The following is a 121,896-nucleotide window of genomic DNA, read 5'->3' as shown; positions in this document are numbered from 1 at the left end:
AAATCCACAACATTCATCTGTCATGCAAGCAACTGGGAACAAATAATTATGAATTAAATAAATTGGAACAATAGACCACCTCAGACCACCTTTTAACCAGGAGGGAAGATGTAGTCCCCTTTTGAGTTTGTTACACGACACAGAACAGTGCAAGGGTTAAGAACACCGTGACCAGGCCAGTCATAAATTTGTTTTAATAAATGTATTTTGTGGGCATGCGCTACAAAGGGCAATTCAGGGCAGGTGCCCCCTGGATATTACCAGTTATTTTATTAAATAATGTGACCATGCTTATTCAAATAAGACATTGTCCTCCTTGTGGGCACCACTGATTTCCAGTATAACCATACCTCCCAACCTCGGCACCTAGTTAAATGGTGGGATGGGTGCATGCCAGTGGCTCGATTCTCATCACTGGGTCTTCTTAAAAAGGCGAACCACTCATAGAATTGACAGGTCACCCTGGCATGAATGCACACCAGGCTGCCTGTCATTCTAGTAGAAATAAAGTCGAGACAGGACCCACAAATCGTGACTGTCTCATTGAAATCAGGAAGGTTGGGAGATCTGTTTTTAAACTATTTGCTGTTTATGCTACCCTGATTGGCTTAAACGTCCCAGGGCTTTTACCTATCCCTGTGTTCTATGTATTTGTGGAAGTGTGAAAAATATAATTAAATGTAGACATCCACAGCTCCCTGTCAATCATTATTATAGGCTCTGTCGTTTGCACCTGGCAGGCAGCATAGAGATAAGAAATAAAACAAGTTTTCTATTTCTCTAATTCACTTACAATGTTTTTCCTGGCTTTGTTTTGCCTGAACTGGTTTTTGCAGTCATTAGCTAAATTTATAATCTAGAGAAAGCAGAAGAAAACAGATCATCTCATGAAAAAAAATAGATTAACGCAAGCTGTAGGTGATTTCCAATGTTTTATTCAATTAGGTAAATTCGAGATGTGTCATTTTACCCTTAAAGGGATGTTGGAAACATAACATGTGCTGCTTGCTATAGTGGTTGTATTGCTAGGAGTATCCTAGTGCGGTTCTCTGGGAATGGAGCAAACTGTTTTTGCAACAGTTTGCCTCTTATCTGGGTCCAGCTGTGGGAAAGTGGTCATGGTGCATGGAGTAATCCATTGAATGTTCATATAAGCGAATTGCTGCCAAGTGCCACTGCTGTGTGTGATAACCAGATTGGGGGACTTCAGTTCTGAATAACATGATCTGGAAATTTAAGAATTCTGAATAGCAAAAAAAGGTCAGATTGTGACTTTGTGTGGGTTGAAGAATTTTTTCCGGATTGGCTATTTTAACTACTGTTTTGTTCTTCAAAATTAATTCACAATAATTCATAGTTTTAGTGAATTTTAGGATCCCTCTGGAGCAGTCGTGTTTAATTGTAGGTTGATAAGTTTTGTCAAAGTTTGGAGTTTATGCTTTCAAAGGTTTTAAACACAATTTTAGCTAGGCTACATTCTTACTTCATTGAATAAACCTGAAAGAATTTTATTCTTTAGTGACCTTGCAAACTGCTGACCGTATTGTTTTGTTTGTTTGGAGGAAATATGCAACATTATAATAGCATATGTACAAAGAATTTTATAAAAAAAAAACACTCCGTTACAACAGTGCTACTTTGTGGCCCACTTGCAAGATTTCCAGCTAACTGTAATTCAAAATTTACCAGAAAGAAAGAAGAGATATTTTGAAACTGTTCACAGATGAATATTTATCTAGAATCACACCTGGACTGGCCATCAAGCAAACTGGCAAATGTCCAGTGGGCCACGATGGCTATGGGTTGAGGCCAACAGGGAAGATCAAATGATCTCCTTAACTAGCCCCAGTGGGGTCAGTGCTCATGTAGCATACGTAGAGAGGGTGCGCCACAGCTGCCGTGGAGACCAAACATCTTCCTCACCGACACACAATCCAACAAGCAGCCCCCCTGCCAGATGCTAATGCACACATATCACAAACTGCCTCCACATACACAAAACCACACCACAAGCAGCTTCTTCCCAAAACACGAACTTACAAGCAGTGTCCAAATGCACACAAAATCACAGGCAGACACACACACCACCACCACCACCACCTTCAACCAACTATATCTCTGTGCTCATCTGATATTCCACGTATTTGCATATCAGAGACAAGTCACCCACAGAGCAAATGTCATTAATTTCACTTGCACTGAGGTAAACAGACACAGGGCATATTCCCTTTGCCAGAGCTCTTCAGCAGGACACTGCACATGAGCTGCCCTGAAGTGACATCAAACGGACATTCCCACTTTGGGAAGTGAATGCGTCATTGGTGATGACACAACAAGCCCCATGTCTCAATCCATCCGCACCCACTCCTCCCATATTGGGCTGCACTGTCTTTATATGACCAGAATTAATTTTTGTCCCAGTCCATTATATACGACAAACACACACAGAAATCAAATATATTAATATATATTCAGATTTTCAAATAGTTTATCTTTATTAATACAAATATTTTTCATTTGTACTCTTTCCGGGAAACACCTAGCAAAGATCCATTATTCAGAACGATCAATGATCTTGTCTTTGAATTTAGTCCAGTTACAAATGATACAATAGGAGTTATACAGTTGGGTGTCTCGATTTGATTTAATTGAAATGTCAAATAAATAACTTGGAAAGAATTTCAATATACCATAAAATAAATAGTATATAAAGAATTAAAAACCCACAACCAAAGCCCACCACTATGGCACATAAAATAACAGAATTGTTCAAAATATTTTAATTTCCTTTTAAGGCTTAGAACAAAAAAAAAAAGAAAAAAAAAATCGCTATTGCTCTTTGTGTATGACTATACCTTTAAACTCTCTGTATTTCTCGAGCAGACAGGAAGTGTAAATGCCAACTGATAGACATACACAGAAGTGGTCAAACCCACATTGGCTACAATGTACGCATCAATATTCTGGTGCTATTCTTGTGGGTTATTACTAGTTTGCATTAGCGCAATCACCAACTATGGGTCGGTGGATGATTCATACTTGTAGCTACAGAAAAAATGAAATGTCATTATGACAAGTATGTGTATGTATTCAATGTATTTCGTGTGCTCTCCAAATGACTAGCAAATGTATAAATTAAGGTATTTTCTTTCAAGTGTTTTGTTTACATCCTTTGGTTCTCGACATTGAGGAAACGAATGGTCATAGTGTGGTAACGACTATATTACAGCATACGCATTTACAAGATTGACAAAAAAGAACATGGTGTCACTTTTCTTTTTTAGAACATTTTTTATTTATGCAGTTGATAGGAAGTTGACTGGCACAGTGCATCAATTATTCAAAGTTCTTTATTACGCTACCCTTACTTTTGTCTTTTTATTCTTTTTTTTTTTGGTGCAAATGTCTGTTATTGACAAATATCAGAAACATTTTTACAGTCCTAAACTTCCTAGGATTAATATCATTACACGGATATTTAAAAAAAAAAAAAAAAAAAACTTACTACTTGCTTACTTTTTAATATTCCTAAAATTAAGATAACTATCTAGAGGACTAAATGTGGTTATAGGTTGTTTTAAAAAAAAACAAAAAACATTCTTGCTGCAGAAGGGTTAAAACGCTTGTGTTTTTATTGAAACGTTTCTAAGCCAGGAGGGGTGAAAGTTAGAATCCGGAATTTAAGACTATAAAATTAAGATTTCTAAAAGACTAGCGATTTTGTTTTGTGTTTTTTTTCCCCTGTGATTACAGCTGTTGTAGCGCCACTGACATGTATAATTACTGCCCTCGTATGCAGTCATGATACACACCGCTATTAAACCTCCTCTACGATATGGACAGAAAAATCTGGTGGTTCTTTTTTTCTGTTTGTAAAAGAGAAGACTGTGAAATAAAAGAATAAGTACAGTTGTTCCAATAGCAAATGTAAATCCCTTTTCTGGATTACCTATTATCATTTGCTCACTGCTATGCGAATGGATTTTGTATCTTATTTAATACGTGATAAACATTTACAACTATTAATAAGAATTTGTTTATGAATATACACGTATTGGTACCTGAAACCTCAAATTTTGATGTAAAAGTGCTGTGAAAATAATTGTGCTTATTTTGCTCTAAATGTGTATTACAATTTGCCCTTTAAATTTAGTGAAGTACCCTGATATAGTCATTGAGGTGTGCATTTTCAAGTTTTAGGTCAAGATAGTGAAGTCTGAGAACACAGCTAGCTGACCAGGATTTTTCCATTCGGCCATTTTACCTAGAGGTTGAATTCCAAACAATTCACGTTTGCATTAAAGGAACCCTTTAGGCACCATAACCACTTCATGTCAATGCCCCTTTAATTCCAAGAGGCGGCATGCTAAGGTGATATATACGTCACAATTCTGTGAGTGCATTTCTATCCGTGCATGTAAATGTGTTTTTGTACTGTATTACACTATTATGTTTTTTGTAGATCTACAGACTACAGCTGTTTCATCTATACTTTGTACTTGGTATTTTTTAGCAGCAATTACAATCTCGGATATCCCTAGAGGCAGTGCATTTATTATTAAGATAAGTGTTTAACCACACTATTCACCTTGTGGTGGGGGTGTCGGAGCTTCTTTTTGTACATATATTTATACATCTCAATGAAGTTGTCTGGATACCATGTGCCTCCCTGTTTTAACCCTGCATCTGGAAACATTGCCATTCTGCAGGACCGTCACTGTTTTCTTTGCCGGGCTAACCTGCCTCTAGTGGCTGTCAATATGTCAGCCATTAAAGGCACTGCTGTGAAATGGAGTAAAACTCTATTTCAATCAGGTGGTCTCCGAGAGACTATCGGATTGGCATAGTGCAGCATTTTTGCTGGTAGTGTTCCATTCAACACTTTGCGAATAATTGTAAATGGATTGTGTAAATATGGGTCAGAACGAGATGTAAATAATGGATTTAACCCCTTAAGGACACACGACATGTGTGACATGTCATGATTCCATTTTATTCCAGAAGTTTGGTCCTTAAGGGGTTAAAATAAGATGATAATGGCAATACAAACTGTTCCAGATGTGTTTTGATTAGATGAACCAAAGGTAACCTATCCAAAAGCACCATGCTTTTTGGATGCACCTCAAGTGCATTAAGCCCGCCCCATAGGAAGCATTGCTGTAATGTTTTTAAGTGAGGATGTCCTCATAGTTGGCGCTATATATGACTTACATATTACTTGTAATAGGATCATTAGCATGTGCACAAACAGCCTTATTATGCTTTGCAGGGGTTTGTGATAGGGCACACTTGGGAAGGGTTGTGGATATTTTTCTCTGAAGAGACAGGTTTTCTCTGAAGTTGAGCCAGGATGCTTTTCATATTTTTTTTCCACAAAAATAATAAAGCAAGAGTTTTTTTTGCATTACGATCTTTCAAATGAATGGTTGCTAGCTGCTAAAGAAACATAACCACTGAAACCTGCTGTAGTAGTTATGGTGCCTGGAGTACTCTAGCTCCATTTTTAGATTCTAAGCTGGTTTTGAGCAGGGCCTTATTTACCTCTTGTCTCTGTCATATTCTGTTTGTAATGTATTTGACAAATATTCCCATTTATAAATGCGAAGTGCTGAGGAATATGTTAGTGCTATGTAAATGCTAATGATAATCGCACAGTAAAGAGTCAGATCTTTTTTGAAACGTACCGAGGTCCCTTGGGTGCTTCCAGTCAAGTCCTCACTTCAGATACACCTAAAATGGAAGTTCCCTTCTGCAACAGATATCAATCTATATTTGGAATTCATTGGCCGAGCTTTAATGATATCGGAAGAACAACTTAAACTGGAGGTGCCAGGGAGACCCAGATAAGTATCGGACTTTTCTCATTTTGATAACTTGGACAGCATCAGGGGGACTCATGGGGGACATCATGGGATCAGAACTACTACAGTGTGCGGTAGTGATTACGGTGCTTTCATGACAATAGAGAAAGTTGGTTTTGGCAGTTAAATGGGCAAATGGAACTCAACCTATCGAAACCTAGGAATATGGTGGGTACTTCTTTGATGAGACTTCAGATCCCTAATGTGATCCAAATCACTCCTGAAGGCACACCAATACTTCAGGATTTTGGCATTTCTCAATTCCGTTCCAGTGTAGATACTAATAATACCTGGATTGAAGGTATATAAAGTTGGTATCCCAAGCTAGACTGCGTTTTCTTTTTTCTTGGCTGTTTGAAATTTGTATGTTGACACTTTTTTTTCTTCTGATCTGTATTTATTGTTCACAAAGCCTTTACACAATTATAACATAATATCCTTCCACTCATCCCGAATCTGTTTCACATTTAAAAAGGACATTTTGACTGCTCCCACTCTTCAGTGTTCTATATTGCAAACTTTTTTTTTTTTATTTAAAATTTAAAATATAAACCACCACCATGGATACTCTTTCTGCCCATTGTAATGACTGGGATAGATTTGTCATATCTCAGTTTGCAATCAGTTCTCCAAAGAGAACTTCCAGATTCTAAATGAATTGAAATTATAGCATTTCCAATTGTATTAATGCATATAATACTTAGGCACCAGTTTAATAGTGACAATGCTCTATAGAGTCACCTGCTAAAAACAGGTAATCATAATGATTTTCTCTACATATATATAGATCATGGAATGAACATTTTGTTTTACCCAGGGCCAGCAGTTTATAAGTGTGCCTTTAAAATGTAAATTATTTTAAGAGGTTTACAATGGCTTTGTCATCTGAACTATTATTGACATAAACCAGGGTAAAATGATGTTCACAGCAGATCTATGGTTTCATACATTATAGCAAAGTTGGCCATAAGTAATATTTGAAGATAGGTCTTTTTCCCCTGTGAGAGAAGCCACATTGAAATTAGTGCATGTGGTGTTAACAGCGATTGAGCCAGATCCTGGGATTTCCCAAGTTCAATGGAATTACTTCCAGCTGTCCAACGTAAACGGAAAATACAATTCAATATCTACACTGTCTGGTGTAAAACGCCAATGAGGAATTTAGGTTAGGTAGAAGACTTTTTTTTTTTAATACAAATTTAATAAGCAAAAATAATGCTGAGCAGATTTAAAAAATAAAATAACTGCCACTTCCCAGTTTTTTTTTTTTTTTTTTTTTTTTACTATATTTACTGATCCCTAGATTTAACAGAAATGTGCTTTGTGATATGTTAAAGATTAAATTTAAATGTAGAAATTCCCACCTGTTTATTTCTGCACCTGGGCGCCTCCATTTTGGGCCCCCCCCTCTAATTAGTTATAAGCTCTGTCCTTTACACTTGAGAAATAGCCTAAAGAAAAAAAAAAGTAGAGGTAAAGAGAAATTAAACTGTTTCTATTTTCCTCTTCATTTGAAATGTTTGCCAAGGCTTTGTCTTGTTTGAAGAGGATTACGACGTCGACTGCTAAATCTTTAACATACATTTTGAGAAAAACTGAGCATCTTAGAGGAAATGTGAACACAAGTAATAGGTGGTTTTCAAAGTTGTATTAAATGGTATAAAGAAGTGATAGTTCCCCTTTAAGATATAGGCAATCTCTTAAAGTTTACACAATGGTGCAAAGAAAACCTCTGATGACACTCACTTTAACTGAGTGCATCCAGCTTTAGAAATAAGTGGTGCATGATTTCAGCTGAAGATGCATAAGCCCAGACGATAAACAAGAAAAAACACTTATTGTACCGCACACTAAGCTAAGACACAGTGTCTGGTCTATTTGTGAACACACCACAGTGAAATCTGGACTCATTTGTTTGTTTTTATAGAAATGTAATGCATGTTTGAGTACTTCAACAGTAGCAATTGGCTATGGCTTTCTTGACACGAACAGAGGGATGGAAACTATTATAAATGATGTAGACTTATAAAAATACAATAAAATAACTAATTGTATGATGTAACCTGAGATCCGTTTTTTTTTGTAGTTTTGATGATGAGCCCCATTTGTACGTTAATTGGTTTAAACATTTACTCACAGTCTTCCATTGGCTTCTTCTGAAAAATATAATGTTCATACAATCTTCATTAATATGAAGTTGACCCGTTCAAGAACTACAGTTCAGTTCCATATTATAGTACATAGTGGTTCCTTTTTTAGACTTTTCATGTAGTCCAATGTGCTCATAAAAGGGAATGTTCTTCTTGGTAAAAATCTACCACCAAAAATCCCCAGTGAAACTACTCCCAGGTGTTGAGTCCATCAAGCTCTAACAATCTTTTGTCCATATTTCTAAATTATTCCTTTCTGTAGACATCTTGGTTTCCGGTGGCCCAACCAGCAAGTCAAAATGATGAAGACCAAGAATATGGAGAAGAACACCATAAGTCCAACATAAACACCATGGGACAATGGAGGTGAAGGAGGCAGTTCAGCTGGTATCATGTTGGTCAGGTTAAGCATATAACCAAGAGTCCACCCTGCATCACTTCCACTGATCTGTAGAAACAAATAGGTAAGTTGAATTTTTACGAACTACACAGAGGTCTGTTAAGTAAACACTAAACGACTGCAAAGTTCAGGTCAGTTTGCTTTTACGTTGCCACAGTCTTGAACTGCGTGAGAGTGTGTCTACTTCAATGAACATCAACTTACCTTCAGAGTTGTTCAATAAACTCCAAATTTCAGTGAATTGAAATTTTAAAGGCATTAAGTATGCTATTACAGAGGACTTGGGAACTATCAGTTTTTACCAATACTTGCAATAATTTTTTTACCTAGAAGTTCTAATTTGGATTTTAATTCACTACATTTTGATCTTTAGTGAAGAACTTTGTTGAGGAATACAATGTGTTCCTCTTCATCTGAACTGCTCAGGACAGGTCTCGATGGACTTGCCAAGAACACAGTTCACATAGAATTGTACTTAGTCTCACATTTATTCCAAGGTGACAATGTTAAGGTTAAATGGGCACTTTAGGCATTATAAGCATTTCATCTCATTGAATTGGTTATAGTGCCTAGAGTTTAACACTAAATAAGGGTCCCTGGCCACACAGCCCTGGAGGTGTGGCTAAGGTAAATATTACACATTTCCATCTAGCCATACCAATTCATACCAGCAATAGACGCCGTAATAAGATGCAAGTGGTCAGCTGACACTCTCAGCTCAATCACTGCCACCCATTGCTGTTCATTCTAATACTTATTCATGAGCCTCAGCAGCCCAGGGGGGTGTACTGCTGAGAATTCTGATTTTACATTAAAAAAAACAAAAAACTGTTTAACACCGAATGGAAGTTTGACGTCAAGAGACTCCGGACACTGTAAACACTTCAATGAAATTAATCAGTTATAGTGGCCCTTTAAGGCCTGGTGGATGAATTCAGAACTCTAGGTCTTTAGTGCATAGTCTCTATAGACAGAGTTGGATTTTCCTTGGCAGGAAGTAAGGGATGGCAGCCCAGAAAAGGCAGACAGAGGTCTGGAGGCCATTTTAAGTGCACATTTCTAAACTTGATTGAACCTGAAAATAAAAAAAAGGCAGCTCAGCAAGCATCTTAATCCTGCACAGGCTAAGGGGGTTCTCACACTGAGAAAATACACTCACACAATCTCTACTTCTCTCCCCTGTTGGCTTTATAGATGGAGCTGCTTTGTGTACATGTTCTGGCTACACAGACTAGTTCCCTTCGCTATACTTTATGAGGAGAAACTTGGTAAAGGAACACTCGAGCACGCTGTAGGGTTAAGGTGCCCCCTATTGTAAGAAGTCAGTTTTAAAAAGATTGAACTTTTTTTGCATTGGGTCTTACTGGGCACTGCGTTCTGCTTCCACTACAGCCTCCGTGAGAGCTGGATGTTCTCTTCCTGAGCCAGGTCCAGCAGTGCAGGGCTTCGCTCAGGAGAGTTAACGGAAGTTCTAGACTTTGGCAATACCGGCTCTCTGACATTAGTAGTGGAGGTGAGTATTGGTGCCCTGCAGAGCCCCGTCAGACCAAGTTTGCACTATGCGTCCTCTAACCAGCTTATACTCTACATGGCATATACCAGGTAGCTTGACTGGCTTACATAGCCTATGTGCACTGAGGACCCCTTCTCTTTGAAAATAGATGTATTACTCAGTTCCCTAATCTACCCTCACAGTCCAGTTAGTAAACATAATTTTGAGCATCTACTGTAAAATAGCAACCTGGACGTATATTATCTAGCTTGTAACAAAAATGTGCTTACTCATCAAGACCATGAAGCTGTTATGTATGTCTTATTGAACGTTTGTTACTGCTATTGTGGCCTTGCAAAGCTATATGTATTACTCTGCACACACAAAATAAAGAATACATTTTTTTTTTTTTTTTAAAAGTCAGACCATTCAAAAACGGTTTCACTACTTACAATGGGGGGAGCTAGGGCACTCCTGATACTATAGTTATCAGAGAAAACTGTGTTCAAAAAAGTGTAAGTAGCGACCTAGCAATAACAATTTGGTGACTGCATTTTACTATGAGACTAGCCATCCTATTTTCTCCCCATTGCATTTTAAATATGATAATACACACACACACACACACACACACACACACACGTTAAATACCCCCTAAACTTGCACATGGAACATAAACCCCCAATTTAGTTGTCGGATTTTAGTCTGTTCGAATTTCTAGAAAATGTTTACAAGTATCATTGACAATAGTATTCAGTGAAGAATGGTTTAAGGACCAAATAAATACACATTAGACTCTTCAATGTAAAATTCTAGGTGAATTTCCAAAACCAAAATAAAAAAGTCCCCAAGTCAGCTGTGTCACTTTGGCCTTTAATTTTAAATTCACTTTGAATTCCATATAATTCTCCCTTTAGTAATTAATCCTGAGAAACTGAAACATTTATAATAATACAACATAAAGATAACATTCAAAAGTTATTACCTTTCCTAAAAAGCTGATATCTTTCCAATTGTCTGCATTAAATCCATATCCAAGTTCAAGGAGAGTTATGATGTATGCTCCAGAAAAACAGTATTCACTTAGATATTTCACCTTGATTTTTGGAAACTCTGTCTTCACCTTAAAAGAGAGCAAAGTAAAGTTTAAACAGTTTGTTTTTATTTAGAAGATGGCCGCACTCAAGAGGAATCGGTTCAGGGAAGTAAATCTCACCTATACCTCCTCGACCACCGTCCCACCAATGGCGATATCACCGTTGGGGTCTTTGCAAATTCTGCAAAGTCCATTGACTATATGGTGCCAGCGCCGATTTAAACACTACATGAGTCCCACTCTCTGCCTATAATGTCTTCATTTTTCTCTATCCTTGATTAACAGGTTATCCAAGGCCAAACCTTGTTTTTAGTTTGAAGAAAACATGATCTTTCATGTTTGTATGCAAAAGAAGGGTCCCTCAAAATCCAACTTGAGACATGCTGGTGATACGTAACACTAATGTTATTATATGTTAAAAAAAAAAAACAAAAAAAAAATGTTTTACTACACAAGGTTAAAAAAAAAAAAAAAAATATGCATGTATACTTTTTTAAAAATACATTTTCAGAATGAGACACACAATAAATATTCTACTGTTTGAAGATGGGTGGGGATGCCAAGTACATTTCCAGCCCGGGTGCTATGTAACCTAGACCCAACTCTGGTCAAAGCATTTTACAACATGCCTGCTTCCCCTGAGGGCCTACATCCACAAACCGGCACCTGGATTCTCATACAAGGAAAATCTACTTAACTCTGTTGAGCTAAGCAGGACCACTATTACTGGCTGAGAGCAACAGCTGAGTCTGCTCAGCCAATGAACACAGCCCTGTAATCTCGCCACGCTTCGCTCAATGGAGACCGTTCTGCTTCTCTTGGAAAAGCTAGATGAGGTGTGGGGGAAAAAAAATAAAATAGTTGCCTAACTACTCTGGGAGGGCACCAGTGGTTCCATAACCTCTACGTTGTGCTGCTTTTGAGTGTTGCTTTAAAGTAAATTTTTTGTAAGTCTTTACTTATCAGTCTTTCGTCGAATTCCATTGAATATCATGGCATTTTAAGCCAATACCCCCAATTGTTGAAGCTTCAAAGCAATGACAGATTGAGAATAAAAATGTCAATTATCAAGTGTTTGCATCTTTTAGCTTACAGACGGCACATACTGTTTAATAATAAACGCATTATGCTGCACAACTTTAGGATTTAGTTTTATTTTGCCATCTGTGATCATTTGTTAGTCAAGCTTAACCATGGAACATCGCCAGCAGATAGTGTAGCTAAATGCCAATAAATAGTATACAGTCTACCATAGTACGGATATAAATAAAACGTCTATTGAGATCTCTTCTCTTCCAATCAAATCTTTGTTTCTAATCTCTAATAACAGCAATGATCCAACTTGCTATTTTATGGTTACATTATACAATTATCCCTTCTAATTAGTCTTTAATGGTCATGTCCAGTCTTTTACTTGGCTTTATTACACGTGAGAGCTGCTACTACTATCTTAATTTACTTCTGCAAAATTCTGCTACCTGCTGTATGGATTCAGTTGCCTGATCTAAACTCCCTTCTCTTCCTCTAATCCTTCCCTTGCAGGGACAAGATATAAAATATATTGGAATTATGCAAATATAGCGGAAAATGGATGCCTAAGTAAGTAATGGGTCAACTTTAAGAAGTGATTTATCATATGGTAAGACACCCAGCAAAGAACGATATATAGTATTAATACTAAGAAAGATGTTTACAAAACACAGATTTCATTTTGTATAATGGGATTTTTTTTTTTCTCCTGAAATAACACCATTTACATTAAATTGAATGTTAGGTTATAATATAGGTAATATGTCTGGCTACTGGCCTGTGAGGATTGGTTTACTTGCTGTCCTACAAAAAATGTGTTACTCTATCTCCTGTTACGTAAATATAGGCTTCTATGGGTCTACTTTAAAGGAACCCTACAGTCACTAAAACAACATTAGATTTATGAAGCAGTGTTGACGTATAGATTATGCCTCTGCAGTCTCACTGCTAAATTCTCTGTCATTTAGGAGTTTTAAATCACTTTGTTTATGCAGCTTTGAACAGCCACGAAAAGTATTAAACCCGCACCCACTACCATACTCTCACACTGTGCGGCATAATTAAAGCGTCACTCTAAACATAACCACTTCATCTTCTTACGGTTCATTCAGCTTTTTTTTTTTTTTTTGTGCAAGGCTGCCTCCCTTTACTATCAATCAGATTGCTAGAATATTTTCCTGATGAGCAGTATCACACAAAATGCTAACTCCAGACACTTTATGCAGAGGACAGGGAGGGAACGCCACCCTTTTGGGAATTTATGTTCTATCAACCAGAGTGCAAGACGTTGCCTGTGCAGTCCTCTAGCGCGTGGTAAACAGGTTAAACATAGGGGTAGATGGTGGATCTAGCACATTTTTTTAAGTAAATAAGGTTATGAACAGTATAGATTTACGTTGCTTAAACATTTCAATACATAACACGAAACAATATCGCTTGTAACTTTCTGGATAGTAGGTTTTTACGCTATGTCATAGGCTAGTCCAACATGAAATATTTATACGAAACATACATGCGTCGGGTAAAGTAACACTTTGCTTCTTTGGAGTTTGCACAATATATAATTATTGTAGTATATCATGCAAGGCGAAGTGTGCGCTCACCACAACCAGTCGTGCATAATATTATAGTTGTATCGCACCTTTTTATAGTGTAGCACATTGTTATAGGGCAGCATGAGGCTTACATGTGCGCATGAAAAAGTGTTAATAAACGGATGACACAAAGCAATTTATACAGGTGCTGGTGCTAGGTCTGTCAATTGGCTATGAGTTGCTTAGTAATTATCTCATATCAACAAGATAAGATATATGAAATATGCTCATTCTTATAGAACGCTTGTTAAGTTGGTCAAACAGAAAACGCGGGGTGTATTCTTAACTGGCTCAATTTTTTGTTTTTGACAGGCATATTACAGGTAGTGATAGAGACCTTGCTTAATGTGCATTAGCACGGAGACAGATTTGCTAAACAAGGTTAAGATGATTGAGACGTATACTTAGCCTATTCATTTCTGTTAGTTATCTTAGCTGAAATATTAAACTTAATTTTAACCATGACTAACTTTCAAGCTTTCACCAAAGTCAACGCTTGTTAGGTAATGTTGTAATACAGTAACCAGGGTTTAAACGACTTAAAGCATATTGTAACATAGATTTAACATAAGAATCCCTGGTAGCATCTGCATGAGAAAGAGTCCTCGGCAGTCCAGGGTTATGCACAACAGCCGTGCAGGTGATGGCGACCGTCGTCCCTGTGAGGTGTGAAGCAGGAGACGGCAGGTCGTTAAAGATCAGTGGATTGGGAGTTCGTGTTGCAGCATAGGAAACCTTCCTCCTTGCTCATATGGGGTACATAGGTCTTAGTCCCCAGGGTGGTCTGTTATCAGCCGACGCCCGCTCTGCGGGGCCGTTGGAGTTGTGTGGGTGCCGTTCGGGCCAGGGGGCGTGAGCCCATTGTGGGTACAGTCCCAATGCCCCTGCTGATTCTCTGTGTGTCGTTAGGGGGGTGAGTTTCGGTAGCCTCCCGGTTAACGTGGTGGGCAGTGACTTCTTCTGTTCCCTCTCGTCGGGTCTTTTCCAGAGCCCATGTGGGGTGTTCGCCGCTCTGATTGCTTCCATCTTCCCGAGCGTGAGCCTGGGAGGTGGAGAGTTCCGCCTGATGGTCAGTGGTTACCGACACCGTAGGGTGGTGAGCGGGTCCGGCGAGGTGGGTGGTCCCCCATTGGTATGTGCTTGAGCGGGTGCTGGTGCCCGGGGGGTATATCAATTTTGTCTGCCAACCGGGTTTACTATTTCTCCTCCGTCGGGAGACTGCCCTGGGTGCTGTGGGCGGGTGTCTGCATAGTTGGCGTCGGATTGTAGGGCGAATCCAGTACGCTGCTTGTTTGAACTCTAGCTTAAAGATCCGACCTTTGGTATGGAGTTCTGTCCAGAGGCTCGCGCCAAGCCGGTCAAAGAACTCTAGAGTATGTGTTGGTGGCTTGATGTGGGTTCTCCCCTTCGCGGGCTGCATCCCAGCCGCCATCTTGGTTAGGCCCTGGCATTTCTGCCTGTCTGTGGGCTTTGTTGCTTGATTGGGGGTGATCGTCCCCAGCGAGGACCGGGATAACCCCCGCCGGTCCAGGGGGGGGGGGGGGAGGGGGGGAGCAGTAGGGCAATGTGTGCTTCTCGTTTGTGAGCGGGTCCCTTGCTGGGTGAACGGCCGCCTCCCTCATGCTGCAGGATCCGCTTAGTTTTAGGCTGCATGGCCGGTTCAGGCTCTTGTAGTGCGGATCGGCACGGGACAGGTATCATTCTGTTCCCTGCTAGGTCCTATGTCACTTTCCAAGCTCCTTAAGTTTCTGGCTTCTGTTTGGACAGGATTAGTGGGATTGTGTCTGCTGGTGCTGGAGCTTTCAAAAATCACGTCCAGCCATCTTGGCTATCAGGCCCCGCACCCCAGTGCTTTATAATTTTACATAGCAAATCACCACTTTACTGGTTGGACACACAAAAATTAATGCTTTATTAATGCCTTTAAGCTTTCCTCTTGTCTTCTTTATCCCACTTCCTCCTAGATTGTAAGCTTTTTTGAGCAGAGACTTCTTCACCTATCTGTTGACCTATTTGTTAACATTCATCTTATCTCTCAATTACCTGCTGTTCTATATTCCCACTGTAAACTAACACATTTATGCTATGATTTACATATTACCCATTTAAAAAAAAAACAAACAAAAAACTGAAATAAGCTGCTCTCTCAAACTTCCCCTACTTCTGGGCAGAAGTATTGTTCATTCATCAGCCCAAGCACATAGAACAGCAGGTTTTCCTTGATGTGGCAGGTGTACTTACTATTTAATGACCATTTTATGTGTAACTAAAAACTTCTGTTTCTACCTATCTATTTCAGGATAAACAACAGAGCACTTTCTTACTTCATCCCATGGTCTTGAACAGTGTTGTTGGACCCTCTCTTTCACTTCGTCCAGTGTGGCCTTTTCCTGGGTAAGCTTTAAAAAGTCCATCACAAAATAGAACGCAGAGAAAGCCTGGAGTGGATAAAAAATGAGTTATTATGAATACAATGTTGCTTTTGTGTTAACAAGTCTTATTGTCATCTTGTGTGGTAAAGAAAAACACTGTTGACCAAGTGTATCATCCCCTTATTCAGGGCCAGAGTTACATGTTTGGGGTCTGTAGGCACCAAACTATTCTGAGGAGCCTCCTGTAATGATTGCTAGGATATGAGGCTGTAAGGAGATGTTTTGCCAGAGTATGGAGCATCTTCTTTCTCTGACAGAGTGCCTGGTGCAGAAGAGGTGGCATTAGTCCAAATCTACAGGGCCTATTGGATTTCAAACCCATTTTCAACCGTACTCCAAGTACCCAGCCATCTATGCATCTACTGGTGTAATCCCATGATTCTTAGCAATGAACTCTATAAAATAATTATGTAACTTCTAAGTGCAGGTAATACAATTGTATTGAATTAAAAGTCAAATTGCAAATATCAAATTTGGGGGAGGGGAAAAAAACACATTTATTTCAAATTAAATTTGGCAATTTGATTATTACATAATCATTATTTCTTGTTTAGTGAATAAACCTTTCATTGCCGAGGTATTACACATGGACAAGAATTTACTATAAACTCTTATTTATGGATGTCCTCAATAATATATTGATCTGGTGGCAGGTGTTTTTGTGCCTTTATGTTGATCTCTAGTTCTTAAAAGGATTTTATAGTCACCAGAACAACTGCAGCTTAATGTAGAGCAATTACGGCCACAGATGTAGGAAAAACCTACGCTGTTGCCATAGAGAAGGTTACCGAGGTAATAGGGGGAATGAACCCAATTAACACTTGAAAAAAAGGGAGATTAGGTCTCCAAATAAACATTAGATGGGACCCACCTCACTAGAATTACCTCTATTATTAAAATATCATTAGTGGAAACAGACTTTATTGAAAACCAAATGCACATAACAAACAAATCCACGTAAAAAAGGTGTGAACAACACCCACCGCGTGTAAGACAAAAAATACAGCAATACACCTTTAAAAACCTGGGGTAAGAATAATCATATAAATGTCCCATCTAATGTTTATTTGGAGACCTAATTTCACTTTTTCTATTATCATTCCCTTCAGTCATTTTCATGCAAACACTCTTATCAGAGAAAATGCAGTGCCTAAATTTCCCCCTAGGGATACCTCCAGTGGCCACTCCTCAGATGGCCACTGGAGGTGCTTCCTGGGGTAGTGCTGCATACTGTGTCCACGTTCTGTTTCCTCATAGAGATACATTGATTCAATGCATCTCTGTCAGGAGGTGCTGATTGGCCAAACCAGTGTTTGGCCCCGCCCCAATCCTGCCTCCTTGCTAAAAAATGTAAATTCTGATGTCACCAAGGAGGTGGGACAGGGCCAGCGCCAGCAGACCCGTGCAGTGCTGGAAATAAGGTAAGTTTAAACCCATTCCAAGTGGGCTAAAGGGGGTGCCAGCCACCTAAAGTCAGGAATACATGTTTGTGCGCCTTACCCTATAGTGTTCCTTTAAAACCAGGGTGAATTTGATATAAATGAAATTGATTCAAAGCAATAGTCTGTACACTTTGATTTAAATAATGGTGTTTGAATGTAAAGACTCATAATTACTAATTGTTAAAATCTTTACTATTCGGGACTTGCTGAAGATTTCATATATAAAATAACTTTTCAGATTATTATTAATTTTTTTTTTAACAGTGCTATCAAATTATTTTGTTTTATACGGTTAGAAGTACATAGATAAAGATGAAATTATCAAAACAAATTATCTGCAGTTTAATAGGTATAAGATATAAGGTATAAGAATAATCACTCCTATTTGGAGAACAATTTTGGATTAAGGTATTTTTCGATGAACTTGGAATAAATGAACACTATAGCATTAGGAATACAAGCACGTATTCCAAACTTTATAGTGTTATCATAGTGATTTACATTATTGGGCCTTCCCAGAACGAATAAAATAAAGATTTTTGCTAACCTTTACTCCCTTGCTGTACGGGTCTTTAAATGGCTGCGCTGGCTCCCAGGCTGAGAATATCAATGTTGATTATCTCATCCAATCCAATGCTTCTCCATAGGGAAGCACTGGGAGGCTTGTGTGCATGTGCAGCAAATCGCCGCACTGCACCAATCCACATCTCTTCACGAAGATTCACTGAGCTAGTGTATCTCTATTTGAAGCATTTGGTGTTTCCATGCACATTCTTTACAGGATCAAACCCAAGCTGTTCCTATATTGGTGCTCCGAGTGACTGCCACTGGCTGGGGACTTAGTCAGCAATGTAAGCACTGCCTTTTCTCTGAAGGCAGTGCCTTCAGAGACCAGCTGTAGACCCCAGAACCACTGCATTACGTTTTACTAGTTCTGGTGCCTAGAGGGTTCCGTAAATGTAATTCACTTACCAACATATAAATATTGCATGAATATATATCCTCATGTTATATAACTAATCCATATTTAATGATGGAAAATGTTTTGACTATAAAGTTTCTTAAATAGAATTTTAATCCAAAAGCATGCTATTAAAAGAAATTCACTTTTAATTAAAAGAAAAAAAAAAGGTTACATTTTTTTTTTTTTAAATGTTTTATCTACCATGTTACATATACACCCTTTAGGAAACGTGGCTGTGCTGTTAACATATTGTCAAAAAATTTTTTTTCAAAAATGATCAAATGTGGTTTTAAGTACTTACTCCAAATCTTCCCTGTACCACAGGCTGGAATACACCATTGAAAGAACACTGAGAATAAGGGCAGTGAGTTCTGTTGAAGATTGATTGGACGTTTGCCTTGCATAGATGATAATTTCCTGTCCCTTTAATCTCAAAATTAATCGGACCATCGAGTGTACTGTATTCAGACACACAGGGACTGCTATAAAGTTCACTGGTGCTACTATTCCGTCTGTATCCGGAGTTAAAGCAGGGATCGAAAATCGTGGCGTTTTCTGCACTCTGAAACCGGTAAAAATTTATTATTTGCAAAAATAAAACCTTTAACAATGGATCAAGTCTTTGACTTTAGAAAACGTGTTAAGTCTCTTCCCCTGGGCCAAATGCAATGAAGCCCCCCTCATTTTGTCAGTAATCCAATTAATACAAAGATTCCCAATGCAGGGCATAATGGCAATTTCAAGGTTAACCTGCATATCATATACCTGCTATAGTTGAAGAAAAAACTAATTATAATTTTTTGTTTTAATGAAAAATTAGTGTATCAGAACTTCATCCAACCTTCCTGGCTGCCAAGGAGACAATTCCGGATATGTTTATAGTCTTCAAAAAATATATACAAATAAAATAAACAATATAGTTATCAGTTCTACAGAAACAGTTTCCCGCAGATCACCTCCCAGATAGTGGTCCTAACAAGCCATAGACATATCTACAATATACTTAGGATTCAGCTGATATACCTAAAAAATAATAAATAAACAAAACATAGCGTGATATAATTAGGAAAGAAAATTATATTCCCTGCTATAGATTGCACTCACGAGAAGTTGAAGTTAAATGCGCTCTAAAGGTGCCTCCTCCAAAGTAGGTGGGGCTAGTATCTCCTCCTCAGGATCAAAGTATCACCCAGCATCAGGAATCATGCAAGACTCCGATAGGTAGATAGAAATCAAATACATTTATTGTATAAAACAGCAATAAAGGGGGGCGGGGTTTGCCTGCAGAGCGGAGCGGTCGCATGTCGTGGCTGCTCCCGCTTCTAAAAGCACTTACCGGCAATTACCGACGAGCTGAGGCCTCGAATCAACTCCTAATCACGCCCAAGCGACAGAGGTCACCGAGACCTACGAGCCGACACCACGCAGGTGGATCTACGCTCCGGTTTCGACCCTCCCGAGGCTGCGGCCTGCAAGCATGGCGGCGGTGGGGGAGACGGCCACTCTCCCGCCGCGGAAACACTCAGCGAAGCGCAGTTCGGACCTCCGTTCCCCCCCCTATGGACCGGAGGGGGTTATCCCGGTCCCCAACGATTGGACACACGCAACAGCACGGGCTGAAGTTTCCCGCTCAGGACCGAGCTCCGGATACCCCGGGCCCGGCCTAATCAATCGGACTCAAAGTGCCCCTGAAATTGCTGCCGTAGTAACGGCCACGCCACTCGGGGAGAGCACAAAGGGGCCAAGAGACTACCATGCTGAACAGGCTGCACAGGCCGCAAGAATAGAAGCAATATTTGAGGAGTTCTGGACCAAGCTGGAGCGGCGCATGCAGCAGCATGCCGTACATGCACATAGCGCCCGCTCACCAAAGCACCCACGAAGAGAGCACAAAATGGCCGCTGTGAGACGACCTCAGCGTCTGAAGGGCTCACTCACTCGCCCAACATCCCACAAACAAAAAGGGACTACCATTCCTCACCGTAACGAAGGCCTCCAGGCTCAAGGCCCACAAGCACCAGCCCTCACGCAACCCCGAGGCAGAAGAGAACTCCCGCCTCCAAAACGCAGCGACTCCACACAGGTGAGACGGCACCCAGGAGCGAGACCCGCACCTGAAAGAAAACAGATGACCGGTCACCATACAGCCCATTGCAACAGAGCTCCACTTACGGTACACGCAAAGAAAGTGGTGCTGCAAACCCAGCAGAGCCAGAGGAAAGCCATGCCACACAGAGCCCTACTGAACAACGGCAGCATCTACCTAATAGCCCTGTTCTCACACAGGCTACGGCGATCGGCGGACTCAGGCACCACTTACCCGACCGGAATCGGCTGAAACACGGCTTCACAGCAGGCTATCGGACACTGAACTCAGCAAGGCAAATTCACACAAACAATAAGTTTGTTCTTTCTCAGTTCCCACCTGTATGCCATGTGTTTCCCTTATTTTTCCATTGTGCTCCTCTTTGCCTTTCGTTCTTATTCTATGTCTGCGAGTACATGTCAAATGTAACCTGTTTAAATGAGTATACTGTATACCCTTCTCGAAACTGTAATTTCACATACCTTCTCATAACTTGAGGCGTTATTAACAATCTCATAAGTCTACCTAGCCTAGTATTTATATAGAAAAGTTCATTTGTTTAGCGGGCAATTTGTTCAGTGTGAGATTTAAGCGAATAATGCACAATGTACCAATACCACAGATGAAAAGAAAAAGCCTAACTACAATATGTTTCTGATATGTGCCGCGCAGTCACAGTCCTCACCCATAGAAATTCCCATGTACAATAATGTTGCTCATACTGCCTTAGCCTCCCACCCCTAGATATTGCTTCAGCAACCTTGGGAATAACCCACGGTTCTCTTGAAACAAGGTGGGCTGTATTTGCCTAATAGCTTAGCAATAATGTTAGGGAAGCACTGTGCAGTGGAGACTACCTCCTTTTCTCTGCTTGTATGATTTGAGGTTCTCAGTGGTTACTATCTCTTGTAAATCTTGTTTAATCATTTTGATCCCTACCTAAAAATACTATTGTCATAACGTCAGATACTTGCATGTTTGTTTAAAAAAAGAAAAAAAGTGCTGTTCAATCTGCCACAATTTACTTTGTAAAAATGCTATGAAAAGCCTGCAGCTGCTATTGTGGCTCTGTTCGCCTATTGTTATTTCATGCACAATGAAAATAAAGAATTAAAAAAAAAAAAAAAAACAGCAATAAAAATGGTCTTATGCGTTTCGTCCCGATTATGGGACTTCCTCAGAGACCAAAATTGATAAAAAGCAATAATGACAATAATACTCCCAAAAAAAGCATCCTAATCTTACCCACCCCTCAGTCCCATTAAGTAGGGATGTCCCTCCGGTTTATTGGTGCTCCAGTGGGCATCTTCTGTCCTTCTCTTTTCATTGGTGGTCCATCTTCACTTCACCTGATCTCTGATGAAGTATAACGAGCGTTGTTTTCACAGTTGATCCTGATTCAGTGATCGGCGAAGTGTGACACACTTCCGTGCGTTCAAAAAAATGTCGGTCTCCCCCTGGTGTTTTCCAAAGGAATCAAATTATCTAGGTAAATATAAATATATTCAACAGCTATGTTCTAGTGGGAAGAAAAAACGATATGCAAGAGGAAATGCTATCCAAATGTTAAGACTTCAAAACGATAGTACATAATCTGAATTCAGATTTCAAAATGCAAATTATATATCTTATTGAATACAAACTGTTTCACAAAAAAAATTATCCATTAAAAAATACTTGAACTACCAGAGTTCATATTTATTCTTATTTCATTAATACCAAAGTTTGTTTAATAAATAAAACATAATAATAAAAAAAGGTAACAATGCCACACATACCCATTTTTTGCCAAAATCAGTTTTGCCAAAAACCATAAATGCTATAATCTTCCTGTTGATAACCTTAAATATTTTTATCTTCCTATTGGTAAGTGATGGTTATAACTATTAAAGTTAAATGGAAGTATATGTGCTTCAGACCAGTTTAAACCTAAAACCATTCTTCTAACAGGGAGGGGAAATTCCCACAATTATTAGGGGAGCGCACAGAGTTATGAACTCTGGTAGTTAAAGTATTTTTTTAATGGATACTTTTTTTTATAAAAACATTGTGAAACAGTTTGTATTCAATGAGATATATATTTTGCATTTCAAAATCAGAATTTTCAGATTATGTACATCGTTTTGATTAAACCTTGAGGATTCTTAACATTCTGATAGTATTTCCTCTTGCATATCGTTTTCTCCTCCCACTAGAACATTTGATTCCTTTGAGAACACCAGGGAGAGACAGACATTTTTCCCTCCTGGAACCATGGTGGAATGCACGGCCATCTTTTTCACCACTTCCGTTTTTTGCCGATCACTGAATCAGGATCAGCTGTGAAAACAACGCTAGTTATACTTCACCAGCGATGAGGTGAAGTGAAGATGGACACCACCAATAAAAAGAGAAGGACAGAAGATGCCCACTGGAGCACCAATGGACTGGAGGGACTAGCCATATTTAATGGGACTGATGGGTGGGTAAGATTATACTGCTTTTTGGGGGGCATTATTGTCATTATTGCTTTTGATCAATTTTGGTCGTGAGTGCAATCTATAGCAGGGAATATAATTTTCCATCCAAACTGTATCACACTATGTTTTGTTTATTATTTTTTATGTATATCAGCTGAATCCTATGTATAGATGTCTATTTTTATAGTCTTGTTTCAAAGGAACTCTGTAGGAACCAAGACCACTTCACCTTAATGACATGGAAATGGTCTAGGTGCCATGCCTCTCTTATTGTAGCATTCCTGCAACACAGCAATGTTTCAGTTGCAGGGTTAACATGCCTTTAGCGGCTGTCCTTACAAGAGGTGCTTTAAATAAATTTCCCTTAATTGATTGAGCTCCCATTATTTTCCAGCTGTCACCAATAAAGTAACATTTGAGCAAGAGAAGTGTTGAGAAGGTTCTAGAGATAGAATGTGTGAATGGTGAAGTGAAAGTGAGGTTAAATGTCAAGCCCTTTCAGACCTGGTCCCATCACTGGGCAATATATGGTCCTTTCAGCTTTTAGCCTCATTAAACTGTCCTCTAGGACGGCTACACTGGGTTATGGAACCTAATGTTCAACAAACATGCCTCCTCACCACCCTACTGTAAATCATATGCCACTGATAGAGGGATTACAGATTTATATTTAGCTATTGTTTTCCGATGATATTTAAATTCTAATGACTCTTCGTTTAGGAAGATCAGTGCGCAATTTAATGAAACAATCACAACACTAAAATACGCCAACTATTTGAAGCAAGTGTTATCAACGCTCCGTGAAGATTTCAGGCAATAAGAGAAAGCAAAGACAGTTAATTGTTACCATTGTGCAGCTGGAAGGAAGAACTTGGCTTAGCTAGGTTCAGTAAATGGCTTGTTTCTGCGCCAATGAAAGGATTTCAAAATGCTTTTAAACAACTGTTACGATGAGACATTTTGATTTGTCTGAAGATATGTAAAAGTACTAATTGAGGGCATATCTATCTTTAACGTCAGCAATAATAGAAGTCGTGTGGGTATCAGTCAGTTAGAAAAGTGTATCTAGAGAATCATCTACTATTCATATCTGGTATATACATTCAGGAAATACTTCTCAGGCTACTTAAATGAAGAGTCAGAGAACCATTGACCAAAGGTTTTTGTGAGTTTAGTCCAACTGTTGGTGATTAGACATGGTGCAATGCCATGTTTTATATTCATTCTCGATATCTTGCACCAAAACCAACACTCTTACAAAAATATTCGAGATACAAATTTACAACCCAGAACACAACTACAAACATGCTATGCTTCCTTAGAATATATAAATAAATAAAGAAAATAATAATTTAGATGGGAGCAGGACATGACATGATCAGAGCAGCATAGGACTAAATTAATTTTGTTTTTAATTACTAGTAATTTCTCATGTGTGGAGTTAGAAAAAGGGGGAACAATTGTGAATTAAGCCATTTATTGGCTAAACTGATTCTGTCTGCTTTTAGGAAACATCACAGAGAAACACAAGATTTGGGGTTTATTTCAGCTCTGTGGTGCCACACATGACTGCAGAAAGAGATTATGGTCATAAATATCAAATTATCATTTCAGGAATGATGCATTGAGACGCTTTTTCATATTCAAGTATCTGTGAACAAAGTGAACCCTGCTTTTAAATGTATGCTCTGGAATATGGAGGTTATTAACCAGCTTAATGGGTTTCAAAGGATGAAATTGTAAGCTGACAATGTTGAGTATGGAACCAGCAATAGATGTAATTCATGGCACCCAGTTCGGGGCTTCCTGATTGAAGCCTCAGACCATTTCTGGAAGGAGCTTGATAGAGCATACAGGTGAAATCTTTGCAACTATGAGGTTAAACTATTCAGAACCTATATAACCCCTTTAAAGAAAGATGCTGCATGGGACCTCCGTGCATCGAAACAACTTCATTTCCAGGTTATATTGTTGAGAAGTTGTTATGGTGCCCAAAGTATTCTTTTAAAGTATACATTAATATTTTTTCTGCCACCTTTATCACTTTATTCATAAAATTTAAACTGATGTATTTTTAAGGGGTTACTGTCACTTTTCTGTAATTTATACAACTGAATAAAACACTGAAAATCCCCTAAACTTTTTTTTGTTAGATGCTCCTCTTTCTTTTAAATTGATATAAAATATTTAGCAAATGACCCGTTGAAGCAAGACCAAGCCAGTGCAAACATGTTTAAGTAAAAAGTAGGGAATAAAACTATAGTTTCATATCTCCTCCGTGGTGGAACTACCAAAGTGACAGGGGTCACAGCTGCGACTGGGTCTATCACTCCAGGAGGCCTGGCTGCCCTGTTGACCCATAGGGCCAAACTGCAATCCCCAGGGAAATCACGGTAGGCGAACATAACATCAGGGCTGGTGCACAGTGACACCGGCCCGGACGCACAGTCGCTGGGTGACCAGAGGGAGGGGAGCGCACAGTACTCCCCCTTCTGCCAGTCCCTGTCAGGCCATGCAGTCTACTCAGCCACACTACACACAGAAGTGAGACTGAAAGGTGAGCAGGTAAAGGAGGGGGAGGGGATGGGAGAGATAATAAGACACATAGAGAAACTGGGGGGGGGGGAGGGAGGGGAGAGAATGAGACACATGGAGGAACTGAAACACATGGGGGGGGCCCAAGGGTCATTTTTGCACCAGGGTCTGGTGGTTTCTAGTTACGCTTTTGTTTATCCTCCTGTCTGTGTGCCTTCTCTCAGCTATCAGGTACAAAGGCCAGAGCTTATAATAATGAATGACAGAGGGTTAATATGGAGGCGCCCACTTGCAGGATATAAAGGTGTGGATTTCTATACTTAATATTCACACCTCATGAATACATATTTGTTAAATATAGGCACAAGTAAACAAAACATTAAAATTACTAGAAAGGACTTTCACCTTTTAATGTCCTTATTAGATTATAGGTTAATTAGTTAAAAAAACAAATGTAAGCATTGATCTTACCGGTAAATTTTTTACTAGTTGCTGGCGAAGAGCTTGATCTTTACCATAACACAGGAAGCTGTGCGTGTATACATTGTAATTTTTACCATACAATCGGAAGTGCAATGAATTATCTTGGGATTCAATATCTTCATTGGATACAAAAGTGATTTGCGTAGAGGCTCCACCAAGATCCAAGGCACCTGATGTTTCTACCTTTCTAAAGTTCGGCAGAAGATTTAACACGCTTGAATCCTTAAACAGAGAAAAGAAACAAGATGTCTATTAAATTAAAATGTGAAGCATGATATATTTCCAATATGGCTAATGTGGTTAAAAAGTGAAATTCACCTAAAATGATCAGTTTACTCTTTCTGAATAATTCCGACAGTCACCAGTGATGCTACCATCCACACATTACTCTATTATGAAGTAGTATGGAATGGGCATCAGAAGATACTGTCTGCTTTTTGCATAACCAAATGTGGCCATTGCCATAGCTTTAGCCCACAGTGCCATTACTGCCCAAAATACGTATCAATAAAAACAGTAGATAATTAATACTGAATTCACAAGTTTAAGCACCTTTTCTTTTTCTAGGTCCAAAGGAGTAAGCAAGAGTTTGCTCTGCAAGTGTTACAGACCAGTCTTCCTATTTCGCTTGTTATATTGCAGCTCCTGTTTGCTAGGATATGACATTGTATCTTGGCCCACTGTCTCATCTCACCATTTCTTTTCCCTGCTGAACCACAAGGGATTCTACACCAGATTCTTCGTGAAGGAAATCTGATGATATTTATGCTCTAGGTCAGGGGTGTCCAACCCGCGGCCCACACACACTACAGTGATGAATGTAATTTTTGTGTATGATTTGTCAGTGATTGTGTGTGTGGCGGAGGCTCTGTGTGTATGTATATCTCTGAATATATATATATATTTATGTGTGTGTGTGTGATTATGCATATAGGTCTGTGACTGAGTGTGTGTATATATGTGATTGTGTGTGAATGTATGTGATTGTGTGTGTCACAAGCTCCTGAACCAGACACGCTGACAGAAGACATACAAGCCAAAGTCAGAGGGAACCAGAGAGAAAGAATAATCGATAAGCTGAGGTCAAGGGTTAGAGAAAATAGGATAAACTGTAAGACAAGACAAGATTCGTTAACCAGAAAATCAGACAAACGGACAAAGTATACGCACTATTGGGCTATCAAAAGACCACAACAGGGCAACAGGGCAACAAGACACGGAAGAGGTAGGTTTAAATATGCTTATGGGCCTTATGATTGGCTAGTTTTTTATTGGAATTAATTACGACACGTGGAAGGTATTTGGGCCTTCCACTTTGACCTATGACATCATATTTGCGCGCCGAGTCACGTGACTGACTCGGGCGCCTGTTTACACACGCTGTATGCAAACGTGCAGCGTCCGACTTGCCGCCAGTGGGAGCAGCGCTGGGCGGCGTGCTGGTGCTGGAAACCGACGCTCGCGGCAACAGCGTGTGTGAAGAAGCCGCGGGCAGTGTGTGAGCCTGTGAAGCGTCCGCTCGCTGCGCAGGTAGAAGGGAGGCTGCCTCGGACCGCCGCATGCGGTACCCTGACAGTGTGTATAGGTATGTGTGTCTAACTGTGTGTGAATGTATGTGATTGTGCGCATAGGTCTGTGATTGAATGTGTGTGTGGGTCTGTGATTGTTTGTGTAAGTGGATCTGTGTGTGTATGTGTAAATCTGTGATTATGTGTGTGTATATATTTGTAATAGTGTGTATAGGTACATGATTGTGTGTGTGTGGGTTTGTGTGTGTGTATAGGTCTGTGATTGTCTGTGTCTGTACATCTGTGATTATGTGTGTGTATGTGACTGTGTATAGGTCTGTGACGGTATATGTGTGTGTGGATCTGTGATTGTGTGTATATTTGTTATTGTGTGCATTGGTCTGTGAGCGTATGTAATGGTTTGTGATTCTGTTTCTATATGTATATACATGTGTATGTATTTAGTAGATCGCTCCCTAATTTGGTATCCTTAAATATGGCAATTCCACATAAGGATAACAAATGAGGGAGTTATCTACTAAACTAAATTTAATAAAATGGGTTTTTAAGTTTTTTTTATTTAAATTAATTATATTATAGATTTTATGTGTGGCCCAAGACAATTCCTCTGCTCTCAATGTGGCCCAGGGAAGCCATAAGGTTGGACACCCATGTTCTAGGGCTCTTTTTTAACGGGCAATGTTCCCAGCTTTTATCAAATGGTTTTTCAATATTCATGGTATGCAGTTACTTTAGAGGAACAGAAAGTGGGGATAAATATACATCTCTCCTATTACCATCCCTCATCTACCAGTTTTCAGCACACCATTTATAAACATCTAAATCGGATTCCAAATTCCAATCCAGTATCTAAGCCATAGTTAGATATACCTTCCTAAAATCTAGGAACCAAATAAGTTTAATTTTCAGGCTTTTATTTTTGTGTGAAATAAAGCTCCACAAAAAGTTTATTTTTAGATTAGTTATGAGTGTTCCTTTCGGGAAACTTTATGTCAAACTTTTATATAACAATGTGTTTTTATCTTGTATGTGCTGTGCATGTTTGTGTATTGTGAATGAAGGACAATTTCTGTGCAGAAACTGAAAAAAGCCTGCACATGGGCATATGGTGTGAATGCAGGTTTAGGGACAGGAAGTAAAGACTAGGGCATATCGGAGTTCAGTAGAATGTTTTGTGTGGATGGTGAGTGAACTTAGATGTGTAATACCGTGTAAAAACAAGTTGGTATTTTTGTATAGTGTTTGTAGGCATGTAGAATGATATTTTTTTTGTGTTTGGTAGCTCGCAATGCAGTTGGTTGGTAGAGTCTCTTCTCCCAATTCCCATTTTTAAGAGATAGAGGCATGCAACTGCAGTGAAGAGTGGCTGCCCATGGAGCAAGGTAATGGAGCAGGAAGGATTAACAGCCACTTCTCACTGCACCACCCACACCCGTATCTTGAATGAGTATTATGCCATCTCGGAAAAGTAAAAATAAAAACAATATGGCTATTGGTTTTTTACCTCCACCTCCTAGTTCGTACATTTCCATTGCAGTAGCATGTGCCTAGAATAGCCACTCCATTGAACCTTGCAGATGAGACAAAAGTCTAGGTGCCAGGTTCCATATCAGGGTCACCAGGGACCTTAGATATTTATAGTCCTAATCTAAGTTCGGGGGTGTTATTTCCTGGTTCAGGTACAACCGAGATCTTTGTCTTGGGCAGAGCAGTAGCAAAAATATCTTTCATCCACAATCTGAACAAAGAATCATTCTGCTGCACTGCCGGGGCAGATGCAGTGACTTGAATTCTAAAAGTACGTACTTACTTGTACAAAGTTATTTAACAGATAATTAATGGTAATCCACCCATACGCTCCTTCATCCTGTCCTGTGATTATTCTGGCACCCTGAAAGTCGAAGGGGGAGGACCGCAAAGTGTTCTCCACTGATAAAAGCACTTCATTGGCCAACGTGTGGTTACTCATTCTGCAGGTAGACAAAGATACGATATGTACAGAAAATGAATCATATTGATATTCATTTACAGCGCACTTAAGTTTCACAATCTTTTTTAGAAACAATTTTAGCACAGTATCTGTTTCTTTTAAAAAGAACGTTTTTTTATTTTTTTTATTTGACATAGTAAAAAAATAAAGAAAAATAAAACAACAACCACCACCACCCTTTTCACCTCCTCATTTTTCATACATTTTACACTCTGGAAAATATTACCTTTATTTGTTAAAAAATACACAACATTCAAATGTAAATGGAATTCCTAAAGCTAGACTGATCGGGTTTGTTTACCAACCCCCCCAAATTACAGAAAATTCACAGGGGATTGATATATTTTACACCAATTCAAGCTGTAAAAAGTAGCGGTGTTAAACAAAGTGTATAAAATTGTCAATTTTAGCCTAAAGTTTGCGATTCCCTTTCCAATTCGGCACCACTCACGGTTTAGTAAATAATTGTAGATTATGCTAGCTTTAGTGTACCTATAATCTTAATTTTATTAATGACAGGAGGCGAGTATTTGCTTAAGTCTCTCTTTACTAGAACTCCACAGCAGCACAGAAAACAACCAATCAGAAAAAAGTTAGGTACTATAAAACTCCCCTCCCCATGCATCATTTCCTCTTTCAAGCTGCGACAAAACAGAATAAAAGGCAGAGAACATCATGGGGAAGAAACGAAGTCCTAGATACGATGAATATAACGATGTCCACCATCCAAGTGTAACCGTCGAACTAGATAGTGTAGATGGACTGTAAACTGAAACGAGATAAAAAACAGGATCGAACAGGTTGATTATCCAATGAAATGTACTCCGAATAAACATGAAGGTACCCAATGTAGCAACCAAATTAACCTAATATGTAAATATCCCAACCCTATGAATGGAAAAAAACAGACATAAGGAACAAGCGACAGGTAGCAGAGACAACAAACAGAGTTGCATACTTACCTGATAATCTAAACTATAACATAAAACAAGGGAGGGACAAGAATGGGTGGGAAATACTCGCCTCCTGTCATTAATAAAATTAAGATTATAGGTACACTAAAGCTAGCATAATCTACAATTTTATAACATGACAGGAGGCTTCGTATTTGCTGTTTGAAAGCTCAGTTCACCAATCCAACGCTGTTTGTGTCGCTGGTAATTATTCCAGGAAATATCAGAGTAATCCTAATTGGACATTCCCATACGATAAATCACAGCCGACGGGTCAAAGAAGATGCCAACCGACAAGGTATCTCAAATACGGAAAAAGGCACCCTCCGTCGGTAAATCCATTGTACGTGGCGTAGCAAACTGTTTCCTAGAAGTCGGTCCATGAGCTGGCAAGCTGACCTATTAGTCACATTCCTGTAGTTGTATAACTTCAAAATCCGCTCTATGACCTAGGGTCGCGAGAAGAAAACTGACACCAAGTCTCAACTCATGACCCATAAGGCGGCTCCACCGATCGTGCCAGGGCCATTTGGCGATGCGGCCTTGCAGGGAGATCTCCAATCTCAAGGAATGCACCGAAGACCACCACCAAAATCGCAATAGAAGCCGAGGAGGATCTTCGTACCTTCCTGTCCTACCCGGTGGGGTGACTCATGCGAGCATAAATTCATAACGCACACAATGAGAGTGTGGCCAGACCAGCCGTATACAAAGTGATTCCAATAGTCCAAACAGACCGTGTAAACTTCGGACGCCGTAGAGAAAAAGCTCCAGAAGACGTCCGTTCAGGGTTCCGAACTGAACTTGAGTGGAGGAACGGTGGTCGACTATTCTGGGAATAGGGAATCCCAGAAATCTTCAAAGGAATGGGAAGTGCAAACAGGAACGCAGATTTCCATCCTGAAATGCCCTCGTCCCAGAGTGAAAGATGTCTGTGTGAGAGTCGGGGTATACCAGGTACCACCATAAGGTCTCGTAGGTCTCCTCGACGATAGTTGAAAAGTAGGGTAGCGCGAATCCAACAAGATGGCTCCCGTGAGGAATAACTAGAGTATAGACGGAGGGTCCTCCATCTCCGAACCCTGATCACCAGGTATGCGTTTCGGGGAGACGGGGCAGTCCTGCCATCTTATCCCAAGATCTGAGGACCGGGGAGGTCAAGACAAAACGGGGGTTTCCGGTCGTACCCTGTGAACCATACGTACGGCTTTTTACCTTCAGAGCGGGTAATAGGCTCTCCTTAATCCTGTTACCCGAGCAAGGTAGAGCCCGTTTGCTCCATGAAGGTCCCCGTATCTCCTGCCATCTAAATATGGGAGAAACTGTCTGAGCAGTTGTTCACAATGGTCCGGATATCCAAAAACAGAAAGCAATCCTCTGCTTGTTATGGTGCAGAATATACCCAAACCTGCACTCACATAATACCTGAGTTCCATCCGATAGCCGTACCATCTCCAGGAACGTGTATAAATAAGTGAGAGTCACCCTTCGTTATACCACTGTGAGAATATCCCTCCATTACAGGAGATAGACTAGAGGGAACCAGTCTACCTATGGATATCTTGCATGACCAGGCAGTCCTCTATATCGAAATCAGTAGCACGGACGTCAGAACTACTTGAATGCAGGAGGGACGCCCCTCCATGTAGTCATCGGTGTCTTGCACAGGTACAAGTCTGTGTGATGAACAAATGGATGGCACCGTAGAGCGTCGAGTGCATGAGAGAGCCGCGCTCTCTACTAATGTGATCAAATACCATGCTAACGTCCGGCTGATAGCCTGAGCGGGCCGCACCCGTAAATAACCAAACAGTAGAGTCTGCATCCGTGACCGTTCCTCTCTATGAGAATGCTTCCTCCAAACATGACCCCTGTATCCAGCTCAGTCTCCGGCTGAGGTTGAGGCGGGGGCTGCGCCCTCTAAAAACAAATCAGTGTCCGGTAACGTCTCTGAGAGGGGTTCGCTCTCTGCTCCAGCAGATAAAATATTCTCGGATGGAAGAGATGGAGGGCCGCACCCTCCTGTGATCCAAGCTAGGGTCCCTAGGGACTCAGGGTGACCAACTAAAGGGTACACCAAATACGAGTATCAGCATAAGGCTGAGGGCAATCTACGGGAAAAACGATGGAAAAAACTATCAACTGACCGTCCGGATCCCGTGCGCGCGCGCGGGGTCCAGGCGAACCGTTGGTAGTCTGAGGAAAGCTGGAGACGTTCTCCGCAATCCACGAGCACCCGGGAGGTCGGAGGAGGTCAAGTCAGGCCTCTCGACGACCCGAGCGAAAGGAAAAGGAAGTCATGAAAACGAAAAAGACAACAAAAACGTAGAGACGAGTAGAACGCAAATTCTATCTCAGGCAAAAGGCAGGCCGGAAGGCAAGACAAGTAAGCCCCACTGAACAGGGCCAGGAGCTAACCTTACGCAGGAATAACTACCGATAGTTATATGGACACCGGGAGACAGATACGGAGTTAGTTGATAAAGACAAGAAAAACACAGCGTTCTCCTGTAGGTGTCTGAGTACCGGTCCTTGTCCTTGCAAAGTTCTCCTCGGAGAGGTGCCGTCGCCGGACTGGCGCAACCGCGGAAGTGTGTCCGGGGTCTTAATAAGAAAACTTGCCCTTCAGGTCTGAGGTTTAGGGCCTTCACCCTACCTACCATATTCAGATGGCCGTATATTGGTGTCCTCTTGGGTAGTATGGCAATGGTGCTTGTCCGGACACCCGCCCATTTCCATGTTACTGGTGGGCACTGGCTTCTCCTCAGTGATATTCCCCCAGGCCTGCGGCCAAAAGGGGATAGAGCAGGCCCAACAGGCCAAACTAATGGACACAGAATAGTTGGCCAAGCAAAAGGCACCGACATAGTAGGCCATACAAATAGGCACCGACATAGGAGGCCAATAAATGGGGCACCGCCATAGCCGGCCGAGCTTATGGGCACAGAGGCCGTTCCTATGGGCACAGACATAGCAGGCCGTTCTTATGGGCACAGACACAGCAGGCCGTTCTTATGGGCACAGACATAGCAGGCCGTTCTTATGGGCACAGACATAGCAGGCCGTTCTTATGGGCACAGACAATAGCAGGCCGTTCTTATGGGCACAGACAATAGCAGGCCGTTCTTATGGGCACAGACAAAAGCAGGCCGTTCTTATGGGCACAGACAATAGCAGGCCATTCTTATGGGCACAGACAATAGCAGGCCGTTCTTATGGGCACAGACAACAGCAGGCCGTTCTTATGGGCACAGACAATAGCAGGCCATTCTTACGGGCACAGACATAGCAGGCCGTTCTTATGGGCACAGACATAGCAGGCCATTCTCATGGGCACAGACATAGCAGGCTGTTCTTATGGGCACAGACATAGTAGGCCATCCTTATAGGCCCAGACCTAGCAGGCCGTTCATAAGGGCACAGACCAAGCGGGCCAAACAATGGGCACCGACATAGCAGGCCAATCCTGGGTTGAATATTATATCATATGAGTATCTGTTATTTATATAGCGCTACCCAAATCCACAGCGCTTTACCATGGGTCTTGGAAGAGTAATGGGGATCTCCGTAATGCCGTGAGAAAAAACTGAACCGGGACTGGCGGTCCCTGAATGCCCAGCAGGCAAAAAGCGGTATCCCAGCTGTATTGTTATAAGCGGAAGTAGTTTCAGTGATTACCCCGTCCACGAAAGTAAGCAACATGAGCGATACTCTCCTTAAACTGTGAATTGGAATGCATCTGCACACACAGATCTGTTGATGTTTCCATCATCAATATAGATACCATCATCATATCTGAAAATATTGTATAGTATCCGTCTGTAATTCACAGCAATCCGTGATCTACACTGTCGGCGTGATAAACGCTGTCAGTAAAACTCCCAGGAAACTGCGATATACATCAGCAAACACACAGCAAACCGTGATATACACAGTCATGAAAACACACAGTGATCTGTGATATAACTGACAGTAAAACATCCAACAATCCGTGATATACACTGGTAGCAAAACGCGCAGCAAAACTGTTTGCCATAATAGGGTCTGGTGTACCATGCGAAAAATGGGTCAGACGTAGGCCCCTGATACAGTAGATATGTATGCAGTGCACAGGTTCCCACTGGAAGTAAGGGTATGAAGTAAGGAGCCAGTGGTAAAATAAGGTCTGTGTCACAGACAGAGCATAAAATGGATATTGTCTATAGGAAGTACTACAATCCAGAAAAGATATCATATAAACCCATATCACAACAATCATACACACACACATATCTACATATATATACAAATACATACACCCACACATACATACACCTGGATATAGACGAACTCATGGTAAGTGTCAAATACAGTCCCATGTAGAAGGGGTCAGCTCAAGGCTGCCTTAGGTCCCCCAAAGCAAAGACTAACGTGCAGTGGAAGACGCTGAGCTGGTGGAGGCAGACCTCCAACAAGAATGCACCGACGGGGGAGGGACCGCGAGCGGTCGCACTCCCTCCCGGTTGAACTCTCCCCCACCCGGTCGGACACACGCGGTCCGCGGGCGGAGGCGGCCGCGGCCACGTGGGGAAGAAGATCCGGCCGCTGGGGACTCGTGTTGCGTACGCGAGTGCCCCCGCGACCGGGAAACCACATGGGACCGCCGGAGATGAAAACTCCGCGGTCCCGGAGCTCGGGGCCGAAGGAGGCAGGAGTAGCCAGCCTCCTGAAGCCCCCCAAGCGGCACGCACAGCGCCAGGCAAGGGCACATAACCGGGAAAAGCAGGCATAAAAAGAAGTGTGAAACGGACAGGGGGTTGGGCACAAATCTAAGTTTGGAAAGACAGCAAGGACCCCAAAGCCCCCACAAAACATACACAAATAAGGGAAAATACAGTGAAAGCCTGAAGTACAGGCATTAGAAAACCCCACAAGGAAATATAACAGTACATTGGAGTAAAAACCCACACAGATATAAAAACAGTATATAGGAGTAAAAACCCACACAGATATCTAACAGTATATAGGAGTAAAAACCCACACAGATATATAAAACAGTATATTGGGATAAAAAACCCACACAGATACATAACAGTATATTGGGAAAAGAACCCACAAAGATATATACCAGTATATAGGAATAAAATCCCACAAGGATATATGACAGAATAGAAAAGAATACATCTAACAAGGGCAAAATAAACAACTGGACATAGATTAAATCCCACAAGGGCAATCTAGAATATAGAAAATAAATTACTGAAAATAAGAACAAAGACCCAAAGCCACCCACTAAGCAGGAGGCAGAGGTACTCTGACCTGTACTGGTGCGGAGCAGCAAAGAAAGAGGAAATGATGCATGGGGAGGGGAGTTTTATAGTACCTAACTTTTTTCTGATTGGTTGTTTTCTGTGCTGCTGTGGAGTTCTAGTAAAGAGAGACTTAAGCAAATACGAAGCCTCCTGTCATGTTATAAAATTTATATTATTCAACCCTTAGGGCTGACTAAACACAATTTAAATTGCTGCAATATCTGTAAAGTAGAGAATCACGGTTTGCAAAGTTACCATACAATTTTAGCGTAGGACGGCTCATAACCATATATTCTTTTGGGTTTGTCGTAATATACCATCATCTATGTATTATAACCTAAATGATGTCAGCGCTAGTAGTTGCTTGCGGCTGTAAACTCCATGATGTGCTACCTATAAATAACTAATTTATGGGATGCAGAAGGGAGTGATCTTTTAACTCCTTTTGATGAGTTCATCTTCTTTGCCTTTAATAGACAGTACTCAAACTGTGTCATGTTTTGTCCATCTACACGGTTGGGTTTTTTTTTTTTTTTTTTTTTTTATCTCGCGGAGATGGTCTTTTTCTACATTACATTACTGTTATGTCCTTAAAATCTCAGAGATGGGATATAAAGATGGGGATACTTTTGGATTAAATACAGGGATGTTTATATAAACTATGTTCATTGGAACATGCGGTAATAGTTGTTCCTCATCCTGTTTGGGGAAAAAAAAGTAACATGTTCTGCCACAGTTTATGTAAGAAAGTGGTTATAAATATCACAATTCTAGCTATCTATTGTGATATTCCTTTCAAGTTGCAAAATCATCTAGACTCCTCTTGGGACCAGACCACAAATTCATGAGTAAAACTGTATAAGTTAATGTGGGTAAATTAGCAGAACGACACAACAGAATGCAACAAGAGTGCAGAGTATCACTGTATTATTGAAAATACTTTGAATACATTCTAGTTCTTAGGAACGCATCAGACAGTTGTGAGGCAAAGCTCTTACACAATAACTATTATGGATGCAATCTGGAAATTGTCAGTTTGTGCTTGTTTCCCTTGACCTTATAGGATATAAAGTGTCGTCCCCTGTGCTCAGATATATATAGCACTATTCACTAAAGTGAGAGAGTTTCAAAATTAATGCCAAAGTAGCCAAACTAAAAGAGTATTTAATTAGTGTTTTAAATTGACCTATTTTGGGCTAAACTTTGAATTTCCCATTGAATTCTGGCAATTCTCACTTTTGTGAAGAAACCTGACAGTGTATGAACCTACATCGATAATAATACTGTTGTTTATGTGATGTGTGGCAGTATTCTGCCTTGTTTATTTTTATTATTGTTAACTATATATATATTACTCCGCTTTCTTTTTAATATATATATATTTTTTTTAAATGTATTTTTCTGTTCAATCATTGCAAATTTAATGTATGGCTAGATTTGTGTGTCATCGGGTCTCCATTCATTATAAAGCTGTAATGTTTCTACAGTGAAAAAAAGAATGTCATTATAACACTGTTTATAATAAGACTCTTTACAGCACTGGTACACTGACAGAACAAATGCATTAACAATACATAGCACAGCTGTACAACCCTGTAGGGAGAATAATAGGGTTCACAGCGTCTTTAAGGCAGGTAAACCCTAAATATCCAATAATCTAATCCTTAACTCCTCTTTACATTACCCTAATCCTACCACAACCCCCACCCTAACCTTACCTTACTAGCAAGGGCAAGCTTGCGGGGCCTAATAAACGCAAACCAAACTGTAGTGGCAAACTGTACTAAAATCAGCACTTTTGCCATTCAAACGCTTCACTGAAATATTTTAAATCCATACACATAATAACTTGGTATACATTGTTACACTATAGTCACCAGAACAACTGCAGCTTAATGTTCAGCAAATTTGATGATCTAAAGACGCAGAGCCAGCCGTAACAAGATCGGCACAGGGCTGGAAATAAGGTAAGTAAATTACCTTTTCAAAGGTAGGCAAGTGGGGACAGACACCTAAACAGCACTTTTACAACTATAGTTTCAGGAACACGTGGTTTTTATTCCTGAAACTATAAACTTTATTATTCTAGTACAGTAGATTTAGCTATTTTTTATTTCACAATGTGATGAAAGGCAAGTTGAAGGTCCCCCGGGAGTAAGTGCGTGTGTTAACGGTACATTCCCTTTAGTAGCAACATTGTATTTTGTGAAGTCTTTATTTTTAGCTCCATACCTGAGCAACCGCATTCCAGCTGTGGCACCTAAATAAATTGGTGTTTCCTTGTGCTTGTTCTCCGGAATTACTTGCTGGGCTCTGTTCACGCAAGCCTCGAGAGAAGGGCCAGCTTTGCCTGGTTCTTTGTAATAGCTAGATATACCATTCCCTTGTAAGGAGAAAAAAAAAAAAAAAGGATGATTCAGACCTGCAACTCGAGTTTTGAAAGAAATCTTCTCCAAATATAGTTAAAGAACGATCTGTAAAGGTTCATTATCTCAGGAGTAATGCACTCACAACCCAAGTTTTAGAAAACACTTAAATATCTAATAATGTGAAAGTATCATTTCTGCAGAGTTCCATTTGAATAAAACACAAATGAAACCTTAACTGATTTTAATTTTTTTTCCCTGGGAATTATAGGAGCAGCCAGGCCCTCGTCTGCCAGCGTTTTCCCCTAAATTATGAATTGTTGGTAGTTCATCAGTGAATTGCAAAGTTTTAGGCTAGGCAAATTCTGAGAGTCATTATGGAGCAATCACTATGGACACCAACAAATTAATTCTGCTGATTACTCTATATATTATATTTTTGTGTAGAACAGACCTTTTATACAAAAGGGAAAAAATGCATATGCTTCGAGAAGTAAGATAACAAACCAGCCAGTGCACATTTGCTTCGTCGTCAGTTTTCAAGTACGTCCTGGAGTCTAGATATAGTTTCTTTGTGTGTAAATGAGCCGCACGTTCTAGAATGATGGATTAGCTTTGTGCCACACAGTCAGTGGTGGCAATACTCCCCACATGGAGAATCGAAGAGAGGACTCAAAGTAAATTTATTTAAAAGATTTCAGTTCCAGTGATAGCCTTTATGCACAATATTATTTCTCACCCAGGGTTTGACAAATTTGCTTGCAATCTAGGAGCCAGCTAAAACAAAGCTAGGAGCCAGTATGTTTTCAACAATATAAATACAATTCTTAAAGGGACACTATAGTTACCAGAACTAGTACTATAGATTGTCCCTGCAGGCTTTTCAATGTAAACTCTACCTTTTCAGAGAACATTTTTACATTGCTGCCTAGTAACACCTCTACTGGCAGTCACTCAAACGGCCATTAAATTGTCTCCTATCTGCATTCAGCATCTCCAAGCTCTGCATGGAGGAGCTCAACATTTCCCATAGAGATGTATTTAATTATTGCAACTCTATGAGGAGATGCTGGTTGTAATTGATAGTCTCAACTATGGAGGCAGGCCAGCTGCTGCGAGACCGGCATGGTGTCGGAAAAAAGGTCAGTAACGCGTGGCGTTGGAATAAACGTCAGTAAGAACAACATTACCATGTGATCAGAGGGGGCTAGTGACCTAAACAGACATACACAGACGCTGACACATACAGACACTGGATGACAGACACTCTCTTACAAAGTATTTATTTGATACACACAAAGATTCATAGATATACACTTATAGACATACACACAAAATACATATTTTTAGCCACCCTCCTGTTTCCTACCTTTTGCGATCCCTGGGGTCCAGTGGGACTGTGCTACAGATGACATTAGGTTAGTGGGGCTGGTTGCGGCTGATGGGAGTAGGCTGCTGCTGTTCCAGACTCCCCCTCCTCCTGTCTTTCGAACCTCGTGCAGCTCTCTGTGCGCCGGGAGGAAGTGAAGGAACTGCAATAACTTCCTCCCGGCGCTGAGGCCGTGCAGGCGTGCTCCGTGTAATAGGGGTGGGCTGGAGGCTGGATCTGCAGGTTGGCTGGCTGTGAATGTGGGCGGGCTCTGAGGAATGCGTGTGGGAGGACTGACTGAGGGGGGATGGCGGCAAGCAGGTAGTCTTACCAAACATGTATTCCTGGCCCTATAGTGCTAAACCCACCATATAGGTGGCTTGCCCCCCCTAGGCCCTCTTAAAAGGAATTCAAATTCACCTTATTTCAAGCGCCACACAGGTCCGCTGGCACTGGCCCACCCCCTTGGTGACATCAGCATTGCAGATTTTAAGCCAATCCAATGCTTTGCCATAGGGCCATCTGAGGAGTGGCCACTTGGAGGTGTCCCTAGGGGCAATGTAAACACGGCCTTTTCTCTGAAAAGGCAGTGTTTGCATGAAAATGCATGAAGGGAGCTATTATACTCACCAGAACAACTACATTAAGCTGTAGTTCTGGTGACTTCGTGTTTAAACGCTTATATATAACTCAATATATCCTGCACTGGGGAATGAATTGGTGCTAAACAAATTATAAACAGATTATATTAAAATTGGCTAAACATTTGAGGAATGCAATATCTAAACATGTCGGAGAATGATAAATATAATTTATGATTCTGTTCATTTTCCAGTTAAACCATCTTGAGATGCCAAATTGGGGCGTACTGTTCACCTGTCCAGCTTTTTCTGGCAATAGAAATTTTACAATGCTCAAACCTTTGGAATGTAGATGATTAATCATTGGACAATTTGTATACAGATTCGGAGATGGAAAGATTAAGTAAAATAAACATTGTGAACGATAACATACACAGATCTGATAAATGTTCCCTAAACTGAAATTTCACCCCCAAAAAAACAATATATATATCGTCAAAATGAAATTTTACATTAAGCATGAACATAGGGCATTGCAGTTACTTAACGTGTGACTCCAATCACCACAACAACTTCTACTTTTGCAAGCTGTCATGGATGTTGGAATCTGTGTGTGCAGCGTTTTTTGCTTTAAACATTTTTTTTTTTTTTTTAAATTCAGAGATTTATTCAGCTTTGCACCTGGAGCTAGTAGCAACCCGGTGCACATGACTTAAGCAGCCCGGAACTGGCATTATTGCTTACATATCCGCTCCCTCTACCCACATCTCCTGCCTTACCTCACAAGCTCAGAGTGAAGGGCAGCAGGCACCAAAACTAGTACAGCTTAACAAAGTGGTTTTGGTGCATAGACACTAATCATTATCTCAGACAATGTAAAACACTGTTGATTCTCAGAAAAAAATGGCCAAATGCAAATCTTTAGTTGATGTCAGAGAGCAACTAAAGGCTCATCCTCATTGTATCCTTCGTGTTTTTAAGGCCTTCATGAAAACACTACATGTGGCGAATGCTTCTCGTAGATGCTCACTTTGAAAACCCCACGGTTTAATGAAGAGCATGACCAAGACATACATTTCAGGACTCCTGACTCTTTATCAATGTACATGAACAGATAATAGAGATTCAAAATAACCCTCCACCCACCAAAACCAGCTACTGCTAACTCCGGTGCAATTGCTCCCAGCAACAGTTGCCATGAAACATGGCATGCCAAACAAGGTAGAAAGATCTATAAAGATAAGAGATTAGATTAAATAAAGCAGTTGGGGTCGGAGAGGTATAAAATGCATACTATCTTGTACTGACCTTCAACTTTACATTCTTCAACTTGCTTTACAACGCCTGTATCATTTTCTTTCTCCGCCGGCCAGTTATATATATACAGACTTGTGTGCGAGGAGCCAGCATCTAACACAATGCCATACTGAAAAAAATAAACAAACAGGGGTAAATACTGGATTTCTCACGGAGGCTCCGTTAGTGGGATTGACCTACATTTAAAAATGTATATAATCTTCAATAGCAGAAAGGTCATGATGTAACACTATATTTCCGATAATACTTTGCCCTCGGAAGTATAGTCCACCACACAGACTAAGGGTGGATGGCCCAGTTTTTTTAAAGCTTTCTATAGAATAACCAGCAGGACCCTTTCATGACCAAATGGATTCCCAGCCAAGCTACGATTTGAAACGCTTATTAAACACTTATCTATTCAGTACAATGACCAGACTACAGCTAGAATTTACAACTAATGTAGATTTAAATAGTAAGTATAATTCGTAAGAACATCCCTTGCAGAAGTGATATGGGGAGAGGTGTATCAACGCAAGTCAAACAAACTACAAGGCAGGATCCTGCTGAGGATAGCCAGTCTCCTTTTAGATCATGGTGAAGCAGATGTGGCATCACCAAGGCTAGAATAAGCCTACCGAATAATATATAATAATAAGAATGGAGAGACTGAAACCACAGGATTTATCCGCTAATCGCCAAACTGCAGTAACCTGAAAACGGAGTTGAAAAATTCCATCTAAATCTGCCAAGTTGTGACCATAGGTGGTTTGAAGAATACGAACAAAACTGCTATATTGCCTAAATTATACAATTCTCTACATTGTGGTGCTTAGTAAATATTAATGGAACACTTGAAGTACCATAACTACTACAATACACTGTATTGGCTGTGCTTCCACATCCAGTACAGTGTAAACACTGTAAACGGTTTTAGTGCTTATGGTGCTAATACTATTCCTTTAAAATAATCCAGCGCTGCCGAGCGTGACTGCTGAAGTTCACAGTCAATTAACGCAGAGAACTAAGGGAAGCAGGTAGTGTTGGCGGTTATCTATGCCAAGTGAACACCTGGATGGAAGTCAAACTGTTCTAAATTTCTTTTTACTTCTTACAATTGGAGGGGGGGGGGCCTCACCAATGCACTCTTGGCACCATAACCACTACAACACAGTTTTCCGAATCAATATCTTGCACATTCATGAGCGTGTATGGAATCCAACTTCTGGCTCCCACTCCCAACATTAATAAACTTCAGAAAAGATCTGCCTCTCCAATCAAGCCATATCCCTAACAATAGTTAATGTGGAACTTTCCCTTTTCACCGTTAAACCTATAACATTGTAATAGTGCTGTACTGATTGAGATTTTCAGGACGTAGTTGGTAAAATACATACAATTATTCTGAGAGCTCTCCTCACGAGTTCCACTGTAGTCTAATTTTGTTATAATATATATTATTTTACACACTCCTCAGTTTAGTTAGACTTGGAATCCCTCCCAGACTCTAAATGATGGGTTGCACTTGACACTAATGATGTTCCTTTCATGTGTAATGGCTAAATTAATAGCGAAGAAACGCAAAGGGAAGAGAAAGAGATATTACGGAGCGTGTCCTTCCGCATAAATTATGTTCTTGAACATTGCAGGCATTTGATGAGTCATTTAATGATAACTAGGTCCACAACAGCATGTTGATATTATTGCTGTAGTGTGGGGGAGCAGGTGCAAAAAAAAAAAAAAAAAAGTTTTAACAAATATATGCTGCATTAATATGGGGGACGCCAAGAATGATATTTAATATTGAGATTTGCATTAAAATAAAAATCACAAGTAGTAGATATGGGACAAAAAAAAGCAGCTTTGGCATAATTTTACAAAGGATATAAATTGCTGGAAAAAAAACCCACGTATTCTATAGCACAAAAATGGTTAAAACGGTTTCACACATATAAACGATGGCCGGTAAATTGAGTTTGTACGGAAATAAATACAACACTCTAATTCAGAGCATGAGTTTAAGAATAGTGAACGACAAATTTTCAGTTCATAAATCAATGTTTCTATTATTTAATATTATTCCTTTTTCTGTAGATGAAAAGGCCATTGTACTCTACCAAGAATCAAACATGCAACCATGAAGTCTGAACAGACACTACTGGCTAATTCCCACTTGTGATGCTTGGCTAGTGGCAATTATAAGTTTATTATAAGTGCTAATAATAAATCAATTTATTATGAAATTACCAGCAAACTGCTTCACATCCCTATTCTGGCAGACAGTGGGTTCTATACACATGCAGTGCACTTCTCCACTCTGGGCCCGGGGAGCTTGATGTCCCGTTCCTTCTCCCCCATCCTGGACCAGTGGGGGTGGTCTCGGTCTACCACTGGAGACACCTTCCCTGGCTGAAGGCGCACTGCAAAACCACAACAACTAGCACCCGACGCATTCAAAATGGCAGGTGCCCCATGCTACCCCGATCCATGCAGAAAATATTCTACATCCCAACATTGCTTGAATAAACCACCAGAGTCCTTATGGGCAGCGGTGGAAACCCAGCTGCGCCGAGAACCAAGTCAAGAAGAGTACCTGGGGGCCTGCACGGCATGGCTGGGTGGAAGGCGGGAAACACAGCTGGCATCAGTATATTTCTCTCTCTGACACGGAGCCCTAGAGCTGCATCTGAGTTTATCTCCCATTGAGCAGCAGGCTTATATTTACATATCTGCATGTGTGACATTTAGTTCTTGCCTAAATGTGGGGGGGGGTCTCCTGAGGGTCTCCCTCTCTGACGAACCATAGCTACGTTATTGCTCTATTTCCCTCTTAGTTATCAGAGTTTTCAAAAAAACAACTGTGCTGTTCCCTCTAAAATGACAACTAATGTTTTACTCCTTCTTTTCCTCAGAATGTGCTCATTTTTATTTATTATTGGCATTTATCTAGCGCCAACAAATTCCATAGCGCTTTACAATATTATTTGAGTGGGAGATTTAACAATAAATTAGTCAATTACAAAAACTTACAGCAACAATATGATGAAAAGGACCCTGGTCAAACGAGTTTACAGTCTAGAGGAGGTGGGGTATAAAACACAGTAGAGCAGGAGATAGCAATCAAGCAAGGTCAGAGGCAGGAGGAGAGAGTGCTGCCATGAAGCTTTCATGAAGAGATGGGTTTTAAGGCACTTTTTAAACGATTGAATACTAGGGAAGGGAGCCGCCCACGAGAAGTCCTGCAAGCATGAGTTGGCCGTACGGGTGCGAGCAGCAGCCAGGAGAAGGTCATGGACAGAGCGGAGAGACCGAGAAGGGACATACTTATGGATCAGTGAAGAGATATAGGACGGGCTACAGTCATTCAGTGCTTTGTAGGTGTGGATTAGTACTTTTAATTAACTCCTATAGGAAACAGGAAGCCAATGTAACTCCTATATGATACAGGAAGCCAATGTAAGGACTGACAGAGGGGATGGTTGTGAGAGGAGCGACTGGAGAGGAAAATCGGTCTGGCAGCAGCATTTATTACAGACTGTAGCGGGGCAATGCAGCTTCTGGGAAGACCAATTAGGAGAGCGTTATAATATTTCATGCAAGAGATTACAAGAGCATGAACAAGCTCCTTAGTAGTATCTTGCGTAAGAAAAGGGTTGATACGAGCACATTTTTTTTTTTAAGGTGGAATCAACAGGATTTGGTGAAAGACTAAATGTGAGGCTCAAAGTTGAGGCCAGAGTCAAGTATAATGCCAAGACAGCGCGCTTGATGGGCTAATGGGTGTACCACTAACTTGAAAGGAGAGCGAAAGAGGAGGATCAGTATTAGGAGGAGGGAAGACAAGGAGCTCAGTTCTAGAGAGATTAAGTTTCAGAAAGTGGGAGGATATCCAGTCAGAGATGAAAGAAAGGCAATTATTGACACATTGAAGGACAGCAGGGGAGAGGTCAGGGGAGGTGAGATAATTCTCGGTGTCATCAGCGTACAGGTGGTAGCAGAATCCAAAAGAATTAATGAGTTTGTCAAAAGAGGCAGTATAGAGAGAGAACAAAAGAGGGAACCAAGAACTGAACCTTGAGGGACTCCGACTGAGACAGGATGAGGGGAGGAGATGTCATTGGAAAAGGAGACACTGAATGTACTCATGTACATATACTTATTCTGTCTTGTTATTTCATTTTATGTCAATCTTCAAAGTGTATAATGTGCTAATTTTATTATTCTCAAAACAACAAAGATTTATTAAAAAAAATAAAAAAAATAAAAAAAAAAGTGTATTTCTTTCTCTATAACTAATCTAAAGACCTTTTTATGTAAATATTTCATCCCTTATAATATGTAAATATAATTCAGATAGAGTCCAAGCTTGGCCATTTTAGCGGTTATTCTGATATTTTTTAAAATGTGGTGCTTAGTGAATAACTTTGTACCATCTGCAGATCCAGGGAAAAGCAGATTTTCCTGTTTTAAAATTTTACTTTCACAAAAGCCTTTTTTTAAAAAAAAAATGATTTCCTTAAAAAGCACTTCAGAAGGAATAGGACCACCAATAGTGTATGCCTGAAGGGCACAGAAGAAATACATTCATCTTTTGGAAGAACAACAAGTAACTGTCTAAACAAATTGTGTTCAGAACCAAAATAAATATGCTGGAAAATATGTGATTTATATTACATGGGGACTAGTGCCAAGGCGTGCTATCACCACAATATGGCCACTAACGGTCCTATAACAGCAATGAATGTGTTGCGTATTAGCCATCAGAAAATCTAAATGGATCAGGGTCTCTAAAATGGGTTCAAAAGTCTAAATCTGTGTTGACATATTTAAAACTTTACTGTACAATGTGTCTTACAACACTCAAATTTACAGGAATGCCAAAATTAGCTTAAACGGAACAATTCAACAAGTCTGTTATAATTCCAACTCATCTGTTTTGGCTTAAAGGGACACTATAGTCACCAAAGCTATTGTAGCTTAATGAAGCAGTTTTGGAGTATAGATCATGAAGTTTTACTGCTCAATTCACTGTCATTTAGAAGTTAAATCACTTTTGTTTCTCTTCATGCATCCCTAGCGACACCTCCTCTGGCTGTGACTAACACAGCCTGCACAAAGAGAAAATGGTTTTGTTTTCAATCAGATGTTAACTTACTTTAATAGTTATCTCCTGCTCTGTAAATTGAACTTTAATTACATGCACGAGGTGCCTACCCTACAGTGTCTAGCAAGCTATTAAAATACCAGGAGATAAGAAATTTGTATTTAACAGAATTTGCAATAAAGGATGTGTAAACATTAGGTGACTCTTTAAAGGAAGTGTTTATTAGGCTGGGTAAGTCACATGTAGGGAGGTGTGATTAGGGTTGCATAACCAAAGTGATTTGTCTCCTAAATGGCAGAGAATTGAGCAGTGAGACTGCAAGCACATGGTCTATACACAAGAACTGCTTTGTGAAGCTAAAGATGTTTTGGTGACTATAGTGTCCCTTTAAAGTTCACCAACTCCCTTGTCAGTTCCCAACAACTCCCCATTTACTCTATTAACCCATAAGCATTAATAGTGATGTGATGTACATTACCTTAATATTCTCTGGGAGAGGTTTATTCTGTACTACGGCTGTAATAATTAAAGCAATAACTGCCAGGGCAAACAGTACTCCGAGGATAAACAGGGCCTTTCCTTTCCATGTCTTCTTCGGTTTAGCAACTGTGACAAAAACAAAACAAAAAAAAGAGCATATTATAAGAGGCAAGAATAATATAAGTTCCACCATATGAGAACAGTACTATAAGGCAAAACTGGCATACCTTTAACCTAAATTCAGAACTTCAAGAGAATTAAAAGGACGAAAAAGTTAACAATAAATGTGATGTATAATGAGCTAGAAGGAAAAAGGCTCTAATAAAAGGCAAATCATATAATATTTAGTCTACTAAACAAAATAACATTCTTCTTTACAGCTGTGCCATTAAGGAACACTGCAAGCACCATACCAACTAGTGTGGTGGTTATGGTGCAATGGGTTTAGTGGCGCAACTCCCCATTTCTTGTTACGCTATTTTGGAACATGTCTCTCTCCAGCGCCCAGAGACTTCCCCCTCCTTCAGCTGCTAATGCAGACATTCCACACTTACATCCAATACAGTAGGTTGCTAGACTGGAAGTGATTAGAGGGTTAGTGCCTACAGATTCAAAGCAACATATTCACTTCAGAGTGCTGTGCTTATGAAGCTTTTTTAAGATAAGATGTTCTTATATTTCCCCTAGCAGCGCTCATCTCGGTCATTACCAAGAGAAGACTCTTGAGATTTCTGCAAAACTACCAGATATGCTGATGAGGTGCTCCTTTAAAACACGTTTTCTGAACACCTTATTTTTGGAAGTGTACTTGAATCTAAAATAATAATAATAATAATAATCTGGAATAGTGGAAAGGTTCTATTCATTCTTAATCCAGAATTTCTCATCATTATCCCTATCAAAACACCTTCTAGAAATCCAAGTTGGTTAACAAGTATCTGGTCTATCAGAATGCCAGGTCTTTGTATCACTTTATACTCCTATCTAGAATGGCACAAGTAACATAAGACATTCTAACGCTGAACAATCCATAGTCAAGCAATTAAGCTTTGTCTGGAGTTTGACTATGTTTCTTCTCAGTGTTGGTCTAAAAAATTTAATTGATCATTAGGCTTTCAGTTAAAGAAAATATTACTGCTTATGAGTCATCCGTAGACTCCTACACTTGGAAGCAAAATCGTGATTACACTATTTCAAATCTCAAAAGATACCTTTAAAGTTTAGTCATTGTGTCAAGTTGCACTCAATGGGTTCAAGGTGAGAACACCAAAATGTCAGAGGTTCTATTAATACCAGCCGTATGCTTTAGATTTTCTCTATAAATTCTTTGTTAGCAGACAGTAATCATCCACTAGTCAGAAACTAAAAATACTCAGTGTAATTTATGCAATAAAGAAAGATAACTTAACCGACATAAAAAAAAAGATAGTATTAGAATATAAGACTTTTTACGGCTTTCATCAGATACATTGTTTTTGTTAGGCATTCTATTCATTCCTATTCCTGGAATTTCTGTCTCATCAGCTACTCCATTTCTGGCAACTCGTACACTGTGTTCTTTTCAGATTTATTATATTATAAATATCGAACTAACAATATAACCAACCAACAATGATAATATAACAGTATGCCCATTTATGTGGGGGGAAAAAAAGTTCCATGAAAGTTAAAAACAGATACATTGAAATCTAGGAGCTGAATATGCCAGTTATCACGCTGCGCATGGTGATGGAATATCATTTTATTAGGTCGCACGTGTAATAGGATATTTACTTAGAGAATAAAAGAACCTGTGGACAGTCGAAATGTAACCTGCCGTTAAAACAGGTAAAAAAAAAAAAAAGGGTTATTGCAGCCATTTTTGTCCACGTGTTACGTTATATTGCAACAAATCGTAGCATGTGGACTTTAGAACTAAAATTTGGGGCAGCTATTAAAATTATTTTATTGAAAAAGCAAAGCAAATGAAAATAAAACTATAAAAGAAAAATGAAAAAAAAAAAATATATATATATATATATATATTGTAAAAGGCAAGTGCATAAATAAAATAAAATAAACCCTTCTCTCCTAATAGATCATGGAACTGACCTTACTCATACACTCAAATTGAGTAAAAATTAATTTATTCATAAAATGCAGACAAATATAAAAAAGAGAAACAGTAACTCTTGCATATAATAATAATATGTCTATAACGAATAACTAGAAAACAGCCATATAAAAAAAAATAGTCCAGACCTTATTTGAATGCTCAGCGTCCCGAGTCAGCAAAGATGCATAATGCTGAAAAAATATATGTCAAATAACAGTCCTCTTTGTAATCCAGGTGATGGCTGATATCAGTGGGAGTCAGACCTCTCCAGGCACGTTTCTCCGCTTCGGCGGCTTTTTCAATGGGTCCATTTTTTTTTATATGGCTGTTTTCTAGTTATTCGTTATAGACATATTATTATATGCAAGAGTTACTGTTTCTCTTTTTTATGAATAAATTAATTTTTACTCAATTTGAGTGTATGAGTAAGGTCAGTTCCATGATCTATTAGGAGAGAAGGGTTTATTTTATTTTATTTATGCACTTGCCTTTTATTATATAGGTTGTTAGGTTTCCTATCTATTTACCCTACTCATTTATTTCTATTCAATCAGCGCTCCACTATACACACTTTTTCCTACATATATATATTGTATCAGGGCTCAAAATTCCCACTCGCCATTTGCAGGTGAGAATGTGTCTGAGGCAGGTAGAAATTCACCCCTTGTGACTGTGCCATGTCATTATGTTGCCGCATAACTTACTTTCCCAATCTAATTATTTGTCAGATTAAAATCTGACTTTTACCCAGAAACATATTTAAAACATAGGCTTCAGTGCTACGGGGGGGGGGGGGGGGGGCTGAAAGCAGACTTGAGGACTAGGTATTTGTAGCGCACTACTATCCAAACACACTCCACTATACTATAACTAAATATCAACCCTACACTACCTTAATCACCACTAAAAGACATCCAGGTCACTTTATGTCAATGAAGTTGTCAGGGCGCAATGCTTAAATTGCAGGTTTAAATACGCCTCTAATGTTTGTCTTCCTGATAGCCCTAGAGGCACATCCGCTGTGAGAACCAAGTCTAACTTGATCTTGTGAGCTAACCTCCATTGACTGGAGGAATGCAGCACTGGCTGCACATGTGATTCTCGTCCCCATTGCTCTTTTATGAAGATCATTGGATTGGATGAGAAGAAGAGTTGGTGTGACGACGTAAGAGGCAGATTGAGCAGCTGCAGTGATGCAATATCAGCACTTGGAAGGGGAAAAAAAGGGAAGGGGGGAGCAAAATCATGTACATTTTTTATTGGGAGCCAATACTAAATGCAGAGGAGAACATTATAGTATTAGTTTAGCATCAACACTAATTTAAAAATATACATATAGATGAACATAGTATGCAATTTAACGGTTTTTGAGATATTTCTAAACCACTTGACCTTTAGTTTCGTGGTTTAGTATGATGTCTCTAGAACACTTCATTTACACAAATTTTACTCAGAATAACCTTTGAATTCTGTCCACAGACTTCCTACCCCCTAACTAATGGTCAAACATTTTAGTACTTGCAGAACTGAAAGGAATATTTGCGGTTCATAGTAACTGGCTGCTAAAATAAATAAATAATTGTTGGGTTTATAGGACACTCTTTGGTGTAAAAAGGATTAGAAAGCCAAGTGAAATCTGCTGCATTACATTGTATTAGCAAACCATACGGTCATTAAGAGGACTACCCAGACACGTTACCTTGGCATTACGAATATAGATACCGGTAGTATAAAACATGTAAAGCACCAACTAACCCATAAAGCAGATACAACGAAATATAGGAAAAAATCCAAGAGAAACTTTTATTAGGACAATATTTGGAAAAAAAAGTTGAACATTGTTAAGAATAAAAAGGTTAAATCGCCAGCAGTGTGTTTTCAAAGTCCTCATCTAAAATCCACTGAAAAGGGCAATTCTAACCAAAAGGGGTGCCCAAAAAGCAGGTTCCCAAATGTTTTGGAACTAAAACTCCTTGTTGGGCACTTAATGCCTACTACAAATCTGCCAAAAATAGTTGACTAAAATCTCCAATGACGAGTAAAGTGGGAGCTAAGGGTTGGATGCATTTGGCCAGGTGGAGAACAAATCCAGCAAGCTCTACTACATGTCAAACTTGTGGCCCACAATATCTTTGCGGCCCGCCTGCCCAGGGCCACATTGTGCTGTGGCTATGACCAGCCACAAGACAGGAGAGATCTTTCCTGTCTGCCCTACCATGGCTGATTGCGTGCTCCAACACCTGCAAGAGTGCTAAGCATTAGTCCACATCGGCCACCGGACATGGGCATACAGCATGTAAAGTCATATCCCGCGGCTGCGCTATAGTGTGTACAGTGGCTGGTTGTCTGCAGAGCAGGCCAGCCGCTCCCCATGGAGATGCTCATTGGCTTGGCTGAGATCATCAAGTTTGATTACCTCCGCCAAAGTGAAGAACATACTCATTGGACTTAAAAATCAACAAGATAACGTCAAACGCTTCTTAATAGGTCAAGGTAGTTGGACTGAAACATTGGATATATGCAAATACACGTCTCCGTGAAATAAATTACTCCTTTGTTTACTTTGAAGCCCTACAAGCGTGAAGACGTCCAGTGTCAGTTAGGCAACTTTTTTTGTACTTTTCGAATTAAACCTACGTTTTTTATGAAAACTGACGTTTTTTGAGACCCACATAAACGTAAACCTTGTTTATTTGGCCCGTGTTAGCCTTTGAATTTAACATGCTTGCTTTACTACCTTCCTTAAATTTTATAATAAAAGTTCAATACTAATACAATACTAATGCAATAACTAGAAGAATAGCACCATTACCTAGCATAATTTAATACTGCAGGCTGCTGTGTCTAGGACAGAAATTTGGATATACTGGTAGAAATTGGCCAAATAAGTTGTGGGATTCCATGACTGATGGTTGATCGTGCAAACTGTGTAAAGCCACTTTAAACAGAAAATATTTTTTGTAAAGTTGCATCAACCATGAATGAAAACAGTCTTCTAGTCCCGTAATACAGAGATCTATAGAAAAAGGACATGTGCCAGGCTATGGGGAATACTCATTAGGGTACTTAAAGTAATATTTATATAAAAGGGTTAAAATGGTAAATGCTAGGAAGGTTTTTAACCCATCTTAGCCCTATGTTGATTAATCAATACTTCTATGTAGAAGTAAAAAAATTGAATAATTATAATGGAGGAATATAATCGTTTCTTAGTTCAAGTTATCGTGTCTTAGAGAAGTATCCTTAGCTGTTCTATTTCAGTAGAAGATAACGATATATATATATATTTTTTAAATGACTCTTTTAAAAGGGGAACAGTCACTTCTCTAGAAGTTACAAATTTAAACAAAAACCACCAAAAAACATCAACTACAAATTGTGTAAATCGTTATTCACGAAATGCACCATTTAATTTTATTATATATATATTATCAATTTATTATATATATATATATATATATATATATATATATATATACACACACACACACACATACATAAAAGAGAAACATGTTTAATTTCTCCTCTGTACGCCTTCTCAAAGGTGATTGGCAGGCGCAAAAGGTCAGAAAGGGAGCTAAGATGGAGGCACCTAGTCGCATGATAAAGGAGGTGGGAATTTCTACATGTAATTTTATTTTTTATACCTCACAAATACAGATTTGCTTAATGTAGGAGAAAAATAATCTAAAACGAAATCTGGGAACCAAAAACTATACAAAAAGGTAACAAGGGCTGACAGAGCCAATGTAATTGAAATCTAAAAACCAAAGAAATTCTAACTTTATATTTTTCTTGGCTCTCCAGTGAAGCCGTTTTTCTTGGTTGTCATGTGTCTAAAAAGTAGTTATTTTGCAATAGTCCCTTGCAAAAGTATTTTGGCCCAGAGTCCAAAAACATTTATGCATTTTTGATAAAAAAATTTTTAAATTATTGTTCAATAAAATAATTCAGTTTTTTCCTTTTTCTTTTGTCTCTAACAGATTGCCTATACGTCCTCCTCGAACACCAGACAGTCTTCACGCTCTGACACCTTTAATTTGGGTTTTTAAACAAACAAACAAAAAAAGATCTGTTGCTGCAAACAAATAGAGCATTTTATGCCTTCAGCTAACGCAATGCATTTTGAGTTAATTTAACTTTCAGAGTCATCGGCTTGTCTTTCATAGTTTTGCAGTTTGTCAGATTCAAGGTCATTGGTTTCCATTTCCCTTTTGTATATCTGAGTGCTGTTACTGAAACGCTTTCAATCTGGGGCTTTATAAGGCCAGCTGGACACAATTAACCGACAGATACCTGGAAATGTCCTAATTGTTGTGATGAATGCATTCAATAGTGAATTACCACGTGAGAGCTTTGCAAGATTTTATATAAGAGTCACATTAGGACACACATTATAAATTCATGCATTTTTCCATCTTTTTTCTCTTTTTATAGACCACCTTTTACATACCTCCAAAGTATCCCTATTTAGGGGCGACAGTCACTATTTTGGACCCCAGTCCTACTTACCTCTTGTTTCCTAATACTGTTCCAAATACATGGTTTCTTGTTATAAATTCTAGTTGCATAAATTGTTGTTAGTAACTCACCTAAACATTCTTAAAACAGCCCCTTCCCTAGTCAGACCCCCACTCACACCCTTAAAATTAAAGTGTCAATCTTTTTTTTTTTAAATGTTAGGAGGGATGCTTTTAACAAGCAGATCTCTTCTTAAGCAAGGTTTAATACGTCCAAATACTTGACCAAAAAGTAGAACAAGCGCTTAGATCAAATACCAGCAATATGTGTCATACACTCTCAAAATGAAATATTGTGGGGGGGAGCCTGGATGCCAAGCTGACAAGACGTGCATCACCTGAGCTCCACAAACCGGGTCAGAAACTCGACGATAAACCTGGGCTGCTTGCTAACCTAGACCGGTACAGATGTTGTCCTAGTCAAGGGGACAATGGTGCACCCATGGATACTAAACTTTAGCGCTTCAACTACCGGAACGCTGACATTGAGGCTTGCTGCCTATGAAAGTGTGGGCCGCGGAGAGATGCCCGCTCTCAGAGTCCATCACACGGCGGAGTGGAAACAGCACCAAGTTGTCCCCCTCCCTTTGGACCGGTGGGGGACATCCCGGCTTCCCCTGCTATACACCTACCTCAGCTGGCTACACGCTGCTGCCTTGCTACATACTCGAGCTGAAGCAATCACACCTAAAAGGGCAGCCGCATTTGATTTCACACAGCCTAGCAAACCACACCCGGCGAGACCCATGCCAGACCCTTTGAGCGACTACTGCATAATGTGGATATGCTCTTTGCAAGATTCTGCGCAAAACTGGAGGCTCAAGAAGCGGAGACACCACACCAGTTACCACCCCTGAATTTGCCAAGGAGGCTGAAGAACCACCGCCGCTGGCGGCGACGTACCACCAGGAGCTTCTGCTGTCCCTTGAAAGGGAGAGACTTGGCCTTGTGTTGGAGAATCCGAGTCTGTGGCCTTGTGTTGCTGGTCTTCTATAAAGCCCGGGGCTGGAGGGTTCCCACGCCTTCCTGCCTTGAAAAGCCCCCTGACAGCCTCCAGGCATCTCCAAACCAGGGAATAGGCTGACGATCGACTCTCTGGACAGGGTTTACCTTTATCCCAACACTGAAATGTCTGCTACCATAACTCAGTGTTTATTATGTTTTACTCTTTTTATGTTATTCGTTATTACTCCTCACCAATAACTCTACCTATGATGTGGCGGGAAATCTGGTAACCCCACGGGCAATGTAGCTATGATTTTTGGGGGTGTGGCCTAGGGGGTCATTCTCTATTATTGCCTCTGCGCAGTTTGGTATGTTTCACAAATTAATAGTCTTGGGGCATACCTATCACTAAGTTGAGCATACTGCAATAACGTACCTATAACCTGCAAAAGGAGGACTCGATGTCTCTTTAACTGTATTTAACCCCCGTCTTACTATCTACTTTGTATCTATGATTTTAATTACGCACCAAGCTGTCTATCTAAACCAGACATCACTGTTCTACCATGAGCTATTCCCTATGCATAGCAAGTTATCTGTCCTAAGATGCGCGATGTCACTCCTTCAACAATATTTTGATAAACTACTCATGTTTATTTTGTTATTAACTGTTGATTACTAGAATATAAAATTGTGCACGTCCAATCTACTACCCCAATTGTAAAGCTTAATACAGTGCTAGAGGATTGCCGTTGGGGTACCTCAAGCTTGTTTGTAACTATCTTATGCACTGCAAAAATATAACATAATTCTTCAGCAAAAATCAAATCTTCAAATCTTCATACAAATACATAATATTGCAGACCATCTGGTGTAATTACATTTATAAAGTTTTTTTTTTTTTTAAGGTTATATCTTGGGGTTCAACTAACATGTACCAGAGCTCTATTAACCCAGGCTCTGGGTGTAAACTTAAGAGAGAGATTAAGAGGGAGATATCCCACAATGTTAAGGATAACCAGCCACACAATAGCTTGAATCTTAAGCACGGAGAAACGAAAAGCAAGAGGGAACTCAAAAGTGTAATACCAATATATTTACTGATTAAATCAACCTAAAAGCAGTTTACTAAAAGTCTTTATGTGTGTTTGCTTGCTGGATCGCATAAGGTTTGTGCTCTGCTCAGTGGGGGACATTGCTTCTTCTTGTGGTACGACCGTTGGGCCTAGTCTCTGTAGAAAAGACTCAGGGTCATCTAATTAGGTTTGAGTTAGGAACCCATCTCACAGTTTGTGGCCAGAAGGGATCCCTCCACTCCCTAGCAGTACTTCACTGAGTTTTCTCTTTAGCTTTCTGGCCACCGGGGCTAATCTGCTCTTCTCTGCTAGAATTTAAATGGAATATCTCCATAAATCGCGAATGCACTGCCTTGACACTGGATATTCCATGGATATAGGGCGGTATATTATCACTTCTTTGTCTCTCGTGACTGCGAGAGTGTCTCTCGGGGTTCCATTGGGTGCTACAGTGGATTTTCGCACTCAAAAACACTGAGGTTATCTGCGAGGTGTCTGTGCTCCCTTTAACTCCCATAGAGGTGATCATATTCTGCACATATTGTGGCTGCACTTCACCACCCACAGACTCTGGGATGCCTCTGATGTAAATATTATGGCGCCTGTGTTGTGCCTCCAATGAAGTCACCTGTCGGCTCAGTTGTTGGACCTGTGAGGCGAGTCCCTCTATTTGACTTTTTGCTTCCAGAATTTGGCTGTCCTTGGCTCCCTCTCTAGTCTCCACTGTTCTCACCTTCTGGTGAATGGCTCCTATTTAGTTTTGTGCTTCCAGTAGATCTACTTTAAGTCTATTAAGAGCTTTTTTATGTCCCCTTTGGTCGATGGGGACGAGTCCCTGTTGGATTCTGAGGACTATGTAAGGCAGGAGACTTCTTCCTCTTGGGATTTCTCGGAGGCCTCCAATTCAATCTAAGCTGCGGGCGCTATCTTTGCGTGCAGCTTTGGTGCAGGTCTCTCGAAAGAGAGCCCAATATCCTGCAAAGGGGGAATTTCTGGGCGAGGACTCCTCCTATTTTTACACCCTATCTTATCGCTTGGGGGGGTGCAGGTAAGTAGTTGCCTAAAGATTTTTGCAGCTTTTGTCTCAGTTTCGTTGGGCCGACAGGAGTTTTCTAAAAGCATGCTCAATCCATTTGGTCTACAAGAGACCAAAATATCAACTAATAAGGGAGTGAATGCATGTATTTGTTACATTGCCTGAGAAGATCGTATATCCAGTCAACACAAAAACCATCTTATATTGACCCAATAAAGATAAGGCTCGTATGGAAGGATTGATGGACAAGACTTGTTCTTTTGAACTCTTGAATGCAGAAGAAGCTTTGATGTGAGGAAGCTGGTCTTTTTTTGAAAGTGGAGGAAGTAATATGTTGTGTTTTTTTTGTGGAATTATGTCACAAAAAGGAGGAATTCCCTCCAGTACAGCCTTGAACATTTTAACAATCTGTACCATTCACATCCTTACACAAAGCACATTCTTTCCATCTGGCTACAATTCCGCTTGGAGAAACAGAGTAATAAAAAGAAAAAGGAGAGCCCAAGATAGAATCAGTTTCCACAGCTGAAGGTTTTTCTCAATCCAGTTCGATTTACATACTAAGAGAACAAGCCGCTGTCTTTTGGCACTGCCAGTCATTAAGAGTAACTGCCTGTAAAATGACACACTTGTGTGACACTAAACTGAGCGAGATCTGTTCTTCAGGAAATAACTAGATCGTCCTTGGGCAACAGGCACCAATGAATACAAAAGCTTTGTGAGGGCATTTAAGGAAAGAATTTTAGAGCTTCCAAATTGATGACATAAAAATACAGTAGTAATTTTTTTCCCATTGTGTCTAATATATGTATGATGTCATACAAATCTACAGGTTCTATTTAGTAGATGTCTTCCGGTTTCGTGTTACACATACAAATAATATGTTTAAAAAGTTGTAAAGACAACAAAAAGAACAAAACACCCACCTATGTATGTATTTGCCAATGGTTTTGAATGACAATCAGGCTTTTGGCCTGCCCTTCACTTGCTAACAGACGCCGATAGCAAAAATGGAACCTTTCACACTCACTCTGTAAAAAGTCAGAGAAGCCCGGAAACGGTGTGTCAGTTTGATGATATGATGTGTCAATCCTTCTTGATTCAGGGTCAGGTACGAATAACAAAATAAAAAATAAAATAAAAAAAGTTTAAAAAAAAAACTGACATTTGAATTCCCATATCCTCTTTGAGTCACTTTGAAATATATGATGGATTTATTTGACTCGGAATGTCTCTGATGTGCATGTTACACGATAGAATGAAACTTTACCAAGGATAAACATAGGGAAAAAAGACAGTTATAGTCTGGAGCATTGCATCAATGACAAAAGATTACAACTCGAGGCAGACATCCTGTAATCAACGGTTACATGCCAACAAAAAGCATCAACCTTACAATTACCTTACAAAAGCATTAACTATAACCCGACAGCATCCGCAACTGTAGCATATTTTCATGTTAAGGCTGTCATAGGAAACATCGTGTTAAAGTGTTAAGAACAAGCAGATCTGTGAATTAAACAGCATTAACCCATTAAGGACCAAACTTCTGGAATAAAAGGGAATCATGACATGTCACACATGTCATGTGTCCTTAAGGGGTTAAACAAAAATGGTGAAAAATGGTGAAACAACTTTCCATATCAGTTACTTTTGCCAAAATTAATTATCAGGAATTAATGGGTGTTTCAAATTTTAGGCCAAAATAGTCGACAATTAAACAGACTTTCAGAATTTTCCAAATCCACCATTTTGGCCTAAAATGTTAAAGTGACTCTGAATTCGACAACTCAATGATGTCATCATCCAGCTATCTCGCCGACGTTCCAATTTAATGTTTCTCATAGAGGAACATTGGGGAGTGATGCACATGAGTGATGAGCACTTCCAAATGCTTTCTTATGAGCTGCATTTTCTATTCAATTGTATTGTTATAGCTATACATAAATCTTCATATCCAGCAAAACCTTAATAGTTTGTCCTTCAGTGAGTACCGATTCAGTACAAATGTTCGTTCACTTGTGCGATTACAGAGAGAAACTATAGTATATGCACATCAGACTGGTCCAGCCCAAATGTTCAGAACCAAAAAGGCCAGTAAATCCCACAATCTTAATCTGGATTAAACATAGGAGCTGATGGAGTTGCAGCTCAGCCCAGTCTCTCTAACACTGTAGCATGGTCCCTTTCTTCTACACTCACTACATACACCTTTTCTCTGTTCCAAACGGTATAACAGGAGCCTCTGCCTGCTAGTAAGAAAGTTAGGAGAGGAGTGGACCAGCGAGTGCTAGGGGACAGTCCTTAGAAAGTGTAGACACATTTATACCAAGCTCAGGTTGCTGTCTGTACAGTATGCACTTGGTTGGTCATCTTGCATGATTGGCAGGCAGCCAGACGTGACCATCTAATTTTTCTTGCAGACACGCCCCCCTTTTGGGAAAGTTTGTCCCTTTGGGCAGTTCTGGTTACATGATTCACATCAGTGGCCTGCCCTTTTACTTGCTTCACCGGACACTGCTGTTAGTGGGTATGGATTTACTAAAAAGATGACAGCGAGAGATTAGCATAGGGTATGCGTTTTCTTATAGCTGCATCCTGTGAGGTTCTTCCAGCACCACCTCCACCAGATACATGACGCTTGGGAGGTATAACTGTGTTTTCGGGTCGATATGATTCTGTAATTAGGCCCATCATAATTGTCAGCACCAGGCCCACTGGGCTCTTAATCCAGCCCTGCCCTCAATGTGGTTGCACCCTACAAATGCAGTAGAAGCGTCCAAATGTCCCTATTAGAGAATAAACAAACATTTGAAGTACATTTTCCATGGGCCCATATTGGCCTTTAGGAGTCCAGTTAGCACTGGGAGAATTGTCAACTAATTTTAACTTGAAGCAGCCATTTTAGAAACCGCAAAACTCTTTTGCTTTCCTAATGTTCTCTGCATGGTTCTAGCACCATTCGTGTAGTATGAGAGCACTAAATGATGTGCTCGTACTACGCTTTCTGGGGATACCAGGAAACAAACCCAGGATAGCAGGATAGGACACCGAGAATTGCATAGTCCTGCCAGATTAGGGACAGTTGAAAGGCCTGAAGTTTCCCTTTAGTTAGCTCCTGCTCAGGTCTTGAACAAGCTTTAGGTCACTTGTGAGGCTTTTCTGTAGAGTAATATACAACTAAGAAGTGATGGACACACTGTGATAGTGTGCCATGTTTGCCTGTAGAAACCTGCATGGGTTAAACAAAACACATTTCACAAATGCTCTTTAAGCAACAAAATTGGTGTCAGCAAATAGCCTGTATAAAAAGGGACCTAAATCTGCCGACTTATTAAAACATTTGTGGTCTCGCCACATGTGGCTGAGTTTCCTCTCCAGAGAAGTATACAGGTCAGCTTGAAAAATGCTGCCAAGCTAATTTTTTTAGAAAGAAAATCTTACTAAAGTGGCGTAGACAGGGAAAAATACAATCTACAACTAAAATGAAGTTTTACGGGAGGCGCAGACTTTCTTTAATCAAGCAATTACATTATAATTTAAGTAATTACATTTTAAAAAGAGGCAAAGCAGCAGAATTTATTTGCCCGGTTCGTAAGGTGTTTTTGAGTTTGTTCACCAATGGATGGTTAACTAAAGATTCCCAATATAACAGAATATAAGGTTGTTTTTTGTTTGTTTGTTTTTTCTTTGCTATTTCGCCCTGAATTGTGTATCTTAAGCGTTCAATTCATCACAATTTGGAAAGTTCATGAACAAACATTCATGTTTACGGAGTGATACAGTGTTTACAGTTGAAATCTTGGTTCTTGGGTATTTGTACAATATAGCAAACAAACAATTAATCCTTCTAAGCATTGTGTGCCCTGACTGTGCCTAGACTGTACTGGGTTGTGATGTTACTTGCTAAATCCTTCATATACATCTTAAAGTAAATGGAGCGTCACATAACGAAAATAAAAAAAAGGGGGAACAAAAAGTTAATACATGTTATAGGTGATTTAAAAAAAAAAATTCAACGATTTTGTAATTTCCAGAGCCGTGATAATTCTCCCTTTACGCAGAATCTTTACGCTATTTCTATTAGTTTTGTACAACTGCCAGAATGTACGGTGTAAAATATATATTTTTTTAATTTGACGATTTTTATTGAGTCAACATATGACTTGGGCAAGGTATACAGAAGGAAAAGGGGGGGGCAAGCACACTGCATCTGTACATTACAGCTCCTCACGCTCAATAACTCTTGCAAGACGCGCGGCTGTCAGAGCGGTGCCACGGATTACCATGGCAATGCTCTGCGTGGCACACGCCACGCTCGCAAGAGTTAATGAGCGTGAGGAGCTGTAATGTACAAATGCAGTGTGCTGGGCCCCCCTGCAAGTACAAGGAGCCAGGTGCGCAACCATGCCACCGGACCACCATGGAATGGAATCTCCCCCCTCCCTGGACCAGGTAAGAAACAGGGAGGGGGGAATTACATTCATTACATTTAATGTGGAAAAAAATGCTCCATTTGCACAACATTTACACAATATGCATATACTAGTACAATAGTACTCTTCTTTTATTACACTAACACACACACATTCACTATACACAGACACTGCATCTACTCAACACATTGCATCTAATACACACAAAAACTACATCCACTACACAAACACACACTACATCCACTATACACACTGCATCTGCTTCACAAACACACACTGCATTCGCTGCACAACCAGTATCCAATACACACAACACTACATCCATTACACACATTGTAATTCACTATACACACCACATTCAGTTCTGCATCACTGTGAGCGGACTAGGTAGAATTCCTATGGGCAGACTCGTGGGTGGGCCAGACCTAGAGCTTTGTCAGGGGCCCCAAACTTTCTGATGGCAGCCCGGGTTGCAAGTGATGTGGTTTCTTTACAGAGGCTTATAATCAAGGTTTGTTGATATGAGATTTCAGGTCTGCCACAAGTGGGATCCTGGCAGACTTCCATGCCCTAGCGATGAGGAGATTGAGGAGATTGGCCGCTACCAGGATGTGGAAGAGAAGACTTGCGTCTGATCTAGACGCTCTGTCTTAGCCCATAAATAATAGGCACAGTTCGGGTGTGGGTGGTACTCTCTCCCCACATAGCTGTCCCATTAAATTACCCACCCCTGTCCAGAAATGTTGGATGTTGACACACGTCCACCAGATGTGGTGCATTGTGCCCCTCTCTCTAAAGCATCTCCAGCAAGTGTTAGCTGTGTTTGGGTAGATACTGGCTAATCGGTCTGGTGCCATGTACCACCTGTATTGTATATTTCTGACCAGTTCTAAGTGTGATGCACATCTTGTTTTGCCCTTGATGGCCAGGTAGGCTCCTGTCAATCAGGTGTAGTCAAAGTCCCTACCTATATCTTTATGCCAGGCTGCCTTGTGTGGGCTGACTGAGTGTTTCGTTTAATAAGTTGTAAGTGCTAGAGAATATTTTTTTTTGGTGTGGTCTAGGCGGTGCATGCCTTAGTGAAGTAAGCTATGGTCGGTGTCATGGTGTGCGTTACCTTGGTTGCCAGCATAGCCTTCATCTGAAGGTAGGAGAAAACTGCACTTAGAGGGAGACTAAACTTGGTTTGTAGGTCTGGGAATTGTTGCATTTGAATTCCTGCCATAAGGTTCCTTGTGTGTGCATCCCCCTTCCACCCAGGGTCTAATGTCAAATGAAGGATTAGCATTGTGAACGCTTTATATTGGGGTGTTGAGTGTCCACTCCTCCCCACATCCCTGCTGTTTCCTAAGTCCGTCCCAAGTTCTTAGTAGTATGTTTGCGGTGTTTAGTGCGTCTAGTGACTTGGGTTGTTTGGCTGTCCAAAATAAGTACTGTAGTCCCTTTGGACTTGCCCATGAGGATTCTATCTGGACCCATTGAGGCAGATGTTCCGTGGCATGTGCCAAGATCATGGCAGACAGCAAGGCTGCCTGGTTATATGTTTTGACGTTTGGAAGATTTAATCCCACCCCAGACAGTGGTTTGTATAACAATTTAGTCGCTACTCTTACTTTACGGTTGTTCCAAATGAATCTGAGGAGTATATTTTGGTGTTTGTCCAGGTATAATTTAGATAGGTGGATCTGTAGTGTTCTTAGTAGGTATCGAAACTTAGGGATAAGGGTCATCCTGACTGCAGCCATTCGACCCAACCACAGATTTGTTATCCCATGTCTTCAAGGTCTCGCTCAAGCTGGTAAATAGTGTGTCGTAATTGTACTTCGCTAGATTGGCTAGGTTTTTGGTTATCTTTAGCCCTAGGAACATGACATAATGGGTTCTCCAGTCTAGGGGGAATGTGGTTTTCAACGTTTGCAGTGTAGATGATGGGAGTTGAATGCCCATAGCTTGGGTTTTAGCTACATTTAATTTGTAATAAGAGTTTTTGCTGTATTCCTCTAGTTCACTGAGCAGGTTGGGCAGGGAAATAGGTGGCTGTGTGGTGTAAAATATTTTAACCCCTGCAGTACCATGATTACTTGGCACTAGTAAAGGAATAACGGAGTATACATGTACTCATACAGCATATCACTGTACATGCTAGAGTGAGAATTAGGCAACTTATTCTGCAGTGCTTTACAATGTTATAAAAGGCATACTTTAACAATAAGATAAGACAATTACAAAATGTTACAGAAGCAATGGGTTGATAAGAACCCTGCTTGAAAGAGTTTACAGTCTAGAGGAGGTCATCCAGGGGGAAAGCAACCAAAGGCAAGGTGTGAAAGTAGCAGAAATGGAAGGCGAGAGTGGAGTGTGGCCCTTTAAGAGAGCGAGATATAGGTTTATGAAAAAAGTTGCCCTGGGAGGCCACATTCTGTTCTGAGAGATTAAAGACTGGGGGAGAGTCTGATGGTTGTAGGCAGGCAGTTCCAATGGAGTGGAGCAGCCCACAAGTAGTCTTGCAAGTGCAAGTTAGCAGCACGGGTGTGAGATGCAGACAGTTGAAGGTCTCTGGCAGAGCGGAGAGACCAAAAAGGGTCTCCCTTTACTTAAGAAATATAGCACAGGGTAAAGTTGTTTAGAGCTTTATAGGGAAGGGTTAATCATTTTACTTTTATTACTTACCTCTACTGCACTAAACACCAAGCAACCCCCCCCCCCCCAATAAAGAAAAAATAACCCCCAACTTTATTAGAGAGATGAGGATTAGGAACTGTACCTTTCAGAGAAGTAACAGTTGCGCTTTAAAATGTTTCAAAACATCTATTTTGTGAATGAAGTAGAAAAAATGAAAAAACAAACACATAGCTGTCTACATTACCAATAAAAAAAAATTACACACACACACCTGTAGTTGATTTCGAGAATTTTATATGACGACTTTTTTACGACATTCTAGTGCCCACGTAAAAAACATATTGAATAAAATCAACCAGATCTAAAGGCTTGCAAATAAACAGACTGTGTTCATTCCTCTGTAAAACACAATACTCAATCAGTACTTCGGAGATACACTAATTGCCTCTATTCATCTGGGACGGATTTATATGTAATCAGTGAGCATTTTTCCATGTTCAACTTCGTGCGTGCAATCAGGTTCTTACATATTTTCATTTTTGGTCGACTTTTGACACCGTGTCTTTTTTTGTGGCACATAACTGGTCTGATTGACAGTTACCATTAAATCCAGTATCTGATAAGTGCATGAACACTCCACAAAAAAAGTTAAAGAATGTTTAGGATGTTTTGTTAGGAATTACAACCCCCCACTCCCTATCCACGAATCATTTCTATAAAAAGCCAAAAACTTTAAGATGATATTAGCACCAAGTGCCGTTTCAAAAATAATAACTTTAAACATGAATTTCATGGTTTGGGAAAATGTGACATGCAAGGCTTGCCTGTATCTTACAACGAAACAGGATTGTTAGATTCTTAATTTTAATGTGACTGTTGAAAGTTTGCAAATAAACTCCCTGGTTATTGCACACACCTAGTTTACTTATTTGCGCACTCTTGCGGCCTTCGATATATTGGGAGATCAAGTAGAAAATTAAAAGTAAGAATATGAGAACATAAAAAAAAAAAACGTTAAAAAAAAAAACATTCTGATAAACATTTTGTTTCTGGACATTTTAATACTTGTCGGAAGTTTAATTTTGAAAATGCCAAAATATTGGAGGGGGGAGGGGGAATAGGAACAGTAAGTTATCCCAAAGATAAACTTTTTGGAATTACTGCTTTAGGACACATATCAAAGTGTTTCTATGTAGATATTTGGTTTGTTATTTTTTTAATATGTCGCATATATACTCACTTTTTCTTTTGTATCAATATAGTATTTTTACTACATTTTTTCCCTTCCTTTTTTAAAATATATTTTGATTTTTTTATTATATTTCTAATTTATTTTATTATTATTTATCTTTCATTATTTATTTTTCAGCTTTTGTGTTTCTTTCCCTTTTATTTCTCATTTTTCGCCAGTCCCAATTAAATACCTCCCAATCTTAGGAGCTATAAGAGATGTTTATAAGGGAAAATGTGTTTAATTTTTCTCAGATACACATGTAAAAAATATCTTCTTGAGCAGTGTGCAGTAAATGGCACCAATGATAGATTTAGTACTATATGTGCCTGGAGCCAACTATTTTAAGAGGGCCTGGTGTAAGAAGTTGAATTTACATTTCCATTACCATGGAAATAGAGTTTAAATGTGGCATGTAACAAAGAACACCCCTACCCCCCAAAAAACAAAAAACAACAACAACCAAAAAAAGCCAGTTCAATATGAGTGGAGCACCGTTGTATCTGCACCAGCTTATTTCACAATAAAAATAAATACATTTTTTTTTTTTTTTTAAAAACACATTTATATTGTGGCTGCTTTGGGTCTACATCAAAATGTCAGAGCATGAGTGAGGAGCCAGTGCTCCAAAAGATATACATAAAGCACAAGAATTAATCAAATACTATTTGTTCTAACTCACACCTGATTTCTTGGAATTCATTTTTATTTAATTTTTTTATTTATTTATTTATTGTTTACACACACCCTTTGGGAGTAAGGATAGGAGAAATTAGACAGTCACTTGCAGTGGAGTTAACCCTAGCAGGTAATTATTGCAGTGCAGTTAATCATAGCAGGTAATTTTTGCAGTTTCTTAAAAACTGCAAGAATTACTTGCCCAGGGTTAGGGGACCTGGGACACAACAAGCACAATGAGCTGAAGTGGTCTGGGTGTCCATAGGGTCCCTTTAATAAAACATTAAACAAAAATGATTTAAATCAGGCAAGTGTAATAAAAATAAAAAACACTTAAAATGCCATGTCAAGAGTACAATGATTAGTTTAAGAGTTTATAAAAATCACCAGTAAAAGTCTACCAGATGAAAAATATTAACCGTTAAAAAAACAAACAAAAAAAAAAAAACGACCAACAGAAAGAGAAGAAACCAGAAAAGGAGACAAAGAAAGAAAAGATAAGAGGTGATCTGACACGTACTCTGAGGGAGTCTAGCAGTTTTGAGAGTAAAAAAGGCCATGGGTCCAAATTAATAGGCTTAATGAGGACTCTCTCACAAAGCCGATGGACCTTAGATCAAGGGGAACCCAAGGGCAAGTCCACCATGTTTGAACAGACTCTCGAGAAATGTTTTTTTTTTTTTTTAATCAAGGGAATATAGCAATACTAACCTGTATAAAAAAGTTATGACAATAGGCGCTCTACCCACAACTACACTTTGTAAATATTATGTAGTAAATTCAATGTTTTTCAGGATTTTTTCTCTTCTCTTTTAAATCCCTGTTGAAGGAATTCTACATTGAACAAATAAATGAACCGTGATCCCAAGCTAGAATGGCTAAGGGAGCACAGAAAAATGGTTCTGCAGATATAGTTCTGCTTAAAGTAACAAACTTAAAATAACTTTACTTTAATGCGGGCATCATAAAAAATATGATCCCCCCCCAAAAAAAGGAGAAAAGAAAGCTTAATGCACCATCACCACTAAGGATAAAACAAGGTGGGGGGGGATACAAAAGTCTACTGTATAGAGACTATACTAGGTGTGACCTGAAACGAACAGACCTGCTAATGGAAAGGCAGGAATATAGCTACATAGAAAGACTGGGAGTACAGGTAATGTAGCAAGCCTAAGGTACCAGATGGTAAGGAGAAACCTATATAGCAATATCCACAATAACAAAATGAAAGAGAGCCAAACGGGAGAACAAAGTATCCCTGCTACTCTGTTACATCAACAAGTTGCAAATAATGCATAGATACTGTCTGAATAGATCCTGCTGTTGTGCAGAGCTTGAAAACGATTGTATCTTTTGTGAGATATTGCTGTGGAGAAAAAAGATTCTACTCTGAAGGTAAACTCCTATCTGGAGCTTGCATCTATATACACAAACTGCTTTCTAATGCTGGCTTCGGTTAGACTCCTATTGCTCCCATCCACCCAAACCTAGTGTCACATCAAACGTGCTGATCTAAAAACAAAGCAAGAAAAGGACCCAACGTACGTTTCGGCGCTGCCACAAGCGCCTTTGTCAAAGGTAACTCGGGTACTGACCGGACAACGTTTAAATGCCTCCTTCAGAGAACGCTGTGGCCAATCATAGTGATACACGTATCGTGCCTGTATGCGCCAATCAGCAGATGCCGTGTGAGCTGTCATGCAGATTACGGTCCGCCCACGTGGGTGTGAACGGGGGCGGGGACTTAGAGACCGGCGAGATAGATCGTCGGCTAATACTGTATGGGGAAGACATCTGTCATATCGGACAGCATCTAAGGGGTCCATAGTCGTTAGAGAGATGATCTATGGTGCCCCTTAAACATGTATTTGGAAAATGCAGTGTTTGTCGGGAAAACCGCTGTAAACATAAAGAAAGAGGTGATTGATAGCATTTCACACCTCTGGGAGATATATCACAAAAATGGAACGTCCCTAAAATTATATATTTGAGCATAGAGGCTCAAAATAAGAAGGGACATAGACTATACTCACTATATGCGGGTATAGAGTGATGATAAGTAGAATACAGGGCTAAAACATGACAACATTAGGGGATACATATAATCTTCCTTATTCAATGTTAGTGTCCCTAATTTGGACTACATTGTATGAGTGGAGGTAGAAACTTCCATATCGGAGGATAGCTGTATAGTGATCAAAAGAAGGACTGCATAGTCCAAGTCATTCCCATTGTGTGGAATAAACTAAGTCATAGTATCTGGATGAAAAAAGGTAAGTATCCAGCTGCAAAGCTTGGAATGTAGGCAAATATCTAAAGGAAGGACTGATAAAATTACATGATACGTTGTTATTGGATGAAAAAGAGTACCCAGTATGTAAATAGATCCATATTAACAAAAAAAATAAACGTACCGTATATACTCGAGTATAAGCCGACCCGAATATAAGCCGAGGCCCCTAATTTTATCCCAAAAAACTGGGAAAACGTATTGACTCGAGTATAAGACTAGGGTGGGAAATGCAGCAGCTACTGGTAAATTTCTAAATAAAATTAGATCCTAAAAAAAATATATTAATTGAATATTTATTTGCAGTGTGTGTATAATGAATGCAGTGTGTGCGTATGTGTGTGTGTATGAGTGCAGCGTGTGTGTGCATGAATGCAGTGTGTGTGTGTATGAATGCAGTGTGTGAATGCAGTGTGTGCAGGGCCGGTGCAAGGATATTTGCCGCCGTAGGCAAAAAATTTTTTGCCGCCCCCTCCTCCCCCCATATGTCCTGACTTCCCCTCCTCCTCCCTCAGTGGTCTTTACCTCCCCACCCCCGTGTTCCTTCACCCCCCCCCAGTGGTCCTGACTCACCCCTCCCCTAGTGGTCCTTACCCTCCCCTCCCCTAGTGGTCCTTACTTCCCCCTCCCCTCCCATAGTGGTCCTTATCCCACCCCCTCCCTCTCATAGTGGTCCTTATCCCCCTTCTCCCTCCCATAGTGTTCCTTACCCCCCCCCCCATCCCTCCCATAGTGGAACCTTATCCCCCCCCATCCCTCCCATAGTGGTCCATATACCCCCCCTCCCTCCCATAGTGGTCCTTATACCCCCCTCCCTCCCATAGTGGTCCTTATCCCACCCCCTCCCTCCCATAGTGGTCCTTATACCCCCCCTCCCTCCCATAGTGGTCCTTATACCCCCCCTCCCTCCCATAGTGGTCCTTATCCCCCCCTCCCTCCCATAGTGGTCCTTATCCCCCCCTCCCTCCCATAGTGGTCCTTATCCCCCCCCTCCCTCCCATAGTGGTCCTTATCCCCCCCCTCCCTCCCATAGTGGTCCTTATCCCCCCCCTCCCTCCCATAGTGGTCCTTATCCCCCCCCTCCCTCCCATAGTGGTCCTTATCTCCCCCCTCCCTCCCATAGTGGTCCTTATACCCCCCCTCCCTCCCATAGTGGTCCTTATACCCCCCTCCCTCCCATAGTGGTCCTTATACCCCCCCTCCCTCCCATAGTGGTCCTTAACCCACCCCCACATAGTGGTCCTTATACCCCCCCCCTCCCATAGTGGTCCTTATACCCCTTTTTTTTGTTATTATTTTTTTATTATTTCTTCTTATTTTATTTATATATATATTTTTTCGTCCCCCCTCCCTGCTTGATATATGGCAGGGAGGGGGGCTCTCCTTCCCTGGTGGTCCAGTGGCAGTTCAGTGGGGGGGAGAGGGGGGCTGTCAGAGCTGTAACTTACCTGTTCTGCAGCTCCTGTCAGCTCTCTCCTCCTCTGCGCCGTCCGTGCAGCTCCTTCTATCAGCTCACACTGTAAGTCTCGCGAGAGCCGTGGCTCTCGCGAGATTTACACTGGGAGCTGACCGAGGTGCTGACCGGACGGCGCAGAGGAGGAGAGAGCTGACAGGAGCTGCAGAACAGGTAAGTTACAGCTCTGACAGCCCCCCTCTCCCCCCAGTCTGTATTATGGCAATGCAAATTGCCATAATACAGACCTTGACTCGAGTATAAGCCGAGTTGGGGTTTTTCAGCCCAAAAAATGGGCTGAAAAACTCGGCTTATACTCGAGTATATACGGTAATTAAAAGAGAGACTAAGGTTAGAACATTTCAACACATAACTATATACAAATGTACAGAAAAGGCATCATGTTTCAATGAAAGGGGTGAATGTGAAGCCCTCATTGAGGCCTTTGGGGGCTAGTGTATCTAATTTGTAGATCCAATAGCATTCCCTCCTCTTGAGGGTCTGATCTAAATCACCCCCTCTTTTAACTAGCTGAACTTTCTCAATACCCGTAAACTTAATGCACTTGGGGGTGTCAGCATGATGGTTTCTAACATGTCTGGCAACTGGTGTATCCCTATTAGAGGTAACAGAGTGAACATGTTCCATAATGCGTCTTTTGAACGGACGTATGGTCTTGCCCACATACTTCATGCCGCATTTGCATGTAAGTAGATATACCATGCCTAGGGTATTGCAGTTAAAGAATTGCTTGATGGAGATATTTGTAGAGTTACTGGAGTCTGTAATGGTTTTAGAGCCTTTGGCTATGTATACACACGCAACACATCTCCCACATTGATATGTGCCGTGTATGTTCATCCAGGTATTGTTTCTCTTTTTGGGTGCTGAAAAATGACTGGGTACGAGTATTTCTTTTAAGTTCTTTCCTCTCCTGGCTGTAACGGACACCTTGGTAGGGATGGTGTCTTAAAAGAGGGATTCGGGTGTGACAATAACTTCGATTAAGAAGAAACTGTTCGTCTATCGAAGACTTCAAACTTAAAGCCAGAGACCTGCGGCAGAGATTCAAACAGAGAGGCTATCCTAATAGATGCCTCAAACACGCCTACCAGAGAGCATTGAACCTTGAACGCAAGGATCTACTCACCAATAAGCCCAGATTGGACTCCAAAAAAGTCATTAGGTGCATAGCAAATTATGACGCTGGATGGAACGAGGTGAAAAAGGTGATGGGCCGGTTCTGGCCGTTATTAACTCAGGACCCACACCTCAAGGACACCATCCCTACCAAGGTGTCCGTTACAGCCAGGAGAGGAAAGAACTTAAAAGAAATACTCGTACCCAGTCATTTTTCAGCACCCAAAAAGAGAAACAATACCTGGATGAACATACACGGCACATATCAATGTGGGAGATGTGTTGTGTGTGTATACATAGCCAAAGGCTCTAAAACCATTACAGACTCCAGTAACTCTACAAATATCTCCATCAAGCAATTCTTTAACTGCAATACCCTAGGCATGGTATATCTACTTACATGCAAATGCGGCATGAAGTATGTGGGCAAGACCATACGTCCGTTCAAAAGACGCATTATGGAACATGTCCACTCTGTTACCTCTAATAGGGATACACCAGTTGCCAGACATGTTAGAAACCATCATGCTGACACCCCCAAGTGCATTAAGTTTGCGGGTATTGAGAAAGTTCAGCTAGGTAAAAGAGGGGGTGATTTAGATCAGACCCTCAAGAGGGGGGAATGCTATTGGATCTACAAATTAGATACACTAGCCCCCAAAGGCCTCAATGAGGGCTTCACATTCACCCCTTTCATTGAAACATGATGCCTTTTCTGTACATTTGTATATAGTTATGTGTTGAAATGTTCTAACCTTAGTCTCTCTTTTAATTACGTTTATTTTTTTTGTTAATATGGATCTATTTACATACTGGGTACTCTTTTTCATCCAATAACAACGTATCATGTAATTTTATCAGTCCTTCCTTTAGATATTTGCCTACATTCCAAGCTTTGCAGCTGGATACTTACCTTTTTTCATCCAGATACTATGACTTAGTTTATTCCACACAATGGGAATGACTCGGACTATGCAGTCCTTCTTTTGATCACTATACAGCTATCCTCCGATATGGAAGTTTCTACCTCCACTCATACAATGTAGTCCAAATTAGGGACACTAACATTGAATAAGGAAGATTATATGTATCCCCTAATGTTGTCATGTTTTAGCCCTGTATTCTACTTATCATCACTCTATACCCGCATATAGTGAGTATAGTCTATGTCCCTTCTTATTTTGAGCCTCTATGCTCAAATATATAATTTTAGGGACGTTCCATTTTTGTGATATATCTCCCAGAGGTGTGAAATGCTATCAATCACCTCTTTCTTTATGTTTACAGCGGTTTTCCCGACAATCACTGTATTTTCCAAATACATGTTTAAGGGGCACCATAGATCATCTCTCTAACGACTATGGACCCCTTAGATGCTGTCCGATATGACAGATGTCTTCCCCATACAGTATTAGCCGACGATCTATCTCGCCGGTCTCTAAGTCCCCGCCCCCGTTCACACCCACGTGGGCGGACCGTACTCTGCATGACAGCTCACACGGCATCTGCTGATTGGCGCATACAGGCACGATACGTGTATCACTATGATTGGCCACAGCATTCTCTGAAGGAGGCATTTAAACGTTGTCCGGTCAGTACCCGAGTTACCTTTGACAAAGGCGCTTGTGGCAGCGCCGAAACGTACGTTGGGTCCTTTTCTTGCTTTGTTTTTAGATCAGCACGTTTGATGTGACACTAGGTTTGGGTGGATGGGAGCAATAGGAGTCTAACCGAAGCCAGCATTAGAAAGCAGTTTGTGTATATAGATGCAAGCTCCAGATAGGAGTTTACCTTCAGAGTAGAATCTTTTTTCTCCACAGCAATATCTCACAAAAGATACAATCGTTTTCAAGCTCTGCACAACAGCAGGATCTATTCAGACAGTATCTATGCATTATTTGCAACTTGTTGATGTAACAGAGTAGCAGGGATACTTTGTTCTCCCGTTTGGCTCTCTTTCATTTTGTTATCGTGGATATTGCTATATAGGTTTCTCCTTACCATCTGGTACCTTAGGCTTGCTACATTACCTGTACTCCCAGTCTTTCTATGTAGCTATATTCCTGCCTTTCCATTAGCAGGTCTGTTCGTTTCAGGTCACACCTAGTATAGACTCTATACAGTAGACTTTTGTATCCCCCCCACCTTGTTTTATCCTTAGTGGTGATGGTGCATTAAGCTTTCTTTTCTCCTTTTTTTGGGCGGGGATCATATTTTTTATGATGCCCGCATTAAAGTAAAGTTATTTTAAGTTTGTTACTTTAAGCAGAACTATATCTGCAGAACCATTTTTCTGTGCTCCCTTAGCCATTCTAGCTTGGGATCACGGTTCATTTATTTGTTCAGTCTGTGTACATACACAAGGGTTACCCCCTCCGAGTTCTGCAGTCACACTTTTGTTCCCACCCGGTTGGGAATTCAGCACTCCAGTGCTTTCTTTCTTTTCTAGGAATTATACATTGACCAATTCTGCAAGAGCTCTTCTTTGTGTGTGGCGCTCTTAGTTTGCAGTCTCCTCCAATAAATCCGTGAGGAATGAGTGATAGCATTTCACGGTCAATAGCGGTATCGACATTGTTTGATCTAATAACAGCCACCAGGACTATTTAGATGAATTTAGAGTAAAGATGCAATATGTCAAATATGGCAGCCTTTTATCCACTTGCCCATCAGGACTGTGTCCAAATAAACCACTAACCAGCAGTAGCCGTTATACAGGTTCAATTCTGCATCAGCACACCTTGGACAGTCTCCCATTCCTAACTTAAAATGTTTCTCTGAAGAATAAGAAGGTTGTATTAGCAGATAAATGAGCTGTAGCACAGTTAGTTATACATGTTAAGGCTTGTTTCAAAAATGAAAGCAACATGCATATTATATTAAAATGAATGTTCCGATTTAAATGTAAGAATAGGTTGACTTGTCACAATACAATGTCATCCCTTTAATTTCACATATCCAAAGATATAACATCTTTTTTTTGGGGGGGGGGGGGTGGTGGTTAAGTTTCCTTTAAATGTTAAAAGATGTAATACAATTAAAATGTGCAGTCTAACATGTGTTTTTTACTTGTTGGAGATATTTACATCACTTGACCAATCTCTTAGTGTGAACGTTTCCCATTCTGCATCCGGGCACCTCAAAAATAAAAATTTACAACAACAAAAAAAAAGGAAGGATATAGTACACTGGGTAACGGACACTGGGTGGTTTGGAAGTACTGAAACTTAGGGCAGCATTGGGACATTGAGATTTCCAGGTGTATCTTAGATTAGTGGGAGTTACACTTCCAGGTAGCAGCAGATAGAGATTGAATAAATAATGGCAGCTGCAAATAGGAGCTGCTGTCTAGGAGCTTAACTCCCACTAATTCCAGACAGAGAAATAGAAGTCTCAGGGTTGCACTGAGATTAGGGAACACAAGACGGCACAATGTCCATCACACCATGCATTAACGGTTTCACTACATGAGATGATGCCTCCCACCTGTTGGCATGGGATTTTAGAACATGATCTGGCCATTAAAATAACTTGAGAGTCAGATAATATATATATTTGTATATATGTACATTTTGTAACAGATTCAAAAATGCACTTAACCTAGACGTGACTAATCCACTGATTAAAACGGTGTGTTAGCCCCTTATGACACGTTCATTACCAAAATGCATGAGTAATAATAGCCATTAGTGATCACCGTTCCAATATGAAGAAAGAGTTAAGTCTGCTTACAAACTCTTATCACAACTTTTCAGACTAGCTTTCAAATACTGCAGTGTGACATCAGGGTGATTCATAGTCACTTTGTCTAGAATAAAATAATGCAATGAGTTGCGGCACATTGTCTACAAACCCCAAGAATGTATTGCAGACATTCCGTTAAACAGAAAGGAATTCCAAAAGCATTAAAACCTCTCAACTTAAACCACAGCTGTAATTGAAGGTCTTCTTTCTGATTAGATATGCAGAATCAAAGAGATGGTCCATCTTCACAAAGTGAATTATCACAAAAGGTCCTTTTTTATTTTTTAATCAGAACTCAACATTAGGCATGGCACAAGAGAGCTAGCACTATTGTGGGGTCAGGACAGGAGTTCAAATTGTATTATTATGCAATAATATCGGTTCTTGTCCACCGGGGTCCCAGCAGAGAAGCCAAACAGGCTACACGACAACAAGGGCCAAAGCAGTTAATAATAAGGTAATAAGGATAAGTCTTCATCATGGATGACCAAATTTAAAAAAAGAAATAAAAAAATTCTCTGTAGTTTCATCTCGGTGAGTACTGCGTACACATTAGAGATTCCTCTATAGGAAAGAATTAAATCACTGCTTTCTTATGAAGGATTTTGAAGATGTTGGACATCCTCATTCAAAGTTTTACTGAGTTAAACTGTTTGAGACAAGGAAGCACATTTATTGGTTGTCTTATCCATGCAATGTAAACATTGTAGTTTCTCTGAAACGTCAATGTTTTACATTGCAATGTTAAAGGGACAGGAACACTGAACCAAGACCACTTCAATGAGACAAAGTGGTCTGGGTGTCTATAGTGTCCTTTTAAATAATTAGAAGTCACCTCCATGGCTGAGATCTCGCCATTAAGAGCTTTGGAAACTGAAGTGAATATAGTTGGCAGGCCACAGGCAGACAGGTACTACCTAAGGTAATTTGCAAAGAGTGGGGGAGGCCCTGTTTCCCCCCTTCACAAAAGGACCATATTATAATCCTTGAACATAGAGAATAGCCTTCAGGTCGATGAGGACCTCTCGTCCCAGTCCTCTCAAGGACTGAACTCTGCTTTCCAGAATCTGCCATCGGAACCACTGGGCCAGCAACAAATGGAGCTGCTCCAGCACTTCCACCAGACACACAGTTGATCTAATGTGATTTCAGGAGTGGTATATACCTTTAAATATTAAAATAACATGCAGCAATGCTAAAATAACATAATACAGTATATCTTGTATTTTCAAAATAAATACAATATAAGTGTGCTTGATAAAAATGAGTCCAATAGTATAAGGAATGTCTCTATATTGATACAATTGTATCACTTGAAGTAAAAGTTCATAACAGTCTGTACCAGCTATAGATAAAACTGGATTGTATAAAGCTGATTTAGCTAAAATAATATAGTACAATAATGTATAAATCTGCATTAATAGCAGTAATGATTTATCATCTAACTCTGTACTAAAATGAATGAATAGATAATAAAATAACTAACAGGTCATAAGTAATGACCTGCAGTTTGATGGGAAAATAAAACCCCTCCGTTCTTGCCGAGACTGTTGTGAAGAATTCAATAGTGCTTGCTTGTTAAAAATGAATTTATTATCTACAAAGTAAAACGGAAAATGCACTTACAATTGGTAAAGATATATTAGTGCTGTGCTGGAATCGGGAAAGTCCGGTGTTAGCAGCTGTTAGGAACTCGTCCTGTCGGCAGATGATGCTGAAAGTCGCGTGCGTGTCACCGATCCTCCTGCGTTCCAAATACAGCCCGGTCATCTTTACGGTAGTGCCAGAAAGTGCAAAGTAAAAGTCCTTACGCGTTTCGTGAGTCTGCTGCTCCTCTGATGAAGTGAGCAGCAGACTCACGAAACGCGTAAGGACTTTTACTTTGCACTTTTTGGCACTACCGGGCTGTATTTGGAACGCAGGAGGATCGGTGACACGCACGCGGCTTTCTATTCATTCTATTCATTCATTTTAGTACAGAGTTAGATGATAAATCATTACTGCTATTAATGCAGATTTATACATTATTGTACTATATTATTTTAGCTAAATCAGCTTTATACAATCCAGTTTTATCTATAGCTGGTACAGACTGTTATGAACTTTTACTTCAAGTGATACAATTGTATCAATATAGAGACATTCCTTATACTATTGGACTCATTTTTATCAAGCACACTTATATTGTATTTATTTTGACAATACAAGACATATTATGTTATTTTAGCATTGCTGCATGTTATTTTAATATTTAAAAGGTATATACCACTCCTGAAATCACATTAGATTATTTATCTAATACGGTTTTTTTTCATTGCATCTATAAGGATTTTTTAGTGGAGTCCTTTCCTTCAGTTGAGAGGTTAACCTTTAATTGTGTTTTATTCTCTTCACCCAAGGTCCATTCTTTTGGACCTTACTTTTCCACACAGTTGATCTGTTTGTGGTTTCTCTCTAATGAGTGCAAATGAGCAGTCAACGGCTTTCAATGTTCTATATTCATAAAATAGCGTAATAATGCCCACAAAGATTGTTGGATGACAGGTTTGTTATATAGTGGCAGGTAGCTGGGTGTACAGCCATGACATTTTTGGGTGGAGAATTTCGAACAGATATACCTGACCGTCATGGCAGATTTCTCCCTAAAAAAAACAACTTAATTTTTGAACATGTGGACTATGTTGCTTTCTGGAACATCATCATCAGTTAATCTATAGTTGCAGTCATAATATGTTGGAAGAGGCAACAAACAGCAGGAGTTGTTCTTGATAAATAGAAAGCTTTCACACTTATTATGGGCAGTTATACAGCGCTTTACAATTATAGAAAGGGGAAGAGGTGAAGGAGACCCTGCTAGATATATATAGCCAATTGTCTTGTCCAGGGACACTTGGTGAGGTGGTCAGACTGGGATTTGAAGCTGGGTTTCCTAGTTCTTAGGCAGCAACCTTACCAATACTCTAACCAGCCAAAATGAATAAATCTCAAAGTTTTCTGCAGAGGTGCTGTGGGCATGCTGTAGAGGTATCGCATGTCTCTGATAATTCATGTATCTAAGCTGAATAAATGGAAAGCCCTTCGGCATTTCTCCCTCATGGGAAAGACAGTAACGTGACGCCAATATAAATCCCCAAGCTTAATGTCCTTAACCTGCCTGTAATTTACACACAATTATATATATCATGCATGGGGAAGAAAATAAATCCTCAGATGTCACTGGGTACGTCAAAACAAACTTTCAGCTCTTAAAAAAAGAATTTAACCCCTTAAGGACCGGACTGTTTTTGCGATGTTGTACATTTGCGACCAGGCATCTTTTTGACACTTTTGTGGTGTTTGTGTTTAGCTGTAGTTTTCCGCTCTCTCATTTACTGTTCCCATACAAATAATATATTGTTTTTTTCAGGACAAAAGGGGCTTTCTTTACATACCATTATTTATATAATCTCATGTAATTTAATTTAAAAAAAAAATGAAAAAATATGATGAAAAATTGAAAAAATACATGTTTTTTGACTTTTATGTGAAAAATCTTTTACTCATCTACAAAAGCGAATGAAAAAAAACTGCTAAATAGATTCAAAATGTTGTCCTGAGTTTAAAAATACCCAGTGTTTACATGCTTTTTGCTATTTTTCTGCATGTTATAGGGCTATAAGTACAAGTAGGATATTGTGGTTTCAAAACATACATTTTTAAAATGTATCAATAGTGACATTGTAACACTATTATCTGTCATAAATCTCTGAATACCACCCCATATGTACATATTTTTTTTAAAGTAGACAACCCAAGGTATTCAATATGGGGTATGTCCAGACTTTTTTAGTAGCCACTTAGTCGCAAACACTGGCCAAAGTTAGCGTTCAGATTTGTTTGTGTGTGAAAAAAGTAAAAAACTAAATTGAACGCTAATTTTGGCCAGTGTTTGTGACTAAGTGGCTACTAAAAAAGACTGGACATACACCATTTACAATACATTGGGTTGTCTTCTTTTGCAAATGGTATGCCATCATGGGGGTAATTCTCATTCCTCGGCTACCATACGCTCTCAAAGGCAACGTAACCAACCTGGCCATTTTCAATGTAAAAATATTTGACCCATATATTTGACCCTGTAACTTTCAAAAACGCTATAAAACCTGTACATGGGGGGTACTGTTATACTCAGGAGACTTTGCTGAACACAAATATTAGTGTTTCAAAACTGGAAAATGTATCACAACAATTATATAATCAGTAAAAGTGCTGTTTGTGTGTGAAAAATAAAAAAAAGTCACTTTCACTGACAATATCATCGCTGTGATATGATTTACTGTTTTGAATCACTAATATTTGTGTTCAGCGAAGTCTCCCGAGTAAAACAGTACCCCCCATGTACAGGTTTTATGGTGTCGTAGAACGTTACAGGGTAAAATACAGTGCTAACAAATTAAATTCTCTGGACTTTCGACCTGGGTTGGCAGGCAGGTCCCTTAAATTCCAATCAATAAAATTACTTAATTATGTAAAAATATTACATAAATACACATGTAGAATTTAAATATATATGCATATTTATATATTTGAAGTCTACGTGTATATTTATAGAATTATTTATGTAATTTTGTATATGGACATATGTATATTTCGTATTCTTTTTATTTATTTATATATACATAGATATATATACAATTTCATTCTAAGTGTATTTTGATATAAATATATATATATATATATATATATATATATTAATATCAAAATACAGTTAGAATAAAATTTCATATAGAAAAATATTTTTTTTAAATTTTTATTATTATTTTTAAAATTTTTTATTTAATTTAAATGACTTATTATTTGTATTTTATAATAATATATATATATATACAATATATATAGTTATTATATATATTATATATATACACGTGTGTAATTTAATTATAAGTGTATTTTTATATTAATATATGTACATATTAATATAAAAATACACTTAGTATGACATTATATATATATATGATATATAGACATATAATATATGTCTATATATCATATATATATATATATATATATATATATATATATATATATATATATATATATACACACACACACACATATATAATTATTTTATTTATTAACTTTAACCTTTATTTTTTTTAATGATTTTACACATGCAGGGAGACTGCCTGTCAGCACAGACAGTCCCCCTGCAGGCAGACACATGGACACCTATTGTGACCATGTGGTCGCCCTGTTGGGCGATCACATGGCCCCAGGGGTCCTAATCCGCCATGGGGAGACTGTCTGGGCTGCAGGCAGTCTCCCCACACCGGGACCAACGCCGATCGCCGCCGGGGGAACTACGGCGATCGGGTAAGTAACTAAGACCGTTAGGACGGTTCAGGACCGTCAGCGGTCGTCAAGGCAAAAATGCCGATGACGGTCCTGAACCGTCCTCGGTCCTTAAGGGGTTAAATAAAGAATCAACATTAAAAAGCGAAGATTGAAAGACTAGAAGTGGCTGTATGTATTAACTATTTTCTGCCAGAGAAGCTGGCCATGTAGATTATGTTGTACCAGCTGTATAATTTAGTAGCTACTCAAATCTCGAGGTTGAAGGTTCAGTCCTTGCAGTGTTGACTCAGCCTTTTATCATTCCGAATTCAAAACAATAAGTGCGATTTAGATAGAGAAGGATGATACCCCCCGAGGGCATTCTTAAAAACTAGAGAAATCTAAATGTATCCTACATGATAAAATAATTGGATATTTAGATGCCGCAAGGCTGTAGGAAGAAATGGTGCCAGATTACAATTATGTGTGCCAAGAAGTTGTGAACAATGCATATAATATAGAACATACATACACACTCAAACAAGACTTTCTGACATTGCGAAATGAGAAAAGTATGCGAGCTCCATGGAGTCAGAGTGTGCACATTGCTGCAAGTATGTTCATTTACATAGGAAAACTCAGAAAAGTGCGTTATTACAAGAAAAGTCGGAACTTTTCACAGAACAAAATTTAAAAAAAATGAAATCACCATCTCAGTGGGGCCAACTGACATATGCAAAAAGGGTCAATATGTGCGTTGATTCCCTGCAATGTGTTTGTGTCACTGGTGAATCCCAGCTAGTTCTTGTGTGCATGTTTCTGTATTGTTTATCTCAATATCCTCTGAGCTGGTTACAGCCAACAGTCAGTCTGCACTTGCCCTCCACCTGTATAAATTCTGTACTTCTCTATATATCCGTATAATCTTCTCAGTCTCCGGGCAGTACCTATACTCTCAATACTCTCTGGCTACAGTATCAAATGCAGCTGTGTTTGCAAATAAGCGTCACTGTAGGTCTGCATCATAGGCTACGTCAAGTCATTGTGCTGCTTGGAAGCAGATGTGCCACATTTGTTTCTACAAAAGGAACGTGCTAAAGACATTTCATGGGGTATACAGTATCTCACAAAAGTGAGTACACCCCTCCCAATTTTGTAAATATTTTAAATCTTTTCATGTGACAACACTGCAGAAATTACACTCTGCTACAATATAAAGTAGTAAGTGTACAGCCTGTATAACAGTGTTAATTTGCTGTCCCCTCAAATAACAAGTCACAACCATTAATGTCTAAACCGTTGGCAACAAAAGTGAGTACACCCCTAAGTGGAAATGTCGAAACTGGGTCCAATTAGCCATTTTCCCTCCCCGGTGTCATGTGACAAGGTTTCAGGTGTAAATGGGGAGCAGGCATGTTAAATTTGGAGTTATCACTCACACACTCTCTCATACTAGTCAATGGAAGTTCAACATGGCACCTCATGGCAAAGAACTATCTGAGGATCTGAAAAAAAGAATTGTTGCTCTAGGCTATAAGAAGATTGCCAAAACCCTGAAACTGAGCTGCAACATGGTGGGCAAGACCATACAGCGTTTTCACAGGAGAGGCTAGGTTATTCCATCAATGGATTTTTTTTTCTCCCCTGATGGCACGGGCATATTTCAAGATGACAATGCCAGGATTCATAGGGCTCAAATTGTGAAAGAGTGGTTCAGTGAGCAGGAGGCATCATTTTCACACATGGATTGGCCACCAAAGAGTCCAGACCTTAACCCCATTGAGAATGTTTGGGATGTGCTGGAGAAGACTTTGTGCAGTGGTCCGACTCTCCCACAAGATCTTGATGAAAAATGAATGCAGCACTGGACGGAAATAAATCTTGTGACATTGTAGAAGATTTTTGAAACAATGCCACAGCGAATGCATGACGTAATCAAAGCTAAAAATGGTCCAACAAAATATTAGAGTGTGTGACTTTTTTTGGTGGTGAGTTTTTTTTGGCCAGGCAGTGTATAATAGAATATTTACACAAATGTGAGGGGTGTACTCACTTTTGTGAGATACTGCATATTCTTGAGGCTAGGCTCAGAGTATTAAAACCAGATGTTTTGCAATATTGTTTAAATATATATTTAACATTAGTCATGGCACAAGGGGGATAGTTGTATTGCGCAGTCAAGATATCAGTTCAGGTGATATCATCCCACAAAGGGAGGTTGGTTAATATTTTTTTTTTTTTTTATAAACACCTCACCTAGGCAAAAAATAATGGGGGTTTAGTTACATTATATGATCATATTGCATAAGCCTGCCACAACCTCAATGTACCCCATTGAGCAGGTCCTACTCTAGCAGCCTAATGCCTGCACTCCAACTTTTAAGGCATATAATACCCCCCGGGCTTAGCAACAGTCATATACATCAAAATTCCAAATGCCAGCACTTGTACTTGTAGGATTGTCTTGAGGAAAGTTCTGTAAGAAAACAAACCCAAAGTTCTGGAATTTTGAGAAATATAAATATATATATACACACACTTTTTAAATCTCAAAAACAGCACTTGAGGCTAATCGTAGAAGATCTGGATTAATATATTTTAGGTATCAAGCTAAGAGATAGTACAAATGTATGAGCACGCCTCATATTCTCTTGTAAGCAATGGACCCGGTTAGGATCCCTTGTATCAATTTCACTTAGAACAATTGACAGAAGCAGGCTGCATGTCCAATGAATCATGCAATCTCCAATGCAGAGGATCAAATGGTGTAGATTTATAAAATGCATTACTTTTTTTCCCCTACTTGTGTATCGATTAAAACATTTTTTAATAAATATGTAAAAAGTGGAATTGGCTTTTTTCTTGTTCTGGAACACAAAGAGTTACAAACCATACCTTGATATAGAAATCCTTACTTCTTTAGAGTGCACTATTAAACAAATAAATACAAATTTTAAGAAATAAAAAAAATAGTATACCACTCCCCTGCCAGATGTCCAGATGTATTCAATTCTGTGAAGGTTACAAAAATAGGGCATTTCTTAGGAAAATATTTGGATGTGGCGCAATCGCCATAGCAACCAAATGAATGTTCCAAATAATTCCACTATCCCATATGCTCTTTATAAATAAGTGTGTCTTGCCATTACGGTCATAAATCTCTTGCCACAGTAATGCAGTTAACACACTATGCCAGCTAATCTGTTCAAGATCTGCACTGGTTAATAAAGGAAAAGTATAGAATGAGTATGATTTGGAATGAACGTTTGAGACTTTGTGCGTAAGTGCGAATTTTGAGAATGTGAGTCATGAAATCGCACCATGGCGTGTTTTGCTTTACAGGTGGTAATGGCAAAAATACGTTTTTTTCCTCTCTGTTAAGCAGCCGTTAGCTCTGTTTACGCACGTATACCTTTACACAAGCAGAAGAAAACGTTGAAAAACGTACTAAATCTATTCGGCAAGTCACTAAGTGCTATTACAATATTTGTCACGTATTGTAAAAGTATTAGGCATCCTGTGCTGGTTCTATTTTAGTAAAAAAGGTAAGTATGTGCACGCGGCAAAGCCAACGATCCTTTTTCTTAAATACATTTAGAATAATGTTTTGGGCTGAACTCTTTATTTGCAGAGATTTTTTTGTCTGAAATGTTAGCTTTGCATTGTGCCACACTACCCTTCAACACAAAACCCTACTGTATGATTGGCAGACTGACGGGGACTTATCAAATGAATGGAGTGGTTAGTGTGCCGATAGCGTTCCTTTAAAGATTATGATGGACAGACTTTAAATAAGAATGTAATTTAGAATTGATTTAATCATGGGGGCGGGGTGGGGGATATATATTTTTAAATTTTTGTACAGGGTTTATATTTTTAAATTCATTAACTCTGGAGAAACTTGAAAGTACCAGCCTCCCAATACTTTCAGTACAGTCCTGGAATAGGAAAGAATGTCTGAATCCCAGGCACACCTATCTATATCCTGGATTGTAGGTGACTCAGTCCACACCAGGGTCATGATCTAGCCCTCACATGTTGTGTTTGAAGAGGTTGGCCGGCTAGGAAGCAGTGTTTGCCTGCAGTGTGTGCTCCAGTCACCATCACTACTAAAGTTCAAGCTGTGCGCACTTGTTGCCTGGACCTTTACTGATAAGAATATTCAGTTCACACAGTGCAAAGAAGCAGCCTCCATCTAGAGCTCGCCCACGCTACAGGTGTTAGGAGGGAGGGGGGGGGGGGGGGGAGTGTATATTACGTGTGTGCTAACATGTGTCTGGGAGTATGGATCTGAGCCTATATTGGAGTAGATGACTTGGACATTGGCCTCTGGGTAAATTGACATTGAGACCCCTGTGATAAGCAAATTACTATTTTTAAAGGTCAGAATAAGTAAGCTGGAAAAAAAAAATTTCAATAGGAAAGTTTCTATGATTTTATTATTTATGGCAAAAACATTTTTTTTTGCCAGTTCTTTAAAGTTCACGGTGTAGAGAATAAAACCCTATACAGTGCTTTATCCAGTGTTCATAGTTGTTTTCCCTATTTGTTGGCTGCCTGGACAAATTCTCTGGGAGCTGTCTAAATAGAAAATACAGCGACAGCTGTAGCTCCGTTTGATCATCCTTGAGGTTTCGATAATATCTTATCTTCCCATAGTACCAGCTAGAATAAGCAGAAAACACCTGACATAACTGAATTATTCACACGCGCTACAGGATCAAATGTTGACCAAATTGAGTTAAAAAAATATATATATTTGCAAGTTTGTAACTGAATCTATCCAAACAATATATAAATAGTGAATAAAGAGAAGGGAAATGGTATTGTTGGTATTAAAGGGACACTATAGGCACCAAGACCAGTCCAGCTCATTGAAGTCATCTGGGTGCACTATCCCAGGTGCCTTAACCCTGCAAAGCTAATTATTGCCGTTTTAAAGAAACGGCAATAATTACCTTTTAGGGTTAGCACCTCCTCTACAGACAGTCTATTAGAAAGACTTCCGGGCTGTAAGGCAACTTTTGGTTGCTTAACCGACGCTGGACGTCCTCACACTATGCATTGTATAATGCTTTGCTATGGGGAAATCCTTATGCGAGCATGGCTATTGCTGGGCATGTGATTTAGGTCTCCCCCGCCACCTGACGAGGGACAGATGCTGGAGTGAGGTAAGTGACGGAAGGGAGGGGGGGAGCAAGCTATAGTGCCAGGAAAGACCCCTAAAGAACTATAGCTTGCCAAAGTGCTTTATGTGTGGAGAGTGTGTCCTATTTTTTTTTTTTAAGGTGTGCCGGACAGAGCCAAGTGTCAAACTGTTCATAAATGGTTTGAAAGTTTACCATCAGATCCCCATCCAGGGGACTGTTGCATCATAACTAGTACAGCAAGATGTAGTGGTTATGGTGCTTAGAGTATCCTTTTAACGTTTAACAGAAATGCATATATAACCGGTTAGAAAAAGAAAAAGAGGCTTCTAAATTAAATAACCAAAACGTATAAAGATGTAACACCTTTAACTTAATTGCATCCACTTCAACTTGTTCCAAATGAGGTTACCGCAATTTGCCAGATAGTTGTATCAGTGTAATTAAAGGGATGCTTTAATCAAAATAACATTGATAATGCAGATTTTTTTTTATCTGCAACGAAGAAGGAGGTGGGCTCCGGGTGCCGTGGAAGGACCATATTTTTGTCAAACTGCTTCTAAATAGTTTGAGATTAAATAAAAAAATGGCACCCAGATACTCTAGGGCCTAGGCAACATGACCACTACACTGAGCTGCAGTCATTCTATTCCTTGGAGGTCCCCTTAAAAATCTAACAACTTGGTATTAAATCACTTTCCTAAAACAAAGTCTGTTACCATTAAGATCCCAAGGAGATACACAAATCAGGTGGACAAGTGGGCAGGATGTTATTGCTTGTTATCTTTTTCCAGATTTCTCAGAATTTGGACCATTTATAGTTTTTGTGTTTCCTTGACCTTTAACTACACCCTACCCTCGCAAAAGTGTACGCATTTCCCCGTCTGTCTTTATTGGCAGTCTCTTATCACCTGCAAAGGAGTACCCATTGGAAATAGAACCATGCACAGGTTTTAGGTCCTGTCCCAGTCCCGTCACTACACATCCAAACCTGGAAAATCATAAAATATAGCAAAAACAGAGAAAAGTTTTATAAATGAAAACAAATATATATATTTAGTTCAGTTACTCAGGCGAATTGCCAATGCCTGCTGACGTCTTGTGTCAGTTCCCTTATTTTTGCAGGAATTTATTTTGACAGCGAAGATATAACAACAGTTTACCCCGAAAAAAAAGGAGGAACCGAAAACTGGAGATTGTACAGGGGTTTTTATGATGTGTCAAGTTACAGATGAGAGGAAATGTAGTAAACAGAAAGAAATCAATGCTTGTAAGTACTGTTAGCAAGAGTGTTAGTAAGAGTGTTACGTGTTTAATGGACTCACACGTGACAGTGATGTCTGACTGTTAGAATGTAACACAGTTACAAAGGCCACAACATAAAGACAAAGATAAACTTATCATATGAGCTAAACCTAAATAGGATAGAAGAACACACCAGGAACATCAAGAAAAAATTTGAGGGACACAGTGTATCCCACCATTTCTCCACGACACACAATAGTGACCCTACACTTCTCAAATTTATGGGTATACAGAGGATAAAAGGCAACTGGCGAGGAGGGGATTTTTTGAAATTATTAGGACAGAGCGAGATGAGGTGGATGTTCAATCTTGGGACTTTAAAACCCCAGGGTCTGAACATAGACTTCGAACTCTGCCATTTTATTTGATTTTATTTAATTTATATCCATATATTTCTCTTTTAACATTCAGGTTCCATCATGTGTAATTTTTAAGTACAAATTGTAATTGCATTTATAAATTTTCTCTATGAATATCACTCAAAACCAGCATCACTTTAAAATATTTATTACTCAACAGTACCACTTAAAAATATTTATTATTTAACAGCACTTTAATGGTCATCACTTAATAGCACTTTAATATTACATATTCATAACTCATAAGCACTTTAGCACCACATTGATTCTCACATTATGGGTATCACATATGTGTATTTCCCATTGATGAATTGCTGTATCTCGTTATAATTCTGCTATTTATTTTACACAAAACATATGAGGCTGGCCGGAGGGTTTGTTCCCTCCCCCTCCTCCTCCTCCTGCTTAGTTCACTCTCTCCCTTCTCGGACGTGTCGCTCGTTGCGGATTGGGGGAGGAACTTGGGGCCGTTCCGGCACGCCTCAAAGGCGGGGGCGTGCCGGGATGAGCGCACATTGCCCCCTCCCCTCCCATCTGCACGTAGGGATGCGTACGTCGAGTTGGAGGGGAAGGCGAACTTCCGGGCGGCGGCGGCGTGGCGATCACGTGGGTCCATGACGCCACTTCTGCCAACCGCCCGGCTACGAGCGGATCACTTCCGCCAACCACCACAGTCCACCAATGAGATACGAAGGAGGAAAAGGCGCAAAATGTCTTTGTCCAATTAAAGAGACACATACAGATAATACTCTATAAGGGATATGTAACCAAGTGTATTATTGGATAAATGGACTGTAATCACCAAAGGGGAGGACCCCCAAAACCATTTAAAAGGAAGATCTAGAGGACAAAATACCATAGCTGACTGAGGAAGCTCCACACCGAGGAGTGAAACGCGTATTGGCTTATTTTAAAAAGGACTTTTTATCAAGGACTTTTTTACTACTATTGTTTTTATTTATTTCATAATAAGTTTATCATTTTTTATTAAAGATCCTTTAAGTCCTTCCTTTTTTGAAAACCTCAAGAATATCTTCCCAAGGGTAGTGCCATCCCCATTTAAATTGGCACAACACGTATATACCTAGAGCCGGGACCCACAGGCTCAGGACCAGGTGAGCACACCATTTATTTCTAAAATAATTGTGTTTTACAAACACCCCCTACACATTGGTCTGCTTTCTCCGTTTTTGTGTTTGAGAAACATCCTATATCGAAGGAGACGGGCGGTGCTACCCCTAAACAAGCACACAGGCTGAAATACGGAGCCAGTGTTCTTATATACAGGCTCCTTTAAATGTGAGTGTTCCATTCATTTAGAAACCACCACTACCGCTTTTATTATAACTTTATTATTATTTCAAAACCGTCTGCACTATATTGTATTTTTTTGTGTTTTCAACATGTACCGTATACTCTATGATTGAATGAGAAACCATTTGGTAAGCTATACATGTCAAAGCGCTCCACTTGTTGGTATAAGTTTTTTGTCCCTTACACCACACTATAACTGTTAGCAAGAGTGTTAGTAAGAGTGTTACGTGTTTAATGGACTCACACGTGACAGTGATGTCTGACTGTTAGAATGTAACACAGTTACAAAGGCCAGAACATAAAGACAAAGATAAACTTATCATATGAGCTAAACCTAAATAATCTGTTTTGCTATAAGGAAAAGCACCAAGAGGCCCCTTTGTGTGTAAGCGGACCTCTGTCTAGAGAGAAAACGCACACCTCCCAACTGGACCAGCTGCATGCAAGCAAAGGATAATTTACAGAATAGATACAAATAAAATGTTCTTCGTGTGTACCTGTGTAGGTGAGCTGTGACAATAGATATTGATTTTAAAAAAAAAGTACACACAAACTAGTAAAGTAGACAATGGGATTCTGTACTTCGCAATAGAAGATGAAGTCATTGAATATGTTAGTTTTGCAGGATCTTGTAACACTGGCTGTACTTTTCGTTTAAAAGATTCCATTCGTGTGATTATTTTACTAGTTTGAGCACAAGACCGTTGAGATGGGTAACATCAGTAAAAGACTTGTCAGGAAATCAAAGTGAATTTCAACATTTAAGGCCAAAGTAGACAAACTGGAACAATCCTCCAAGCAAGCTATACATCTAGTTCGGCTACTTTGAACTTAAATTTGAAATTAACTTTGAACTCACTTTCCAACAATTCTCATTTTAGTAAATAACCCTGCGTAATGTATGATCTCTACTGAAGAACTGCAGGGTAAGAGGAATATCAGGTCAAAAAAGATGGGAGAAGGAGGAGTCCTGGAAATATGTTTTTTCCCCCATAAAAAGAATATTCAAGGATAAATTTAAAATGTATTCGAACAGATTGCCGATCCAAGGAGAAGCCCGATTACCATTATGGAGTCCAGAAGGATTTCCCCCCTCCCCTTTTTGTGGTAAATTAGAAAATCCCTACAATTGGAATAGTTTGCCTTCTTTTGGATCAACAGGGTAGATAAATTGGTTTTAAAAGTCAAACTAGATGGACTGAAGTCTTTCCAAACTAGATTACTATGTAATTATGCAACAACAAAAGACGGTCGCTGTTTGTGGCCATAAGTCCCTAACCACGTGCTCTTCCACCACTACGGATACACAGAAAAATAAAACCCTAAAACAAAAGAACCTCTTCATATATTCACCATCCCAAAACCTTTTCATTCATCATTAGGTCTCGCTGATTTAAAATTCAGATACCCACCTGTCCAATCATGGTCCCACACTTAAAGAGTTAAATGCCTCAGTAAAAAGAGGAAGATCAATAGCTAGTCGCTATTAAAAATAAAATTATATATTCCAATACCAAATAATTATTCTGCTCTCTAAAGAAGTGACATGTATCAGTGACCACAATAGAACTCATAAAACCGATTTGTTTTATAGGTTGTCCAGAAATCTGTTGTCAGAGTAGATGGACCACTGATGGACCTACATGATATTAACTTCCAAGGACTATCATGTCAACTGCATTAGTATGGCCCAATCTTTAACAAACTCATTTTTTCAAGAAAAGAAGGAGAGGTGGGGGGGGGGGGGGAGGGGAGGGGTGGAGTGCCTTCACCATCTAGGTAGTGCAGATCTGGAGAAATTTAGAAACATTAAGATAAACCATATTTTTTTTTTTTTTTTTTTTTAAAGCAAGCTTAAGTATTAATCCAGAATTTCACAACCTTTGCCCCCGAACACCATTTATATAAACTTGAACTTCTATCGCTATAAATTTTCTACTGCTTTCGTCTCACCCTATGCCTGGTGCATATAAACAGATCATCTCCTGATGCGCAGTCCGCATACCATGATAAGATGAGATAAGATAAGCCTGTGACCTTTCAATAACGGTTTACAAAAAAAATAATGGAGGAACAGATTTACAGAACCTACCATGCACCAAGTTAAAAATTATTAGAAAGGACTACTTTTAAATGTGGAAAGTTACAAATGTAATGAAATCACATGTGACGTTGATTTGTTGCTGATAAAATGTGTCATGAAAAACCCAATAAAAAAAAATGAAAAAATGAAAAAACACACAGCAAGATTATCTGATGCAGGTTCACCAATTGCTAGCTTTTCCTTCGTTGCGTTATTAGTTATGATCTAACAGGGTATAAAAAGGGCCACTATATCCACTTTCCATTGAGGAGTGGAACGCGAGTGTTGGAGACTAAAAACGTGGCCTGGAGCCGTGTACAGTAGAACCTCAACCACACGCAGGATCTGAAAGCAGCAGGTTGTAAGAATCAAAGCAGTGCAACTGATAATTCTGTGGTTGCATGGTTAAAGCAGGTGATGGGGCAATTTCATACTTCCAACTAGACTTGTTTGTTACAATCCAATGCCTTTTAACCCGCATGTAGACAAATCAATCATGTGAGATTTACCTGTGGAGTATTTTGCAACGAATAAGACTCCACAGAAACATGGGCAACTTTGGTCACTTAAAAGACCACTATAGTGCCAGGAAAACCAACTCGTTTTCCTGGCACTATAGAGTCTTTGGGTCCCCCCTAACCCTCAGGCTCCCACTCCTGAAGGGGGAGGAAGGGGTTAAATTCTTACATTTCTCCAGCGCCGGGCTCCCTCGGCGCTAGGGACTCTGCTCCCTCGGCGCTGGGGACTCGGCTCCCTCTTCCGCCGATTGCGCATGCGCGGCAAGAGCCGCGCGTGCATTCAATCAGTCCATAGGAAAACATTTCTCAATGCTTTCCAATGGACGCTGGCGTCTTCTCATTGTGAAAATCACAGTGAGAAGAGCGGAAGCGTCTCTAGTGGCTGTCAATGAGACAGCCACTAGAGGCTGGATTAACCCTAATGTAAACATAGCAGTTTCTCTGAAACTGCTATGTTTACAGCTGCAGGGTTAACACTAGATGGACCTGGCACCCAGACCACTTCATTGAGCTGAAGTGGTCTGGTTGCCTATAGTGGTCCTTTAAGCCCCGTAACGGCTTCCTTTTCGCTCACCAACATGCTGTAGTGTTTATGGTGCCTGAGTGTTCCTTTAAAAAACAACTGCTGAACAGACTGGCAATCAATGCAAAGTACAAAAAGGTATAAACACAGTACTAAGAGAAAGACAAGCATCAAGGGATATGACTAATCCCGAGAGCAACAATAGATGTGACTTACTGCTCTTATATTTAAAGGCAAAATGTCTCCATTCAATATCAGCAGATGATTAAGTCATTGGAAATTCACTGTACAGCATCAAACACCATACCATTCCTCCCAACATTTCAAATGGACAAAGAGATACTTTTATTTTAGGGATGCGAGTTTAGGTGTGGCCAGAGGCGGGCCTCATCTGAGAAATTTTAGGTGACTTACTAATTTATGTAATTAAAATGTAATTTAAAAGAACAATGGTTCCTATTTACACAGACTGATTTCTAAACACGTTTATTGTAGGTTAAATACACATTGCTGTGGAGCTCTGTTATACACTCAGACACACCAGCAATATGGAGCGCCTAGAAAAAGAGGGACATTAGGAGAGGGACAGAGGGCTATGCCCACAAAATAGGGACTGTCCCTCCTAAATAGGGACACTTGGGAGATATGCCATGTACCAGTCTTCATTTACCCTGTGTTAATAATTCTCCTATTTTTTTTAATACTTGAATTTTAAACTTAACAGTTTTACATCTAAAATAGACTTCGGTGTGTAAAACAAGGTGTTTTGGTTAACAGAGTTTACAAGTCACAGCATAAATTATTTACAATAATTATATGAAACGTTTGTCCCACCATACCTTTTTTTTTCTGGTGTCCTCTTTCTGCAGATGTCAAAGAATCTGTAAGAACAGAATAGTTCAATGGGTTATTGTTTTGTGCATGTGCTGTGAGAGTCATAATGAGAGCACAGAGCTTGCCGCATATGCGCATTAGGTCCCCACCGCCGGCTGACGTTGGTGGTGGAGGAGGAGCAGAGGCAGCGCCTGAACCAGCGCCGATAGACATGGGTGCTGGAATCAGGTAAGTGACAGGATTTTTTAACCCCTTTTGCACTACAAGCGGGAGGGGGCACTACAGGGAGCCATCCTGCTAGAAAAACAAGTTTGCTTTTCTGGCACTATAGTTTCCCTTAAGGATCTCAGGGTTAAAATTGCTCTCAAATACGACAGTCACTGCAGAAAATGATTGCATTTTATTTTAAGAAACCAGAAGTGGAGAATAATAGGAATTTTGGTAAAGCAATTGAAAGCAACTATTTTTTTTTTATATATCAGATTTTTTGTTGTTGACATTATTAGTATAAAATACTCGAGATACAGAAAGGAAAACGACAAAGATACAAAGAAAATAATATCACAGTCTATCACATTGCATATGCAGTGTGCACCTTTTCATGGGACAATTTTATATCGGGAGGAATCCCAACACCCTTCCCATTCCTACATTTGCATCTAATATATATCAAGCAAGCAATAAAAAGTTTCCCTACACATATCCATTTGAGGGTCTACTGATTGAAAGAGAGTGTGTGACCGTTTTAAGGATAACATATCTACATTATTTTTATGGAGCCAATGACTTTGTAGGCTAAGCCAGAGGCTCCATTATACATTAAGTAAATGTTGACATAAGATCACTGACAGTTAGGACAAAATTAATTTTGGATCAAGATCAACGACTGTGGCAAGAACTTAACAGTGTATTCTGCTGAGATGGGATCTTCTTAATAAATTACTTTTCACACAAAATAAAATGCAAATTTAAAGAGGAAAATGGGTCATAAGACCGTGTAAATTCCATAAAGATGGTAGTAAAGGGACGCTGCAAGCAACATAACGTATGGTACATTACGGCCTCCATTCTGGTTTCCTTACAGCCACAAAGATTTACAAAAAATAATTACTGAAGCTATAATTAGGTCTTTTTTCCATTGGGGTCGAAGAAGGATACTATAATCTGTGTGGGCACACCTGTGCTAGTCCTTGCCTCCATCACACTTGTTCAAAGAGCCTGGACCATAACTACATGGTTTTGCAGTCGGCGGGTTGAGCGAACACTGCACAGCCTTATTCACAAAATAAAAAAAATACGCTGTCAATAGGCTGATCTCACCCATTTTGTAACTGCTGTCAGTTTACTCAGCAGTCCAACTCGTCCTGATCAGAAAAGGTCAGGGTTCAATTACACGTCTCATACCCGAAAGGAGAAGTAAGTAGGACAAGAAAAGATCCTGTAAACTAAAACAACATGTTTTTATATTTGTTGAACATTCTACTGGTCGGCGGGGTTACTGTACACACCAAAAGGTAGATCCTAAGATGTTGTAGAACTACAACTCCTATGATGCTTTGCATGCCTTTAGAATGACAAAGCAGCATGGAAGCTGTAGCTTTAAAACATCAAAGGGGAATCTACTTTTTGGGCACCGCTGCTCTACACCTCGGATACAGGGCCGGATTGGCCCACCGAGGAATTTCCCGGTGGGCCGCAGCACCTGGGGCCGGGCAGACAGCTGGTGTGGCCGCAAATAGGCTGCTGGCGGCCGGAGGGAAATCTGTGCTGCTGTCTCTGCTCTGCTCCACCGCCCTTGCGCGCTACTTAATGAGACTGGGGCTGGAACATGATGTCCTATTCCGGCCCTGGTCTCATTAAGCTGCGCGCTGGGGAGCAGAGACAGCACAGCTCCCTAATCGCGCAGCCAGCCACCTGCCCTGCACCACCACCCAGCATGCCGCCCGCCTGCACAATCCCCTGGCCAGTCGCCCACTGGACCCCACAGGTAGCAAACATGTGTGAGACAGTCTGTCAGTTTGAGTGTATGGGTCTGTTATGGTGTGTGTGTGTTAATCATTGTGTGTGTCATGGTGTGTCAGTCTTTGCGTGTCTGTCTGTCAAGGTGTGTGTTTAAGTTACCAGACCCCGTTGGCTAGGGAATAGTGTTTTTACTCACTTTTCTTTCTACATACCTTGCTGGTTTCCCCTCGACTGGCCCTGCCTCTATGGCTGAGATCATCAAGCTTGATGATCTCAGCCAATTCAATGTTTTGCCATAGGATTGGCTGCAAAAGACTACACCAATCAGCATCTCATCATACAGATGCATTGAATCAATGTATCTCTTTCGGAAACGTTCAGTGCCTGCATGCAGAGCATGGAGGTCCTGAATGTAGGTGCTGCACACTGAGCAGCACTGACACAGGAAGCACCTCTAGTAACCGTCTGAGTGACTGTCACTAGAGGTGTCACTAGGAAGCAATGTAAACACTGCCTTTTCTCTAAAAAAGTCAGTGTTTACCTTGAAAAGCCTGCAGGGACAGGCTATAGACAACAGAACCACTACATTAAACTGTGTGTGTGTGCGCGCGCCTGCTAGTGAGTGAGCTTGCTTGTGTGTGCGTGCCTGCAAGTGAGTGAGCTTGTGTGTTTGTGTGCGTCTGCTAGTGAATGAGCTTGTTTGTGTGTGTCTGCTAGTGAGGGAGCTTGTCTGTGTGTGCCTGCTAGTGAGGGAGCTTGTGTGTACGTTTGTCATTGGTTATAGCTCTACTAATCGGTGCATACCGCTCATGAATTCTGTCAGATTGTTTTGGACTAGTTTGATAAAGCCAGAGGTTCTCCACTGCATATATAGTCAGATCCCTCTAAAGCGAGGTTTTAGAAGCATATCCAGGGACGTATTAGCCGCAAGGCAAACAAGGCACTTGCCTTGGGCGGCATTTTCCAGAGGGCGGCAAAAAAAAGCCGTCCCTAAATGCCCAGGGCAAATGTCTTGTTAGCCTTGCGGCTAACTGACAAGCCAGGCGGGCTTGTGTTTATATATTACTCAATCATCTGGGGTGACATGGCCTTACATATTACATGTGACAATATATTGCATAATGAATTATGGGGCTGGCATAGGTTTTTCTCCAGGGCTGCTTTGTATACCCAGTCCGGCCCTGCTTGGAGATGAATCTGCTGCGGCACACGAGACCTTAAAAAGATGGTTTCTTTTTTTTGCAGATTTTAGTGCATTATTTGTATCAAGGCATTAAATGGGAACTCCTCTAAAACGGTCATCAATTGAAAATCACCTACAAATTAGTAAATCAGTTTTTTGCATATGATGTTCCAATGTAATTTTTATGAAAGGTTTATTGCATAATTTCTCCTCTTGTTTGCATGCTTTCTCTGTGTTGACGGTCAGTTACAAAGGACAGAGCCTATAAATATGATTGACATGGAGCTAAGATGGAGGCACCCAGATGCAGGATGAAAAAAAAAAAAAAAATTAAAAAAGTTCCAGCAGGTGCCAGGTACTGTTTAACTCACATCAGTTTGACTTCTATAGTTTTATTTGTAGAGTACATGGACGGACACAATAAAACTGCACTGGGCCCTTTTGCATTACTAAACATTAGATTGCAAAGCCAGCTTTGCATTGTACTTGATTTAAAATAGACATAATTGCCATGTTTACATACATAATTATAAGGAGGAGATGTTATGCAGTTCACTATCAAAATAATTATACGCACAAGCGTATGCGTGCATTATGAATCAACGTCATAATGCACGTGCTGTACTTGGCTAAGAGTCGGAAAGCAGGTCACGGGCGGGAGTGATTCAGCTGCTATCTTAGTTATCTTTGGAATCAACACTTCCAACATTACTGATAATTTATCCACCTTTAATTCTTGGACCTATTCAAATGGAAATCTGAGCTCTTGGAGTGTGTATATGTATCATCAATGAATCAATGTGGAGATTAACTGGCGGCTGTTGGAGCAGAGGTATTAGGTCCACACATTTCAATACGGCCAAGCATCCTGCTCTGTTTGATCATCATATGAAACACAGACCATAAAACAAAATGCCAATACGGTATTTTTGGCAATGTATATACTAGTCTACATTTGATATGTTCCCAATTAACAAATGAAGGACCTTAATAAGCCCTTGGGCCATTGCAGGTATAGGTGTCAATTGTCCTGATTTTGTCAGGACAGTCCTGCATTTTGGGAACTTTCCATGCAACATAGGGGCCTCTCTCTAACCCAGAGAGAGTACCCTGTAAACTAAACTATTGAAAGGAGTTCTTGTTCCACATGCTATACAGTTTGGACAGTGATGCCCTGGCCTTTGGCTTTTTAGCAGATTTGCCTCTGCCAACTTGTTAAAATGTGTTTTCTTACGCCAGAAATTTGTAGTTTGTAAATGTATATTACACAGTTTTTCTGCAAACGGAGGTCAAAAATGTTCTAAGGAAGAGACCAGAAACACATAATTAGGTCCATCGTAAGATTTGGATTCAGCTCCAGTGCTGAATAAACTCTCAGAGGAAACCAAAAGATAGATCCCTACCTATGTGGAGAGCCACCATGATGCTTTGTATGACAGCCAGGAATCTATCTTTTGTCCACCTCTGTTCTACATTCTGAGATTTAGTTGCCTTACCTTAGGCAAAACTCAGCAGATATAAATTGGTAAATTCACATTGTTGCTCAAAGTCCTGCTGAATTTAAGACCCACAGACCTACTAGGGTAACCTGGATTTGAGTCACATTTGGAAGCATTCATCCGCAAACGTAGTTATCAGGACAGCTGCCGTTTCCATGTTATCTCAAAGGTTTTAGTTTCTTAATAGTTGTGCAGCATGGTCCAAAGGTCTCTCTACATAAACTATATTTGTGGTCGGTTAATATCGTATAGTGAAATACCTTGTGATTGGTATTAAGTCGGTGTGGTGTGCCGGAACCGACGTAGAGGGTAGGCCTGAAAAAGAGGGCCTCCCCGAATGAATTGTATAAGAGGGAGAGGTGGGTGGGGTGAACAGCGTGCGTACGGCAGGTAGGAAGGGGGGGAGTAGCGTTTATATGGAACGCTTAACTCCTCCCACAAATACAGGCCTTATACGCATTAAAAAGGGACACTGTAGGGGCTAACCGTTTCCTCTCATTCAAGTGGTCATAATGTCTGGGGTCCCCTAGTGCCACCTTTCCATTAAGTGTTAATCTGTTTTTGTTTTTTTAATTCTTTATTTTATCTCAGAAAGAAACACGGGAGACATTACAGAGGATGTACATCTAAGCATACACAATAAAAATACAGAATTGCGTAATAATAAAACAAAGTGTAAGGCATCAGACATCAGAGGGAGGTATACATTGACCATCTATGTCACAAGTTTTTAGTGGCTAGATAGCTTTCGGGTTGCCCGGAGTGAGGGAGCGGTGTATGGTCTAGGTAGCTAGAGATAGCGATACAGGAGCACAACTTCGAATATAGGATTTTACCAGGTATGTATACATGCCAAGATTGAGATAACAATAGGAGTAACAATCTGTCCCGGTCTTTCTAGGATTTTAGGAGTAATCAGAGAATCCCGAGGAGAAAGGGGGAGATGAGACAAGAAGGAAGAGAGCATGGAGAAGAAGAGGGAAGGGGTCTCTGGTAGGCGCCGTCCAGTGGAGTATCTATAGGTCCTCTAGGCGGAGGGGGGGGGAGGAGGGAAGCGCAGGGAGTGTTTCCCATCAGACGTTCACATAGCTTGCCCAGGGTTCCCAGACTTTAGTGAAGGTCTTCATGGACCCTCGGACCTGGGCCGTTGGTTTGTCCATGATGTATTGTTCTTTAATTTTAAGAATAACTGTATTCATGGGAGGGGTAGTAGATTTCAGCCAGTCTTGAGCTAAGGCCCACCTAGCGGCTAGCGTAATTTTGTTAAAAAGTTGCTGCTCCGCCCTGGTCCAGTTGTCAAGCGGCCTATTGAGCAGGAAAGCCCATGGGTGTGTTAATCTGTTTTTAATACTAAACAACATTCCCCAGCAGCCCAGACCATCCCCACAAGGACAACGTGTTGACATTTTTTTTTTAGCTTGCAGGTAGCCCTTGAAACATATACACATGGTTTATGAATTTTTGACAACACCTCTCTTATCCTCTGTTTCTGACTTTCCATCTTCATCGCTAAGCCATGCTTCAGTTAATTATTTACTGTCTGGGCCCACTGACTCTCAGAGACATAAGACATCCCACAGTATTTGTGATTTATCATAGCTATGTGTGAACAAAACATTAGAGGCAGGCATCAGACATCATAAAATAGTTTACCATCACGGATACAATATAACCCCAAGGTAGGGGATGGAGGGGACCAAATTAATATGCAATTGAAGGTGATGGATGGAATACAGTTCCAAGAATGCCCCAGAATTCTGCTAAATACACCATGAATTCCATGATAGAATTCTGTTAAATTCCACATTTAGATAACGAAATACTCTAGAGAGCTGCGGGTAAAAATGCATCTGTTAATTCATGCTACCAGCAACACCACTGGTTTTAAAGTGGAATCTCAAGTGCAAAAGTAATATCTGCAATGTTCGATGTGACACAAGATGCACCTGGGTGAATACTGCCCCTGGGATATGCTCAGCTAAGAGTTTCATCCTGTGGATAAATTTGACTTAAAAGGCACACTATAGGGTCAGCAACACAAACATGTATCCCTGACCCTATATTGTTAAAACCTCCATCTAGCCCCCTTTGCATCCCTTTGCCCCCCCTAAATATAGCAAAATCTTACCTTTATTGCAGCCTGCAGATGCTTGCTCTGTCCCTGATCTGCCTACTTACCTGACATCATCAGAAGTGTTGATCTAAGCCAATCACAATGCTTTGACATTGGACTGTCAAGGATGCAGATCAGGGGCAGAGCCAGCACAAGCCAAACACAGTCCTGGCCAATCAGCATCTCCTCATAGAAATGCATTGAATCAATGACTCTCTATGAGGAAAGATCAGTGTCTGCATGCAGAGGGAGGAGACACTGAATGTCAATGCTGTTCAATGTGCAGCACTGCCTCAGGAAGTTCTCCTGGTCACTGAATAGAGTAACTCTGCAGTCAGAAGGACTTTTGAGCAGGACAGGCGCATATTTAAAAACACACTTGTTCTGAATTTGCTATGAAACAAAGCAGGGCTATTAAGCTGATTCAGTAGCTTCAAGATGCCGCTGTTCAGTGGATTTTTTCCAGTGATGCCACCAAGCCAAAAAGGAACAAAACCCTAATTTTTTTGACAGTTGCCACTACAACTTTCATGTTATTTACTAAACTTGGAAATTTGAATGAATGCAATCTTGAGTTTAAAAGGGAGCTGTGATTATGTAGAATTTTTCTGGAATTATTTTTAACCAATTGCAACTTTGTTATTTATATTTAGAATAACCGTTTGTACAGTATACAAAATATTAATATTTTGTCATCAAAATCTGTTTTAGACCCTTTTCCAATATCTTGTTTGGAAAAGGAGCTAAAGTAAGAATTTACACTGTGACCCAAAAAACATTATGTACATTTTGCTATGTGAAAGCTACTCGAGAGATGTACTTATTTAAATGCTTATTTCTGTATCTCTAATTACTCTTGGAATAAACAAACCAATAAACAAAGATTGACAAAAAAAAAAAAGGAGCTAAAATGTGATCATGAACTTGATGAGACATTGAGACTACAGAGCGGACACAAAGATTATTTTCAGAAAATATGTCTGGTTCATGAATGTCTGAAATATTTGTCAATATTTCCTGTTATTTTTAAGAGCAAATTTACTAATTTTAAAAAAGGTGCCAGGAAACATCCAACCATGTATATATAAAAAAAAAAAAAAAAAAAAAAACACATAAAAAAACTCAAAATGTTGGAAGTCTAAAATACAAGAACATTAAACAAACTGTAGTAAAAATGGAACCTGGATTATTTCCAGCAAAATATTTATAAAATCAATGAATGTCTTGATAAGAAGGAACATCAACATCTGTCTTTAAAATAATAATAAGGAAAAAACATAACATTTTCCCACCATCAAATACTCTTTTCCGGGTTCTAAGTTTTACTCCATGGTAAAATATGAAAGTGTTTAAAAAGAGAAGTGATTATGTCAAATTAATCTGGAGTCCTTAGTCATTTAAAAAAAATAAAATAAAATAAAAAAAAAAAATTGTCAAAAATTCTAATAAAAACTAAAATGCTAATACTATTGCCCCTATGAGGACCAGTTATACCCCAAACTACTTATGCTTTAAAAAAAAAAAAAAAAAAAAGTATGAAAATTTAATTTGTACTAGGAAATTGTTAACACAATGTATAGATTAGGAAATCAAAACTATTTAAAAATCTGTCCCCCAATCTCATTCAAATCTTCGGAATAGACTATGCCGAACATTTGATTAACAAGGGAAGGCATAAAGAACCTCCCGCTGGTGGTTCTTCTGCTCTCCAAAGCATAGCAACCACAGCACATGAGAAACTCTATGGAAACTCTGTAGCTCGTATTCCTAGCGCTTGCTACGGAGTATAGAACGGAGTGTCTGACGCCACTCTGTCCAGATGCTTGCAGTGAATCCAGCATATCAGAGTCACATAGGAGGTTGTCTCTGCTTGGGGAAACGTACCCAAACAGGGGAAATGAAAGTAGACCAGAGAAGGAGCGAAGATGGACCGCACGTGGGTGTTACCCGGTGAGTACCATCCATTAAGCTCAGAAGAGGGCATCACAGGTGAGGTGATTATAGATCAATTTTCTACATTGAATACATCATGTATCTTTGTGACATATTTTGTGTTCAGTGTACATGAGGAGATTTAAGGTAAGTTTTTGTGTTTTTTTTCTCAACAGGATTACTCTATTGAATATGAAAAAAAAAAAAAGTTCACCGGCAGAGGAGATATCAGAGCTCAATAGTATACATGTAGGAGATTATGTAGGAGCATGGCGTCAATTCACCAAATTCCACAGAACTGACAAGGCAACTACATAGTTTAGCTCAAAATAGTGGAGATGGCCAAAAAACTGAAGTGGAGAATTCCTCCAAAATAAATGACTCAGAAAAATACTTGCATTGTCATAACTAATAAGTCTTCCTTTTCAAGAATACGAATTGCCTAGGTCATCATCCTCCCATTCAATGTGCTTAACTTGTTACACGAGTTAAGGTGACAGTCTCAGACAAACTTAATTTACAAACAGGACAGAAATAGGTACCTGGTTCAAGGGGTTATTTCTAATTGAATAATGGAAGTCAAGTTGCGTCACTGGTTTCCGGCAACATATAAATAAACAATAGACATATTGCAAAGACATACATCAAAGGCAGTGATTCCCAGTGCAGGATTTAGAAATTTCCTAGTTCTGTCCCAATGGGGATACGGACAAAACCTGCACTGCGGTCATACCTTGAGAGAGACGCCAATTTATAGTAGTACAATATTGTACATAACACAAAAGATAAAAGCCAATTGGACCATCTAAACTGCCTACTTCCGAACTAAAAGCATAGGTTTTGTTCACAATTACCTTTCCTGTTCAGGGCAGCATATCACCCAGCTGTCCTGTATTAGTCAAGACAGTCTGGGTATAGTGGTCAGGTTGGGTATAGTGAGTCCGATTCTGGGGACACCAGGAAAATATACCCAGAAACTACAGCACGAAAGAATCAACACACATTTGTGCAATGCCAGGCCAACTTTTACGCATACATGAACGCAAAACCTGCATTTTAGAATTTATGGGAATAAAATACTACTGTCTTTTTTTGGAGAAGTCACTGCTCTGCTTTATAATAAAAGACTGAAAAGTCGTTTGTTTGTTTTTAAAAATCCCTGAAAATTTCAGCCACATGCAGATGAATATAACGTGCTTGTGTTGATGGATTTTTTTTTCCATTATATAGATCACTTTGTATTATACACATCCTTTTAAATAAGAAAAAGCATTTGTTAGAAAGCACTTTAAAAGTAAATAAATCAAAAGACAAACAAGTCACTTAAAGTGTAATTTAAAAGCAGGAAGTCATAACGTTCCACTTGACCTTTAGAAACCTCACTAATGGAGAGAAAATAAATGCTAAGTGTATTTTAGATATATATTTCTTGTAAAGTCAATGAAGAGAAATACTTATGAACCCACTTTATTTTCCATTCATACATACCATTTGTTTTGGCATTGTACTTACCCATTACACCTGCAAAGACACAATACCCTGCTTTTGAGTAGGATTTAGAAAAGAAAAATACCACTTTGCTAATCCTGATGCATGCATTATACCGCTGCATACAGTCTAAGACCAGGAAGGAAAGTATAGAGTTATTTTCCTGGAATTGTTTTCTCCTTTCAAAATAAATAAAAATCAAGTTAAAACTCTCAAAAGTCCTATCTTCAAACAGGGAGACCTCTAGGACCCCCCTAGGGGAGTCTTGGGAACCAAACGGCCTAGGGACCGTACCGGACACTGTGTGTAGACCTGTCCACCTCTCGCAAGTGGTGACACAGGCAGACTACGACGATACTCGCTCCGAGCTCCTCCCGCCCCTCACTAATCTCTTTTCTATTCACTTACTTTTCCTTATTTCTTGTTGATCATGTACAATTGTATAGCGAATGATTCTTTATGGAACTAGCAAAATATGCTATTACACCATCTTCTGACGTTCTTAACAGGGGTATAGACTATCGAGCAAAAAGTGCTCTATTTCTTTACTACGTTGTTAGAAAGATTGTACAGGATTCTATTTTAATTACAAAAATAAAAACCAAGGCAGGTTGTTGAATGTTGTGAATCTCCAAGATTGGCTTGAAGACACAATGTACTACATGACTATACGGGCTACCAATGATATGCTTGGTACGGAAATGATTTTTCTACCTACATGTATTGTTAACATTTATACGTTTAAGTGTGTCTTTGTATAGTATACTCATGTTCTGGACACGATGTATGTTATTACTCTGTCTTGAAATAAATAAAGAATATATTTTTTTTTTTTTTAAACTGAAAAAAATATATATGCAACTGTTTTTGCAGATGGCAATTCGCCTATACTTGCCAAGAGCCCCAAATTTGTCAGGAGAGTCCTGAATTTGGCTCTCATTCCACCATTTAAGGGTCCTCATATTAGAGCGCATATCTAATGCTTTCAAACATTGGTCTGTTTTGATGTACCCTACATTTAACCCGATAAAGCACGTTTTTTTGGAAGCCCTGAGAGTGAGCCCATTTCATATATATATATATATATATATATATATATATATATATATATATATATATATATATATATCTCAATTTCTTATAGCTCTGCAGGATATATTGGCTCTATAAAAATGACAATTGTAATAATTTAATACAATAATACAAAGTTCTATGTAAGATGGCCAATAGGCTTTGAGACAAGAGGTAGTAAAAACATAGCAAAGCTGTCAAAGGTGTGAGGACCAAGTTAGTAATATCGTTATTAGGTAATAATTGGGTCTTTCCCATAGATTAAGAAGCATAGTCTATAGCAGGAGTAGGCAACCTTTTAGCAGTACTGTGCCAAAACAAGATTTTGAAGTCCATTGGCGTGTCGGTCCTAATTGTTTTGATTGAGGTGTGTATGTTGCTGTATTCTGCCTGTGTCATTTATGGGTGCTACAGTTGCTTTGTAGCACTGTATTTGTGAGTATGTGGGCTGCTACATTGTACAGTAGATGTTCATAAGTAGTTTGTGGTATTGTGTATGTGGGCTGCTTGTGGAATTGTATGCATGGATGATATAGCACATTTTGTGTTTGATGTGTGTACATGTGGGGGTGCTTATAGTAACTGCATGTGACAGGCTGCTTGTGGTGTTGTTTGCGTGTATGTGGATTGTCAGTGGTGTTGTATTTGTGGTGACTGTTCGCCACTCACCAATCGCCACTCAGTTTGCATCAGTACATATCTGAAGTCCAAATGGGATCCCAATAGGCCAGAGCTTGTTTGCCTCTGCCAGCCATGAGTGCTGTACAAAGGCACCTCGAGTGCCATGCCATAGGTTGCGGACCCTTGGCCTATAGATTAAGGTGGAGCAGAGAGGTGGCAGGGAAATATTGGACTGAAAAAAAAATATCTTTATGCAGAGGGATGTGGGCCTGGTGTGCACCTTCCCACTCAGCCCTGACTGCAGACTGGCTTTCAGATCCTGCAGAATGTTTTTTTTATGAGGAATGCAGACCTGGGGTGCAGCGCTATCGCACAATTAAAACACATATGCGCTTCACTAGTTAAGAATTTTTTGCATGATTGTATTTTCTTCTATTACATATCAGAAACTTGTCTGCATTGCAACAGAAGCCATTGTAACTGCAAGTTTGAAACATCTACAGTGCATCTGTGCATTCTTCAAACTTATGAGTAATGCTTTCCTATGGGCGGTTTAAATGCGCGCGGCTCTTGCTGCGCATGCGGATCTGACGTGGGCAGGGGGTGGAGAGTTCCTCAGCGCTGAGGGAGCCCGGCGCTGGAGAAAGGCAAGTGGCTGAAGGGCTTTTAACCCCTTCAGCCCAGCGGGAGGGGGGCCCTGAGGGTGGGGGGACCAAATTACCCTATAGTGCCTGGAAAACGAGTTTGTTTTCCTGGCACTATAGTGGTCGTTTAATGGAAAAATATCTAGGATTTTATTTACTAAACAGCTAGTTCCGTTTATGGCAAATTTGGATTTTTTCCCCAAAATTTTTTTTCAATTATCTCAGAGTAGATTTTCTAACTCCATCAACTAACCACAAATAACAGTTTAAAAGTTTAACAAATAACAGTTTAGTAAAAAACAAAAACAAAAAAAAAAACAGCATTAAAGAATAATAACTTATACATGTGATAGTTCAGACAGCTGGTTAGTTATTTGTGGGATTAACATTGAAAATTGTTTGTCCTATTGCTGCTGCCTTCATCCTTTTTCAGTTCTCCTGAAATATACTCATTTCATATGCTAGGTTTCACACTCACACAGAAATAATTGTATATTTACTTGATATTATAAATTTTAATTGTGAAAATTTAAATAATTTTTATTTTGGTTTATTTTTAAATCGTAGATAGAGCTATGCGACAATCAGGGCTAATGGCAGCAAGGGTGGGAGGGAGAATATTTATCGAAGCAAAACATGCTAATATGGAGGAAAGTGCTAAAGGGTTGTGTACACCAGACTGACTGACTTTCTCGAATCCAACTCTCTCTGCTTGACCCCCTTCAGTCTGGATTCCGCGCTGGTCATTCTGACGAAACTGCTTCGACCCAAGTATCCAACAATTTAATTGCTGCTAAATCTCGTGGCCATTACTCTATCCTAATTCACCTTGATCTTTCTTCTGCCTTTGTTGATCATCAACAGCTTCTCCGCATTCTCCATAATTTTGGTCTACGGGATACTGCTCTCTCCTGGTGCTCCTCCTACCTCTCCCAGCGCTTTTTCAATGTTTCTTTCTCTGACTCTTCCTCCTACCACTCTCTGTCGGCGTCCCCCAAGGTTCTGTCCTTGGTCCCCTACTGTTCTCTAATTATACCGCCTCCCTTAGTAAACTCATTACCTCCTTTGGCTTCCGTTATCATTTCTATGCAGATGACACGCAAATCTACCTGTCCTCTCCTGATCTCTCTCCGCTCATCTTGACTCGTGTCTCTGACTGCCTCTCTGCGATTTCCAACTGGATGGCTGCTCACTTCCTTAAACTTAACTTGTCCAAAACAGAACTTCTGGTCTTTCTTCCCTCAAGTGTTACCACTCCTATGTCTGTCTCCCTCCAAGTCAATGGCGCTACCATCACCTCTACCTCGCAGGCTCACTGCCTAGGTGTTCTTTTTAACTCCAACCTCTCCTTCACTCCTCATGTTCAATCGCCAAATCCTGTCGCTTCCATCTAAAAAACATAGTGCGCATCCGCCCCTATTTAACGCCAAATGCGGCTAAGGTGCTGGTCCATGCTGTTGTTTTCTCTCGCATTGACTACTGCAATTCCCTTCTCAGTGGTCTTACATGTTCCCAGATTGCACCGCTGCAATCTATAATGAATGCGGCGGCGAGGCTCATTTTCCTGTCTGCTTGCACCTCCCACGACTCGCCGCTCTGTAAGTCCAGGCATTGGCTTCAAGTTACATATAGGGCTCAATTTAAAATGCTGCTTGCTTACAAGTCCCTACATAATGCTGCTCCAACCGACCTATCCCCCCTAATATACATGTATCTCCCGTCAAGGGCCCTACGCTTTGCCAAAAACCCTACGTATATCCTCTGTCTGCAATCCCACCTCTGATGTTTGCCACCAAGATTTCTCCAGGGCTGCACCTCCTCTGTGGAACTCCCTTCCCTCCCCGTAAGACTTTCACCCAGTCTCCACTCATTCAAAAAAATCATTTAAAACTCACTTCTTCAAGGAAGCATATCAATTAAACTGTTAGCAGGTTTTTATCCCTCACCCCCCCATGACTCCTCTCCTGCTAATGTCAAAATTAACTACTAAGCCATCAGTGACTACTTTTCTAACAACCTACTCCATACCCCTACTTTTACCCTTTATGTCACTATACCCCACTCCCTCTAGAATGTAAGCTCACTGAGCAGGGCCCTCCACCTCTCTGTTCCTGTACGTCCAGTTGTCTCGTTACAACTATATGTCTGTTAGTCCACTCATTGTACAGCGCTATGGAATCTGATGGTGCATTATGAATAATAAAATAATAGTAATAAATAAGGAGCAAGTCTTCGCCCATAAAGAACATCTGTGAAGCTCTGTCAATTGTGCGATGTGTAGATTGCAAAAGGGAAACCATGGTGGCAATCTTGAACCACCCTTACTTCCTACATTTGTGTAGTTCCTCATTTCCTAACAAAAACAAAACAGTAACACAATGTAACAATACCACAGAAAGAACAATATATGTCTGCAATATCATACAGCATGAAAAACATGAAATATACACATTTTTCCCCATAACAGGTCAAATGAGTATTATGAGTAGAGCCAGAAAGAAGGACATTCTCTAGTTTCCACTTCAAAATGGTTTTGCGAAAATCAAAACAAAAAAAACGCCAAAACTTAAAAACTCATATTCACTATAGACCTTTATGTGCATAGCACTGTGAGCGCACCATGGCCAGTGGACTAGTAACAATTGTTGCTTACCGAAGAGCGGTTTGATATCATCCAAATATCTGGGAAAGATGGGATTTGCGCACTCAATTGTAGTCAAGTAGCAGAGATCAGAGCAGTCACTGGAACACACTTCATGGTTCCAAAATACAGATCCGTATGCACCGCCTTAACTCCTGTTACACTGGTTTTTATTGTGGGTCTACTACTGCCAAGGCCCTGTGAGCTATGACCAACACCTGATCCTCCGTTCGAAAACTAAAGCCCAGTGTTTTTATGTGAATGGAGACTTCTACAGTGTATTTTTGTTATGGCTCAGCTACTCTTTTAAAGGGAGGTGTGGGTATTAAGGTTTCAACACTGCAGGAGAAAGAGTGAATATCAAGGGCAAGAAACAAAAACTCAGAATCACAGAATGCTTAAGCCACTATAACAATAAGTAAAACATTTAAAAAAGTAACAAAAAGTCTTGGGTTACAGGAGATATGCAATGTACTAGACTTGGATGTCAGATTGAAAGCCAATAGACCTGTGTAGCCTGCTCGTGCTCACCCATTGAAGTAAAACATAGCCTCTTAAACTCACAAACATTTTGATCTCTTCTCTTCATCAAGGTGCTCTGTAGACATAGAAAATGGCACCCTGTTCTATCTTGCATAATCCCTTCAGATATTTGTCATTTGTGGTCATTAACTCTGCAATAGATTTAAAATGTCTTCTTGAATGTGAAAGTTTGAAGGGGAAAATAACCAAAAACACCATTTGTAGGATTTTGACACATTGCAACTTGAAGGGTTTGCCACAGAGGACGTTAATTGCTAGCTCTGCGTGCCACAAAACTAATCTCTAGGCAAGAAGAATGTCATTAACAGTGACCACCTCCCACCCAAGCCCACAGAAGAATGTAGACATGGCCACATTGGTGGAATTCCAGCCCATTTGTACGGCAGCCCCGTCCCATCCTAGTTTAATCATTCCCCTTTTGAGATGGAGATGTGCATACCGAGTCCTAACATTTCAAACGGAAGCAGAGGGATTTTTTTAATTTTAGAAACTATTAGTAGACTTACTAATAACAATTTATGCAAACAAAATGTAATTCAGAGCAAGAACAGTGTATCTTATTTACACAGACAATATCGAGCTTCTAGAGGTATGCATGTGTTCAGCACCTTCCAACTAAAAACCAAGACAAACCCCAGCAAGACATGTCCCTGAGGTACAATTCCATCTATTTTCACTCATCCTACCATCAGGAGACAAACAGAAGTAACAAACGTCTCTAAACTTTGAGGATTAAATCAAGTGCCCCACTACAGTCTGTAATGAATGATTTTCCTCTCCAGTCGCTCCTCTCAGACCTCACCCCTCTGTTAGTCCTTACATTGGCTTCCTGTATCCTATAGAAGTCAATTCATAGTACTCTTCCATACCTATAAAGCACTGAACAATTCTAGTCGCTTTTATATCTCTTCACTTATTCATAGGTATGTCCCTTCTCGTTCTCTCTGCCGTGACCTTCTCCTGTCCATTGCTCGCACCCGTACAGCCAACTCACGCTTGCAGGACTTCTCGCGGGCAGCTCCTTTTCTTTGGAATAGCCTACCTACCACCAATAGCCTACCTACCTGCCTTAAAACTCATCGCTTCAGGAAAGCTTATGGCCTTCCAAAGTAAGCTCCCAAAGTAAGCTCTACCTCACATACCCATCTCTTGCTCTCCCCTAAAGGGCAGCACTCTACTCTCTCCTCCAGCTCTGCTTCACTCCCACCTTGTTTGATTGCTATTTCCTGTCCTATTGTGTTTTATACCCCACCTCCTCTAGAATGTAAGCTCGTTTGAGCAGGGTCCTCTTCAACCTATTGTTCCTGTAAGCTTTTGTAATGGTCTCATGTATTGTTAAATCTCCCAGCCCCTTACAATATTGTAAAGTGCTACGGAATTTTTGGCACTATATCAATGCCAGTAATAATAATAATAATAATAATAATAAGTGCATTCTTAGCTTAGCAGTGACTGGCTATATATTGTATACACATATAGAAGATAAAGAATTAACAAGACACAAGTATTAAGTAATACGTACAAAACATTCAATATGAAGTTTTTTTTTTATAAGCGATTTTCTGTAAAATTAAGTGTGTTTTTTGAAATACTTAATGGGTTCAGCTTTGCGGTACTTGTTGCGGTTCATATAGAAATAAAAGTACACTACATGTAAAAAAAAAAAAAAAAAAGAGAAAAAAAAAGAAAAGAAAAATTACATTCTAACAAGTGCTCCGGAGACTGAAAACATTGTGTTTATATGATCATTAATAATGGCTGGAAATAGGCAATTTACCTTAAGGGAACACTATAGGCATTTAGACCACTTCAGCTCAAGCTCTCAATACAGTGTCCCTATTGCTCTTGGTGCTACAATGTAAAACATTGCAGTTTTAGAGAAACTGCAATGTTTACATTGCAGCACTAATTTAGTCACTAGAGGCGCTTTTGGAATGTTACTAGACGTTTGCTCCGCTGACTCTGAACGTCCTCATGCTCTGCATGAGGACATCCAGCGTCAGGTATTTCCTCACAGGAAAGCGTTGATTTAATGCTTTCCTATGGGGAGGGCCTAATGTGGGCCTGGCACTCGTCACATATACTTATTAGCACCCCCTTGTCAAGTAACGGAGGAGGCGAAGCCACAACCCAGCGCCGAGGGACTTTGGTGCTGGGATCAGCAAAGTATATAAAGGGTGAAAAATAGGGAGGTGCAGAGGGAGCTTTAGTCCCAGGAATACAGCTTTGTATTCATGGCACTATAGTATCCCTTTAATAAATTGCTTTAAAAAAAAAAAAAAATAACATACATAAACATATATATAAAATAAAAATATGTTTTTAAAAAATGACAAGAAAAAATAAAAAACATGCTTTTACAAAATAAAGATGTGCAACTTTGCAAAATTTCTACACAAAATGAATCACCTAAAAATTGAAAAGTCGTAGTAGGCAACATGACTGCTTTAACCCAATAGGACAAGCTGCGCTTTGTCAGGAGCCCACGCTTACCAGCCAAGTGCGTTCCTGACACATACAAATGACAGTAACAACAGAAAACATAGTAAATATGTCACCTTGGCAGGGAATATTTAAATTAAAGCGGTCACCTTGGTACAGGGAGTGTTTAAAGGGATACTATAGTCACCAAAACAACTGCAGCTTAATGTAGTTGTTCTGTGTATAGTATGTCCATACAAGCAATTTAATGTAAACACTGCCTTTTCATAGGCAGTGTTTACATTGCCGCCTTGGGACCCCTCCAGTGGCAGTCACTCAGTCGGTCACTAGATGTGTGTCTTGGGTCAATGCTGAATGGCGCAGCATTTTTGCCATAATATAATATCAATAAATATGTGGCCGATAGGTCCACTATAAATTGCTATAATAAAAACACTGGAACACAAATTTAAAAAGTGAAAACATTTACACTTGTCAAAACTATATATTATGTATTATAGTGGTTTTGAGTAGTGTTTTTACATTATTGGCAGCCTATGTCGTGGCTCTTACTAATCTCATGATGCTTTGCAAGGTCAATCTAGGCCCATACTTTTAACAGTGATTTTATGGTTACCCAGACAAGGATTGGCAATTCCATTGGCAATTGAAAGTTTGGCTGAGTATTCTGTGACCCGGTTCAAAATTCACATTGAGCTAAAGGTTGCCTATCAACAATCATTTCGATAGAACACTGTAGCAGTTTGAATTTAAATGAACCAGCTCCCAAACATGGGACAAACCACCAGGAACTTGTTAGAGTTGGTATGATCCAAAGGAAATTAATTTCAATCTATGGTGACAAGGTACAAAACGGAGGGGAGGGAGGAGGGGAGAGGGGGCAGCAACACATTTCAAGCCTTCCACGTACTTCCTCAGGGATCTAAAACTGTAGTACCTTTGTTTATTGATAAGGGATAATCATTCTGCTGATTTGTTTTGGAGACACTTAATTCCTCCCTACAATAGACCAGGTTTGTTAAGTAGGAGAATTACTGTCACTCATTGTTTTAATCTTATTTCAAGTTATGCATCTAATTCCATAGTGACTAAAGATCTAGACATGGATTTACCCATGTTAAGGTATACAAGAAATCCAAGAGACAGAGAACACGAAGTACAGGATTTCTATTTTGCTGTAGTATTAAATACACAAATATTAAAACTAGTTTCATGATTTGCAAGCAAATCCCATGTAAATGGACTACATATGCCATAATTGTTCTACAGTCACTAATTATTATGATGTGTTGTGTGATACAGCTAGTCACGTGATTAAAATGTGTGGAGTTCAGTAGTAAGTGTTCCAATTGCAATATCTTTAATACATCTCAAAGCTCAGGTGCATTTGGTCGTGTGGCCACCTCCATCCAACTTTCAAACTTTTATCAAAGAAGTATTGAGTTGGATAAAGATTTATTCCCCAGGACATACTTTGAAATATAGATTCCTTTATTATATCATATTCTAATGTGGCTGTAGAGATTCTCTTTATGTTGCAACTATCAATGCATTTAACAACTGCAAAAACAGTGAAAATAATCAGAACTTAAACCATTTAAAAAAAAAAATTCTACAAAAATCACACAAAATGTATGAAAATAATAATATTAAAAAAATAATAATTCAATTAGCAAATTATTTTACAAAACTTTGAAAGTACTTGGCTTGCTGAGGTGGTTTGGGGTTTAACTACAGTGTCTGCAAGGGGTGCACAACAGTGACACACCTTGTCCAACTTGTGGATAAAATGTATGGTCCAACACTGAAAGGAGTTAGGGCCTCACACAGGAAGCTCGGGCCACTGTTAACACAAGACTTACGGAGAGCCTCCCATCTAACCCCACACAGTGCAGACCATACAGAGAGCATTGCTAAAGCACTTTCTCCATGGTCCAAGTGTCCTCATCACCAAGCCCATGTAAAAATGAGCTTGCTTAGCCCTGACCGAGAGCAGTTTTCTGGTGACCCTAGTTGTAAGAGATCAAAACCAGGCTAGGCCCCTATAATAAAGACTGTCTTCCCTAAATGGTTTTGCTTTTTAGCTGTCAAGGAGACAAATGGGTGGGTTTCCGGTTTCACTAGCTTTAAATTGGAGTTCAAAGCGGAAGGGAATACTACCGTGCATACAATTGATTGGAGATAAGCCATCAGTATAGATGACGTCACAGAAAGGAGAATTCAAAGCTGCGATGAGAACCTTTCTGGGCAGCGGAAGAAGTGGTTTGTTACAGGAACACTCCGGGCACCATAACATCTTTATCGAAGGAAAACTCTGGGCTCACCTTTAATAGCTAAGTAGTCGTGAAAAAGATAGATATAGCTGTTGTGGGCAGTGGCACCCGCTGATTGGCGGAAAGCGGTCGGCTGATGCTCTCAGCCAATCAGTGGCTTCCCATTCACAAAAAGGCTTACGAAACAAACTTATTTTTCTTAACCAGTTTATGTAAACGGTGTGCCTCGGATTGGTTGAGCGTGTCAGCTCTCAGCCAATCAGTGACGACCCTGCCTGCGGCAGCAAGAATCTTCCATTTTAAAGCTTTTCAGCAAAGGAAAGGAGAGGGAGAAAAGTAAAGATCAGGTGCTGGAACATAGACTTCCTGAACGATTTAAAACCCTAAAGGGGAGCAAATTCCAGGAATCTCCTGGCACCATAACAACTTAACTTCAAAGAACTTCACAAACCGGTTCAACTCCCCTCCCCTTTACTTTTTTATTGCAATCTTGCAGGCCCTTTATCTAAAACCCTTAATGGCACACCTCGATTTTAGAAAATATATAATAAAATGTTCATATACACACACACACAAAAAGTCTATTCACAAATCAAATATAATTTGGAATGATCAGTTTTACCTGACCTATAGTACAATTTGAAATGATCCTAAATCAATATATAGCTATACATTAATTGGACCATAATCAGCTAGGGACCTCGGCAATTCAAGTACATCATTTATTATTCTGGCATGGTCTATTGCAGTGCATGTGTCCGTCCTGTATTTGCCATGCAACAATACGAATAGATGATGGCCAACAATTCTCCATCGCATAAATGTGCTTGATGAAATTTCTGTTAAGTGTAGACGTGTAAAAATGTGTTTAAGCTGATTAGTACGGGTCATTTGTTGAACTAATCGATTCCAAGTTCCACCTGTGCAGGTAAGATCAATTTGGAATTTCATTGACTGACAGGAATTTTATTCGGGCAAATGAAGAATAATGACATTTCGGCACATGTCTAGTTAATAAACAAATACAAATTATTGAAACTAGCAATATGCTGTTAGCGGACATAAAGGATGCAGTAAATTTAACAGTCTCCATCAGTGATATTGAAATCGTGGTCTGCAGAGCCATTAAAGGCTCCAGGTATTGTCATTCTATAGGAACCAAACATGCAAAAGAGACAGAATGTATATTGCACGCACTGCGCAGACTACATGATCTCTCATTGGGATAAAGAGTACCCAATGCATTACTTTGTCATGCTTTTCCAAGTTTGTCACTTAATGTATCTTACTGTATGAAGCCCATCAACTGATTGGCTGGCCATTTGGAAATGAAGGTCCATTTGGTAGGTCATTAAACAGACTATTGTCTACCTTTTGTCTTAAGGCAATAATGCCAAATACTAGGAATGTCTGTGTGTGTTTACGTGCTTTGCAATAATAAAGTTGCTTAACGGGTAACTTTCCATAACAATAGGGTCAGCTTCAGTTTAGAGAGCTTTATAAAAGTAAAGACAATGAGATGCTCTCAGCATGTAGAATGTCTGGAGCTATTTTACTGCACAGCAAGGTCACGATGTTCTCCAAAACGATCAACATGGTCAAGCAATGCCCCAGGAATGAGACACCCTTCCCCTCGCTATTCAGAATAGTAACTCAAACAAGCTCCAGGGTAACAGTGAGATTAAAAAGCAACAGTCCATCAATTGGAAATATCTGACCTATGGCTCTCAGAACCATGAATTTGTGAATATACAAAGTAGATGTTGAACTACGCTCATTCCACTACACTAGAAGGAGCATCCAAACCGAAAGACCCCACTTCCCCCCCACTAGATGTTGCAGGTCTACAACTCCCACTATGACTGCCATCATTTGGTCATATATGAACCAGTTAATAATTAAACCACAATACGAGGCATTCAATCTTTACATTTGTGAACATGTAATGAATTCATTTGCAAAGCCATTCAAAGACCACAAAAAGTGGATGTTATTTTGATTAGCACACTTTATAAGAAAAGAACAAAAGAATGAAAGAAAAAGAAAAAAGACAATCAAGTGATTCATTTGTCAAAACACACAGGGTCATTAGCAAACGTGTTACAAAAAAGCAGCAGGAAATCACAGAGTTGAATAAAATGAGTGATCAGGCATCATCATAATGTTAGATGGCAAGTGTGCTGCTTAGTGTTATTTATAAATATGTATTTACAATCCATTGCGAAATGTGTTAACACACAGGAAATGAGTGGATTCTAATTAAAGTAATGCATAGTGAAAAAATGTGTGTGTGTGTGTGTGTATATATATATACATATATATACATATATACACACATACACACACACACACACACCTATGTATGTTTACACACGCATACACAGATATATCTATGTATGTGTACACACACAGTTTTTTTTTATTAAATACAGAACATTTAACCCCTTAAGGACCAAGCTTCTGGAATAAAAGGGAATCATGACATGTCACACATGTCTTGTGTCCTTAAGGGGTTAAACTTTAAGACACGTGACACTCCTCCTCACACTTTGCCAGTCAGTGGGGTGCAGTTAGCCCCAATCTATTTAATGTAACCATCACTATGTTACATTATAGGCCATTGACAAAGCATGCTTTCATAGAAAGCCCCTCTGGTAGATTTAAACAACCGTTACCGACATGTGCTTCCTCCACCTAACCTCTAGCATTCAGAAAGTTAAAAAAAAAAAAAACAGAAGTTACAAAATGAAAAATGAATTGCAAGAAAAAGGGCGAGAAACAAAAAAGTTTCCTAAACGTCTTAACCAGTTTATCTCCGTTACACTCGTACAGACTTGTGACGGAAGTCTGTTTTTTTTCTTTCCTTTCAAGTGTTACGGGTCAGTGCATTCAAAGGCTAAGTGTCAGATGTCCAGCACATTCCACTGGCACTCAGCGGGTTAAACGGCCAGGGGCAGCGATTGTCTAGTAGTAGCACAGGATTCTACCACTTTTTCCTCTAAGATTCCAAAAGGAAATGGAGGAGGAGGAGGGTGTGTTAACCCATTCAGTGCCGCTGGAAGGTGCATTAAAAAAAAAACTCCATTACTGTAAGGGGTTAAAAGACAGGACAGTCCTGGTGCCACTTACCTTTTGGTTCTTCCATCAGTTCAGATCCCCTGCTCCTTGCTCAGCCTCTGCCTGCTGCGGTCTCACTGAGAGATGCACATAGGACTTGCCTATTTAAAGGACCATGCATGTGGGTGGATTCAGTTTTTTTTTCTAGCTTTGACATGGGAGATCCTGGTGAAAGCAGGGTCAGTACGGAAGCTCTGGGCGAAGAGGTTGCATGAGATGAAGGGGCCTGCTGTTGAAGAAGATGATGATGCAGGAGATCCCTGTCACTACGGGTGATCCCAGCAGAAAGGAGATCTGGGATGCTCTCTCTCTCTCTGGGTTTAAATGCCCCTTGTAAACAGTCCCTATGTTAATGTCCCCTGCACAGCCAGCCAACAGCAGCAGATCCCAGTCCGGTGCAGCCACAGGCTCTCACATGGAATAATAACCCTGAGCTGCAAACAGAGGCGGTCATTATTCATCCTTTGAAGCGGCTCGGCACTGGAAAGAATGCATTTGAGAAAGGAGAGAAGGGAGAAAAGCGAGAGAGAGAAAATAATCCCTGTGTTTAAAGAGCCAGCCCTGTCTTACAGGAGTACCAACAATGCTACCGCCTCTTTCATGTTTGAAGGAGACAGTGATAATATCACCTTTCAGTCCCTGTAATGACTGCCCTCCTGGCTTACTGCAGAGCTGTCAAAACAACAGCTAGGGCACAGCACAGGGGGGCGAGGTGGTGCTACATCCACACAGCAAGGCTTCATGTGATGCTGGGTTTAAGGGAAAATTACATTTAGGAACATAATGGTTTGTTCACTGTTTTTTTATTTTTTTACATTTAGATTAACTCCCCCATCTTTAATTTGTAACTCACCAAGCTTTAGGTTTGCAACTCCCATTACTCTAAGCCAGCCTGTTGATGTTAGTATTGTAGTATAACCAAGTGGACTAAAACCACAGTTCATTGGGGTTCTCTTGGCTCAAAGCCAGATTTAACTTTACCTGTTAATTCCTTGATTCTCAGTTACAGGGTCTGGTTTTGGTCCCAACAGTTACGGATTTATTCGCTAAAACTTAAACAGCTCTGAACGGAAAACCGAATGGCAAAAGTTGGGCTGATATAGCGGATTGATAAAGCTTCTCCAACTCGGTTTTCGAAGCTTGGTTGTTTTAGTCTAAATTTCGCATTAGGGAATTCAGTTCAGTGATTAACCACAAGTATTTATGTTACCTATATGTCAAGAAGTAGTGAAACCATGCATTGATCCAATACCTGCCCTGAGGAATGATGGGGTTTATGTACAGTATATACATTGTAAGGCTAGCCACGTGTCCAATTACTGTTCCGACTGGTCCCAACAACCGACATGTTGTTATTGGTATAATATATATTTATAAAATATTTTACCAGGAAAGATACATTGAGACTCTCGTTTTCAAGTATGTCCTATGTCCACAAACATTGCATTGATACATTATGGTACAATAAAATACAAAAAACAATATTAATACACAATATCTACAAAATTTAACATAGAACAGGTAGGAAAGATATAATCAATCAATCACGACAGGTGCATTCTGTTTTGAGGTATGTAGAGAGGGATCTCTTAAAGGACTTTAGGCTTGGGGAAGATTTTAGAGTGTGTGGGAGGTCGTTCCACAATTGCGGCGCGATTATATATATATATATATATAGTTATGGTGCCAGGAGTCCCCAGACGCCATCCCTCGAGTAACAGGCAAACCATTTTCTAACAGTTTAACACTTACCTGGGAACCCCAGGTCACATGCTGTCTGTCCCACCCTCAGGGACCCCCTCCCGCCGGGCTGGATGGAGAGTAAAGGGTTAAAACTTATCTTTATTCCAGCGCCGGGCAGCTCTCCTCCTCCGATCCTCCTCCTCTCCTCCCATTCGGCTGAATGCACATGCGCGGCAAGAGCTGCGCGCGCATTCAGCCGGTCTCATAGGAAAGCATTATTAATGCTTTCCTATGGAAGCTTGCGTGCTCTCACTGTGATTTTCACAGTGAGAATCATGCAAGCGCCTCTAGCGGCTGTCAGTGAGACAGCCACTAGAGGATTTGGAGTCTGGATTAACCCATTTATAAACATAGCAGTTTCTCTGAAACTGCTATGTTTATAAAAGAAAATGGGTTAACCCTAGCTGGACCTGGCACCCAGACCACTTCATTAAGCTGAAGTGGTCTGGGTGCCTATAGTGGTCCTTTAAACCCCTCGTGTTGTTCAGAGTGCATCGTAATAAATCTGCTAGAGAAAGATTCTAATACATAACTTGGCAATAATATCAAGTTTGGGTCATCCATTAACTTTGAATGGTAAAAAGTCTTCTATTCTATACCCCATTCTGGCCTTTAATACTACATGGTATTTTTTTTAATACTACCATGGTATTTTAATGATGATTTACAAAGGTCTCAGACAGATGGGTGTCACAGTTTAAACAAATATAGTGATGGATGTTTAAAGTAACTCCTATACATGCATATAATAAATGCATATCACGCACTGTAAGACATAATTAACTACATCAACTAATAATTAATGTTGGGTTTATTCACTAAACATCAAATTGGAGGGACTTAAACTGAATTGCAAAATTTAGACTAAAATAGCCGATATGGAAAAAGTTCTCAAACTGTTAGAAACAGGTTGATTATTTTAGCTTAGTTTTTCCAATTCAGGTTAATTACTCCAAGTTGAGGTTTTATGAATAAACTGCTTTTGACTGCAGTTTTCTGCCTTACATACAAAAACTGTCACAGGGTGTTAATTAGTTACTATGTCAACTAAATGTAACACTCATCTATTTAATGTATACTAAAGTTTGGGTTATACAATATAAAAGATACTAATTTTGGAAGGTGACCCTCCAAATCCCTGAGCGTGTGTAAGGTATGTAGCACACTGCAACAACCTACCTGTGATCCATAATGGCCTCTTGATTGGAGGAAGCACTCCACATGTGATAAAATGACATCACAAGCATGCACATGGGCTTACATGGAAACAAATGATGATTCGCAGATGTGTAATGCAGCCAAACATTGATTAACAGCTTTGGTATGCAAATAGATAAATAAATAAACAAACAAAAGTTACACAAAGGGACGCTCCACACACCTAAAGCATTTTAGCTTGCTGAAATGCCTTTTGTGTGAAGGGTGTCTCCTTTCTTTTTCATTTAACAAAACGCGCAGATTTCAATAGCAATTGGCACTTTTATAAATTAACCTTGTTACACGCCTCCCCCACAGCTGTCAAAAAGTCCTCTTACTTCCTGGTAGTTCAGATCAATGGAGCCAAGTTCAAGAGCACCTACCTTGCAAAGACTTCTGATTGAACTGCATTGGAAAGTCTGTAATTGGACAGTTAAGCTGGGGGGTTAGAAAGGGAGGGACTGCAAAGGCTGCAGAAAAGAGATCGGCAGCTTTTGCAAGTTGGTTTTAGATTTACTCCCAATGAAAAATGCTCAATTGAATGCATGGGGGTATATCTACTAAATTGTTTATTTTCCACATTGCAGTGTTTGTTTAAATTTACATGCTAGTAATTATTGTGTGGCTTGTGGTTCATTTACTAAGCTATGAAATTCACTGAATTCCAGTTTATGTATACAAATTGTCTCGTTCTTTAACTTTTGTGTCATTTTCTTATCTATGAAACTCATTCCACTGTTACACCCTGGAGGCTTTCTTTTCATGTTCCATTTTTGCAACTTTAATAGCATAAATATTGAAACCAACAAAAAAGAGTCAATGGATAAAACGTAGAGAGAGCGAATAGTAACAATCTGGCAGAGGAGAATATTGGCATAAACAGAGAAGACGATGAAATCTTGAAGTTTAAAGGGACACTCCAGGCACCCAGACCACTTCTGCCCATTGGAGTGGTCTGAGTGCCAACTCCCACTACTCCTAACCCTGCAACTGTAATTATTGCAGTTTTTTATAAACTGCAATAATTACATTGCACGGTTAACTCCACCTCTAGTGCCGCGCATGCGCATTAGGTCTCCTCGGCCGGTGGGCGGGATCAGTCTCGCCCACTGGCCGACGGAATCAGAAGGAGGAGCGGCGCGGAGGAGGAGACAGCAACGAGGGAAATCGTCGCTGCCTCAGGTAAGTGACTGAAGGGGTTTTCACCCCTTCAGTAACCGGGTATTGGGGGGTGGGAGGGAGAGGGTACCTCCAGTGCCAGGAAAACGGATTGTTTTCCTGGCACTGGAGTTTCCCTTTAAACATACAATTTGTTTGAGATATATATATATATATAAATAAATCATTCCTGTTATTTCATAATAGCTGGTTTCTAAAAATCCTCTCTCATCTATACTAATAGCTTGACTATTTTAGCTTAGATTTTGAGATTCAGTTTTCGGTAAAAGTGTATTTTAGCGTATTTTATCATTTGCAGTTTCGTTCAGCTGTGATTAAGTGGCACAATAAGCAAAATAACTAACTCCAAATAATAAAATACGCTAAAATACACTTTTACCCCCACATTCTAGGTAAGACAAATACTGTATGAGTTAGTTATTTTGCTTAAATCACACCTGAACGAAACGGCAAATAATAAAATACGCTAAAATACACTTTTACCCAGTTTTCCATTAAACTGTAAGTTAATTAATCATGAGTTAATAAATCAATCAGTCTCTTAAAATATCCACTTTACTTTCAGATCACAGACAACTTTACAATAACACATTGATGAGCAGAGCCATCGTTAGCCAAGGCATGTTCATTTCATGCTAACACTAAGTATCGTAGAAGCACCCCTTCATCCTAACACCATGTACCATGACCCAAGATATCACTGTTGTGCAGATGACACACACCATTATCTATCCTTCCCACCAAGTGCTCAGTAGGTCTCCTAAAGAGTGGGTGAATGCTGTTTGGCTGATAAGACTCTCTTTGGAGAGAGGTCAGTCAAGTGGCCTAGATAGAACATGGAATTTCAAGGGTGATATAGTGAAAACAAGTGAGAAAGCATCATGGTGTACTGTTATATTGTGTCCTACCAGTCAGCAATGGTGGGCTCCATTCACTAAAGATCAGTAACAATATTATATTTCTACATTATTACTTGAGTCCTGTGATAATGGTTTAACAGTTGTACAAATATTAATTAACAATTTTACCGGTTTGGGGCATATATTCTACCATTCTACTACTGTTCTTCTAAGGTAGAACTTTGCTTCGGGTCCTTTACAGCCATCCTGGATTTTTTTCTGTAGTGTCCTGAGTGTGGTGGCAGCGGGGAATTATCCCCAGCCAGCGCAGAGTGAGTGCATTGAAAGATGCGGCACTGCAACGCCCGCTACAGACCCTAAAACTTCTGCTACATATACCTACCTCTCATTTTGGGGAAACATACTATTTTGCTATGTTTTTGTAAAACCGTTTTTAGACTCTGTGCCAGCACCTCAAATATGCCAATATAAATATAAGTGTTATTATAATATAAATATAAGTGTTATTTTAATATAAATATAAGTGTTATTTTAATATAAATATAAGTGTTATTATAATATAAATATAAGTGTTATTTTAGTTATGAAGGCCTGGAATTACTTATTATCCTGGGAATAAAGCTACAAGAATGCAGTTTTCTGTAAGGCCCCATAAAGAGACAACAGGTCAGTCTGGTTATGGGGAAGCCTTAACACCCCCTCTACCTTGGAGAAAGCCAAGTTATCTTAAGGAAAATCGAATGAACGAGATGGGGTTTAATGAATGTCAAAAAGGTGGCTATTGAGAGTCTTTGTAAATATTTGTTTCACTTTTTTTGGAACTAATTTTGAAACTCTGAAATGGTTTATATTTACAGGGTTATTCGCTAAAGCAGACTCTTATTTCAGTTCAACTATTCTGGATGCCATGTCCCTCTAGTTTTAACCCTGCAGCTGAATACATAGCAATGTTTCATAGCAATGTTTCACTGAGGGTTAATCCAGCCTCTAGTGGCCGTCTCACTGACAGCCACTAGAGGCACTTCCGCGATTCTCACTGTGAAAATCACAGTGAGAAGACGCTGGACGTCCATAGGAAAGCATTGAGTAATGCTTTCATATGGGCTGTTTGGATACACATTTGGAGCTGAGTGGCGGATCAGGGCGGAGGGATCCCCAGCGCCAAGGGAGTTCGGCTCTGGAGAAAGGTAAGTGCTGAAGGGGTTTTAAACACACACACACACTCTCACGAACAGACGCATACACACTAGCTAACAGACACACACATTTACTGACAGAGACACACTCAGTGAAAGACATACATACACACTCACTGACAGACAGACACACACACACACACACACACACACTCACTTACAAAACATACACTCTCACTGACAAACACACACTCACTAACTCACACAAAAACTAACACTAACACACATACACACATGTTTTTTTTTTAGATTTAATCCTCCAGCCTCCCTACCTTTGGGAGTGCTGAGGGGATTCCCTGTGGTCCAGTGGGGCTGCCCGGCGGGCGGTCCTGCGAGCGCAAGAGGGAGCTCTCTGCCCAGCTCCCTCGCGCGCTGCTTACTGATGCCGGAGACGGAATGATGTATTCCCGCCAGCCCGGTGACCCCAGGGCCAGCCTTGGGGGGCCCTGAGGTGGGCCACACTGGCGTACATACCGGGTCGCAGGGCGGCTGGGCCCCCTGGTGGCCGGGCCCAGTCGCAGATGCGACCCCTGCGAATGTGGTATGT

The 121,896-nt window shown here is 39.9% G+C and overlaps 1 protein-coding gene across 2 annotated transcripts; it reads right to left on the bottom strand.

Moving 5' to 3' along the window:
- Nucleotides 1-7,768: 7,768 nt before the first annotated feature.
- On the bottom strand, nucleotides 7,769-115,823 carry ENTPD1 (ectonucleoside triphosphate diphosphohydrolase 1). Of its 2 annotated transcripts, XM_063435169.1 has the most exons (11): nucleotides 115,187-115,823; nucleotides 91,651-91,692; nucleotides 46,982-47,109; nucleotides 41,412-41,529; nucleotides 38,020-38,170; nucleotides 29,364-29,523; nucleotides 26,013-26,246; nucleotides 18,763-19,023; nucleotides 15,948-16,061; nucleotides 10,889-11,026; nucleotides 7,769-8,459 (listed from the first exon to the last, which is right to left on the bottom strand). In XM_063435169.1, the coding sequence occupies exons 1-11, from the start codon at nucleotides 115,200-115,202 to the stop codon at nucleotides 8,253-8,255; spliced, it is 1,569 nt and encodes a 522-aa protein (XP_063291239.1). In that variant the 5' UTR covers nucleotides 115,203-115,823; the 3' UTR covers nucleotides 7,769-8,252. The 2 variants fall into 2 exon arrangements, with proteins under 2 accessions (XP_063291239.1, XP_063291240.1); XM_063435170.1 differs by lacking the exon at nucleotides 91,651-91,692.
- Between the last annotated feature and the right edge of the window lie 6,073 nt (nucleotides 115,824-121,896).

This window comes from Pelobates fuscus, chromosome 10 (genome assembly GCF_036172605.1).
Source record: "Pelobates fuscus isolate aPelFus1 chromosome 10, aPelFus1.pri, whole genome shotgun sequence".
Classification (NCBI taxonomy): domain Eukaryota; kingdom Metazoa; phylum Chordata; class Amphibia; order Anura; family Pelobatidae; genus Pelobates; species Pelobates fuscus.
Note: the sequence above shows the minus strand (reverse complement) of the source record. Positions and strands in the feature narration are given on the sequence as shown.

Coding starts and splice junctions, on each gene's coding strand:
- ENTPD1 (XM_063435169.1), bottom strand. Junction 38,171..41,411: donor TGAAGAATGTAAAGTTGAAG/GTCAGTACAAGA, acceptor TCTCCTTACAAG/GGAATGGTATATCTAGCTAT. Junction 16,062..18,762: donor TGGTACAGGGAAGATTTGGA/GTAAGTACTTAA, acceptor TATCCACTCCAG/GCTTTCTCTGCGTTCTATTT.